This window comes from Thunnus thynnus, chromosome 1 (assembly GCF_963924715.1).
Source record: "Thunnus thynnus chromosome 1, fThuThy2.1, whole genome shotgun sequence".
Lineage (NCBI taxonomy): Eukaryota > Metazoa > Chordata > Actinopteri > Scombriformes > Scombridae > Thunnus > Thunnus thynnus.
Genome location: NC_089517.1, coordinates 1,996,777 through 2,140,955, shown reverse-complemented (window position 1 = coordinate 2,140,955; position 144,179 = coordinate 1,996,777). Strand labels below are relative to the sequence as shown.

Below are 144,179 nucleotides of genomic sequence, written 5' to 3'. Positions count from 1 at the left end.
CTCATGTTAACGTGTTGGAGTGAACACACTGAGCTCCAAGCTCACACACCTGCACAGACTTTTGGTATCAAGTCTGTTTACTCTGCAGATTTCACTGAAGTACACAGAGGAAATAAACTGCTGAGAGTCATGAACACATCGTTACTGCAGGAACAGAGACAATCTAATCTTATTTTAAAGGTCCAGTGTGTAGGATTTAGCTGCATCTAGCGTTGAGGTTGCAGATTGCAACCAATCCAATACCCCTCACCTCAACCTCCTCTTCCAAGTTTGCAGGAGAAAAGAGCCTCTCTAGAGCCAGTGTTTGGTTTGTCCATTCTAGGTTACTGTAGAAACATGGCGGGCTCCATGAAGGAGGACAAGCTCTCTATGTAGATATAAAGAGCTCATTCTAAGGTAACGAAAACACAACAATTCTTATATTCATGTGATTAAACACTAATTAAAACATACTTATGAATATTATATTCCATTTCTGCCAAGTCTGTTCCACTAGATGCTGCTAAATTCTACACACTGGACCTTTACACTCTTAATCATGGAGGTAAAAATCAGTGTCTGTCTGATTATACTGTATGTTATGATAAAATGCTGCTGTAATAAAACCTCAACCACAACCTCTAAAGTCCTTCATTTCTTTTACCAGGTTTCATTGCCATCACCCAAAGGAAGGAAACACATATTTTGGCTATGAACAAGTAGAGTAACATTTTAACAATAATAAGAATGTAATATTACTTATATTTGAAGAACTAGACTACTGATCTACACTGATTTATAACGCTAATCACATCTGGATTTACTGAGCCTTTCTGCAGATCCTCACAGCTGGGATCAGTCTCAGTCGTCCATCCTGTGATGTGTTGTACGTCTTCAGGTTCATCTCATCCAGAACCTCCTGTGACATCTGCAGCATGTAGACCAGAGCTGAGAGGTGGATCTCAGAGAGTCTCCTCTCTGGTCTTTTCTCTGACTTCAGGAACTCTTGGATCTCGATAGCGGTCGTTCATCTACATCAGACAGTGGAAGGAAGTGAACAAACATTAATACATCAGTAATAATAAGAGACTTTAAAGGTGCAATGAGTAAGATTTGGCCAGAATTTTAGTTTAAAACATTCAACAAATTAACTAAAATTATCAACAGAACGTGAAGGAATAACAGTTTTGACGTTATGTCAAAGAAGTCAATGTATTTTGTTGCAGACATATCTACTGAAATGAGCATGCTAACCAGCTAGCTTCGGCCCGTACTGTCTCGTAATACCACTTTGTACTACAGGGATGATAATGAGTCACTGTAGCGTCCTCAGTCCAAGTCCAAGAAGTAGCGCTGCCCAGAGCAGCAATGGTGGAGATGAGCCAGCGACTGTGCTTTCTGGTGATATGCTGCCCCCCATTTGTTTGGATCAGGTGGCCAAATCTTACCCATTGTAGCTTTAAGTACATTTTGGCTAATAATACTTATGTACTTTTAATTTAAGTGATATTTTCCATGCAGGTCTTTTACTTCTACTGGAGTATTTTTATCTTTACCTAAAGATCCCCTCCAGACATGTTTAAGAAATAAAAATATCTCTGTTCTGAATAATAATTTGTGTCTGATATAGTTTTTCCATTAAAAAAAAAGGTAAATTGCCAAGTTAAAATCCTTAAAACAGCATGTCCTCCTTCTCCTTCAAATTCAGAATCTCTAAATATGTAAATATTGTTGATTTGAAGTTTTCCTGCTGGACACCAGATGTCTCCTCCTTCACTCACACCTGTGTAACCTGCATACTGGACCATGATTGGCTCCAAACTGGTTGTGATGTCATAAATCCTGCAGGTACATCCAGGTGTTAAACTGAGATTTAAGGTGAGCTCTGAGAAACTGAAAACAAACTCTGCACATACATCCTTCTGCACAGAGAAGAGATCAACACAAACATGTTTGTTGTTTTGACTTATATATTAATAATTATTAGATTTCTTTTAAGGCAGAACAAGCCTAAAGATTTATTTTTGTCTGACTAACCAAATAATTAACTTTGATTAAAAGCAGCACACACACAGCGGTCTCCTCTTACATCCGAGCCTGTTTCCTACACAGATCGGCTGCACTGATAAACTAAAAGCTGAGCTGAAAGAGCAGCAGACGTCTCCTCAGTGATCACAGGAAACTGAAGCTGCTGCGGCTTCATGCCTTCAGAATAACAGCGAGTGAGTCATCATCGGACTAACAGCTCAGTTCAATAATTCAGCGCTCCTCTGTAAGCATGAATTATTGAGTCTGGAGACTATGTCCTGCTCGCCTGAATGTTTCTGCTCTTATCAGGAATATCTTTTCTCATCTTAGCAGAGCACCAGGAGAGTGTAGCTGTTTTTGTTAAACTGAAGTGCAGTAAGTCTGTGAGTTATAAAAGGCTGTATCAACATAGAAGAATACACAGTTTCAACTTGAATTTTGCATGAAAATAATATGAATAAAAAACAGATGAGTATGTTTTTGCTTCCAAACATCTGCTGTCAGGTGTTGTGATGTTTTAGTGCCAAAGTTATGACTGAGCACTGAGAATCACTTTCACCTTCACCTTTTTTTTTGCAAAAGCCTGATTTATCTCAGTCAGCCGCTGTAGTGAAAAACGTCAGTCCCCCATTTCATTTGAATGGGGGTAGTGCATTTAGGCTGCGGGGGTGGGGGCTGCAGCTGAACCAGGATCAACTTTTGAAGAAACCAACGTCACACAGCGGTGGCCAATCACAGCCGGCGATCAGACCGATTAGAGTTGTACACCTCTGCCATGAGGGAGGACAAAGACGTTACTAGGACGACGGGAGGACATTTTTCCTCCTTTGTTGACGTTAAAAGTGAAGTTTGACGGCTTCTTGACTCGATTTAAAAAAGACGAGAGAAAAAGTGAGAGAGAGAGAGAGAGAGAGAGAGGTGGTTGAGTGATCTAGAGAGTGAATGAAGAGAGCGAGCAGTGGTTGTGAGACAGCAAGTAAACAAGAGGAATAAAATGTTATTTTCTGACTGTTTCACAGCAGTTACAAATAAACACCCTGACTCCGCACCTCCACTGAACCATACAGAGGTGCGCCACAAAGCCAGATTTGGAATACGGTCTTATTCCTCTGTGTCATAGACCTCCGTTGTTGTCCGAAAAACTATTAAAAACACGTAAGTGAGTCACACCGTTGCGCTGGGTGACGTGTTCCTTTGGTCACATCAGTTTGTTTAGAAATGGCTGCAACTCCTGGGTCATGGGGAAGGTTTTTCAGACAGTTTGCACAGTTACAGAGTGCAGATAAATATTGTTGGTGAAATAAAGACCATAACTAGTGTCAAAAATGTGGTTTGATATAACAAAAAAATGTAACTAACATTGTTTTCATGCCGTCTGCTGTTCGTTTTATTGTTGCACTTCAAGAGGGCAGCGAGGTCGTTACACTCTGAGAGATTCAGATAGAAAGCTGCTCTGACGTTCCTGTAATGAAAATGAACCATCTGCATACGGTTTCCCCTCTCATCTTCACATGAATCGCTAATAAAGTGTCACAATCATTTCATCACACCCGGCCCTGATGAAACACAAACTACAAAGGGAAGTTTTTAAATTATAATGCCGCGCATTAGCACTCACTGAATATTTTCTTTCTTTTTAGCTTGGATGCATTTTAATAAGACACACCGCATAAATTTGCATTTTCTGCAAACTCCTCTCTCACTCAGGAGGAGGAGTGTCGGACGTGGACGGCATGAGAGGAAGGAAGTCACAGTGAAGGTTTTAATAAAGGTGTTCATGAGAGAAGAATCTCCACTGACAGTGTCTGATGGTCGTCCTAGTGGTTTCACACTTTATAAACTGTTATGTGGCTCCATGTAAGTGAATTTAACATCGATATTCACTCTTCTTTCAGCTGCTGGTTTGGTGTCTGACTCCTGAAAAAAAAAATCTGGTTCTTGCAGAGCTCCTGAAGTCCTGAAAAACTATATTAAATTATATTTTTTATATTATTTTTTAGGACTTCAGGGGCTTCATGGGCTCTTTAGGTGCTAAATGTTCCACTTTCTTCACCAGCTAGTCTCTGACTTTGTGTACAGAAACACTGAGACGGACCACAAGGAGCTAAAAGAGGCCACAGCTGTTGTCAACCCCGCGTCTGGTTGAACGGGACTCTGGGTGGTTTTCCTCCTCGGTTCAGAAGTGGTCTCGGTTCGTTTTGTAGTGGGAATGTGATCCGACCTCTATCTGTCTGACTACAAGGCTGCGAGTTTGAGCTAAATGACTCCCACAGCCAGGAGCGCTTTGCATGCTGGGATGTTGATGAGTGAAATCAATAGTTGCTAGCAGCTAGCAGCTAGCCGGAGAATGAATCGAGGTCTGACCTGAACTAACAACCAACTACATTGTCTTCTTGACATTTTGGCAGATTGGAGCTTCTTCTGGACCTTCTTCCTGTGTTTATGTTCTCGCTTCCGCCCCAGACACATCTGACCAATGAGAAGAGAGAATGTTCTCACCTGGCTTTTAGTGATTTTTTCTGTGTTCAAAGAAACATTTAATGAAAAGGTGAAACATTGGCTGAAACAAAACCAAACCTGCGGTCACTGATCTGTGATCTGTGTCCATGTGCATGTTCACATAGATAGACGAACAGATACATACAGATAAACATACATGCACTGATACAGATTATGCATGTATGTACACGGACACATACACCGATAAATATTATGCACATAAATACATCATTGCCATGAATTAGGGAACATACGTGTATACATATGCAACACATGTAAATTGATTGTTATGTGATGTAAATACTGTTGTTATTGAGATTGTCACTATTTATTATGAGCTTTATTTAATTAATGTATTTCTGGTAGTGATATGTTATGACTATTTTAAGTAGAAAAGCCTAACCAGGGACAGGGGTTGCAAATTAGCCTTGGCTATAAATCCTATATCTGTTTCATGTTATTTTAACCTGTTACAATGTTTTTTGCATTGTCCCTGACAAATAAACTAATAAATTAAAAAAAAACTGAACCAAATTTACCAACTGATCCACTGATTCAGACAGGAACAAACACAGTAGAGCAGTGGGAGGCAAACGTCAACAAACGAAAGCTGAAATTTTCCCTTTTATAGATTGCATCAAATCTTTTGTACCACACAGTAGATAACATTATAAACACAAAGCTAATGTAAATCCCCACAATTATGAGCTTGTAACCTCTTATATACTTACACAGGTACATAACATGACAATACTTTAGCTTCAACCATAGATGAAGCAGGCCACTGTTTATTGTGTGGATCAGCCTATTAATGGAAATTATAACATCTGCCTTCAGATACAACATTCTAACTGTTTTATACAGACAAAACATATCAAAAACTATGTGTTTTTCTCGTGCTTGTTCATCCGCCCCCAATAAATAGTGCTGAAAAAGCTGGCCCGTGGTTGAACCTGCACTAGAGGGTTGAAAACACCCTAAAAAGCTCTGCAGAGCTGCAGAGTTGGTGATGATTCTGTGTGGGTTCAGAAATATGAGTGACCCCTCTCAGTTGATTCGATCCATTTTAGGATGTTTTCAAACCTACAGTTCCTATCTTAGTATCTTATCCTATCTTCCTATAAAATCTAAGCGAACCAAAATGCATCACTAAGTGTTACAGCAGGTTCTACTCTGATCAAACTGCTGCACCTACAGTTTCCCAGGACGAGGATGAGGAATGAGGGGATGAGGGGAAGTGTAGGTGCAGTGTCTCTTCTCTCTGCACTGGTCCCATGAGGCATTTACTGAGCGCACAGAGCTCTATATCTGTCACAACTATGACAATTAATAATAAATAATAAGAAAAATAATTTATCTTAGCAACACAGCAAATGAAATGTGTTAGTTTTACAATGTTATACTGTTGAATTTCCTTTAAAAGTTATACTGTTCATACTGTTGTTGTAAAACGTTTGACGAAAATGAAAATTAAATTTAATATTATTTTATTAAGATGAAGGACATAATATGTTTGCAATAACATATTAACAAGGACATTGTCAGATTTTTTTTAAATAAAAACAACAATAATACAAGCGGCAACCTCTGGGACTGTAAAATGAAGCCAATGTGGAAGTGCCAAAAACTGCAGTTCCTTGAACGGCCACTAGAGGCTCCACAAGCGAGTCAATCCCCATAGACCCCCATGTTAAAATGCAGCAGAAATAAACATGTTTAGAGCCTGGTACAAACAACGGTTTTGGTCTCTGTAGCTAATTTCTCCTTTCATGACAACTGTACGGGGGGGGATTTTTTTTTATCTCACCCGTTTAAATTTTATTAAGCCGTAAAGTTCTGCATAATGAAGGACATGGCTGCTTTGAGTGACAGGTCCACCAGCCGCTAGGTGGCTTGTTTCAGCCATTCAGCCCGCCTCTTTGCCCATTTTTGATTGGCTGGGAGTTAGGCAGCGTCACGCACTGCCAAGATGGCGACGGCCGGAGCAGCTCGCTTTGAGCCTCAAAACCGCTCTTCAGAAACCAACGGGTGACGTCACGGTAACTACATCCATATTTTTATACAGTCTATGGAATAATATAAACAATTCAAGTTTATACCGTTGTGTTACTGTTGACCCAAGAAAGTCAAAGTCATTGATAGACCACACATGTGAGTTGTTAATCACAATGAAAATTAGTTTCTGTCTGTAACTGTATCTTTTGAAATGACGTTTATCTGAAAAGTGTTACTTTAATACCGGTTCTACCTTTAATCCCTCCTTTAAAGATGTGATTGGCTTGGTGGGTAAACAGCCGGCAGTGAGCAAAACACTGAAGCTGTTTGAGTCACTCAATAGATCAGAGATGTTGGCAGCGACTCAGAGGTCTGGAGCCTTCTATAACACATTGTGTAGATGTTGTGTGAAGGTTTTGTAAAGTCCTGGTAATGAGTCCCAGGCAGGATGACCTCAGCGTGTCAGTCAGAGAGCTGACCCAGTGACTGCAGCGTCCTGAGGTCACACTCAGCCATTGGTGGTGTATTTTACGCCTTGTTACCACGACAACAGGAGCCATGATGACTCTGCTGGCTTGTGTCTGCTTCTAGTTCTGACTCTTGTTGAACTTTAACGGGTATAACTTCCCTTGAACACAAAATGTGAAATGATCTGATCTGACTGCACGAGATCAAATGCTGCTTCACACTAAGATCTCACCAGACATGATATATTTTACATTAACTTGCTGGATATACAGTAAATATGCATTCCTGCCTCTCCTCTTCAGAGTGCAGTTAGTGAGAGGAATAAAGATTAAACACAGATGGAGCAAAAAAGGGGAGACTGTTAGCATTCGTACAAGAGAGGACAGAGATGATAAATAATGTAGAGATACAGTAGAGAGATAAATGTTTCAGTGACGGACTTTCAGCAGAGCTTTGATTATTGAACAAAAAGCATCGAGTACGTCAAGAAGGAAAATCAAAGGAGCTACAAACCAAAAAGTGTTTTTAACGCTGGAAATAATTCATGATTACATGATGCTTTTAACATGAAACTGAGTGGACTGAAGCCTTTATTCATTCTACTTTCCACAAATTCAGAAGATTGCAAAAGGGGGAAAAAAGGAATTTTTACATGCTTTGTTTGATGAGGACATTTTCTGATGTTTAGAAACCAAAAACAGGTGAAATGAGCAGCTCACACATAGTGACAGCATCATGTTTAACAACTGCACATCGCAAATAGTTTTACAAGACCTGCATGCGTGAGTCACAAGTGTGGGGTGATGACATGTGTGAAAATAAGTGAGGGGAAATTATCTCATGTTGCAAATTTGTTGAAACAGGCTCCAGGAAGAGCAGCAGAGTAACGGATCTGTGAGTTTGAAGGTCTATCAGACATCAACATGCTGCACAGCAGTTTAAAATACTATGAGACAGGATTTAATAACTCTTTTACATATATTTATGCATTTATTTAATGTTTATTTGTATAGGGACTAGTATACAGCATGAACTAGCGCCAAATACCACAGATTTTACAGCCTGAGCTAGTTTGTAATGCCTGTCCCTTGATGAGCCTTTAAAATACATAAAATTCAACAATAAAATACACACAGAACAACACAAACAATATATAAACAATAAAAGTTTCACACAACTGATCCCTCTTTAAAAACATTTTCAATTCAAGTTTAAAATGATCATAGTCATGCTCCACAAGTTGATCTCCTGAACAGAAAAGGCCATTTATCCTGATGAACAAACCCCGTCTATGGTTTACAAATCACTAACTGAGAGTGTTCTCACGTTTAACATTTAACAAACTTCTCAGTAAAACAAAAGAACAAACTGACTCAGGTCGTCAATCAGGCCACCAAGATCATTGGAGTCAAACAACTCCAGGACTTATTGTCTTAATCCACAAACCAAAAATATAATCCAGATCTACAACGACCCTGCACATCGTCTCCATTCAGCACTTCAGTTGCTTCCGTCAGGCTGCAGACTGAAAGTTCCAGGAACAAAGATTACAAGAAATCATTTATTCCTTCAGCTGTGACCATCCTCAACAAGCGCTTATTTAAATAGGTCCCTTTGGATCTTTGCCCGTTATTATAAGGCTGCTCATTAGGACATTCTGCAGACGACCCCATCGCCTCTTTTAATGTACATTTATCTATTTATTAAGTACTGCTGTGTAATAAGCATTGCTGTGATGGTCATGATGGACTTATTTACAAGCCAGTAGAAGAAGAATCGCTTTTATTGCCACTTTGTCACTTTAAAGATTTTATCCTTTAATATATGATTATTGTGTATTTTTGTGTATGATGTGGTGAAGGAGTCGAACAAAAAGGGAATCGTGGTTTCTGCTTCTGTGGTGATTTATTGGCCAAGTATGTTTACACAAGGAATTTGACTCCAGTTTAGTGTCTTTCAATGTACTTACACACAACAATGCTTAAACAGATACACAAGGACAACAAGTCAAAGATTATTAAACATAACCATATCACTATAATGTACAAACAAATAGATACAAACATATAGAAACAAGTGGACAACAACATAAATTGTCTATATGAAGGTGAAACCATTTTTGTAAACAGTGAGCAGGATACAAGTAGTGCAAAGGTGTAAAGAGTCCTGGACTAAATATATGGATGAATGAAATGTATTGCACATTTTGTATTTTAAACTAACATAAATATGTATAATTTGTCGGTGCAGTGGGTATTATAGTGTCCAGGGTTATTGCACGGTGAGGGGGAAGAAACTGTTCCTGTGTCTGGTGGTTTTTGTGCACAGTGTTCTGTAGCGAGGCTTGCATGCGCAAAACAACAATAACAAAGACGTCACATGCAGCACGCAGTCGTATGAGGCCACTGAAGTCAGCGTTTCATTTATAAATTGATGTGCAGTGAAGATAGATAGATAGATAGATAGATAGATATTACTTTATTGATCCCTGAAGGGAAATTCAAATTGTCAAGAGCTCATCAAAATATAAAAACAAAAAACTATCCAGTCAGTTCAGGAGGAATTGAACAGTCTCATTGCTGTGGGGACGAAGGATCTCCTGAGTCGCTCCGTTCTGCAGCACAGTGAGAATAATAGTGATAGAAAAATCCATGTATTAGATAAGTAGGTATGATCATATGTATGTATATATTTGGCGGCAGGGCCTTGAGGGTAACAACATGAGTCATAAGGACATCATGGTTATCATGTGGAAGGGAAGGCTCTGTAAAGCTTTGTCTAGGTCTGTTAGAAGGAATCTGTAAACAACCAAAGAGCCTCCCAAGGCCGTCAATATATACCAGTGACTTTCCTTTTTTACTTCAGAATTCTCTACGGAGACTCTGCGGACTCTCTGTGTCTGTAACATATGTTCTGTTTGAATTAAAGAGACACTTGACTTCAACAAACCTCAGCCTATTGATAATTTATCCATCAAATAACAATATAGTCTAGAACATGCACTTCAACAAGCAGCAGCAAAGTCTGGTATGTGCAGTGGAAGCCAGCAAATTCGTGAGCAGACGAGCATGAGGAGAAAGAGAGCCGAATTTTTAATTACGCCTTTTTGTGGAGCAATGGCTGCTACTTCTGTACTTCTGTAGTCGGCGTGGTGGGGTCGTGACATGAATGGCTTCACAGAAACAGATTTCATCCAAAATTTCAGTCAGTCAGTGGTTACTTTTAACTCCATATTTCAATGTGGCGAGACACTCAGCTCAGGCGACTCATCTCACTGAGAAGCATGTAGTAGTTGGGTTGGCTGGAGTGACGTAAAAGTCACATGAATTCCAGTATGACTGTTCAGACTGAGATCAGACCAGTATCTGATTCAGGACCACATATGACGTTCAGACTGCAGGCAAAAGTGGCCAAAATCTGAGTTGAAAAGATTAGATTCCATGTGATTCATGCTGTTCACAACAGATCTGAGTCACATATGAGCAAAAAAATCAGATTTGAGCCACTTTTTCCTGCAGTCTGAACGTTGTCTTTGAGTCAGGACCATAACTGTGCCGACACAGGAGTTTCATTGAAATGAATGAGGGGCTGTAATTTTTTTTACACAGCGCTGATCTGTCTGAAAGCAGCCATACGCAGCGTGATTTTAATCATCATTTCAATTACAGCTGCTCAGTTCAAAACCCTTTCAGACGCAGGACGCAGTCTCTCAATAGCTTCAAATATGAGCATGTTGCATGTTTTTTTTTCACAATAACCAGAACTGTTTGAAAATAAAAGAAATATTTCATGTGAATATTTCCATTCAAGATTTACAATGAATTATAAATATATAGTTCAGGCCTCAGGTTTAAGGAAAATGTAATTACTAAATGTTATCACCTGATGAGTGAAATCTGTGAAGCTTGTGGTCAAAGTGAAAAGTTTCATAATCAATAAATAACAACAAACATTTAAATCTGACTCATGTTTTTACTCAAGTCAATCCTGCCACTGACCTTTCTGACTTCATAGAGATGAAGTGTGAACAACTAGAATGTGAATAGTTTCTAAAAAATCAAAAACCAATAAATAACACAAGAAACTCTTCAGTGAACTCTTTATATTCAGAAGAACAGTAAACTTTGATGCACACACGTCACTTGGATTTCTGTAACTGCTCACAAGAAGCGTTAAAACTCATGCTGAGAGCTCATTTTGATAATAAGAACCCGAGCGATTGATCTGCAGATCGTCAGCAAGATAATCTTATCAGTTTGTGAGCAAGCGTCATTTAAACAGTGGACGGGACGCCAGTGTTCTGCTGGGGCTGATTAAATCAGCACAGACAGGAAAAGTTTAATGCAATGAATTTGCAAACACCAGTATAAATTATTTACACACCAGTAAGCTATGAATGTATCCAATACCTACCTACTGCAGAAACAATTAAAATACAGGTCAGCAGTAATCACTCAATCAAGCAATAAATCAATCAAACTTTAATTGTAAAGCACTTCTCAGACAACTGACAAGCTGATAAGAACAAATGTAAACAGTGATGTTTCTGAGCTCTGAGCAGTTTGTCTGTTTCATAGTGATGTCTGAGCGCCATCTTGTGGCTTTTTTATGCTAATATAATTGCAGGTGGATGGACTCACATCTGTCTACAGTACATATATCTTCATATCAGTCAGTGAAGATGTTTAAACATGTAAACAGGCGTCAGTGAGAGCTACTGGAAGGTTAAACATGAACAAAGACTGATGTCCAATATAAAGCTGACTATAGTAAATAAAGTCATGCAGGTCTGATCTAATATTGACTGTCTTTAGGTTGACAGATTGACAAAACACAGCAGGTGATTTAACAGACATGACATGCATCATACATCATAAATAGTGGTGGATGAGAATCCAGAATGTAAAAATACTTCATTACAAGTCCTGCAAACTCTCACTCTGAGTAAATTATTAAGTAAGCTTAAGTAAAAGCTGTTTTAATGTTGAATAACCTGTTTCATATTGTTACATCAGAGATGACATCAAGCAGTTGTTGTATATTACTGTCTATCTCTATATACTGTATAATTATTTTCTCTGGTTTCTTCATTCTTTCTTTACAGGTTTCTAGTGTTTCATATTGATGTCATGACATTTACTTGACAGTTTTAGTTACTTTTCAAATGAAGATTGTACATGAAATAACATAATGATAAGCTCATACAATATAAAAAGTTAAAGATTAAACTATTAGTTCCCAAACTTGTTGTCTTGTAAACCTCTGCATGTAGTTGTGGCTCCTTGTCATGTTACACATTGAGTTTGAGTTGTTAGCTCCGAATAAATAATTGTTTGCGTCTCAAAGAGGTAAAACTTTACAATATTTCACAAAGTTTAGGGAAAAACCTGAAAAATGAATAAAACTTTGTGGCAGAACTTTTGTTTTTTCTTCTTTTTACCAGCTGATATCAGTCACAGTAGCTGATTTTCTTCATATTGAGTACTTTTACTTTTAATATTTTAAATAATTTTAGCTGATATTACTTATGTACTTTTACTTAAGTAGGTCTTAAATGTAGGACTTTTACTTGTAATGGAGTATTTTTGCATGGTGACTGCTTCTTTCACCACTGGACGTCTCTCAGGCTCAGAAATAAAAGGGATCATGTGAGAGAAAGTTCAGTTGTGCTGTTGTCTGTGACCTCGCTGTTATCGTCGTCCTCTAAGTAAAACATCCTCCTCACATTCAGCAGACAGCTGAGACACAAACCCTTAATGAACAGACCAGAACTCTATTTGTCTCACTTTATAGGTCAAAAGAGAAGTGAGGACATGTCCTGTTTAGGGCTGCAACTAATGATTATTTCAACACATCCTCATAATTTAACAACCATATAGGTTGATTGTACCTGCACTCCAGAACCACCAATAGAATTATTCTGTGATTAGATGTCTTAAAACCTTACTATGTGCTGTTCTTGTTTTTGCATGTCATGATGAATGTTCCTGTTTTGCTCTGCAGAGTTGTAGAAACAGCAAACGCAGCAGCTAAGATCAACAACGGGAGGCCAGTACATACATTAGAGGAAGTCAGGAGGGAATAAAGGTCAGAGACAGGTCAGAAAGGAGTCATCTTGTACAAGAAAAGAAATTCAACCTAAACTTTGATACTTCGGATCTGGTCTCCATTATTTAAAGATCATTACGAAGAAATTCTTTTAACAAGCCTAATATGCCATTTTCCAAAACCATTACAAATGACGCTGTGGTTTAAGTCTGGTTAGGGTTAAAATGATCACTTGAAACGTTGTGGGGGATTAAGTTACTAATTCCTTACAAATCATGTGACACCTAAACCTGAACCATCTCATGGCTCACTGCATATGTGTAGAACGGATAAGGTTTCACCTTATATTGATGTCATCTCAACTGTGTCACTTCAGTTGTGATGACCCTAACCCTAACCCCTAAGCCTAACCCTAACCCTAACCCTAACCCTAACCATAACCCTAATCCTGCAGGTCCGTCCAGGTGTTAAACTAAGATTTAAGATGAGCTCAGAGAAACTTTCAAACCAAACTCTGCACATAGATCATTCTGTATGTCTGTACATCATTTGTGTGCTTTTCTAAATGCTGGTGAGCTGTTTTAAAAAGTTTATACAGTGAGATCTTTTGGAGAAAAGCTCCCAACTAGAAAATCTGCAAACCTCCCTTTTTTTATTAGTTTGTTTAGGGACATAAGATCTCAAACTGTCAAACTGAACGAGTCCGACTGACTGGCATGTCTGTTGTCTCGCTGTTTGAAGACATTACTGTCTCATGTCCTTGATATTGGAGACATAACAGCAGAGAACCGGCTCCAGCTGGTTTGAGTTTATCTACAAAGTCAAGGCCAAAATTCATAGGCTGGAAAACTCAACTCTCACGCTGTGTATACTCTCTGCACTGCTCAGTTTGTAGCAGCTTCACATATCTGTGTTGTTGTGTTGCTTCTGCAGGATCTCAGGACAGCTTGACACGTACAGGTAAATTAAGAAATCACTTTTGTCTCCTTTCACAGGATCAAAAGGCAAATTATTATGAAGTATTGTATTGTTTAGTTACTGGACTGAGAATGAATCCACTTATTTAGAGGAGTTGCTGTAATATTTCTTCATAAGTTGTCAGAGAGAACAGTGTTTGAATTACAGGGGAGCCAGCGAGGGGCTGAATGTGCATTCAGTTCAGCAAACTCTCTCATCACTACACTGTCAATCAGACTTAATTACTGTTATAACTGTTGTTCTCGATCACACACCATTGTGAAGCCGGTTTCTCTTTTACAAAAACAAGATTTTGAAAGATGATGGATATAAAAAATACCCTCCTACTGCGATTTTTTAAAAGAAAATGTCCAAAATTGAAAAAAGAAAATGTTTCTTTGTTAGAGATGGCAACAGCCTAATTAGTCTGTATCCCCTCCTGAAACTGTCTGTGGTTCAGACATTTTTTTTTACTTTAATTAATTGAATGTTGTATTTCAGTTATATACTGTGTATGAAAGAACAGACTCCCCTGAAACCTGCAGTGTAATTTCCAACAGTTTTACTAAACAAAACAGTTTTACAAATTTAAAAGATGAGTGAAACCCGAAAAACAATGTGCTTTCTGTAAGTTTGACTCCTGGGGATGACAAGTTCATATTGTGGTGGAAGTTGAGCAAATAAGGGAGACTAACAAAGAGAAATTTGTCTTTGTAAAAGAACCGAAACCAACAAAATGACAGTCAGCGACTGCAGAGGAATCGATCCTAAGTGCATCCTCACCAAGGTTTTATATGCATAAGAACAAAGAGTCAATAATTACATTCAATGAAGGGATAGATATCGATAATTGATTAAGGCACTTCCCAAATGCAGGCACACTCTTGTCTCAGACAGACTGGAAAAGGTTAATGTGCAGGCTGGGCTATATTTCAACCCTACATCATTTACACATAAATGTGTTACACAGATCAGGCACTGCATTAAGAAAGACAGCTCATTTATACTATCAGGGGTTTGAGTAAAGTTCAGCAGAAATAGAGCCAGTCATGATTTCTACTAAACAGTATAACACAGAGAGTCAAACTTAATACAAAGGTTATTCATTAAATGATCATTTTTTCCCTCTACACATATTAGTGAAAAACAACAGTGAAGTTTAATAAATTACAGGCTTTAGCCGGTATTTTAAAAGTACTGAGGTCATGAGTCTTCACATTTATGAAGCTGAGTTTTTATGAACTGAGTGACATCCGCAGTATCATCAGTTTTCCTGTAAAACACACTTAAGGGATCTTAAAGATAACATAACGTTTTGAACTGCAAAACCCCAAATATAACTCCTCCTCCCTTTACTTTTTTGTTGATAACTGAACTATTCTGACATTTTTACATCGAGGTAATACAGCTTCACGTCAGTAGACGGTGCTGCTGTGGATCCACCAGGGAGACTCAAGCTCAGCTCTGCAGCTCAGAAACAAACAAGCTCTGGACTGAGAAAGACCTGAACTCTGGTCCTCTCTCTGTTGACCTACCACAGGTAATGCAAAACTGCTTTTTCTACCTTTGAATGTTGTAGAAAGTTTTTGTGTATATTGTGTTAGTGTTGAATGAGTGTTTGCAGGACTGAACATGTGGAATTAGAGTAAAGTGAACGTGTGTTTTGAGTTATATTATTTTGGCACATATCAGTATTTTGACTATTTTCCTTTATGCAGAATGTTTTATATTATTTATTTCTTAAATTTGTGTTTTGGTATTAATTGAATTTGCACTTTAATCAGAGAGCTTAGAGATAATGTGATTGGTAATTGTGTGCAACTGTAAACAGGAATAAACAAGCTCTCTCTATCGATCTGCAGTTTATTACCGGACCACCACGTATACACACATTTAAAATCACACCGTCCTGCTGCCAGAAATACTGGCAGAAATACTTAGCTGGTTGTTTCAGGAAATTATTACAGAGCCTTCCTCAAAAATGAAACTGTATTTTTTTTAGGTGTTTTTTTTTTCAGTTGTACTGAAAGAGTGAATCTTCTGAAGTAATAGGAATGTAAGATATAAAGTATTTCAGTTCTTTTATTATTGAACAGTAGTCATACTGAATCAATTAAGGTTGGATGTCTAGACATAATGAAGTGTTGATATCACTGGGTTAAAATATTGGGTCAATGTATCACCAACACATCACTGGTTAATGTTACCCAGAAAGTGACTCAAGACAAGAGGTTGTTTGGGCCCAGTTTTAGTGTTATTTTCTATTTTCTTGTTGGGTTATTTACCCAAACTAAAGCTTGTTGTAATCTACTTGACTCTTTTTAAACTCACATGTCATAGTTTGTTATTGATTGTTAATAAAATACGTATCTTTTAAATATTATCTGCTCATTGTTTTGTACAAAAACAATAAATCTGTGTCAGTTTTTAGCTAAAACTTGTTGTGTGAAACACTGGCTCAAAATAACAGATTGCTACATTCAGTGTTGTGTCAGTGTGATATTGACACAAACTGAACACAAAATTTCAACCCAGTGATTTTTGTGTGTAAATAAAGGTTTAATAAATATATAAATAGATAAATAAATAAAAATCCTTGAAACAAAATGTTTCTTTTTTATCATGTGAATTTTTAAAAAAAAAAACCCAACAAATTCAAATTCTTTTCTTTAATGCCAGGAACAGAAAGAACTCAAATTTAAATATACTGAGTCTAAAATACTCTAATACTCATTATATGTTGCTGGCACCACAGCAAATATTTATCAAACTACTAAAATTTGAATTTTGGTATTAAAGGATAAGTGTGGTGATATTCTTTATTTTTTCTATTTGCTGAGAAATCTCATTGAAAGACTGTAATGGAAATTTGACTCATTATTATACTTATGTTCTAATTTAGTTGTGTGATGGAGATTTATTTAATGGGTTAACAGAAACTTTTGACTTTTAGAAAAATGCTGAAACGAAACTCTGTGGTTTGACAGATGCATGTTTAGACAGTTTCTCCACACCCATGTGGAAAGAAATGTGATAAACAACGTTATAAAACCACACGATGCTGCAGACTGTTCCTGTCAGGCATGACTAGGCATAAATGTAAGTGCTTAACTCTGCTCGGGGATCATTTGTCTACACAGACAAGGATAAAATTTTAACCTAGTGATTTTTGTGTGGCTGTGTGCTAATGACCAGAGAAAAGGGCTGCGATGGGGATGGCTTTTCTCTCCAGGTATACAAAGAAATTGTATATCTGTGTATCTAATTATCTGATCATTATGCTTTGATCTGTCAATGCTCAGAGAGGCAGCGAGTGGCCTGAGTCCTCTCTCCCATCAGAATACAATGCAGCTATTCTGATTACAACATGTTTTGTTTATGTGATTATTTTTGCTTTAATCTGTCAGACAATCCTAGTGGTGTGAGCAATGTCTCTGTCATCAAAATACTGTATAATTGTTGCTGATTACACTGGTTATTTACAACTGACAACTGTCTTTTGTGTTGGAGAATTCATAAGTGTAATGCAATTACTTCCAAACTGTTTGTTAAAAATTCACAATGTAATCAATATGTGCTCTTTAAGCTTACTTATATTCCTCTAATTACCTGTATACTTATGTATTGCTATTAAAGTAGAAATATGTTCATGTACGGAGTGTTTTCTCATGTTCCACAGGATATGATGTTCTTATGAGGTTTTTGGGTGCGTAGAGTTTCTGTGCCACATTTGTCGGGTAGGAAAGTACGGGTATTGCTGTTCTCTCCAGGGGCATCATTCATGATCGACAGTCTGTTGAGTTAGACGCAGGATAAACAAATGTCAGACACTGTTGTTTTTGATTATTAGCCTAGTATGAGCATTATTTAGGGCCAAAGAGATGTACAAATGAAAACTGGTGATGTGTCCTGTCAACTGTATATGTACAACCGAATTGTGTGTTCAGTTCAGTTGCTCTGCGCAGAATAAGACAAGGTCTTGACCACTTTGTCAATTCAATAAAGACCTTATACTTTTCTGACAATTTCGCCTCTGAACAATTTTTGTTTTCCAAAAGTTCATTTATTTGCTGCAACACTTTGAATGACAATCAGATTTCTCAACGACAACGTCTCTGAAACAAATTGTTTTTACTATTCAGTCAACTATTAAAATATGTTTTCTGTAAAAAAAGAAAAACTCAACACTTGAGGGTCTAAATATTTTTCAAAAAATTTTCAAATTCTTCTATTGCAGGGACAGAAAGTACCTAAACACTCTAACTACTAATACTCAGTGGCACCATAGCATATATTTATCAAACAACTAAAATTTAAGTTTTGGCATCAAAAGATACCGCTGGTGATGTTCTTTATTTTTCTGACTGCATTGTCTACAAATTTTATAAAAACCAACAATGAACTGATCTACTAACAAGTATTGTGTGTGTATCAAAGCCTGATGTATCTCATTCCTCTGTGTTGTAGACCTCTTTTGTTTCCAAAAACTTTTAAAAACACATCAGTGAGCCACACCGCTGCACTGGGAAACATGTTCTTTCATCACCATTAGTACACACACTAGAGTTTATTTTGACTCAACCCCACACACACCGTCCTGCTGCCAGAAATACTCACTAGCTGGTTGTTTCAGGAAATTACTACAGAGCCTTCCTCAAAAATGAAACTGTATTTTTTTTAGGTGTTTTTTTTTCAGTTGTACTGAAAGAGTGAATCTTCTGAAGTAATAGGAATGTAAGATATAAAGTATTTCAGTTCTTTTATTATTGAACAGTAGTCATACTGAATCAATTAAGGTTGGATGTCTAGACATAATGAAGTGTTAATATGAGGGTTAATGTTTTATATGTTAAAAGAAGAATTGACTCATTATGAAATGAATGTATACTGCTTAACTGTTTTCTTGAATGGTTTCACAATATATGTTACAAAATTACAGGAAATGTTCAGACCTAGGGACTCTGAAGTGTTGATTTCCATTTAAAACTAAAACTTAATTCCCCCGTATAAGAAAGTTATTCAACATCTCAAGTAGTAAACAACACCTTAAAAGTCCAAAACAAAGGAACTGAATATTCATCAACAATTCAACCTGAAAACCTTTAAACACACCCAAAATAAATAGGAAAGCTTAACTGAACCCGGTCGAGCTGAACTCCAGAACTCCATAAAAATTTTCAAGATATCTTTTTTATTTGTTTTTCAACCAAGTATAAGTGTATTAAGTCTTTTATTGAAACAAGTTTAGTTGGTTTTTGTTCTGTAACATTAAGTCTTGTGCTTCCACGTACAGTATTTTATTTTTGAAGTAAACACCGTTGAAGATTGACTGTAGACAGATTGAACTTTATTCGGCATTCAACTCAGGTTACTACAAACCAACCAAAGCCTGAATCCTCAACTTAAACTCCTGAAGAAGAAAACAAAGCTTAAAGCTGGATCACTACCTGCTTTCTGAGAGCAATACTGCAAACTAGAAGTCAAGCCGGTCTAAAGACTCTTTAAGAGCGGCCAGAAATGGCTTGACTCCTTTTTACCGGTGTTCAACACCTCCAACGAAGACATGCCCACAGTCCACTGTTTGGTCCAGGCTCTTTAACTGCCGAACACCACTGCTGATGCTGCACAAAACAATGCTGGACCTGCTGAGATGATGCGTCAACACCACGATGAAACAAGTCAACAGTGAGGCATAACACGGCTTTGTGATCAAGGGTTGATGTCAAATAAAATTAAAATTAAAAGGATAATTTCTTTAGAGAATTTGAATTAGCTTTGCCTTAGCATTCCCTGTTACAATACGTTAAGCCTCAATCACACACTTCGAGCAACTCTTTCTGAATGATTTTCCTTATGTTTATTTTCTTCTCTCATTTATAGGCCTTATTTTTCTTTTTATCTATTTATTTATTATTTATACTTTGTCATGTATCCTCAAGACATTTAACTGTTAATAAATGTCTTCATTTATCCTGAAGTGGTTGTTTGTCTAATTTGAGCTGCAGTAAACCAGAGGTCACTGTTGGGACAAGAACTTATGGTTATGAGACTGATTCATTGCTTAAACCGAACAAGGATTAGTGCTTCTTCCTGGTGCTAACAAATCCTAACCAAAACGGAGGTGGTACCCAGATGAGGTTATGTTTTATATTGATAAAGTGTTTATGTGTTTATTGTACAAACATGCAAGAGGTATCAATCTTTTCTCAGCAAGAAAGCAAATAAGCGTATTTCCTGAAATGTCAAACGATTCATTTAATGTACCTACATTTCTAGAAGCAGAGGGACACGAAAGTGGACGACTGTTGGTGGACAAATCGTATGAGCCGCGAATCAGCCGCCGCTGCAGAACAGTGAGTGAGTCGACCTTATAATGGGGTCCAACAGTTCAAAAGGTCAGTGGCGGGGAGAGTTTGAAGGTCCCAAAAGACCTAAACATTTACAGAGAAGGGTCAGGGACATCCTGAAGCAACGGAAAAAACAAATGCAAGACAGGCCGATTATTCCACTTGGCAGCCCGGCTGACACTGTCGCAAAGCAAGTAGGAGATTACTTTGTTTTGCCTTTCAGCTATGACATGTGTGGTGGGACCGATGGGATTTGGCCTTTAGGCGGCTCATTTGACCCGAGTAAAATTAAACTGCTGAATGAAATGGTCAGAGAGGAGATGAATCCTGACTGGGATTATGGATACATGCGCATATGTGCTGCCAAATGGGAAGAAATAGCCAGAAAGCATAAACCACCAAAAGCTAAATCTAAACCATCCTCCGCCTCGATCAAACATGTCAAACAAAAGCATGACGAGACGTTGTGTTTGGTCTTAATCGCTGCTCATACTAGTGCTGCAGATGTCCAACAGCTGTCGGCTGCCCTGCAGATTTGGAGCACTGCAGAGGAAAAGATAATGAATAAATTTCCAGATAAAGTCAGGAAACAAGCCACTGCCCTGATTCACTGGTGGATTGACTTACAACCTCAGCCCAGTGTTGAGGGTTTGCTCAGACAGCTCAGATGTGGGGGGGTAAATCTTGATTGGCTCATTCAGGAGAAACACGAGTCGCCTCCTCAGCTTCCACAGTCGCCTCCTCAACTGCCTGAACAACCTGTTGACAGCAAGCCAGCAGATATTCCACATGTTAAAGCAGAGGAAGGAAAGGAAAGTATAAAAGAAAAGGAGGATGGAAATATTCCAGATGATTCCCAGACGAAGATTATTTGTGTGACGGAAAAGCAAATTCAACAGAGAGAAAGCGAGAGGGTTATGGACGCTGATTGGTTCTTCAGAGAGTTCAGGGGCCAATTAACAAACATTCCTAACCCGCTTACAAAACTGACAGCCTTCCACACATGGCTGCGCGTTATTTGCATTATCTGTAACATGCGTCCTGCTGGCGTCAGCATGTTATTGGACTTAGCTTACGGCTCCAAGTGGAAAAAAGTGAGCAAAAATTTTCACATCCCCAGTGCTGATTGGCCAAACATCGATTCCTTGACAGCATGGCTGGACGGCGCCTGTGTCGCCTCTATTGAGAAAAGCGCGTGGGAGAACGCTGACTTCCTCGCTGTAATGTGTTGCTATCAAAAACCAAAAGAGCCGGTGACAGATTTCCTGCAGCGTTTCGAACAGGTGTGGGATTCCAGTGTAGGCGTAGCGATGGATTACAACAGCGGGTTTACGATTTTCACTCTTGTAAATTGCTTACAACCTGATGTTGCCGAGATTTTCAAACTGCAAAAACTTGACTGGCAAATGTCAACCTTTGCTCAGGCCAAAAACACGTTGTCAAGCATGGAACATATGGGCATGTTTGAGTCACAAAGCAGAGCTTTACAAACGTGGTCGGGAGGTTCGAGACAGTCACGCAGAGATAAGAGAAGAGATCAGTGCTTCAGCTGTGGAAGGTTTGGACACTGGGCCCGAGACTGTAGAGCTAAGAGAAGAGATCAATGCTTTTACTGTGGAAAGTTCGGACACTGGGCCAGAGACTGTAGAGCTAGAATTCATCAACATGCTCTCACATACGCATAAACAGGCTGAAGTGGCTCCAGCTGCTGAAGTCAACGAACACTCCTCCACACAAATAATCCTCTTAATTAACTCTCATTAAAGGGACACTTCATTGATTTATTTCCATAAAGTTGGGGGACTTAAAGGAGACATATTCTGCACATTTCCAGCTCTATATTTATATTCTGGTGCTTTACTGGAATATCTTTGCATGATGCCCCCCTCCCGATGAGTCCACTCTGTTGTGATTGGTCAGCTTCAGGAAGCTTCCTTGTAAACAAACTATAGTAGCAGGATTTAAATTCTATTTCTCCTTCTTTACTCCAAAAATGTCAACTTCTCAAATCCATCCGTACATGTTGGAGCTGAATCAGATATGAAATATGAGAGTGGACAATGTGAACAACACATGGAAACACCTTAACAACCACCTTAGCAACCACCTTAGTGACCAAGGCTACAGAACATGTGCGACAAGCTGACTTCAGTTTGTCAGAAAAGTAGAAAAGGACGTTGCAAACAAAGTGTTCAGAGCATGTTGAGGCCCTGACTTTTGACTTGCAGGCAGCATTTCTACATACATTCACCTCAAGTTTCGGAACTTTGACCATACTTAACATCCAACATCAGAACAGGATATAAATAACAAAAAATCACAAAAAGCAGAATATGTCCCTTTAAAGAGAAACAGATTTTTTAAAAAACAATGATCAAATAGTACTTTTAGTCTCTAATATGGCTCAAGCTTCAAAAACATTACGTATAATGCAGCTCAAAATCATCTATCATTAGTAGTAGTAGTAATTGTATTTACTGAACTACTGTCCTTAAGTACAATTTTGAAGTACTTCTACTTTTCTTGAGTATTTCCATTTTCTGCTACTGCTTACTTTTACTTCACCACATTTCAAAGGGAAATATTTTATTTTTCACTCTACTACATTAATTTGATCATTTTAGTTTAGTAGTTGTAGATTCATATTAATAATACATAATCAACAAGAAATTATGATGTGTTATTATAAATTAAGATTACTATTACTTTTCATACTGCTCGCTAGCTTGTGATTAATAAATAATAATCCAATAATAATCAGATCTTTTCTAACAATCATCATCATTCTGAAATGCCATTCTGCATAATAAGCACTTTTACTTTTGGTATATTTTAAGTATTTTTGATGCTATTTTGATACTTTTGTACTTTGATTTAAGTAAAATTTTGACTTTCACTCATTTCTACATTGTGGTACTGCTACTTTTACTTCAGTAAAAGATCTATGTACTTCTTCCACCACTGGTTGGGAACCACTGCATGAGACCTTCCATTCCTGTCTTTCAAACCAAGAACCTTGCAAGGGATCAATATACAGTCACAACAGAGTGTAATTGCAGACTGATGATCGGTTACAAAGTGTATATTTTATTATATTTTGATAGAAAAGGAGTGTGGGAGACAGTATCAGGATGTGTGTGTGGTATAGTGCTGGATGTCATCAAAACTGTCAAACTGTCGAGAGGGTCTGTAACATGTTTGAGGTGAAACTACCCCCTACTTTGATCCAGACAGTGACAAAAACCCATTATGAACATACGATGAGATGGTTACATTTTCAAGGTTATACAATGTGAGTTCATCCAAAGTGCAAAGTCTGAAATGTGGTGCAGAGAATACAAAGTGTGGCTTTTCCATTACAGCCCTTTGGTATTTTCCCAGGTTTACTGTCTGTCTCAGTTTTCACTATATAGCATATTTGCTGATATTTGCCTTTTTTGACACCCAACAGCAAAGACTCACAGGAAACATGGAAATCAATCCAGGAAATTTCATGGTCTGCGTCTTAACCACTCGGCCACCAGGACCCCTCGATGTTCAGTCTGTATCTTTTTCCTCTTGTTAACTCCAATGAATAGGTGTGACAATTAGTCAATCGACAGAAAATTAATTGGCAGCTATTTTGATAATCAAATCACCTTTTAAGTACATTTTTATGCAAAAATACCAGAATTTTGCTGGCTTCAGCTTCTGAGTTGTGATGACTTGATGCTTTTCTATGTTATACATAATAGTAAACTGAATATCTTTGGATTTTGGACTGTTAATCAGACAAAACAAGATATTTGAAGATGTCACCTTGGGCTCTAAGAAATAATACAAACATTTTAAACTATTTTCTGACCAATTAATCAATGATGAAAATATAAAAATCATTAGTTGCATCCCTGCTCTTAAAGAAAACCCTACATTACACCCTATCAGGCAGCCCGCCCCCCCAATCAAGGGATTTTAAAACCAAATGCAGTGTTGCCACAAATTAAACAGTATCTTTTAGAGAAGCCTCTGAGGGAAACAAGATGTTAGTCATTCTCTTTTTGAGCAGGATGTTTTTATTCCAATTTAAAACCTCTGAAAACGCACCTACACTTCCCATTGTCAAAGCCAACAGACTGGGAAAAATGGCACTTCATACAGGATCTCAAAGCAGTCAGTTGAATGTTGCTCACACAGCACGGTCTGTGGCTGACGTCAACTCTGTTTTGGCCTCCATACTATCCATTTCTAAATTTTACATGTTTCTATTCCATTTAATTTTTAGCCTTTTTGCTTTCACTTTTGAAGGTCAGCAGTATACAGTACGTAGGCAATATTTGTGCATGGGTTCTCCCTCCATTTATGCTACAGTGGTTAAGAGAGACCTTGATGACCTTGTGCTTGTAGTGGGAAGAACGTTGAACTCCCGCACCTGAAGAAACGTGAAAAACAGACTCTACTCTCCTCCTCTAACATCTGGATGAACAACATCACAAAGCATCAGTAACTAAGTTGCAGTTCTGTCTACAATTCAGAAAATGAACGCCTCCTCTCTCCTGGCTGAAATGAGTTCATTCCTGGGCACGATGAATTATTGCCCTCTCCGCGTCCACAACTACACTCCAACCTGCCACTGCTGACTCTGCTCCTGACCCTGTTCAGTGGACAAAGGACATGACTTGACTTGACTGAGGTCAAGTCAAGTCAACTTTATTTCTATAGCCCAATATCATTAATTTGCCTAAGGGGGCTTTACACTCTGTATAGAAATACAACATCCTCTGTCCTTAGACCCTCACTTCAAATAAGGAAAAACTAGTAACAGAGGAGGGATCCCCCTCTCAGGACAGACTGATGTGTAATAGATGTTGCCACCATTCACACTAATTCTGGATCCTATTTATTAACAGTTTTCTGCTCTTCACACAGCAGGGTGCAGACAAGTGTGAGCTTCTATACAAAAAAGTCAATCAACCGGCATGCTTTAATTACCACCTTCATCAGGGTGTCTGACTCTGTTTGCATTATATACATTTCATCAATTCATCATGTGACCAACAAATCACAAAATAAAGAGAAAGTGAAGGCAGTGGTGAGTAAAGTCTAAAAAGACATTTGCAAACAGGTTAAAAATGGCTAGGTGCTTTAGCCAGTGTAATCAGAACTAAGTCCACATGAGATTAGGGCTGCAACTAAAGGTACTTCTCATTATCACTTATCTACAGATTATTTTCTCAATTAGTCGATTAATCGGTTAGACTATGAAATGTTTAAAAAATAGTGAAATTATGGCATTCAGAAGAGGCCACGGTTATGTCTTCATATTGCTTGTTTTGTGTGACTAACAGTCAAAAATGTAAGATATTCCATTATCTGTCATATATGAAAATGAAAAACAGCAAATCTTCACATTTGAGAAACTGGGTCCATCAAATAATTGGCATTGATTTTCTGACAATCGACTAATTGTTGTAGTTCTACCTGAGATACTAATGGGAAGATCTTTCTCCACAGGTGCAAACCTGCCACTGAAACCTCATATGGACCAAGCAAGCCAAGAGAAACTATATTCTATCTGTAACTAACCTTCTGAGAAAGTTTCACTTCCAGGTTTCCTGCTGCCTGCCAGAGCCTAAAAAGGAGGCTTCTCATCCCTTAAAACTATGAGATTCTGTGTATGTTAAATCACTAGATAAAGTGTTTCTGTCTCCTTCCAGCTGCTGTTGATCATGTGAACGGCCAGGAAGGTTGAGTGGGAACCAGAATGGATCAATGCCACAAGGTGCAGGAGGAATCTGGGCGAAGGAGGTGATGGTTCGGATGTAGCAAAGATGAGTAGTTTCCAGGACTCCTGTTATTCATTCTCTGCTTCCTCCTCTTCGGTGCTGATGGAGTTACCTTCATCTTCCTGGAGAACTCTGAACAAGATGGTCCATGCAAAAAGAAACTTTGCAATACTGATAATTTGGCCAAGACACCATCACAGTAGTCAAGTCTACTGAAAATAATCTTGCTGAAACATACGTCCTCTTATTCTTGATATTATTAAGGTGACAGTCGGCTGATTTTGTGGATGTTGTCCAAGACGATGCCAAGATTTGGTTTGGTTTGTGGTTTTTAACATTACTGACTTTAAATTGTTCTTCCTTGGCTCTAAAAACAATTGTTTTAGTTTGATCTTTGTTTAATTAAAGAGAATTCTGGCACCTCCAATCATTGATAAGTTACTCAGTGCTTGTACAGGACCACAGTCCCCTGGTGATATCATTATGTAAATCTGTGTGTCATCTGCATAATTATGGTAGGATATTTTAGTGTTTTGGAATAAAATGTGTGGGAAAACTACTAGATTGCCTGCTGTATAACTTGAAGATGCCATTTAATATTTAACTTGGTTAAGAGTGGGTTTCCATGAAGATCAGAAGACACAGACATCTCTCAAGATAACCTCCTACTTTTCTGACCTTATTTCATCGCTTTGTATACCTATACTGCTTCTTCCTCCTTTATTGAGAAGATTATCATATATTGCATGTTTGTACCAAAAATAAATACACTTAATCTAAGACAATGAAGACTTCAGTGTGTTTCACTCATGTGGCAGTTTGAAAAGTATTTACTTTAACCCTTACATACTGTCTAGGTCAAATTTGATCCACTTTTACATTTGAGTGCAGTAATAACACACTAAACACCTTTTGTTTTAGCCTGAAATTTTATGACTTTTCCTAAAGTGACCCAGAATATGCAAAAATGGAAATATTTCACAACTTTTTAAATTTTTGTGCAGCTAATACACATTTTTGTACGTACTGTTGAGAGTGCTCAATTTGACCCACATTTATTCAAAAATGACCTTTCAAAAATGTTCATATTCACTGACATTCATTGAAATTATGATGGCTGTTATGTTCCATAACATAGGACCATAATAATAATATACAGTAGTGTGAATGTTTTTTCTCCATAACAAATAGTGTAAAACCTAAAGAATACACTCTTTCTGCAAGATTCAATAAAGATTAATCACCCATTTATTAATGACTGATTAGGTATTTATGAATGAAAAATAGATTTGTGGTTCAGAACTTTTGTATAGACACTATACTATTTATGAGGGGATTCTGTGAAGGGTCAGAATATGAACAGTATATATAAGGTTAACTTGTGTGTTGACTTTCATGAACATGACAATGATTCCCTCGGATTCCCTCCCCAGTGAATTCTCCCACAGAAAAAAAGATATAAAGTACATCTCTGCTCTGCTTCACCAGGAAAAACACAATCAACTCAAATTACTCCAATGTTTAGATTTGTTTTCTGATTGTATGCATTGGAAGATTTTCTTATACTGTTTTTATATGACGATTGTTATTAAATCTCTTTGTTGTAAATAAAACTTTTGAAAAACAGAACTTCTTGTATTTCTTCAAACTGGAAAAATCCAACTTCTGTTCCACCTTTTATAGGAAACTGTTTGAAAATGATGCTTTAATATTCCTGAATTCATCACAGAAAATTTCAGCTGGATCTGTGTGATCTGCCTACAGAGGTCAATAAGTGGATAGTAATAACAATAATAATAATACATTATGTCCCCTGGATTAGATGGTTTATTGTATGAATGTTATAAATGATTTTCCCAGCAAGTGGCACTTTTCTTTAATAAATGTTTAATGACAGGACCATACCTTTTATTTTCATCACTTTATTTATAGAAAACATTAAGACAATAACAGGAATATTTATGAAAAAAAAAAAACACCATTCAAAAATATTGTTGTGTTCTTCACCTTTACCATAATTCAATTAACTTGTTTTGTTCTCCTGTTTTATGTGACATAGTATCTTTATATAGTGTAATTGTAAATGTTTTTTTCTCCATAACCAAAAAGCATAAAAACTAAAGAATAAACTCTGCTGTTTGCAGGCTTCATTAATGATTAATCACATGTTTATCTGTGACTGCTGAGATATTCATGAATGATTTGTGATTCAGATATTTGGTATAGAGTCAGAATATGAATGGAATCCTGATGTAAACTGACATTCTTAAAGCAGATGTTACCTGAATCCCCAAACTAGCACAGATTCACATTTCACGTTCACGTTTATTGACTACTGGCCCCAGTTTGCCTTTTGAATAATGATTATAAAGTTTAAGCCTTGAAGAATGAAAATAGTGCTGGATAGTGTAACCGATGAAGCACAATCAAGATTCTTGTCCAACAGACATATTTCTAACAATATTAGACTTTTTAAAAAAAAAATTACTTGATTATTCACATTTAATTAATCAGGAAACAGTTTTTTATTCTCCTCAGAATTCTTCAAGGCTTTTAATACTTTCAAGCTTTATTTTCTTTATCATTCGCTGAGGAAGTTCGACTTTGGAGATTTCTTTTATAATGCAATTTAAAAAAATTACAGTAAAGTTTTTATGGTAATGCCACTTGTTCAATTAAAAAATACCTTAGTTCTGTGTTGAATGACAGACAGACCAGTATTCAGTGACTCTTATTAAAAACAGAGAGCAGTTGAACTTATAAATTAATGGGTAAAAATACTTCTACTGAGTCAGTGTTGTAATCGAGTCACTAAGTCTCGAGTACGAGTCAAGTCTCGAGTCCCCAGTGGTCGAGCCCGAGTCACCAAAGAAGAGTCCGAGTCGAGTCTGAGTCATCCAGGTTGAGTCTGAGTCGAGTTCCAAGATGGGCTCTAGTGCTCCACTCTGGCACGGTAAAGGAGCTGACATACAAATAAAAAAGGTCCTCAGACCAGCTGCTCCTGGCTGTCCCTCAATTGAGGTTAAGGAGTAAGGGTGATTGTGCATTAGAAGTAGCTGTCCCAAAGCTTTGGAACAGTTTAGCATTTTTAATTAAGTGCTCTCCCTCTGTAGATACATTTAAGGCTAAACCTAAGACACACATGTTTTCTCAGGCCTTTGAGTGTCCTCAAGGCTTTATGTTTCAATTTTTACTCTTCGGTGTTGTCCAACTGTTCCTTTATTATTTATTTGTGTGTGTTTATGGGAAAGTATCGTTATGTTATCTCTACTGCTTTTTTGCTGTCATTTTAGTGTTTTATAAATAAACTTGATTTGATTTAATTTGAATTGATTCGATATGTGGTTTGACCATGTGACTGCTAACTGAAGACTGATGATTGTTGCTCTCAGTTCTGCTGTTTATACTCATACTTTGTTTGAAATTCTCGTAACTATTCCTTTGTGGAATTATGGACTGTATATGCCCACTCCTACATGTTTATTATTTGAGTGTTCCTCTCTGTCCACTCTCCCCTCTATTCCAATATTTGGCGATTTACTTTGGGTTGTGGAAATATTAATGGGGGAAATGTTGCTACTATTTACTGCTGGACTGTGTTACAATATCTAATTTGTACTGTTTCACTTTGTTGTTAATGTCCCATCCAAAACCTTTACCAAAAAATGTTGTGTACTCCAACAGTTCTGCAGAACAGTTGATGCTAAATTTTCTTGTGATACTATTGGATAAAGAACATAAGTTATGGTGTAAAAGCATTGATTTTTTTTTCTAAGAAAACATTTGATATTAATTAACAGAAAAATACATTAATAATAAAACAAAACACCTTAGTAATTTTAAATGTTTATCTCAGTATATGGAAAAACAAACAAAAATAGGTCACGTAATGACAACTGAACCATCTCCATGACAACTGTGCTCCATGCTGATGAAAACCACGAAGTTATGGCTGACAGCCCAGAAGAAGTGGACCTCGAATTTATATAAGGAAACAATAATTCAACCTGAATGTTTTAGTGGTTATAACTACAGATATAAAAATGGTTATATTATTATTGTTGTTGTTGATTATATCAATGGTTATAATTATGTATCTGTAACTCTACATTTTGTTTTATTAGGCTCATTTGAGATTAAATGTGCCTCACCTGGAAAGTGAACGGGACACACTGTTAGATCTGAGCCTGATTTAATAAAATGTTATCTGATCAATCTACTCAAGCAGCTGATTATGGGCGGCATAGTCTAATATTAGAGATTAAATGCTGTTTTGATTATCACAAGGTATCAGGTCATTTTAATAGGCTGTACTCTATAATACAGAAACTCTTTAAAACAATGTTAGTAATTGAATAGCTGTTGATATTACTATTACTGCTACTGATAGGCCTAAAGCTTCTACTATTACTGCTAATGTTAGTATAACTTTTACTGCTTCTGTTAATGTCACTGCTACTGATAATATTACTATGACTGCTACTGTTAATGCTTATATAACTGCTACTATTAATATTACAGCTAATATTTCTATTACTGCTTCTGTTAATTTCACTGTCACTTCTATAGTTAGTACTAATGCCATTGTTACTACCATCATTACTATATCATACTGCTCATGATACAGCTACTGCTACTGTTAGGATTACTTCACTGCTGCTGTCTATTAATGCTAATGGTAGTTTTACTGTTTTACTTCTGTTAATGTTAATACAGCTAATATTACTATTACTGGTTCTGTTAATGTTACTGTTACTTACCATTACTGTTAATATCAATATTATAATATTCGTATTACTGCTACTGTTAATATTGCTACTTCTGCAACTGCTACTCAGAGATGTCCTGAGCTGATCCAGACATATAAATGATCAGTATCATCTAAAATAAACTGTACTCTGCTGTTAGTCCACTGCAGCCTGCTACTGTTGCGACGTTGCTCTCCTTTACAACAACATACACTGCGAGTAAAACTTAAACTGTATGGATGTCAAATTGACTGATATCCCAGTCGGCAGAATATACAGATCCACTAACCCGACTCTAACTCTCCCTCTCTAATTGTCAATGAGTATCAGTGATAGTAGTTTTAGTATTACTGCTTCTGTTAATTCTTCTGTTACTGTTACTCAAACTGTTAAGATAGCCCGACTGCTACTTGATTTTTGAGGCTGATAATAATGTTGACATGTCTCTCGTTTTCTACATTGTTGATTAATATATTTTTAATCAATTAAATTATTAATGGCGATTAAACGATAATGCTAGTGAAAGTGCTTCTACTATTGCTGCTACTGAAAGTGCTATGACTGTTATTAGTATTGCTATTACTGTAGCATTAGGCTGCACAAGAATGTTATGTAAGTAGGAACCTTTGTATTATGTGAAGAGTGTGGAAGTCAAGCCAAAGAGATATGTGTGGAGAAGTAAACTCCACATCATATCTTCACTCAGAGCGATTACTGTTTTCTATTTTTCAGTTTTGAAGGTTTATCAGACTCCTAAACATTGCAGTACTGTATGGAAGATTAAAAATATCTAAATAAAAACAAATCAAAGAAATAAATACGTTGAAATACAGTACACATTGTTGTATGTATTTCCCTAAAATTATGTGTTTTTACTGTGTCATAATGAAAAGATGGTAAAATGTTATTTAACCTTTTATCTTTAATTTCTTTTAAATCAAAGCACCATTTTCATTTAAAAAAAGCTGCCCTGCACTTCTTCATGAAAACTAACGACAGTGCTGTATTTAGTGTTGGCAGGTCTATGCTGCTCTCTGCTGGACAACACTGAAACACCTTAAACCTCCTCACTTTGTTTTCTGTGTTGTGGTTTGATTTTAATGTGGCACAAAAATTCATGTCCCAATGAAAAATAATTCATTCAATTCACTCAAAAAACTCAATTATTGTCCTTTTAATATTTTTATTGAGTTATGACAGTTATTACAGACAGTGATTAACACTGTAAAAACCTACCTAAAAAGGAAATACATATTATAATGTTTATTGTATTTTATTTTATTTCTTTGTTTGATTTCTTTTAGGCATTTTAAATCTTCCACAGTACTGCAGTACACTAAAGGAGATAGAGGGGAGGAGCAGCTCTGAGTTGAGGAAACACTGAAAGGAAAATTATGCAATCAGTCATCAGACTCCATTTACAGCCAACGGAGCAAAAGAGGGAAAACAGGACATGTAAGGCAGGGTGAGTGTTAATACCACACTACTATTGATGTTCAAAGTCTCCGAGTAGGCGGTCTCCCAGTGGACTGTAAAGGGAAGACTCATGGATTGATAAAAATTATATTTTGTGCTTCATAATTGAGTCAAGCAGATCTGTGTCAAGGTGGCAGAGTTTAAAAAAAGTCAAAAAGAACTTCCTGTTCTCTATTTACTGGGTGTGAAACTTGCACAGACTTTTTTTTGTCTTGAATCTTGTGTTCTGAGTTCAAAGTCAGGGTTACTAGTTTACTTGTGCTGTTAGTATTACTGTTACTATTATGTCACTGTTTTATATCACTGTTACTATTATGTCATTATTAGTGCTACTAGTATTAATGCTACTGTTAGTGGTACTAGTACAGTGTACACTGTAGTACTACAGTACTACATGAAGGTCTAGTTCATGTACTACTATCACAGTTGGTTATGCTTAGTGTTCCGACTAGTTAACACCTTTTGTCATATTTTCTCAGGTATTGGTGAGACAATGGAATACAATTCATGAAAGATTTATTAGACACCAAAATACTACAGCACTGCAGTACACTATATTGTTGTCAAAAAACATACAAAAAGACATCAGTGAGTCACATTGTTGCACTGAGTGACATGTAAACCAGATATTTTCTAATGTGGTATTATTCTTTTTTTACTGATGATTTAAGGAGAGAGTTTCATGACAATCTAAGCTATAGCAGTACTCAAACTATGAGTCAGATAACATTGTCTTTGGAAAAAATTACTGGGATTTTTACTGCAGGAACTAGGCGTGTCCAAAATAGCTCCTCCCACTTTGCAGCTGTATTAGCTGGATAATTCACACTGCTTTTAAAAACAGCAAGCAGATCCTAATTTAGCAGGTGAAGTTATAACTCATAAAAATGTCTGTAAATGATACAGTCACACTACATGCATGCATCAGACTCTTCATACTATCATCAAAATCACAGTCTGATCTAGCTGAGTTTATTGATCTTATCTGATGTCACAAAGAGCTCAATGAGAAATAACTTACTATCAGCATTATTAGTCAGGACTGGAACATTGCCTTACTTAACTGTAAATGGTGGATTTATGGTAAAGCCACAGCATGTTCTGGTAGCCCATTGGTTAAGACGCATGCCCCATGATTGCAACATCGGTGGTTTGAATCTGGCAGCAGGCCTTTTTTTGTATGTCACCCCATGTCTCTCTCTCCATCTGCTTCCTGTCTATATATTAAACATATTTTTTTTTTTAAAAAGTCAACCATGGTAGACTCTGGGACTGTCATCAGACCTGTACTGCATACTTTTATATGAGGAAACATTCACCACCATCTTTTATCAGTTTTATCAGGAAACAGCAGCCTGCACACACACAGGGCTGATTAGCCTCGGGGTGTCCTACTGTAACAGGAACTGATGAGGTAAAAGAATCAGAGTTATTGAATAATGATGGGTGGAGTTCTAACTGAAGCAGGTCTTCCCACTGAAATGAATAATAACATCTTTTTATGACATCGTCGCAACATGAGAGAGCTGCTGCACTGCCAGATGTAAGATAAGACAGGAATACGTAGAGCAAGTTCAGCTCTGTTTTTGAAAATGTTCACATCTGACACGATTGTTTATTTCATGTTTGAGATACTATTTTCAAAATGTTTGCAGATATTTCTTTTTATCATCATTCTGGACAGACTAATTTAAACTTGGCTGTCTGTGTGAGCAGGAAAAGATAGCTAAAGAGTGAAAAACACATGTTTTTGTAAATGTTGCAGTTCAGATTCAGTTGTCTGTAAGGTGCAACGATGACAAAGGAGATGGTTTACATGTTTCATTGAGTTGAGAGGAAACTCTTCTTTCTTTCTTTGTGTGTGTGTGAATGAAAACCATGTGTACTTAAACGGGAGGTGATTTACTCAATAGTTTTGGTTAATGTCCTGTACTTGAGGGCAATTTTGAGTCCCTGTTTTTCTCCTACTTTATGCTTTCAGTACAATACACTTCTTAGGTGAGTATTGTACACTCTACCGCACTAAATGTGTCTGACAGCTGGAGTAACTACTAACTTTGCAGATTAGGACTTTACCTACAAACTTGATGATATGATCATTTTAAAAAATAGAGAGGAAGATTTATATAGATCAAAATAGTGTACAAATTAGTCCAAATTATCTCCTACATGTCGGCTACACGTTTATGTATCAGCCATAATATAATATTTCTGTACTTAAGATTCTGTATGCGTGAATATTACTTGTAATGGAGTATTTTACACTGTTATTTTAACCTCCTCCTAATACCTCCTCCTAACTGGTTTAAAGACTTTTTATTGTTCATCATTAATCACTTATTTATAGTACAGCTCACTGCATGGAGGTTGTTAGTGTTTCCCTCTGTGGTGTATGTTGTTACTTTGGCTCTGAACTCTTAAAACCCTGAAAATATGGTGTATGGTTTTTCTATAACATAAAATGTTTATGATTCAATCAGCAACAATCAATGTAAAAGTTTGGAAAAAAAACTTTGTCAGGGTGTAACACTCAAATTACCAGGACTGTGTGGATATGGTTTGACCAGATTTGATTAACAGGGGTGTACATGAATAAACAACTCAACAATTGTCATCTCATGTTGATTACTAATTTCTATAAACAGATATCTGCATATGAATGCGGAATCTGTAGGCAAGGGGCAAGATTTTGGTATTGGAAGCATTCTGGTTTCCGTTTCTGTTTCTGGTTTTCTGTAAACAGTCCATGTGGGGAGCGAAAGAGGCAGAACACATTGGCCGAAATGTAATCTGGACTTAAAACACATACAAAAAGTATTGATGTTTGTGTATTGTGTGGAGAGGCGTTTGACTCATGTAATAAAAGACCGTTTTCAATTCACTTGCAATTTGCTTTAGCATTTGCTTTTTGGACTGTAAACAATGACCAGCACATGGAAGAGAAAGTCTTGGCCCAGATATCTAGTGTAGCCAGCAGCTACAACTGAAACCCTGAAATATTGGCCTTTGCCCCCGGAGGCTAAATGATTGTCAGACACTAGCTAATGGGTTCAGAGATTGTTCAAATACTGCTCAATCCTGATTGGTGCTCAGAAGCACGTGACCCCATATTCATAGAGTGTACATTGATTTTTTGTTATTTGGCTTTTAAACATTTGTTTGTGAAAATTCCATAAAAGTAAGATATCACCTGAAAAGATGAGGGCCTTAAGCAAGGTTCAACATTAGCAGTCTTGTATAAATGAACTGTGTCAAAATTCACATGTGAATTTACGTGTGGATGTTTCAGGGTTAATATGGTTACTCTGTCCATGAGCGACACAAAACAGTTAAATTTCTGCAGGTCTCAAGTCTTTATTATTGTTTTTATTAGACCAAAATAAGTAACTTTTTATATATACTAAACAAAAATATCAGGTTATTGGACAACATTACAACAGTATGTTTATACTCAGTTTGATGTACTGAGTCTTTGAGACATGCACTGAGTCTTAAAGATAAGACCCTCATTTTCAGGTTGACAGCTTTCAAACCAGCATTTATGAACCAACCAAAACACATAAACGTATCAGAGTTCACTGAATCACAACAAACAGGCTAGTTGTGAAAGCAGAACACCAAATGGACCTTGTTATGAGATTGCTTTGTCAGCTATTGTTTTTCATTCTCAACATTTAAGCCAGACAAACGTAAATTTGAACACATACATTTCCATGACAACTGAGAAAACTCAAGTCGATAGAAAGCTCCAGAATAGCTTCTTAGTAAACTTGTGGTGAGACATTTTTACTGAAGATCCTCTTGGGTTTCTCTGACTCTTGAAGGACTGTGGCCAAACTGGGCTTTTTGCCAAATCAGTCAGATCCAGTAGAAACACAGAATGAATTCCTACTGGCAGACAGACAGAAACACAATGGTTCTCTTATCAATGTTCTCTGATTTTACCAGAGAGCCAAGATGACAGCGACGGACATCCTCAACATTCTGGACGATTTAAGAGACAATGACTTTGAGAGGTTCAAGTGGTTTCTGAAGAATGAAAAGGTGGGCAACATCGCACCCATCAAAGAGAATCCTCTGTCGAAGGCAGAGAGGCAGGACGTGGTGGATCTGATGGTGCAGAAATATGAACTTGCTGGAGCTGTGGAAGTGATCAGGAGTATTTTAAAGAAGATCAGCAGGAATGATCTGGTGAGGAAGTTAAACATTGGCTCAGGAGCAGAAGGTCGGTCACAGGAAGAGACAAACATGACATCACATCCAGACAGCAGATCTTTGAGGAGAAACAGTCTAGACAGTAAGTATTTGGACAGTTACACATACTCATTTTTTGTTCTTCAGGCTCTGTGCTTCAGCACATTCAATTTAAAATAAAATAATTGATATTACATTAAAGTCTCAGCTTTAATTTGAGTGGGTTTACATCAACATAGAAAGAACTGTGTGGGAGATATAGCCCTTTTAACACATAGTGCCTAAATTGCAGGGGTTAAAATGTAATAGGAAAGACACTCATGAAGTCAGACTAAATGATCAAACAATGATGCAGACATAACTACTTGAAGTGATGCACATAGCAAATCAGGCTATATCTCCTCCTCTGAGATATACAACACCTTCTGGAGGATGGTTTCACACCTCGGGTAATTTGGAGCTTGTCATTGGATTATTGAAATTTTGTGGGTCTAACTTTGGAAAACATGAATGAACTCTTGCCAGGTGGGCAGTGATGTAATTCTGACAGGTGGTCCTACAAAGTAACAATTATTGGTTACTGTAATGGGGATTGGGGATTGGAAAAACCTGATTTCCCCATGTCTCGCTTGGAGAACGTCAGTTTCTCTGTCATGTATACACATGACATGTACTTAAATCCTTGTATTTAAAGTCTAACTAAAACTTAAACTGACACTAAATATCCTCTAGAAGTCTAAATAAGTTGGTTTCCATCACTTAACATTTTACTGTTTGTTGAATTCAGACACATTCATGTGAGGAAAACTTCTGACTCAGACACACAGAGCAAAACAGAACAAAAAGTCAGGACTAACACGCATCTTCTATCACCAATACAGATAAAATAAGAAAGGCATGCTTTCAGAATAAGGTCAGTGTAAAGGAGAAATCTGATCACTAATTTGTTGCTTTTACATACAGATTTACAGTAACCTGTAATATGTGTGTTAACATGTGCCCCGATTACCCATGTAAACTGGTTTCTCTGGTTACGTTAGCGCATGTAAACACACTGATAGATATTCATATCTATACTTTTCTCCTCTTTCAGCAGATGGTGATCTGCAGAAGGTTTCAGATATATATAAGATCAGTCTGAGGAGGAGATGTCAACATGTGACTGAAGGAACTGATGAAGCAGGAAGTGAAACCCTCCTCAACAATATCTACACTGAGCTCTACATCACAGAGGGAAAGAATAAAGACGTTAATACCCAACACGAGGTGTGGCAGCTTGAGACAGCTTCCAAGATGACCCCCTATGACACGCCAATCAAGTGTCATGACATCTTTAAAGCCTTACCTAACCAAAAGAAATACATCAGAGTCGTTTTGACAAACGGCGTTGCTGGTGTTGGAAAAACCTTCTCAGTGCAGAAGTTCACTCTGGACTGGGCAGAAGGCTTGGAAAACCAAGATGTCAGTCTGGTGATTCTGCTTTCGTTCAGGGAGCTGAACTTGATCAAAGATGAGAAGTACAGTCTTCTCATGCTGATCCATGATTTCCATCCACTTTTACAGAAGGTCACAGCAGAGAAGCTCAATGACTGTAAAGTTTTGTTCATCTTTGATGGCCTGGATGAAAGCAGACTTTCACTGGATTTCAAGAACAGGAGGGTCGTATCTGATGTCACACAGAAGTCATCAGTCAATGTGCTGTTGACAAACCTCTTCAAGGGGAATCTGCTTCCTTTGGCTCTCATCTGGATAACTTCCCGACCTACAGCAGCCAGTCAGATCCCTCTGACATGTGTTGACAGGGTAACAGAAGTACGAGGCTTCACTGACGCCCAGAAGGAGGAGTACTTCAGGAGGAGATTCAGTAATGAACAGCAGGCCAGCACAATCATCTCACACATCAAGACATCTGGGAGCCTCCACATCATGTGTCACATCCCAGTCTTCTGCTTGATCATTGCTACAGTTCTGGAGAATGTGTTGACTACAGACCAGAGAGGAGGGCTGCCCAAGACCCTGACTGACCTGTACTCACACTTCCTGCTGGTTCAGACAAAAAGGAAGACGTACAAGTATGATGAAGGACATGAGACGAATCCACAGGAGCTGACGAAGGCTGACAGGGAAGTTCTTCTAAAGCTGGGGAGGCTGGCGTTTGAACATCTGGAGAAAAGAAATATCATGTTCTACCAAAAAGACCTGGAGCAGTGTGGTCTCGATGTCAAAGAGGCCTCAGTTTATGGAGTTTGTACAGAGATCTTCAAAAGAGAAAGTGTGATCTTCAAGAAAACAGTCTACTGCTTTGTTCATCTGAGTGTTCAAGAGTTTCTGGCTGCAGTCTACATGCACCACTGTTACACCAACAGGAACACAGAGGTACTGGAGGACTTCCTGGGAGAAGACTACAAACACACGGAATCAAAACCAAAGTCTCTCCTCCAGAAAATTTCTGCTTATTTCAGAAACAATGATAGCCGTGACCCACCTAACAGTAATCATGATTACCCATCTCTGGATGACTTCCTGATGGACGTCATGGAGAAATCTCTCAGAAGAGAAAATGGCCACCTAGACCTGTTTGTTCGCTTCCTTCATGGCCTCTCTCTGGAGTCCAACCAGAGTCTTTTAGGAGGCCTGCTGGGTCAGACAGAGAACAGTCCAAAAATCATCCAGAGAATCATCAGCAACCTGAAGGAGATGAATACCTTCAGAATTTCTAGTGAAAGAACCATCAACATCTTCCACTGCCTGATGGAGATGAATGACCGCTCAGTACATCAGGAGATCCAAGAGTTCCTGAAGTCAGAGAACAGATCGAAGACGGAAATCTCTTTGATCCACTGCTCAGTTTTGGCCTACATGCTGCAGATGTCAGAGGAGGTTTTGGATGAGTTGGACCTAAAGAAGTACAACACATCAGTGGAGGGACAACGGCGACTGATCCCAGCTGTCAGGAACTGCAAAAAGGCTCAGTAAGTCCAGATGTGATTAACATTATAAATCAGTTTATATTAGTAGTTAAGTTCTTCAAATATAAATAATATGAAATTCTTATTATTGTTAAAATAGTTCTCCACTTGTTTATAGCCAAAATAATATGTCAGTTAAATTTAGTCACGGATGCTCTTTAGCTGTTTGAAATGCTGTGGCTGTAAATAATGTTGATTTTTCAGTTGGTTATGTTTATAGCTGTTAAGTTAATGAACAGTTGTTCTATTTATTTCTAGTAATTATTTGACTTTACAGTTTTTCTTCCTTTGGGTGACATAGGCATCATTCAAACCTGGTAAAACAAATGAAGGACTTTAGAGGTTGTGGTTGAGGTTTTATTACAGCAGCATTTTATCACAAATATATCAGTATTTTACAGTTATCAGTGAATGCAGTAAAGTTATTATTACATGACTAGGTTCTAATCAGACACTGTTTTTTATAGGGCTGTAGTCTCCTGGTCGATTAGTTGGTCGATAGGCTCTCATCCAACCAAATTCTCATTGGTCGAATAATTGCTGTTACTTTCATAAGGAGAATAGAAGTGCTACATCAGTAGCTTGCCAGGATTAGTCCACTATTTCCTGTGGCGGGAGGAACAGACTAACAATTTACCTGTGAAAACGGGTGTATTCAAAACACTCCTGTTGTTTTCCCAACTTTGAACTCGCCCAACCTAATGGAGACTGCTAGGTCTAACTGTACTCAACGTTCACTGAACATTTACTGAATCAGTGTTTCTCCTATAATGATAACAATGAGAACCCCCGCCAGGCCAAAAGAATATTTTTAATGCCAAAAATAACACCAAATATTGATTCATTCGTAAATCAATAGCGTTTGGGAGTCTCTGTGCAGCGCTGTTGCAATACATGAGTCAACCTCTGTGTTGTTGCCTGGGAAACTAGCATAACTCTGGTCAGGAATAGGGCAGTGCTTAGAACGTTTGCATTAATACGTTTGCATAGTGATCGAGAAAGGGTGAGCGGCAGGGAAGTGACGGTGGATGCGAGTGGAGCAGAGCAAAAAATTTGTAGTTAGTTGTCAGTCTGGCAGTAAATGTATAGTACAGACTACAGTGTGTCAGTTATTAAGTGCTAAAAAGTCACATCTGTTGTTTCCCCAAGTGCTGGAAAAGTGAAGGGGGTTAGCTCCAAAGTTAGCAACAATGGGTTAGCTTAACCTGATGACGCAAAACAGAGAAATAGAGAATGGAGAAATGTGTGGCTACTGCGTTGACTGTGCACTCTGTCACATTGTCGACTGTCGCTTTCCATTAGAAGGAATAAAATGTCCCAGAATTTTTTTTTTTAAAAAGATTAGCTGAACCATGATGTGAAGAGCAAATGTTAATTAAAATAGGGAATGTCAAACTGTTTTGTCATCAAATGCATTAAGTAAATATAAAGTGTCCTCTTTCATGATAAAATGTGTCATAATATATGTGTCATGACAGACTCTCTAGCTGTTGGCTCTCAGAGACTCACTGTGAGGTTTTGGTCTCAGCTCTGAAGTCCAACCCCTCCCATCTTAGAGAGCTAGATCTGTGCTTCAACAAGCTGCAGGATTCAGGAGTGGACCTGCTGTGTGCTGGACTGGAGAGTCAAAACTGTAGACTGGAGAGTCTGAGGTCAGTTCACTGACTGCCTGATACTATTGTTGACCTTAATGTTTAACAATTAAACATAATTTATGTACATACACAACTTACATCCATGAAGTTAATTTTCAGTGTTGACATGAATAGGTGACTGAATGTTGTGGTGACATTTAGATGATGTCTGTAGAAGGCTGACATGATGATCCACAATGACAAAGTCATTTTAGGCAAAAGCTCATTGATTAGGACATAGTAATGTTGAACTACACATTTAAAACCCAACCACATCTGATTGGATTATAAATGATTTTTTAATGACATCATTTATCCTTTATTCAGACTGAGGGACTGCAGTTTGTCAGAGATCAGCTGTGCTTCTCTGGCCACAGCTCTGAAGTCCAATGCCTCCCTTCTGAGAGAGCTGGAGTTGAGTAAAAACAAGCTGCAAGATTCAGGAGTGAAATTTCTGTCTGCTGGACTGGAGAGTCCACACTGTAGACTGGAGAGTCTGAGGTCAGTTCACTATGGAGAGCCCTTTAATTCAAAACCCTACCCAAACTGTACATCACCTATCCAGTTACCAGACACTCAGCATCCAAACTGTACACCAACTTTCCAGTGACTAGACACCGAGCGTCCAAACTGTACACCACTTTCCAGTTACCACATACCACCTATCCAGTTACCAGACACTAAACCACACGACAATAAAAGAAATAAAATCCAAGTCCAGACTTGATATATTGGCAGAGGTTTATCAAACATTATACAGAATTCACAAGACAGGGTGTTAAATCTGTGTACCTTTGTGCTACATCCATCCATCAATCTATCCAATTTATCTAGGCTATAAGCATAGCCAATGACAGTGTGTTGAGATGCGGTAGGAGCAGAAACAATAAGATATAATAATAAGCAAAAAACAAGTTGTTTTCTAGTTTTGGTTTAATTTCTATTCCACTTGCTGATTTGAAGACGAAAATGGGAAAAGTACGTGAATTTCCATTTCTTTAATTCACACAAAAAATGGGAAAACAAAATAATGCATTGTATATTTGTTTATCCTGTTATCAACCAAGTTGAACACAACTTTGGAGACAGACCAGCTACCTTCGTTTCAATCAATTAAAGGGACTACAGGACTCAAAAAAGAAAGAAATCCCATACCCTTGTCAATGGGAATTCCTTAGTGACGTCATGCGGGAACATAGGGATTCATGCCACATGCCAGCATGTTTTTATAATTTTGGAGTTATTGAAAGTTTGTGGCTAATTGTGGCTTCTTTCTAATGCCTGAGTGCAGCAACTATTAACCACCTGAAGTTTTCTGCATAGAGCACTACATCAATGCACTTTATAGGACAGGAATTACGTCACTTGACTTTGTCTTCCTTGTCTCTCTTCTACCAGACAATGCATGGCTCCCTCCATGAACCAGACAGAATAATGACCCCACGTGTGTCTATATTGAAATGACATAAACTATAGCCTATATTCTATTAAATATGTCCATTAGTCTTGCGACTGGGAAATTTTTCCATCTTACAGGATAATTATTTTTAGCAGCTCTTATCAGCAAGCATAATTTCAACCAAATAATCAATGATGAGTTTTGCATTGCCAGACCTATCCACGCTTCTGTGAGTGTAACAGTGAAAGAAAACTCCCCTGGAATTTCAAGCCAACAACATGCCGCCATCAACTTTTATAATAGGTAGGTAGAGTCCTCTATGTCCTGTTGTAGGCCCCAGTGCCATATAGCTTTGATTATTCATTTGGTCACAGGATTAGGCTGCTGTTGACATATTTGCAGATGTGATGTATTAACAGAGGATGTGCAATCATTTTGCAGCCAATTCATGTTGAAGTTGGAAAAGTTTAGAGTTGGAGAAATTATATGGGTGTAGATATTTTTAAGTTTGATAAAATAGTCAATCATCAGATCAAATCAAGTTTATTTATAAAGCACATTTAAAAACAAGTTGACCAAAGTGCTGTACAATAAAATAAAAAAAAATAAATTAAAGCTGCAAGCAGCATTGAACAGGCCCTCGCGCCTCCGCGCATGTTGGGCCACAGCACAGTGGAAGGGCTTATGTCACGGGCATGTAGATGTCTTCAGACCTGGGCTGTTTTCAGACATTGCAAGAAGGAGATAAACACCACTTCCCTTGTCCACTATTTTGCCTGCTGCTGGGGCTGCTTTGCTGCAATTTCATAGGGGGCGCTATTCAGCCAGTTTGCATCACTGATGGAATATTGTCATGTAGACGTGTTCAGGCTGGGACTCTTATCAAACATGTAAAGTTTGGTGCAGACTGGAGCATGTATAATAAAGTTATAGCAACTTCCTCTGTCATGGTGAAACATCAAATCTCAACGGTAACAGAGATGAAAACACGTCTTACCACGGACATGTGATCAGGCCATCACGATGCCCAGTAATAGAGCCACCAGTACCACCAATCACGTCAATAAAATGGCGTTTTCTGGGACTTTCTGGAAACTGACGAATCACAAAGTTTGTCTCCATGGCTCTCGGAATCTGCCTGATTGCACTTCATGTCTGTCATACGTTTAAATGTATGGTGCCACAAGTACTTGCTGGACAAAGACTTTAGGTGTCTGTTATCTAGTATTGCGTGAAGGAGTTAAATATCATTTCCTGTGTCCACTATATGGTGGTGGAAAACACGCATTAAATAAACATCATGTCGCTGTATATCAACTGTAGAGCACACCTTGAAAATTTCATGTGAATCAGATGATGTTTGTCATATAAGGCTGACTTGCTCACAGCTGTGTCATCAAAATTGTGCACTTTTAACCCACATGACCTGGTCAAAGTTTGATTGAAATGTGTACTGTCACAGGGCTCTACAGAGTGAGTATTTGACTCGCATTTGTACCTAAAAATAGATATGTGCGAAGTGGAAAAATAATTTACTTGCACACTGTGCGACTGCAAATTACAACCATAAGACCATATGAAATGCTAGAGGGATTTAAAGTTGAAACAACAGATACAGAAAGTGGCGATGCTGATAAGGCTAACAGAGCGTTAGCTGCAGCATGACCAGAAGGAAGCATAACCAGTTAGCCTAAGCTCGGCTCTCAGCTAGCCCCGGCTCTCTGTTTGGATCCAGCCGGATCATCGAGTCCCAGTTTGTTATTCAGGTTAAAGTGGGAAGAATCAGCAGGTCTGTTGGTCAGTTAAGTGAAGTAAAGCCTGCAGAAGAAACACTGGGGTCACCAGGGTGAAACAGTCCATGGAGGAGTTGCTGTGTTCAGCTGCACAGATAGGAAATCCCTCAGCTGACAGGATGTACCACTCTGTTTGAAAAAAACCTCTTACTCTCCATATTAGGCACATTACCGCCACCCTCCGCTTCAGACTGTAGACCAAATATTAAATCCTACACATCCATCCTGTCTGTATAATAAACACAAAAAAAAAAAAACTGCTACTACACCCACTTGGCAGGTTCATTAAAGTTTTAATGCTGAGCTCCGGAACTCTAGTCTTCCTGAGTTCTTCCCTCATATATTGTCTTTTTTGATCATACTTAGTACAATCTATGCTTGCATGTGTAATAGTTTCCTCAGCCAAGTGGGAAAAAATATGTGCATATATCAGCAATCACCAAAAATGATAGTCAAAAAGTAATCTTGTTAAATAACCGTGATGTCAATATCGAGCAAAAATAATTGTGATTATGCTGTTTCCCATAATCAAGCACCCCTACAGAGAACATAAATTTTGATTTACATACACACACACACACACACACACACACACACATACACACAGCATTTATATATGTATGTGATAAATTGTTCTCTTTAATAAACAGTTACTTGAACATTTGTCAGTGTGCTCTTAAATTTCTATGTGTGCTCCTAATTTTTTTCATGTAGGAACACATGTACTCCTTGACAAAAAAGTAAGCATTGAACACTGCTGTCAGATCTGAGACAATAGGTAACTGCAGCTGGACGCAGAAAAATACTCATATATTTGAATGGAGAGTGTGAGTGAACTGCTAGGTGCTTGGGCCCTAATAAAGGAAAAACGGCAGTACAGAGCTACAATTTTTAGTTTTGATTTTATTTTTCTGAAGCACTTTATCACTAAACTGTCACTCTCACTCCATTTTTTCCCTTCCCCTCATAGGTCATCCTCACTACTGATTATACATATAAGACCTACAATTATTGTAAAATAAATGATAATAACCCCAAACTTCATACAAAGTTTGTATATAATGTACTGTAAGTATATAGGCCTTTCTGCTATATCTTATAAAACTGAGCTACATCCAACTGTCATACCCATCCCCCGCCTTTCTTCCCTCCTTCTCCCTGTCAGATTGACAGCAGGATTTCAGAGCAGTCTTCTAGTGGAAATATCTTCATAAATCCCATGACTTTGGCCAATTCTTACATTAAAAACCACATTTCAGTAGGAATTTTCGTCGCAAATCCATTGATACAGGTTTGAAAGTGGTCTGACTTAGACGACTTTAGACGTCAAACGCCTAAATTCAGCACAAAGTCTATGCCCAGAGATTGCCTCCCCATTGGTTTACATTGTAAGGTGCAATGTGGCACTCCAACTTTCAGGGCTTATAAAATCTAAACTGTTTGAGTTATTACAAAGTTTTTAATAGCTTTTGTTCAGCACAGTGTGATAAGTCATATATTAAAGTTTGAAGCCGATACCATTAACACCCTAGGAGGAGATAGCGTTTGTTCGGGTTCCAAAATTGGCACAAAGTCATACTTTGATGGATGTATTGTGGACTTCCTGTTGGATTTAGGTCAGGGGTGTCAGGGTATGATTTGTAGGTCTTGTTGAGATGAATAATTGAGTTTTGGTTTGATCGTTCTACGACATTCCTACGGGCCATGGAGTAGAGATGACATCACAAAACTATCCCTTATGCATACACAAATAAATAAGTAATAGTAAAACATAAAGCTTTAAGGACACTCAAAGGCCTGAGAACATGTGGGTCTTAAGTTTAGCCTTAAAAGTGTCTACAGAAGGGGACTGCTTAATTGCGAAAGGTAAACTATTTCTTATGGCATAAGGGGCATTTAATTGAGGTTTCGGAACATTATAGAACATGTTGGAAAACCTAACGCACAGATGATCTGAGATCCCCAAATCCTCCACAGCCAGCAAAGGAGTGGTCAGACCAAGTGTAAAAACTAAATCTAAAGTGTGGCCATGTTTATGGGTTGGGCCAGAGACAAGCTGTACAAAGTTAAAAGAGTCCATAATACCCAGAAATTCAGTGGCTCTAACATTTGATGAGAGGTCAAAATGAAAGTTAAAATCACCAGGGATTAAAATTATGCCATGATTCACAACAACTGAAGATGAAAACTCAGAGAACTCAGTGAGGAAAATGGCATCCAGCCAAGGAGGGTGATACACAACTACACATAGTACAAGGCATGAACCACCGGTTTTGAACATCTGGACTTCGAAGACAGAACAATTATTAATACCAAAGGGAACCACTTATGGCAGTTTCTGAAAATAACTGCTAAAAGGGGGAGTTCACACAGGAAACAGTACTCTGAGGTGGCACCATAGAGGAAGAGGGAGGTACCAGGGTGTTTGTGTGGAGAGTCATGTGAACAGGATTGCACGGCGTGTTGCAAATTAGCAGCAAGCATTTGGATATCCAGCTTGTTAGGATGGATACCGTCTGTCTTAAAAAAAAAAAATTTTTAATTATCTATGAAGCCCACATTGTAAGCCCTGCGAGCAGACTGGAGCCAATTGTGGAGACTGAGGACTCTGCTGAATCACTCTGAACCATTTGAAGGAATTGGATTGCCGATAAGGGCAGTCTTTCCACAGCTGTTTAAGCAGTTTAAAAGTTGGTTAAAATTGATTTTAGTCAGCTCAGACTGTTGAAATACTGTGACTTCATCCATGGTGATGGAGTTGACGGAGCAGGGTGGACAGAGAAGGGGGAAAGAGCCCATCGTGGTGCTGGTGTAAAGAGCAGTATGGAGTGGCGAGCCCTGATGCAAGTGGTGTGGTCAGGTATGGCTGGTGGATGGATCGGATGTGACGGAGAGCATATTGTAGGCAGACCACTGTTGTCTTGCACTCTGTGCTGGCCATTCTGAGCTTATTTATAAACTGAGCACAGCCTACATATAACTGAACTGCCAATGCTGTAGTTGTTGTTAAAAATGTTGAAGGGTTAGGGTTAATATTAACCCAGAGAGAGGGTTCTTTATCAAGAGAATGTAAAACTTGCAAATGAAAAAACAGAATTTCAAACCTTTTATTAGGTATTCTATGATGACTTTTTTCAAATTGAGTGACAAAACATTTTTAAGCACCATATTTAATCTTCTGATTTAGTTTCAGAATAGTAAATCAGTTGAGACAAAGTTACACAGATTTAACACCTTGAATTCTGTATAATGTTTGATAAATCTCTGCCAATGCATAAGGTCTGGACTGTGATTTGATTTCTCTTATTGTAGTTAAAGCTGCAGCTGAATCACTGCATATGACTGAATTGTCTGGTTTATTGTCTTCTATCCACCAAAGTGCCCATAATAATGCTAGCATCTATGCTGTGAATACTGACATCTGATCTGAAATTCTATGTCTGTTTTTAATTCTTAATTCAGGACTGGTTATTCCAAATGCCACTTTCCCACTCTCTGGATCCTTTTATCCCTCTGAATTCTGTAAATATGAACTCTATCCTTGTTGCAGATGAGACTTAACTTCCTTGAATATATCTCCTGATTTCTAGCTTTTGTTATTAATCAGTATGCATACATCAACTTCAGGTTCTGGGATTATCCATGATGGTACAACTGACCAACAGACTGGAGGGCATACATTAATATTAATAATACCAATTTCCTCCGCCTTAGATTTTTGCTTATTTCCAAAGCTTGTTTTGGCTTTCAAACTCTACTTCCTATTTAAGAGAGGTGATTGAATTTCTGCCCAATCGGCGTTATCCAGCTGGATAGCACACAGTGTCGAATTGGACATCATGCGTTGTCGACTGGGTTGCGCATGATGTCAAATTGGGTCACTCTGCGCTGTCAACTGGGTCGCGCATGATGTCCACTGGGTGGCAGTGCAGGATGACTGGATAGGTGTGTCTGGTAACTGGATAGGTGGTGTACAGTTTGGGTGGTCAGTCTAGTAATTGGACAGGTGGTGTACAGTTTGGGTAGGGTTTTGAATTAAAGGGTTCTCCATACATAACTTACATCCATGAAGTTATTTTTTTCATATTTGTGCAAATATCTGTACAAATTTTAGTCTGTAGTTATAAAATATGACAGATTCTTAAAGAAACTATAGGAAATGTCCACTGTTAATTAATGTTTATAAATTTTGGTAAAGAGTTACATTTGTATACGGAAGATCCTCTCAACTAATATCTGTTTTAAATTGATCAACAAGACATTTAAGACCTGAAAACATTTGATTGGATTATAGATGGATTTTTATCCACATCATTTATTCTTTATTCAGATTGAGGGACTGCAGTTTGTCAGAGAACAGCTGTGCTTCTCTGGCCACAGCTCTGAAGTCCAACCCCTCCCATCTGAGAGAGCTGGATCTGTGTGAAAACAAGCTTCAAGATTCAGGAGTGAAGTTTCTGTCTGCTGGACTGGAGAGTCCACACTGTAGACTGGAGAGTCTGAGGTCAGTTCATTGACTATCTGATACTTAATGTTTAACAATTGGACCTAATTTATGTACATACATAAATGATGTATGTACATGATCATTGATATTGATCCTTCAGAACACCCTCACACACACACACACACACACACACACACACACACAGAGAGAGAGAGAGAGAGAGAGAGAGAGAGAGAGAGAGAGAGAGAAAGAGAAAGAGATGTAGGTTCAATTCAATTCAAATTTAATTGTATAGCACCATCTCATGCAAAAGCATGCTTTGGAGCCAGACCAGCAAGTGTTTTGTAAACCAAGAGTTTACAAATTACAAACAAATTTTGAATTGTATTCTGAAAACAAGGTAGTCAGTGAAGGTTATGTGAGGGCCGGAGTTATGTGGTCTGATCTTTTTGTCCTGGTTAGAATTTGTGCAGCTGAGTTCTGGATTATTCGTAATCTATGGATTGTTTTGTTTGGAAGACCCATAAACAGAGAATTGCAATAGTCCTGCCTGCTCATGAGTTTCTCTGAGGCACACTGAGAAAGAAAGCCTCTGATTTTGGAAATGTTTCTGAGTTGGAGAAAGGCAACCTTGGTGATGCTGTTGATATGATCCTTAAACTGACTTCACCATCCATGGTTTCTCCTAGGTTTTTAATCTGTTCACTTGTCTTTAATGATCTGGACTCCAAGTACTTGCAGACCAGTTGTCTCTGGGCTTTAGCACCTACAACCAAGATCTCAGTTTTTGCCCTGTTCAGCTGAAGGAAGTTTGCAGCCATCCGGTGTTTCAGTTTCTTCCAAACAGCTGACTAGGGAGTTTATGGGTTGGAAGTCATCAGTGGACAGTGAGATGAGAAGCTGTGTGTCATCAGCATAATTATGGTAGCTAATGTTATGTTTGCTGATAATGTAGCAGAGGCCAACCATATATAAGTTGAAACCACTGGAGAACCGTCCCAGACAGACCCACCCAGTTTCTTAGCCTTTCCAGCGGGATCCCATGGTCCACTGCATCGAATGCAGAGCTCAGGTCTAGGAGTATTAGGACTGAGGTTTTTTATTGTCATTGTTTATCCCCATGTCATAAACAACTTTTAAAAGAGCAACCTCTGTGCTATAAGATGTGCAGAAGCCAGACTGGAATTTATCATAAATATTGTTATCAGTAAGCTAGCAGTTCAGTTGCTAATATACCTTCTAACGTTAACCTTCCCAATAATTTTACTCAGGAGTGTGAGGTTGGTAAGTGCATTTGGGTCCAGGTTTTCCTTCTTTAGAACTGGTCTAATAGCAGCAGTTTTCATGCAATGGGGAAATACACCATTCTGGAGAGAACAGTTTACTATTGACAAGATGTCATATGACATCAGATTTAACAGACTTAACAAAGGATGCTGGGAGTGGATCAATGGAGTTGGTAGAGGACTTAGAGGGGAGTTATTATGCTTTTCCTTATTTTCAGTCATATATATAATGTTACAATGATGGATGTTCATATTAAACATTGCCAAAATGACAAATAATGAGGTAAATGCATGTAGAAATAACCCCTGTGTGCGACGGGCACCAGCTTCTGACTGTTCTAAACTCTAGGTTTCCAACAGTTTTGTCTACTTTGTTTCAGACAGAGGCTGAACTGAGGGGCTGCATAAAGGGCCAGTATAAGATAAATAAAGAGTTTTTTGAACTGTGAATCATGCAAAGCTACTCTATTGGTGTCAAAAAATAAAAATATAGAGCTGGAAATCACCATAATAGGTCCCCTTTAAGTTGATTTATATGGTCAGTGAGATCGTTGGAGTCTACAGTGGAGAAATGTGACTGACAACATGCAGTGGTATAGAGGTATGTCATAGTTATTAGTGAAGTTAGTAATTGGGATATTGTGCCTGATGTTAAGAATTTTGTCATTGAGAAATGATGCAGATTAATTTCTTTGGCAGATAAGAAAGTATCAGAGGGAACATCAGGGGAGGGGCTAATGAGTCTATCAATGGTTGAGAAAAGGTGTTTTTGGATCATTTTTGTGGGTTTAGATAAGGTGTTGCAAGTATGAATTTAGTATTTTTGTGGCTCACTGTTGACATGAATAGTTGTTTGAATGTTTTGGTGACATTTGGATGATGTCTGTAGAAGGCTGACATGATGATCCACAATGACAAAGTCATTTTTGGCAAAAGCTCATTGATTAGGACATAGTAATGTTGAACTACACATGTAAAACTTCAACACATCTGATTGGATTATAAATGGACTTTTATCTGCATCATTTATTCTTTATTCAGATTGAGTCACTGCCGTTTGTCAGAGATCAGCTGTGCTTCTCTGGCCTCCGCGCTGAAGTCCAACCCCTCCCATCTGAGAGAGCTGGATTTGAGCTACAACAAACTGCAGGATCAGGGTTCAGGAGTGAAGCTGATGTGTGATTTTCTGAGCCCACCATGTAGACTGGGGACTCTGAGGTCAGACACCATTTTTTACCTCTGTGCTGAGATTAACATGATGTGACAGTTGTGTTGTCACTAAATTGCAGAGATAAAGCTGATATTATGTTGATCCACACTGAGTATCTTAATGGTAAAGTCTATTTTTTTCTTCAATGGTTTAGTCTATTGACAATGTCAAAGTAATTTTGAACTGCACAATTAAAACCTTCATATAACAAGAAAAATCTACACTGGATAGTTCACTCTGTGATTTTTGTCTTTTATATTTGACAATTTTCAACCTGCATTCTGTCGGGTTCAGGTTGAGTCACTGCAGTTTGTCAGAGATCAGCTGTGCTTCTCTGGCTTCAGTTCTGAAGTCCAATCCCTCCCATCTAAGAGAGCTGTATGTGAGTGACAACAACCTGCAAGATTCAGGAGTGAGGCTACTGTCTGCTGGACTGGAGAGCCCACAATGCAGGCTGGAAACTCTCAGGTCATTTGTATTACTATGTATTAAAAGTAATATTTTGGCCTCCCCCCTGTTTCTAGTTTACATAAAGAGTTTTTGACACTAAAAAGATTGTGTGTACTGTCTGAGCTGAAATGTTGTAATATCAAGTGTACAGAAAGTAAAACTCCTTTCATGCCAACATGTGACTCGGGATGTATGTTTCTGCCATTTAGTCTTCAGTGAAGACTCGATGTGCATAAAGTCCTGAAAATCTAGTATAATTGAAAGAATAATAAAGTATACAACGCAGAATTACTGTCATGTCCTCTACATGCAGGAACATACAAAGCAGATCTGCTGCGCAGGAAATGTTGCACATGATTTTCTTTAGATTTAACATTTTTAAAAATATTACAAATTAAATATTGTAACACTGAATGAAATGAAATCAAAAATATGATGCAAGACACTAAGTTTGCTAGTTAAATGACTGAAATCAAATGTTGAACATCATTGGAATGACAAATATGAACTAACATAAAACATCAGTAATTTTTTACATTAAATCTTCTTACTATCTTTAGATATACTGTTGAACATTATTTAACTTTAAAGGCATTTCTTCTGCCAAAGTAAAAACAGAATGGAATATTAAGCCCTGAGCTTCAACATTTGCAGCCTCAGCAGGAACATGAAAGTTCTCTCCTACTACTAACCTAAAATGTATCTGTATGACACCAACATACAGCAGGGGGTGCTGAGTGCAACGCACACAACAAACATGAAGGCCTGAAGGACAAAATGCTGTTTCCTGAGTTAAGGATCTTTTTAAGCTCATTAGAGCTACTTTTGTGTGTGTTCAGTCTGTCAGCGTGTCTGATCACAGAGGAAGGCTGTGCTTCCCTGGCCTCAGCTCTGAGCTCCAACCCCTCCTATCTGAGAGAGCTAGACCTGAGCTACAATCATCCAGGAGTCTCAGGAGAGAAGCTGCTGTCTGCAGGCCTGGAGGATCCACACTGGAGACTGGACACTCTCAGGTATGGACAGACAGGTGGATACTATCAGGTATGGACAGACAGGTGGACACTATCAGGTATGGGCAGACAGATGGACAGGACAGACAGGAGTGTGTGTGAAGTTGATTGTGACTTTGTCTCTTCCTCCAGGGTGGACCATGGTGGACTGCAGAGACTGAAACCTGGTCTGAGGAAGTGTAAGTGTGTTTTCAGTTTGAGAAAGATGTGAAAAAAGTTAAAAATGATGGAAAGTCTGTTTTGGCACAAATGGGCATGGCCTAAACTGACATTTATCTTGAACCAATGAATACATGAAACAGAAATATACTTCTGTTATCACAGTTCAAGAAGTAAAAGAGAAATGTTTTATAAATGGCCACATGGTGGTGCTACCTGCTCCAAAATGTCACTCATGTCTCTCCTGCAGATAAAGTTCATTCATACATACTGACTTCGCTGTTTGGAGCATTCGGACAAAAATCTGTTTCTAACAGATGACATTTTGAGATGAAAATAACGGACTTGACGTACAAAGACTCACTTTACACCAATATTTATTGAAAAAACATGAATGTTACAGACATCTTCACTGTCATGTCTGTTAATGTTCTAACTGAACTGTTGAATTTACATTAAGACAAACATTAGACATAGCTGGAATGAAGTTTAAGTTAAAAACTCATTCTCATCAAAAGGTCCACTTACTCTGTATCCCCAAAGCTTTCAGTCACAGCTCATGCCCTTCCTCAGTGGATGGAGTGTTTCAGTTGTCACGGAGATAGTTTAAGTTTGAACGTTTTAATTTCAGTGATTGTCTGTAAAGTTGGTAATAAATAAACAGATGATAAACTGCAGCTGTATTGTGTCTTGTTCTCTCCATCAGATGCCTGTGAACTGAAACTGGATACAAACACAACAAACAGAAAACTCAAACTGTCTGACAACAACAGGAAAGTGACACATGTGGAGGAGGATCAGTCATATCCTGATCATCCAGACAGATTTGATGTCTGGCCTCAGCTGCTGTGTACAAATGTTCTGATTGGTCGCTATTACTGGGAGGTTGAGTGGAGAGGAAGAGTTTATATATCAGTGACTTACAGAGAAATCAGCATGAAAGAACACAGTGATGACGGTTTGTTTGGAAGGAATGATCAGTCCTGGAGTCTGTACTGCTCTGATGATGCTGTTTACTCTGTCTGTCACAATAAGACAGTAACATCCATCTCCTCCTCCTCCTCCTCTCCCTGTTCTTCCTCCTCCTCCTCCGTCTCTAACAGAGTGGCAGTGTATGTGGACTGTCCTGCTGGCCTTCTGGCCTTCTACAGAGTCTCCTCTGACACACTGATCCACCTCCACACCTTCAGCACCACATTCACTCAGCCTCTGTATGCTGGGTTTGGGTTTACACTCTGGTCTGGTTCAGTGTCTCTGTGTCCTCTGTAGGAGGGAGAGTCTCTCCTGTGTACAGAAACTCTGCTGACTGAAGATCAGCTGCTGAAATCAAACATCACATACACTCTGCACTGTGAAGCAGATCTGTCTCAGACTCAAATACTCAATTATTTTTCCTTCTACATGATTCATTGATTTGTCTCAGTTGACTCTGCTGTTGTTACTGTCAGGATCAAATGAGCAGCATGCAGCTCTATTTGTTAATAAAATATAATCTGTCCGGCCCAGAGTGTTTTTATGGTTCTCACATGTATTCTATCACACCATGAGGCATCATGGCACCATATTCATGGCATTATTTTTGAAAGCATCTTCACTTTCCTGCCACAATGGATAATATAACAAGCTTTTAAAATACAACACATTGTTAAAGATGAAACCAGTTGTTTCCAACTTTTTTGGCTTTTGACATCTTACAAAAAGCAGTGTGTAGTCTGGGTCACATTTCAGATGTTTATGAGTTGTTAACAGCTCCACCAAATAGTGATTTTTCCCTCTAAACGTCTCTTTTACTGTAATAGATTTTTCATGCAGGACGTTTACTTGTAATGGAGCATTTTTACTATGCTGTATTGTATTGTATACAGTAAAGGATCTGAATACTTCTTCCCAGTGGTAGAAAGTGTATTTTCTCAAGTACTGTACAGTTATGTAGTACAATTGTGTGGTACTTGTACTTTACTTGAGTATTTCCATTTGATGCTACTTTATATTTCCACTCCATTTCAGAAGGTAATAGTGTACTCTCTAATCCACTACATTTATTTGCCTTATTTGAGATTTTACATAAAATAATAATAAGTGTTCCTTAAATTGTTTGCTTTTTTCTTTTTTTTAAAGGTTATGCACTTTGAGTAAAAAAGGTGTTATATAAATAAAGTGTATTATAATAATAATAATTATGATTATATTTATATGTATTATTATTATTATTATTATTATTAGTTTAAAAGACATATGATACACTTATATATTATGATGCAGTACTATTATTATTAATCTACCCAAAGTATCTAAAATTAGGTCCACATTTATGAACTACAATATTAAAACGTTCTTACCCGTATTTGTTAGTGATAAAAACATATACACTATAATAATAATGAAAAATAATGATAGTAATAATAATAATAATATAACACTCTACAAGAAGCTGCATAACGAGAACTTTTACTTTTGATACTTTAAGTACATTTTGCCTATAATACTTCTGTACTTTTACTTAAGTAACATTTTGAAATCAGGACTTTTACTTGCAAAGGAGTATTTTAAGACTACAGTATTTCTACTTTTACTTCAGTAAAGGATCTGAACACTTCTTTCACGATTGTGTATCAGGTACTCTCCTCCTCCCTTTGAGCAGCTCGTGTCTAGATGTTAATCCTAGATTTGCGAAAGATCTCGTGAGAATGATGATTTTAGCACAAACCATAACCCTAACCTGAACCAAGTGGTTTTTGTACCTAAACCCAACCAGACCTTAACCACAGTGTTGTCAGATCATAAAACATAATTATTTTGTACAAGGACACACAATGCGTACAAATCTTGTGAGAGTTTTCAGATCTAGTATTACCATCACGGATGTATAAAGAGAGCTGGATACAGTGTCGGAGGCAGGGCCCTGTTCATTCCTATGAAAAGTTTTTTTTTTTTTTTTTTTTAATAATTTCAATTTACAAACACAAGAGGGGTACAATAGCTTGCAGTAATCAGTAAATACAAGCCAGAAAATATACATATAGAAACATACAAACTGTATAGTCTCAGTTATAAATATAGTTAGTGTATATATATATATATATATATATATATATATATATATATATATATATACTCACATATGCATTTTATAATATAATCAGTAGAAAGAAAAGAAGAGAAAAACATTTAAACACTTGGGGGTTTGACAATATAACAAAATGTAAACTTAAGGTATTTAAGCAACAAGGACTATAATTCAAAATACAAGAGACTTAGACATGACTTCATATAATTCATGAACAGACTGGTTATTCTTAGATAACATCTTTATGAATGATTAATAGTTTTTACATTCAATTTTAAAACAAGTTAAGGAGGGTTTACTGTTTTTCCATTTGCATTTATGTATATGATATTTACCCATAATGATAATTATGTTTACCATTTCTGACACCTTCCTTGGCAGATCATCCATATAAATTAAAACCTGAAATAGATCAAATGTAGGATTGCCAGTCTTGATATTTAACCAGCTGTAAACATTCTGCCAAAATTGCAATGTGACCAAACAAGAAAAGAAAAATAAATGCTCAATAGTTTTCAGGCTCTGTCAAACAACCACAAGAATCTACTTCAAATTGAAATCCTTTCTGTAAGGTTTCAGCTGCTGGATAAATATTGTTCATAATTTTAAACTGAATGTCTTTTATTTTAGGTTGAATTTGCCATTTAAAATAATTGTGTGTAAATGTTTATTTATTAATATTGTACCATTATATATTGTTCTTTTGATGGTGTTTTAAAATCAGAAAATAACTTACATTTTAAAACTTTATCAATTACTTTGTTGTTACATTTCCTTTCACCAATGTACACTTCACCAAGCTTCAATTCAAGCAACTAAATGGACACGTGAGTATGTATGCTGCAATTGCAAAGTGGTAGCTTAAGAAAGAAGCTCTGTAAAACTGTTTCAAGAAAATTAATCCTTAGAACAAAAGGTGTTTACATGTTGCTGACAAGTGTGAAATGGAGAGAAATTGAGTTTGTCAGGGAACTACTTACTTAGTTGTACTAGGGTCCAATTATTTTATGTTTACATATGACTGGACTGTATATCTGAACACTGGTCTCAAACAACTGAGGCACTACATTGTATACAATATTATATTATATTATTGTATTGTATCATTAGATTTTATTAGTATTGTATTGTATCATTATATTATAGTATTGTATTTATGTGTCAGTGTCTAAAGTGAATTAATGAAAATGAAATTAAAATATTTGAGTATTTGTGACATTGTTTGTGTAATGGCAACTGTCCAGCCCACAGAAGTGGAGTATCATTTGTGTCTCGAGGTGCATGGATGAAATGACTGGTTGTTCTTCTCTTAACTGGAGTCTGGGGAACAAAAATAGTCTTGTTTATTTTATTGATGAATTGATTTAATTATAAATACAATAACAAGCAACCAGGCAGCTTTATAATGATATAATAGATATAGAAATCTACATTTTTGAAGAAAAAGCAAATTCTAAATAATTTACACTTGATGTTGCCTGTTCATGCCTGTTTTTTTCTACAAAGTATTTTTTTTTAAATATAGATATTTACTGTAGACATTGTCTGCATTTTTACAGTCCAACTGTTCTAAAATAAAACCAAAAAAAAAAAATATTGCTAGAATGCCAAATAAATGTATAAATGTGCACAAAAAATGAAAAACATTGCAGAAATACCTTAAAATTACCTAATTTAAATAATGGCTTGTTTTACACAGTATTCTTTTGTAAATTCATAGAATTATCCAATTTATCCTTAAGACTGCCCCATCAAAGCAAAATTTCTGTAAAACACAAAAAAAATTGTAAAATTATATTCAAATTATCCTCCTTTAACACCCATTAATGGTATCTTGAGAGCTTTAGACTATAATTGTATGTGATTATCTCATCTATTTACAGTAAATTCCTGGTAAAAAATATTGGTTTGATACTGTATAAAAAAATAGGATCATGCGAAAATGGCTTACAAAAACATAATTTCAATAATCATTACCTTATTAAACATCATATGAAAGTAATTACAAGCAACTATCCAATATATCCACCTGACACTCTTCTTCAGAGGGATATTTTTTATATATTGTGTGAACACTACCATCGTTCTTCAGAACCTGCCACAGCTGTGAGTACTGTAGCTCCCTCAATTTGTTTTGTGCATTGCATTGTGGAAGAATATTATCCAGCAATAGCACACACAGAAATAAACCAAAAGTCAATTTTGTCACTTTTCCATTATGAACACACTAAACATTTAAACCTGCTGTATACTGAATGAGTGATCCAACTGTGGTGAATGACGAATGAGCAGAATACGCTGAATGAAACTTAATGACTCTTTTGTCCACTCTACTACTGTGTTTGTAGATATATATTGTATAGTCTGAATATACGTTCATATTTCTATCTCCAGTGGATTGGAAATGTGTTTTACTTCTTTAGGGGAGATGTCAATCAAAGACAGTCTATACAGGCCCACACACTGCTAAGTAGAGGGGCCTCTAAACTGGGAGAAGCAGAAGAATTTAAATATATATTGTTATGACCCGGCCTAAGAGAAACCCTGGCACAACATGAAAATGACACTCCCTCTCCCCAGCTGCCAAAAAAAAAAAAAAGCAGCAACCAGGGATTTTGCAGCCTTTAAATGTTTATTTCATAGTTGTGGTTTCAGGGTGAGTTAACAGCAAAACAACAAACAAAAGGGAACTATAGCTAATCAACCTAAAATTACCTATTTAAACATAAAGAAACAAAAATACAAATCACTGACATAACTCCTAACTTAACAGAAACAGGAGGAAAGATATTTTTTAAAAAATGCCATCCACCCCTACAGACACTGGGCTGTTAAATATATTTACAAAGTTATTTACAATGTTGTACACAGTGGGTCAGAGAAGCAGAACAACAACAGCAACAACAATAACGATAGATACATGACTAGCAACAGCAGGAACAGCAGGAGAAGGACATCCCCACATCAGTGTGGTCCATGGGGTTTCCTGCGGATGAGAAAGCACAAAGAACTCTGAGGATGAAGTCAAGTTAGAAATATGCATTAATGGTAAATGAATACATACAGATGGAGAGGAGGCGAGAGGAGCTCAGTGCATCAATGGAAGTCCCCCGGCAGTCTAGGCCTATAGCAGCATAACTAAGGGCTGCCTCTGCCTCCCATTCTACTTTTGGAGACTGTAGGAACCACCAGTAAGCCTGCATTCTGGGAGCGCAGTTTTCTAGTGGGGTAATAGGGTACTATGAGCTCTCAACAATTACAGAGATCAATGGCATAGAACCAACAGCAAGCATGCCAAAAGTAGTTACAAAAAATGACCAGCAGGTGTCGCACTGAGTGAACCTCCTCATCAATAGGTTTGTACACTCAATGTCTCAAAAAATAAATAGAAATGTGGATATGTTGACAGCTAGACAAAAAACAGGCATCTTTTAAATAGGCATTTATGCAGTGACTAATCTACACAGACAGTGGACATCATATGAAGCATCAACTATTGTGAAGTAAATCAGTTTGGGACATCTCATCCAGGTAGCATCAGTTAGAATCAAGCTCTCACTGGACAGTGGCCTCCATCAGCTGTGATCATGTGGAGCCACTTGATAACTGGCAGAACACACTCAATGTAATTCTGCAGACCGGTTAGAGACTCATCCTACCTGATAGGAAAGGACTGCTTTACAGAGTACCGTTTACCAGATGGCTACAGTTGTAATACACTTGAAAAATAATAGAACACCTCAAAATATGAGTGTTTTAATGTAATGTTATTATATCAATGTGTCACAAATTTATTGATAAAATAAGTATTTTAATCATGATAATTATTTGAACTTTGCATCCCCCAGCCTCTTCCTGAGTTGTTTTGCATCTCTGGCATGGTTTTCCCAGGCACAGCCTTCACATACGGCCTGCACATGTAATGTTAAATATATTTGCTGATGTAAATGTTTGTTACAATTTATTTCCAACATGCATCTACCAATAGGCCTAAATATTTCTATATGAATAAATAATGATTATTGTTATTATTGTTACACTGTTAACTGTCAAAAACAGCTATTGCCACCTTTAATATACACTCCTTGGCAACTTTTATTCGGTCCATCTATACAATTCAATGCAATCCAATGCAACAGATCTGCCATAAATTCTACATTTAGGAAGATAATACTGTTCAGTTGTAGGTGAGACTGTCAGAAGTGATAATTCAACTAGACCTCTATGTTTATTACTGAGGTCATAGTGGTGATTTTGAACTTGACAGCATTATATTGAAATGTGTATCTAATATTCTTCTTCCTCTCTGTGGAGTAAAACAACAGAAGCGCCTCCAAATTTAAAGCAGTCCACTACAACCTCAATGATAAATATATAGTTTAATTAACAATCTCTGACAGTGTCAATCACAACTGAACATTATCTTTGTAAAGGTTGAATTTATTGCAGAGCTGTTTGTATTGCATTGAATTTTATAGGTGTATCTAGTAAAGTGGCCTCTGAGTGTATATGAACCTAATTAAAACAAAGCCATATTTCAAACAGCATATAAGAAACTCATCCTATAGCCTGTAGACTGAGTGAATTACCATTTTATTTAACTTCAGTCAAAGAATTCAGTTTGTGTTCAAATGAAAAGAATAAAAAAATGCCACCAAGGCACATTAGAATGTGTAAAATTAGCATCTGTCAAATTTATGTCAAACATATCAAAATGATTCATCCACTTTGGAACTAATATTCCAGCTGTGCTGTGTGTGCTGATGTAAATGTGTTACAATTTATTTCCTAGATGGAGCACTGTACTACTTGAAGGTCCTGGTAAGGTCATCAAAACCAAAGTGGTCAGAGGCACAGAGGAGGCTGACGCCATTTTTAGGGATTTTCATGACAGCTTCACAGGTGCTCACACTGGATAAAAAAAGACCAGAGATGTTATTTCAGAAAGGTTTTTCAGGCCTGGAATGGCTGCTGACGTAGAGAACACTGCAACTGAAGAAAAAATAAGGACTTTGCTGTTTATTGAGTTTCAGCACATAAAGATGTATACCTTACTAGCATGTATATTAAATTACAGTAATTAAACCTGTTCTACATGGTCGACTCCAATGTGAAGTGACAGAAAAATACATATGTGTTTTTTAAACAGGTGTCAGAGTGTGCAGTGTACCAGTCAGCTGGTCATATTATCAAAGGTGGAGTATACCCCATAAAGGTAACTGCTGTTGACACATTCTCACAATCAATGTCCGTTGCTTTATCACAAAACATATTTACCTTACAGATATAAATACATAAAATCTTTACATACTTCTCAGCAGAGCCCGTGGAAAGGAAGACAGCTTAATTTTCTTTAAACATGCTCAGACACATTATATCCAGAATAAAATGTCTATTTTCATGTTGTACTGCTTTTTTCAGGTTACACATCCATTTGAGCTACTCAGCATGGATCTGATGGGTAAACTGAATCACTCCATCTGTGTCATGGTGGATGACCTGACAAAATGGCCACAAGTCTATAAGCCTATTTGAGCTCTCACCAAGCTGGTGGCAAAAAAACCTGAAAACTGGGACGAGTACGAGTACCAAAAAAAATTACAACTCAGTTCTTCCCATTCTTTTTAATGTTTAAGCGAAAGGCTCGTTACCCAACAGAGGTGCCAGAACACTTCATGGTTGGTAAACACATGTCTCAATATAAGTTTATCAATGCAGTGTTGAAAACATGGACTGAATGCTGCCGTCTTCACAGGTAGACGGCAGCGTTGAGGTTGTTGTGGTTGAGGAAGCTGTGTCAGAGGACATAAAGCGCCTTGATCAAATCAAGGATATTGTTCATGGAAATGTCACCAATCAGCAGAAGAGCACAATGAAGCGAATGAAGCAGGGTGCTCCTAAGCCTGCCTTAAAAATAGACAAATTATAAGAAGCCAACATAGAAAAGGTTGCAAACTGGAGGCAAACTTCCTCGGTCCTTTCACTGTGACGGCACTACAGGGGAAAAGTGCTGATCTGCTGGCAGAAGATGGTACTGTTTTTAACAAAGTTAATGTGGATCACTTAAAAACTGCAAAGGTGGAGCTGCCCCAAATCCCTCATAAAATCAAAAAATCAGTGGGCACAGCAGCCTCAGTCTCACTAGCAGTCCCAGACCCACCAGCACTGCCAGCCTCCACGGCAGCCGCAGCATCTACAGGCCCTGTCTCAGCAGCCACCTCACCAGCTCAAATACATGCACACACTTCAGCTGAAAAATGTAGGTAGTATGATTTTTTTTTTTATTTGACTGGATTTTAATGACTTTGCATTTTGCAAATATGCATTTTTCAAGTAACAGGGATTTAGTGTTTTTTGTGACTACTTTCAGACTGATTCAATGGCACACAAAGTTATTGTGGGAATTGTGAATGAGAACCATCATTGAATGTTGGTGGTGAGAACAAGCTCTGTATCTATAGTGATGTAAACACTCTACATAATTAGACATTTACCAGATAAATTTGGCAGTGCATACATGCTCTCAGTTGTTATCATAAAGGTCAACACAATACCCTACAATGTAGAATTGCATTAATATCACTAATACCATGGGTTCATGCCTAATGTATGTTGTGTTTCCATGTGAATCATAGAGTTTATGTACCCACATGAGAAAATAACCTTTGTCTTGGATCCACTTGGGGAAACTAAAGGAAAGATTAAGATGAGCCTGGAGTCTACAAGGTAAATTTGACTCTAAAATGTAGTTGTACTTGTGTCCTATGAACCTATGAGTTGTTAAATAATGATGTGCAACAGTTTTCACACATGTACTATTTACATACTTTAGACCATTCATGAGGAAAAAAATGCCTCAATGTTTCATGTGGACAGGCAGCACTTTCCCTCATAGATGTCAGCAAGATGGCACAGGCTGTCCTTACAAGTGAGTGAAATGCAGTTACATGAACATTACTGTCAAACTCAAATTCAGTAGCAATTGGAGTGAAGATCTTCACCTGCTTTTATACATTCTGATGTCAGTTTTATTAAATATATAATACTTTAAATCTGTTTGATTTGTGTGTAATCAATTGAGGAAAAAAATCCTAGACCATGCAATCCTCCTGCCTTTCTACTAATCAAAGTTCTCCTCAGTTTGCAGAGAAATTTTTACAGAGGAGGCAATAAATCTTGACACTTCAGTGGACAGTTGAGACTGGACACTTCCCTCCTCAGAGAATCTGTTGTTTCCTTTTTGCTCAACACTGTCAATCATTTCATGTTGTTGGTTTCATGCATGTTATCTCATAAATATGCTACTATAAACCAGTGAATTAATACTGAGCAAAGCAAATTGTATTAATCTGACCATATTTGTTGAATAATGTTTGTTTTAACAGATGATCTAAGCAGCCTGTGCTTTTATTGTGGGATGGAGGACCAGGATGAAGCACAATAGGTAATTTCCTCACATTGCAAAATGTAAAAAATTAAAAGGAATATTTTTTTCTGACTGATCAATGTTAGGGTTGTAGTGGTAATTACAACAATCTTCTACATCATCCACATCTACTAATAAAGGCATCATTCATGTTGTGCTTGTTTTGTGTAGTAAGATTACTTACTTTCCATTGTACAACATGTACTGTAGAAAATTCAACTTTTAGTTAGAAAGCAATATTCATATTGGTGAGAACTTCCAAAAATGAAGGAATAGTAAAGATATTAGTTGTCAATTCATTTAGAGATATTCTATATTTAGGGATACCATATAATGCAAAACTTACGTACCACTACACGTCCCTGTTTTCCCAGATTTGCTGTGATGTCTGTCAGAGGTGGTGGTATCATGAATGTGTATAGAGGCCTCCAGTGGATGAGGAGTACTTGTGTCCTGTATGTAAGTAACGGTGTCCCTTGTTATTACTTCTGTCAAGGAGACTATGTTTTCACCTGCATCTGTTGGTTTGTTTGTCAGCTGGATCTAGAAAAACGGCTTCATCATGGATTTTTTTTCACTTTTTCTAACATTGTGAGATACGGCCTTGGTAAAGGTATACATTCTGTCGAGTGCACTTCTAGTTTTGACAGTATTCAATTTATTATTTACTCATTATTTATTTTTTTATATTATTGTTAGAATATTTATTTCATTATTGATATATTTGTTTTATTAATGTTTTTCTAGAAATACACCATTTTAAAAAGGTGCTGTTTCTTGTGATGGTGTTCAGTGTTTTCAAAGTGGGGGTTTAATTACAATAAATTCTGTAAATTCTCCCAATGAGTGAGTTTGTGTACGCATTTCTCAAAAGAAGAGTTGGGGTGAATATGTTTAACCACTAGGCATAAAGGTTTCCATCAAATTACACTAACCTAGTGGCAGATAGTCAGAATTGTGTCTCTGTTGGTCTCAGCATCAAATACTTTTGAATGTATATAGGACTGATGCTGATAAGTTTCATGGATGTGAGACTTTCCTGGTGGTTGATATATATATATATTATATATTTGTGGACATTTCAACATATATCTGTTAAATCCTAATAAGCACTAAATGACTGATGAGTTCATTGATGTAATGTTTAGTATATGTTTATATTCAATGATCAGTAGAAGCAGAATAACATCACACTGTGCCACACTAATAGATAATATATTTACAAATATTATTTAATGACATCAGTGATCATTTGCCATTTTTTGTGATCTATGACTGCAGGATAAGGATGCAGGTAAATTAAAATACAGATGAGTTTGGAGGAATCCATCTGTGTATTTAGACATGAATCATTAGCACAACAGTGAGGAGTTGCCTATATGATGAAGAAGATATTGACAAAGCCTATGAAACATTTCTAAAAATATTTAGATCATTAAAGACAAAAACTGTCCAATATAACATCAGAAAGCAAAATTATACAGATAGGCTGTGGATCACAAAGGGGATCACATGTGGTTATGATTGGTCAATTTTACTGTGATTTGACATTATTCCTCTGTAAAATTATAGCTGGACCACCCTTCACAGAGCTGGAAGCAGCATTTTCCTCCCAGCAACTGTGGAGGCGCAAAATTCTGATGATTTAACCCTTCACATTCCAACACAGTCCAACAAGTCCCGTCACTATAATGCGGTAAAACATGTATTTTATAAATAAATATTTTATAAATAAATACAAACTGAAACCATTTAAAGTTGTATGTCCCTCCCCTAAGCCGAAATAAAAAATACATAAGTCCCTCCCCAGTGCTTAAAATAACCTAATATTTGATGTGTCTCCTCAGTTTTGCACCACACCCCTCCCTCTGATGAATAACGAACAGTCGCTTATGTTCAAGCCAAAAGTGAAAGTGTCTTCGCCAGCAGAGAAAAAGGGCTGTAATGGCGGACCGCCTCGGCATATGAGGTGCAGCGCTTTATCCACAGGACAGATAGACGCCTTATCAACTGATTACTGCATGACTGAAATTATCTCTTGGATAGAAGAATGTATTTTTAGGGGGGAATCTCTTCTACAAAGGTGGGTTATACTTTTATTTTGTCAGTGATTTTTCTGTTATGTGCCTGATGGGAGAAAAACAAGTCGAACAACGCAGAGCTATTTGTACAACAGATTATGAATTATGATTAATGTGATACTCAGGGCTCCACTGTAAACTTATGTGTTCAAACTTGGCTTGTTGTGACAACCTCAAACTCAGCACAGAGGCAACGTTTTACTTTGAGCTGATTTCAGTATTTTTATTGACAAACCTGATTATTTTACTTTGGTTGACTATAATCGACCCAGATTCTTTCTCAGATGATCAGATGTTGGTTTGTTTACCTGCTTTTATTCACATAGGGTCAGGCGGCTGTCGAATAGGCTTTTTGTTTTGCTTAGGAAGATTCCAAACTGAGTGAAATGACCCGGAAGTATCAAAGTGGCAGCCGTAATAAGAGTTGGTCGAATTCTCTAAATGCGAAGGAAAGGTGCTTTCTGCTACCTCAGACTGAAGGTAATGCTAGCTTACTAGGAACACTGAGTGGTGCAGAATTGTGCTAACATTAGCTAACTAACACGGCAGGTATCGTTATCAAGTAATATTAAACTTAGTGAAATATTGCGACAATAGTCTGACTCAGTGCGAGTTCCGGAGCCGGGGAGCAGCTGTCAATCACAGCCGTCAATCAACACCCTCATGGCAGACATCAAAACTGATATTCATCTTTATATCTTATTAACAGAGCATAATGACCACCTGCACACTTATGAGAGGGTCCGAATTTAGATATTGAGACCATAATGACTCGTTGAAAAAAATATATTGACTTATGTTTCAGAGAGAGAAGTTTGAGAGAAGTTGACGCTTTTTGAATGGGAGTCTATTGGAGGAATTTTTAGAGCCAGCATCTAGTGACCATCAATGGTATTGCACTTTAAGGGACTTCTGCACTGACTCAATTACAAGCTGTTTCCAGTTGGTCACACAATAGTAAATACAAAGTTGTCATAACATGCTTCATCCATGGCCTGATGGAGGGTAGTCTGCCCATATGGATGCTGGTCATATACATAACAGCTTCATGTTGAATATAACTCCTCTATTGGTTGTAAAAGGTCAAATAAGGTGGAATGTCTGGATTAGAAGCAAACCAGTCTTGTATAGCCAGAGCAATGAAAAGACGAGAAAATCATTGTACGAGCAACTGATTGTACAACCAAATTACTGTTGCAGTGCATCCTGATAGTCTCCCCACTTGGATTCCAGCCAGCAATCTTTGTTGCATGTCATTCCCCGGCACCTCCCAATAAAGGCAAAACATTTGTCAAAGAGGACATATTCTGCACATTTCAAGGTCTTTATTAATATTCTGGGGCTCTACTGGAATATCTTTTTATGATTGACAATTAAAAACTCCTTATTTATCTTATACTGGTCCTTTATGCAGCCCCTCAGTTCAGCCTTTGTCTGAAACAGACAGTTTTAACTCCTGTCTCTTTAAGGCCCGCCTCCTGATGAGCCCACTATGTTCTGATTGGTCAGCTTCAGGAAGCTTCCTCCGGCTCTGTAGGCTACGTAAACAAACTGTACTAGCAGGATTTCACTTCTTTTTCTCCTTTACTTAAAATGCCAACTTCTCAAATCCATCCGTACATGTTGGAGCTGAATCAGATTTGAGAGTGAACAACGTGAACAACCTGTGGAACCCTTAGCAACCACCTTAGTAACAACAGCTACAGAACAGACAGCTGTTTGTGGGACATTATTTTTTTCCCACCCAGATTCTGCAAAGACTACTCTGACTCTGATTGAAGTTCATTGTTAAAATATTAATTAGTGCAGTTTTAAATATGTAACTCAGAGCTTGTTATTACTTATAACTTTACTGTAGTTAAATGCAGTGTGTTTGTCCATGTTAGAACTCCTTTTAGGGGGGTTGGCATTAGCAACGCCTCTCAGTGTTACCAGTTAAGTTACTGTAAGTTGTTCTTGTGCTTTCTGCACCAGTTGCATGTTAATGTTTTGTACAGTGTGTTCAGTCAATATGAACACAGTAACAGTTTGTGTTCTTTTTAGTGTTCCTCAGTCGATGTGTCAGCAGAGATGTCAAGTTTTATTCTGTTGTTTTGTTGTCTGGCATTCACCCCTCTTAGACACAAAGTATTGTAAAAACTGTTGTTCTATACTGCTGCTGTTGCGACAAACAAAGTTAGCTGTAAAAGTAGTTTGATGGTTCCTGTGCTAACATGACCCAGCTCACCACAATCTGTTTCTCCAAACTGAACCCACTCTGGAGCTGGTTGGCAGTGTAGCCCAGGATACTGGGGTTATCTACACCAGTTAAAAGTGAACCATCTTTGTGACATTCTTAACTCTAGCCAACCCAAAGATAGATAGGTTACAGGATGACACACAGTCCAAACAATTGAAGTTAATAGCAGTGTATTAAATTATGTTTTTACAATATTTTAAGATCTTGCTATCAAAGCCTGATCAGCTCGAGCGTAGCTTCACAATATGCTCCTTCATCTCTGCAGAGCAGCATGAGGTGGCAGTCATTCCACTAACATGGAGAAGTATGAAGAGGTGACGAATATTGGGAAAGGTGGATTTGGAAAAGCCATCCTTGTCAAATCCAAAGAGGATGGACACCAATATGTCATCAAGGAGATACATGGCATATCTGGAGTAAGAACCCTTTGCATAATATTCCACAGTATCAGTGTTGATTTGAGCTCCTCTTTACTACGTTGCTCTTTCACATTATCTGTCCCTCTCACTTTGACAGATGTCACCTGAAGAGAGGCAGAAAGCTCAAAAAGAAGTTGAAGTCCTCGCCAACATGAGTCATCCCAACATTGTCAAGTATAAAGAGTCTTTTGAAGGTATAAATGATCCAAGATCTTAGCTGTAACCTCAAAGAATCTCAGAGGTCATCTACTGCAATGATATCCTGATGCATACACGTGTTTTCATGCATGTTCCTTATGCTGTATAAAAATCTTTTTAGTGAAGGGCCATCTGTGTATTGTGATGGACTACTGTGAGGGAGGAGACCTCTTAGAGAAGATCAAATCTCAGAAAGGAGAACTTTTCTCAGAAGAACAAGTAAGCCACTAACTCTTCAAGACAATCATGAATGTTGAGGATAAACCTGATAATCTTTAGGGTGAAACTGTTCAACATGTGGATAGAATTCATCATATAACACTCACTATTCCACTTCACTGTATATGTCTTTAACATGTATTTAGACTCTTTAATGTTTTTATATTATCTGGTTGGGTTTTTCATTCATTAGAATTACAGATTATGTCTATAGTGCAAGTTGATACTCTTAAGTGTGGCTTTACGTTCCTCTGCCTTTCTTAGATCCTGGACTGGTTTGTGCAGATTTGTCTGGCACTAAAGCACATCCATGATAGAAAAATCCTCCACAGGGACATTAAACCACAGGTATTGCTTCATGCACCACATGATCTTGCCTCAGTGATGATGCATCTTTCATTTGTATTGTATAAACTCATGATAATGACATTACATGTCTTTTCATGATGTCTGCATAGAACATATTTTTGACAAAAGATGGGACTGTACAGCTCGGGGACTTTGGAGTTTCAAGGGTGCTGAACAGGTTTGTAAAATGTGATCTGAATGAATCTGTAGATCTCTATGAAGCCAAGATTAAAATGGAAATAGTAAAGCATAATACAGTCTGCTTTCTATTCTTTTCTCATTTCCAGCACTTTAGAACTAGCAACAACAGTCATAGGAACACTATATTACCTTTCACCAGAGATCTGCGAAAACAAACCATATGACAACAAAAGGTACTAACATGATGCTCTACGTTGTGTTTGTCTCATTTGTGGTGTAAATTATTATATTTAATAGTAATCCAGCAGACAAGTTCTCTCCCCACTGAACTGACTGTGAGTCATGCAGGATTAGGTGAAGGTTTCTGGGAGATGTGAAGGTATCATGTCTCCTCTTTATTGAGCGAACGAACCTGTTTGTTTATATCTACAACAGGAAGTTACTGTAGTATTGATTTCCTCCTAAACTGTTTTATGTATGCATGTAACCTGATCTACTTTAGTGAAATGAGTGAAGTAAATTAAGCAGAATCTCAGGGACAACAATGGAAATAAGTCTAGGACTTAATCGTTCAATAACTGATAAAGTCTGATTTGTTTTGTTTTAAAATATATTGGAGTGTTGTCAATAAACTTAAACCTCAGTCTCAATGTTCAATTCATAGTTTTCTCAGCAATTAAGTCCTTTTTTTCTCCAGATTGCAAGTGACTGTTATTGAATAAATGTAAATCTACCCTCAGAACTGATCCCAGTTTGTCTATTTGTTTGTTCTCTCCTCTGACTTTCTCTCCTCTGCAGTGATATTTGGTCCCTCGGCTGTGTCCTGTATGAAATGTGCACTCTTAAGCGTGCAGTAAGTATTCTGTGTGTGAGCTGTTTAGTAATTCGTGTAGATTTAATATATCGTACACATGTAATGATCTCTCACATACATTTAGATCTCTTCTCTGCTTAATAGTTGACAAACAAGAATGGGTCATCTTCATTTTTTCTACAGTGGTTATAACTGTGTACTAAATGTGTTTCCTCTCAGTTTGAGGCTGGCAGTATGAAGGACATACTTCTGAAGATCATCAATGACTCATACCCTCCTGTGTCTGATCACTACTCCCAAGAACTGCGTTCTCTCTCGGCACAGCTGTTGAAATACAACCCCACAGAGAGGCCCTCAGTCAGCAGCATACTGGAAGAACCTTTCCTCTCCTGTAGGATACAGAGGTTCCTCACACCACAGGTGGAGAGCACAGTTAGTTATCTTTGATACAACCTGAATCTATATAAAGCGGACTGTGTTCAGTTATAAAACATTTATTCTCTACTCAGTGTTTGCATTGTCACTTGTCACAGGTTTGTCAGACTCTTATGATGTCTGACAAAAAAGGAACACTTGTGTCTGAGCATGAAAAAAGAAAAAAGGAGAGGCAAGAATATAAAGGTATGTAAGCCTATAGGCTCCATTTTACAATACCTACAATGCTGCTTAAAGTTTGTTAACCCTTTAGAATTAGTTCTATTTCTGCATAAATATGATTTAAAACGTGTTCAGATTTCCATTCAAGTCCTAAAACTAGATATAGAGACATCAGTTTAAAAAAATGAGACAAAAACCTTAGACTTGTTCATTTATTTATTGTTACATATTTGTGTCTGGCAAACGTATGTGAACCTCCAGGATTATCAATTCATTTTCAAGGAGAAATTAGAGATAGATGTTTCAATCTCTCGGTTTGAAACGTCTAGGAAAGGCCTCTCTTGTAGTGGCTACAGTCAATGTTCATGAGTCCTCTATCAGGAGAACATTGAACATCAGTGGTGTGCATGGCAGAGTTGAAAGAAAAAAAGCCACTTCTCTCCAAACAGAACATTGCTGCCATCTACAGTTCGCTCAAGACCACGTGGATAAGCTAGAAGGTGATTGGAACAATGTTCTGTGGATGGATGAGACCATACTCAAACATTTTGGCTTGAATGAGAAACATTATGTTTGGAGATGAGCAAACACTGCATTCCAGAATAATTACCTTATCCCATGTGTATAACAAGGTGGTGGTAGTATCATGGTTTGGGCTGCTTTACTGTTTCTGAACCAGGACAGCTTGAAACCATTTAAGGAGCTGTGAGTTCTGAGTCGTACCAGCAAATTCTGCAGGAAAATGTCTGTGAACTGAAGCTCAACAGAACGTGGGTCATGCAATAAGACAACGACACAAAACACACAAGTCGTTCTACCAAAGAATGATTAGAGCAGAAGAAAGATAATGTTTTGGAACGGCTGAGTCAAAGTCCTGACCTTAATCCTATAGAAATGCTGTGGAAGGACCTGAAGCATGTAGTTCATGCAAAGAAGCCCACCAACATCCCTTAGTTGAGACTGTTTTGTAAGGAGGAATGAGCTAAAATTCCTCCAAGCTGATATGCAGAGCTGATAAACAGTTACTGGAGACGTTTGGTTTGGTTTTTTGGAGTTTGGTTCGGAGTTCACATACTTTTGCCTCACACAAATATGTAAGATCGGATAATTTTCCTCAATCAATAAATGAAAAAGTTTTTGTTTTTTGTCTCATTTGTTTAATTGGATTCACTTTATCTAGTTTTAGGACTTGTGTAAATATCTGATCACGTTTTAAGTCATTTTTTGCAGAAATAAAGAAAATTCTGAAGCGTTCACAAACTTTCAAGCAGCACTGTATATCTTGAGATAATCTGCACTAAACCACAGGAGAGCATCAGCCTCTTACATTAGCCTTAGCTGTGCTATTTTGTATTTCTGCCTTTGTAACAAAGAGTGTAATAATACTAATACATATTAATTACACACTTATAAGTTGCCGATGAATGAATGAAAGGCTTTTGAATAGCTGAAAAATAATTGGAATGAAATCAGTTGGATAGTTTTGGATTTCTTGGCGCTTCTCTGACTGGTGCACCTGCCACTAAGAGCGATACGAGAATATAAGCTCACTGTACATCTCTTGTGTCACTGTGACCTTACATGCCACAGTGTTGCTCTGACTGGCAGAGCTGACAGGGTCTCCATCGCTGTTTGTAGCCGAGCTCCAGCTTACACGCAAGCAGCTGATGGTCTCTGGAGATTTGCAGAACTCTTATCATTATTATTATTATTATTATCATTATTATCATTATTGTTATTATTATTGTCATTGTTGTTATTATTAAAATAAGATGTGATGAAGATATCTGTATGTTTACTGCACCCTAATATACATGGAAATTATAAAAGTCAATGATTAAAGTTAAACAATTTAATGGTAAAAGGGTCTTCTTCAGTTTAAGCCTTCATCTATCATTATCATTTAAACGGGACCTGTTATGCTTTTCCTTATTTTCAGTCATATATATAATGTTACAATGTTGGATGTTCATATTAAAAGTAAGCCATCATTTCAAATAATGAGGTAAACATCATCATCACTGTGGCTGTTTCTGCTTGTACTATTCCTCCCTGCACTAAAAGGCTAACATTAATAACTTAAATCCATTCGTCCCCTTTCTAAGAGCACTATTAATATACATGATTGGAAAAAGATCACAGGTTCCAGTAAACACAGCTCTCCCTGTTGATGTGTATAAAAACAGTAGCATCCTGCATTTTAAAATTCAAATCAATGTTAAATAAATTTCTTAATTTCACTGCAGGTGCATCAACCACCTCTACTGCTGGTGCAGAATCTGGTTATGTAACCCAAGAAGCTCACAGTGCTGGTAAGTTATGTGTTTTAGTCAAACCTATAGCGAGATACATTTCCCACTTGTTGTAGTGGTCTGTAGTGGGCTTTAATGTCACAGTAAAATCACAGTTATCTTTCATAATGTGATGTATTTCTGAGGGAAACAGAATATATAGGCGGAGTACAGTTAGAGAGGGGATTTGTTGAAAACATTCAAATTTGATTGGATTGCTTTACAGTGTTTGTGGTTTAGTAAATATGAGACCTTTATGAAGCTGTAGAGCGATTTAGAGCTGTAGAGACTGTTGGCCTCCACCCACACATTCATCACCTGTGTGGTCAGATCAGGAGGTGGACGATGAGGGAGAAATGAATAAATTAAGACCTCAAACACATTCTTTGGAAATGTAAACAAATCGTTTGCCAACTGATGTCCAAACATTGATTAAAAAAAACATTTTTTTTAGTTGTGTGACTAGTCAAGCATCCTGCCCCTGGTTCCATACTGTAGCTCACTAGGCTTCATGGTAAAGGTGACTTGAGTGACTCGCTATGCTTTTGAGTAACAAATATAAAAAACGTCTAAAGCTAAAACATTGTTGTCTCCCTTTACATTCCAGTGTATGGATGGTGCTTTTCAACAACCAACCCAGTCTCACATCAAAATGTGTAATAGCAACATTGGTCCACAGTGCAAAATTGTTTCACAATAATGGCTCCGCCGCCACAATCCAAATCCAAACACCACTATCTCTCTAAAGAAAAGGTGTTTTATAGCCTGTGATTGTAAAATGGAAAGTTGCTCATTTATTTTTTTGATTTCTAAATATATGTGGCTGAGGATATTTAATATGAAATCATCTTTCTTATAACATGGTCTTCCTCAATTATCCAACTGGATGTGAGTGAAGCAGATGAGCGTTTTCTAAGTTAACATTCTCAGTGTTGTTGAAATGAGTGAGTGCAGCTCTGACAGCATGTTGTTGTGTTTGTGTGAAGGTGTCGGCTGCGAGGAGGGAAACACTCCCTCTAGAACCGCTCTGTGTGGGAAACATGACACCAAGACAAAAGCTCAAAGGTGAGATGAGGATCTTTAACTGTCCATGACCCAAATCATCCAACCATCATTATTTACACTCAAAGCTGTTTGTGTTGTGTTGACCATCCTCTCCTGTACCCAGCTGTGTGTCCATGAAGAGTGATGATTCTAAGGAATGGAATATAGTATTTAAAGATGGACAATCTGACGGTGAGCTACACTTTTCTTCAGCATCAGTTCAGAGTGAAGCAGGTGGAGATGAAGATGGTGTTGATATAGATGTTGATGCTGAGCTAAATTCAGACAAACACCCACTTGAATTTACAGTCCTTGATGGTCAATTTCAAATTCAGGTTTAATGAACAAAAACGTTTTAATCAGATTGTGTTGTGACACTGCTTTATCGTCAATTTTACTCCAAATTGGGACCACAATTTACAAAATGAACATCATGCTGTATTGAAGAAGACTTGAAACTAGCAATTGAGACCATAAATTCATTAGGAAACAGTTTACTGAGGTAATAAATTAAGAGAGAAGTAGAGTTATTTTTTCATAGACTTACATACAACCGGACTTCTTTTTGCAGCCAGTGGAGTCGCCCCCTGATGGCCATTAAATAGATGTGCACACACCTACACACTACACGAATCCGAATACTTTATTCGAAAAAGCATAAATAGTGTTTTTTTACCAAAATTTATTTTGTACAAATATTTGAAGAAGTATTTGTTGTCAGGAGGAAAAAAAAAACATGTCAAATACTAGCGTGCTAGTCAGTTACATCGCTATCTCAGTGTCTCTCCTCTGCTCCGCTATTACGTCTATCAGCAGGTCTCAACGAGGGGAGTCACATTTCCTTATTTGAACATCACTCCCAGAGTTGGGGGTGTTCCCCAGAGATAAAGCTGAGCTACTGACACACGCAAAGTGCTCCTAAAGGACTCTCCATAACCTGTTGTTCCCCTTCTCCTTTCCACAAAGTTAGGTTGCAAAAAATAAGCAATAAGTGAGAAGTGCAAAGCAAGAATCGCCTCTGAAGTTCTTCCTTACACATTACACGCTGTGCTGTCTCTGTGTTATGGGTGTATAAATACGTAAAGGTCTATCTGCATAGTGGCTACTTTAGCTCAGTAGTCAGCGCAGTCGTCTATTATTTGGGAGTCTCGAGTCAGAGATCCGGTGTGGGGACCTCCTTCATAATATTGATTATTCATGAACACTTACTTTAACACTTAAGTTTTCTAAAATCAAAAGCGTAATAAAAACAAAAACAAACACAGGATTTTTACACTTATTTCCACTTTTATTTGAATGTAAATACAAATACAAATAATTTTGCTGCCTCAACAAATATAGATACAAATACAAATACTGGCTTCTCTGCACATCTCTACTACACACATAAAGAGCCTGACTCTGCAAAATGTTTACTTTACTGAATATGCATTTGCTGACTTGCCTGTAACCGGATCACTTAAATATTCATCTGAGACCAAAATTAATATTTAAAATTAACGTCATAGATTGTCACAATAAATGTAACAAGAAGAAAATGTATAGAAACCTGTAGGTAATGTGCTGCTCTGTAACTCGCTGTTGGAAGGTTTTCAAACATCATCTGAAATTCTGTCCTTCTTTCAGTTTGTGGATTTGGGTGAAACAACTCAAGAGTTTCATGAAAGAGCCACAGTGATACTCAAACTTCTTCAAATCATCTCAAAAACTTATATTTGTATTATTTTTCAATCAACTCCTGAACTTAAGGCTGATCTTTCTCTCTGACATCAGAGCTCACCTGTCTGTGTGTCTCTGTGCTGCTCAGGCTGCTGCAGACAGGGTTTTCATAATGAAATGATGCCTGACAGTCACAAACAGATCAATTGGACAAGCTATGGCGAATTTAGCTTATAAATAATGTTCATGTCTTAGTGACACATATACAATAATAACTCTTGATCCACTCAGACCCTTATTCTGCTCTTTCAGCTCTTTTCTCTTGATCATAATAGCGAACTTCTTTCCTGAAAACACACAAACCTGGCAATTCTGCAGTGATCTTACTATTAACATTACGTGGAATTTGAACAGCTAGATTGTTTGAGATCTGTAAAAATATTGGAAGGGACATGTTCCTACCGACCATACCCAAATCTAGGCCCATGTCTTATATATAACTGATCAAAGATTTAATAATAAAAATATGTGTTGCAGACTTGTCTTGTAGATAATGTAGCCCTGTGGAGACAGACATATGCACTCAGTGTTTGATTACCTCAACATAATGAGCTCATTGTGGTACAACTTTTGCCAAAATGATGGTGGATTGAAAATTGCTAACTGTGGCTTGATTGTGCAATAATATAATGTGTCATGTTTGTGTTGATCACAAACCTCTGTTCTTTCTCCTCTCCAGGGTATTCGGGCTAAAAGAGTCTCCAGGGTACCTGAGCACCAATTTAAAGGTTCCGGGAGATACCATGTAGTAATTAGTGTAGGGATGTTAGTGTACTTTAATCTCCTATTCAGGTTTTCTATGATTCTATTGTAATGTGTAGCATAAATCTAGATGAGGTAAACTATTTGACATGTGTGTAGTATAAAATGTATTTCATGTATTTGTTGTTTTTGTGTAGTTTTGATGTTAGGGGAGGGGCAGATTTCCCTATACTGTGGTAGGGGTCGAGGTCGTACCCAGTGGCAGGCTATAAAACGCTGCCAGTTTCCATCAAGCTCTGCTGCTGTCAAGATCACATGCTGCCTGTCATCCACAGTATTTTATGGGGAGAATTATGACTGTTGTACTGTGTCTGTGGGTGAAATAAACACCTGGTTGGTCTGCAACCTAACCTCTGCCTCAAGCCTTTTGCTTTAGAGTCCAGCCGCTACATGGCCATCCTAACACAGTACCATGAGAAAGCAGAACACACGAGACAACAGCAGTGTTATATTTTTATTCGTGTCTTTGTTATATCTTCCTGTACACACACACACACACACACATGTTTACCCAACTATGAGTACTTATGGATAAAGCATGCTAATATATATACTGCTTACCAATGACAGCTGTCGTCAAGATCAGCAAATCTACCATTCTTTACCTTTGTGAGGCTGAAAAACTGTAAAAAACTGTTTGTCCAAGTCTCAGGTTTTGAATCATGTTCTCAGTCGTGGCCAACAGAATCACATCTTCATACACAGAAATATGGAAGGAGGAGAACTTAAAAGAAAAATTGCCAATGGTTTGGTCAAGGTTTGCTGGTACCTTCCCCGTGGCAAAGAGGATCTTGACATATTTCCAGAACCAGTTGCCTTTGCCAATTTGAGAGGAGACATTTGTGAGTCACTCGCACAATTCAACTTTCTTTTTCTTGTGTCAACTGCGACCATTGTGTTCCTGGACAAAGTTGAAGAAAATGAGCACAAGATTCTGACTTCTCTTCAAGATGTGAAATCCAAACTCTTCTTGGTTGTTAATCACAAGGAGGACAACTCTAGAGAGGACATGATGTCTGTCAAGAGAACTCAGAAAAAATTAGAATTACCAAGAGTTTTTAAAGAAACTTTGTGCAGCCATCAAGACCTCACTGCCAGATGAAAAAGCCACATTGAACATTGTCAATATACACAAAATAGCTGTTGAACTTGTTGAACATCTGTGGATGAAAAGACAAGTGACAAACCAAAAGCAGTTGAGGAGGTCATGGTCAACATTGAGGGGCGAAGTATACCAGACTACAAGAAAGAACAACTTCCTTTGCAGGGAGTTGTTGGGCCTCAAACCATGAGGTCACACAGAGAGGGCCTACATGTAACCTGTGAGGCCTGACCACGAGGTGCTTTATTCCTTTGTTTTCCCCGAGACAAAGGAATAGCGCCAAAAATGCTGCTTAGACAATGGGAGTCCATTGCAAACTCCATTTCAAAGGATGCTTTGCGATTTTCACACCTCAGCAGGGAGCAGTCAACATACAGTCTCATTGGCGTAGACGCTCCTGCACAGCGGAGCGTCCTGATGATGCAGCCATGACATCACCGCCCCTTTAAAAACTGAACGTGCCCTGAAGCACACGCCTTTCCCATGTCACTGAGCTAGGGGTAACTCCTGTTCCTCTGTGAGTCAGCTGACTAAAGGGGGTATCCCACGCACGTGTTTTCCCCTCATCGAAGACTCCCCTCGCCGGACGAGATGAGACTTCGCCCGTGTTCACCCGAACACATTCCCGGATCCGAGAGAGACCGCTGCTGCAACCAGCGTCCTCAATTTCCTCGAGACGGAAGAAACGCTTCTTCACCGAGTCGACTCTGCTGTTCTCCCCGCCACACCGCCGAGAGCCAGCTGCCGTGCTTTTCGCCGACCGTGCGAGAACGGCCACCGTCTGCATCCGAGCCCAAGACAAAGCCGGACATAACGACGGATTACACACAAACCCAGCTCGCTTTCTGAAGCGACCCAAGTAAGAGGCATAAGTCTGGGCAGAGGCAGTGTTAATTGTGTGTTCTTATCAGCATCACTTGCTGTTGTTTAGCATTTAGCTCTTAGCTTTGCTATTGTTTTCTTGTGCTGTTGACGGACCGCCACGTCCATTTTTCTCTGTTACTCTTAGGAGTATTTTAAGTTTGCTGCCTGTTTAGTTGTGTTCACCACGCTAGACTGTTTGTGTTTGTCCCGCTCGGGACTACTGCTGTGTTTGTGCCATCGTGAGCGAGAAAGTAAGTTGCTTTGTCGGTCTGAAACCAGACAACGTGCATTACAGACTGCCGTCTGTACACGCACTGTCTGTGGACAAAGGAACCGCTTCTCTTCCTCTCACGATCGCTTTCTTTCCTTCTTCCCTCTCTCTTCTGACTAACACGTACATGCGCGCTCACACACACATACACGCACCGACATCTTTTGCACATCTGATGGTCAGATAACATCGGACAAAGCTTCACTTTGTCTTACCTTATCCGCCATCAGACACGTGTGTTTTTCACAGAAGTGGGTGAGTGTGAGACGCCGTCCACCAGGCAGCGCCGTCTTGCTTCTGTCTAACCAAGACACCGCCACATTTCTGCCATCTTGTTCTCGTGCGACATGACTTCCTCCCATAGTCACGTCAGCGTCGCAGACCGGCAACGTCATCACGTCAGGCCCCGTCGCCATCTTGTCGCACACACGCACGCTCACACACACACACACGCACACACACATGCATTCCCCTGCATGTGTCCAACCCTTTACATAGCTGTTTTTGTTTTGTTTGGTAGGATTAGATCTTAGGATAGTTGTTTATTGAATGAAGCATTTGTTAACTTTGTTAATTTTGCTAAGTTTAATAAACACTGTTATATCTTTAAAGAGAAGTTTTTCTGTCATTATTGTGTGTAACATTGTGAAAAGTAGCTGATTTGAAGGAGTCAGAGCTCGAATTCACCCTTCTTTGTTCATCCTTGAATGTTGATATCTCTCAGATATTAACATCCTAGGTGAACTCCCATTTATGAGACTACCTGGTTTGGTTATTCGTCCCAGTTTCCAGGTGGTGCCCCGTGTTTGTTAATTCATATTAATAATTCTATTAATTGTCATAATTAGTTAATTATCCTTGATAATTGATGATTATTGCCAATAATCAACTGTGTTCCTCACAGATACAACAGTTGGTGCCCGAATTATTGATTAAGGTTAACAATATCTTATTTTCATAATTCATAATTATCTATGATAATTATGAATTATTGCTAATTATTGCTAATAACCAAACGCACTACTGCCCGTCCCAACATTAATGGTGCCCCGTGTGAGAGAGAGAGAGAGAGAGAGAGAGAAATTACAGAAGTTAGTACTGCCATGACAGTGTTTTACTTGAATAATTCCTCTTTCCAAATATGGCAAGATCTTGGAACACAGTAATACTAAGAAATGCATTTCTTTAATCAGAACATAGAGTATTAAAACAGTTGCAGTTGGTGCTAAACATTTATCAAGTAAATATTAGGTAGTAGTGTAACCACAGAGGCAGTTAATGCTATTTGTTTACACATTGTTACATTCTTGGCCTAGATGAAAAGCCTCCATTAGAACCTTTTTGAACTGGTCATAGGATATGTCTTACAGGTAGCACAATAGTCTTGTTGCATGCTGACACTGTGATGCCCGATGTTTGCACTGCAGTCATGGTTAAACTTGATCATAACAGCAACATCCTTCTTCTCTGAGGGAAGAAGTGGGATGTGACCCTGTGTGATGGACTGTGGGCCATCTTTGTCAACTCCATCCCCCTGATCTTCAGCTATGAAGCAAATAGATAAAAAACAAGTGTTATGTGACAGTTTAAATTTAATTCGACCTCACTGCAATGCAGTTCTTTAAAGAAGTGGATTAGACAGAGGTGCTCTCAGCCACAGAAGCTGATCCAAAAAAAAAATAAAAAAATAAAAAATTTCATGAGGTTTGGAGCTAATTGACTGTCTCAGCCAAGTAAAATGGTTATGAATGGCATTCTTTGTTTGTTATTATTAGCAATAAGTCTTTCTACATATAATGGAGATATAGATTGGCTTTTGTAAAAGTTCATTAAGAACTACAGGTTCAGGAAAAAGTGGATCACTGGTATGTATCATCTATATGCAGTGGTGGAAAGTGACTAAGTACATTTACTCAAGAACTGTACTTAAGTATAATTTAGGGATACATTACTTGAGAATTTCCATTTTATACTACTTTCTATTTCCAGTCCACTACATTTCAAGGGAAAATATTGTACTTTCTACTCCACTACATTTGACAGCTTTAGTTACTAGTTATTTTGCAGATTTAGATTCATACTAATTATAAATCAACTAATATATTATGATATATTTATAGGTTTATAGGTTAAGCTACCCAGCAGTTTATAAAGTAATTAAATTAGCTCCACCTTTACCAGCTGTAACATTAAAGTGATGAACACATTAATACATCAGTAATTATAGTCCAATAACATATGTATGATTCTGAAATGGGCCGTTCTGCATAACGACTACTTTGACTTTTGTAATTGAAAGTATATTTTGATGCTGATCCTTATGTACTTTGACTCAATGAAGATTTTGAATGCAGGACTTTTACTTGTAACAAAGTACTGTCACGTTGTGGTGTTGCTACTTTTACTTGGCTCAAAGATCTGAATACTTCTTCCTCCACTGCCTATATGTATGCTGATTGTGATTATGGCCTAGCTCAGACAAAAAATAAATAAATAAAAAAGACAGAGAGCTGCCTCCTGATTTTAAAACAAAAAGTACCCTGGCAAGTAATACCTATTATTAATACCATCAGCAAGACTTTCAGGGAGAATAAAACTTTAACCTGTTCAATACCAGTATAACCACAGGTGGCAGCTGGCTTTTTGAAGACTACAAGCAGTCATAAACTTCAATCTTTTGTCCGAAAAACTCAAAATTGACAACTTCTGAATTTGTTATTTGCAGGAAATCAAAAACTATATACTTTCAGCTTCATAAAGCAAGTCCTGAATAAAGTTAATCATCTCCAGCTCAACCTGATGCCTAGTAGTCCCTTTGTCACTCAGTCGAAGAAGAATGGATGCCATGATAAACTCTGCATTTACCTGTGATGAGATAAAATCAAGATGTCATAGATTTCATAGCAACTAAGTGTGTCTTGTTCATAATAATAAATGGTTAATATTGTTCTGCTCACTTTTACATCTTCCTCTGGAACAAACAAGTCGGCAGATATCTGGGTGCTGACTGATTAGTGAAAGGTCATACAGCTGCAGGCCTTCCCTTAGTTGTTCCAATATAGGCTACTACTATTACTACTATTGCTACTACTACTATGATGGCACTACAACAGCAGAAAGGAAAAAAAATCCTACAAAACCTTACTTGTGTATTATATTTTCCTATATATGTGCTAGCATACCAAACAATGGACTCCATGTTCTGAACTGAGATAGCACCAGTATGTCCATAACTGAGTATTTCATGAGATAGGACATGAGCATGAACATGACAAATAAAATTCCATAAAATCTAAAACCTGGTCATTTCCTGTTCTACACAAAGTGATCCCTGTTCCTGCTTTCTTTCTTGCTCTTGCTGTCCCTGCCAGAGGTTGGTGCGATTGCTTATTCAAAGTTTGTTAATATTAAACGTGTCATGTGTCCAGATTGCACCAAAAGAGCGTCTATCTCCAAAGTAACTGTTGATTGTTTGATGGTTGTTTATTTATGATTTAGAACTTAACCACCGTCACGGGCTTTTCGCTCTCAGTGAAAACTTTCCACTGCTGTCTCTCTGTTGCCCGTTCACCCTCTCTTTTCTTTTTCTCGTCTTTTTAAAAATGAGTCGGGAGACCTGCAACAAAGCTGAACTTTTGACGTTATCAGATGAAGAGAGATGTCCTCTCCTCCTCTCCCTCATGGCAGGAATGTAGAGCTCTGATCGTGACCTGCAGTGGCAGAGCCCAGGACTGATGGCTTGTTTATTCAGAGTTTAAATTTATTCATATTTATCATGCCACGTGTCCAAGTTGCACCAAATTCGACATGGTACTCCTTTTTTTTTTTTACCAGCCATGCACCCGTGTGGAGTCGATATGATGGACAGTTAAAGAGATGCGCGAAGGACGCACACAGAGAGATTTCCTTGCTTTAATACTGTGGTTCTCAACCTGTTTTAGGCCAGCGACCCCCTGTCTATTATCCAGGTTGGGGGTCTTCCCTCAAAAAAATTATCATTACAATATTTATTAAGAAACGCACTGTGTGCCATAAAATATAATAATCACAAAACAAAACAGAGCTGAAAGCAGCATTTTCCTCCCAGTAACTGTGGAGGTGCAAAAGTCTGATAAAAGAGACTTTTTTCATTCAACCCTTCATGTTCCAACACAAACTGAATAAGCAGGTTTTAGTGGTTTATTTCCTCAGAGTCGATTTGTGAGTCCTGACATGATAAAACGGTAAAACACGTATTTTAAGAGGAAAAAAGTATTAACCATTTAAAGTTGTATGTCCCTCCTCTAAGCCAAAATAAAAACATAAGTCCCTCCACAGTGCTTAAAAAATATTTGACATGTCTCCTCAGTTTTGCACCACACCCCTCCCTCTTAAACAGCAAACAGCCGCTTATGTTCAAGCCAAAAGTGAAAGTGAAAGTGTTTTCACCAGTAGAGAAAAGGGACCTGTAATGGCGGACCGCCTCGGCATATGAAGGGAAATGCTGCGTTTTATCAGGTCAGATAGACGCCTGAACAACTGATTACTGCATGACTGAAACCAACTCCTGGATACAAGAATGTATTTTTAACATGGAGGAGTCTCTTCTACAAAGGTGGGTTATACTTTTGTTTTGTCAGTGATTTTTCTGTTATGTGCCTGATGGGAGAAAAACAAGTTGAACAATGTTGAACTATTTGTATTTTTTCTCAGATGATCAGATGTTGATTAGTTTAACTGCTTTTATTCACATGGTATCAGTGTCTATACTAGGCCGAGGCCTACATCACCAGACCTGGGCAGGGCAACGAATAATTGATGATATACACACTAAAGAAAACATTATTATCGTTAATGCGGTGATTTCAGTGATTTATGTGCATTCATTCGGTCTCTATATACAGATGATAGTACATGTATAGTCTGGTACTGCGGACAAATTTTAATCATAAAGGAAAATTGCGATGCTATTTTTATAGGCTGAGAGGCGCGCTGGGCGGTGTTGTAATTTAATGCAGTTTTCCCCCAAAGAACGCACGACAAATCGGTAGGCCTATAAATTGTATTCTATTTTTGCTCATATTTACTAAAGCGCTTTAAAAATACATATTGCTGGTGTTTTTTATTTGAAGGACACAACTTATCAGTCATACATTTCAAACCCTTGATATTTAAAGGCTGACTAGGATAAATGATTGTTGTGAGTTGGATAATAATGTAAAACCATTCCAGTTTTCTCCTACAGTCCAACATGTCAGTGAATTTGCTACAGCCTGTCGGTGTTAATGTGAGTGTGAATGTGGATGTTTGTGTGTGTGTGTGTGTGTGTGTGTGTGTGTGTGTGTGTGTGTGTGTGTGTGGGTGGGTGGGTGTAACCTGCCTTCTGTTCATGATGCAGCGTGTATCATATTCCCTTCCTGTTACTGCATGGTAGACAGACTCCAGCCTCCCATGACACTGTACAAGATTAACAAGTGTAGAGATCAGTGGTGAACTCAGGCTGTCTGAGGGGCGAAAAAATATAAAGGACACCCTTCAGCAGAGAGCAATGATGCATGTTTAGTAAAAAAGCTACATCTCCAATGAAGATGAACATTTTATAGGGTGATTCAGAATATAAGAAAAACAACACCTCTGTATTAAAAAGATTGTTTTTTAAACATTAATTTTGCAAACATCTCTGTAATAAACACAGGGAATAGATAACGTTTTAAATATTTATTTCTCAGACACATCTGTATAAAAACATGGAACTATTAACATTTTGACAATTAGCTGTTTTCAGCCGCTAGATTGGTGAAATCAAAGGAGAATTCTTTTGGCCATGAGTTTGTTAATGTTAATGACCTCGTTATGGTCAGTTGTGATGTTTCTCTCAATGAACAATAGAAGATCTGAGAACCTTCTTTCTCCACATCTGTTTCTAAACTGGGTCTTGATCACCTTCAGGTTGGAGAATGATCACTGGACTGATGCAGTTGTTGCTGGCAGCTCAGACTGTACTGACCCAAAGGCAATGGAACAATCTAAAGGGGGTGTGACTGAGCAAACTACTGAGTAGTACTCTACTAAAACAGTTTTATAAAATTAGAAAAAAATACACTTACTGCATACTGAAAACCATTGCAATCAGCAGTGTTCTTCACTACAGCTGTAAGAACAAATATAACAACAATTTCTTACTTGTTGCTGTATTATTGAACTTCAGACATTTTAACGTGTTGTTGTTTGCTTCTACATTAATTAAAACAAGTATAAAGATGGTTCACAATGCATGCTAAAAGAAAAATGTATATAACTGAAAAGTATTATGAGATGTAGTGAGAGATGTTTGTTTGTAAGTATTGTTAATAAATATACGAGCAGTGAGACAGATGTAAACATGGAAAACTGTCCTCTGACTCACTGTCACACATTCAGATGAGCAGAGATATTGTTTTAGGAATATTTGGAGAACTTATCATTTATGGTTTCAAGGTGTGTTGAGGTCGACAAACCCTTAAGATTCTCAACATGACATCTGCTGAGTTGGAAAGTTTCTGATTCCAGTTCTTATATTTTGACTGTAATCCTTTTACATCATAACTATCTCTCAATGATTTAACATTATCTTGAGTCAACTTTATGTAAAGAAACAGTAAGTACAAAGATTTAGTGGGAGGAGAAGAGAAATAATTACAATCAGGTCACTGGACTGGTAGAGAAACCTGAAACAATACAGTGTTGACTCTTGTTTTAGGACAGAATGTATCCATGAGCCGAGGTGAAGAAATTAAGACAACATCATGTTTGTTAGTTTGTCTCACATTCTCTCAGATTATTACACATCCTTCTCTATTTATAGAGTTGGTTTACTGGTAAATGTTTCTCAATGAGGATGAACATGCAGAGATGTGTTCCTAGTACTATAAACGTTATTATTATTATTGATTAAATAATTAGTCAGTCGCCAGAATTAATTAATTGTCAACAACAACTTTGATAATTTATCAAACAACAATGTCAAAGTTTCTCTGTAGTTATGATGCTGCTTTTCTCTGTTTTATATCAGTGTCAAATGTTTACTGTTGGGTTCTGGACTGTTTCTGTTTTGCATCTGCTAAAAGCTTTGTGTACAACACACCAACATACATTAATGGATACTTTGATCATTTTAATTTAATCACTGAAAATACAGTAAGGAATGACCTTTAATACTACAATCATAAAATACACAAAAAGTAAATCAAACTTTACACTTTACCAGATGTTTTCAAACTGTGAGGCCTCATATGAAGATTGATGTGTAGTGACAGACGTGAGACAAAGACACTGCATGAGGTGAAAGGAGCAGCAGCTTGCTGGTGTGTTAAAAACAAGTTAGTTATTGTAGTTTGACCCGTTTACCAGCACAGTGATCAGCTGCAGCAGCAGCACTGGCTGTGACACACTGATCATGGAGGCAATTATAGTACCTGAAATAGCAAAATATAGTGATTTTATTTGTTTATTTATTTATCAGGAGTGTTGTAGCCTGAAACTACAGGGGATAAACCAAAACACTGAAATATGATGAGCAGTAACTGAGAGAAGAGAGAATGGTGGGCGAGCGAGCTAGAGAGAGAATGAGAGAGAGGGATGCTGATAGTTTCACAGTAGTTTTGTTTTCAAAGTGGAACAAAATAACCATCAAATACTCATCAGATTATTGACAGTAGAGACAGATACTCCAGAGTTTTAGGTCTCCAACCTCTGCAGGTCTCCTTCTTATTCATTCAGACCAAACATCAGTCACACAACAGCAAATACAAAGTTGTCATAACATGTTTCATCCATGGCCTGATGGAGGGTAGTCTGCCGATATGGATGCTGGTCATATACATAACAGCTTCATGTTGAAAATACATGTTTCATGTCAAAGGTCAGGACACATGTGGACATACAGTACCTTACTCCTCATGTTTTGGACCTTTAACTATATTTAATATAGACATCAGACACTATAACAGAGTAAAAATAACAGAAAATCACAAAAAGTATTAATATGTCCCCTGTATGATAAATGACCCTTTTCACATCGCACAGAGTGATTTGATTCACTGTTAAAATAGAAGTATTGATTAGTGCAGCTTTATATATGTAACTCAGAGTTTGTTATTCATTGTAACTTTACTGTAGTTAATTCAGTGCATTTGTTTAATCAGCTGTGTTTGTCTCTCTGCAGCATGAGGTGGCAGTCATTCCACTAACATGGAGAAGTACAAACTGGTGGAGAGAATTGGGAAAGGTGGATTTGGAACGGCCAACCTTGTCAAATCCAAAGAGGATGGAAACCAATATGTCATCAAGGAGATATTTGGCATATCTGGAGTAAGAACCTTTTGCATAATATTCCACAGTATCAGTGTTGATTTGAGCTCCTCTTTACTACGTTGCTCTTTCACATTATCTGTCCCTCTCACTTTGACAGATGTCACCTGAGGAGAGGCAGGAAGCTCAAAAAGAAGTTGAAGTCCTCGCCAACATGAGTCATCCCAACATTGTCCAGTATAAAGAGTCTTTTGAAGGTATAAATGATCCAAGATCTTAGCTGTAACCTCAAAGAATCACAGAGATCATCTACAGCAATAATATCCTGATGCATACACGTGTTTTCATGCATGTTCCTTATGCTGTATAAAAATCTTTTTAGTGAAGGACTGTCTGTGTATTGTGATGGACTACTGTGAGGGAGGAGACCTCTTAGAGAAGATCAGATCTCAGAAAGGAGAACTTTTCTCAGAAGAACAAGTAAGCTACTAACTCTTCAAGACAACCATGAATGTTGAGGATAAACCTGATAATCTTTAGGGTGAAACTGTTCAACATGTGGATAGAATTCATCATATAACACTCACTATTCCACTTCACTGTATATGTCTTTAACATGTATTTAGACTCTTTTTAATGTTTTTAATATTATTTCCCTCGCTTTATCGGTCATTAGAATTACAAATGATGTCTATAGTGCAAGTTGATACTCTTAAGTGTATCTTTACGTTCCTCTGCCTTTCTTAGATCCTGGACTGGTTTGTGCAGATTTGTCTGGCACTAAAGCACATCCATGATAGAAAAATCCTCCACAGGGACATTAAACCACAGGTACTGCTTCATGCACCACATGATGTTTCCTCAGTGATGATGCATCTTTCATTTGTATTGTATAAACTCATGATAATGACATTACATGTCTTTTCATGATGTCTGCATAGAACATATTTTTGACAAAAGATGGGACTGTACAGCTCGGGGACTTTGGAGTTTCAAGGGTGCTGAACAGGTTTGTAAAATGTGATCTGAATGAATCTGTAGATCTCTATGAAGCCAAGATTAAAATGGAAATAGTAAAGCATAATACAGTCTGCTTTCTATTCTCTTCTTATTTGCAGCACTGAAAAACTGGCATCAACACGCATAGGAACACTATATTACCTTTCACCAGAGATCTGTGAAAACAAACCATACAACAACAAAAGGTAATAACATGATGCTCTACGTTGTGTTTGTCTCATTTATGGTGTAAATTAACATTTAATAGTAATCCAGCAGACAAGTTCTCTCCCCACTGAACTGACTGTGAGTCATGCAGGATTAGGTGAAGGTTTCTGGGAGATGTGAAGGTATCATGTCTCCTCTTTATTGAGCGAACGAACCTGTTTGTTCATATCTACAACAGGAAGATTGATTTCCTTTAAACTAAAATATATTGGAGTGTTGTCAATAAACTTACACCTCAGTCTTTATGTTCAATTCATAGTTTTCTCATCATTAAAGTCTTTTTTCTCCAGCTTTCAAGTGACTGTTATTGAATAAATGTAAATCTACCCTCAGAACTGATCCCAGTTTGTTTATTTGTTTGTTCTCTCCTCTGACTTTCTCTCCTTTGCAGTGATATTTGGTCCCTCGGCTGTGTCCTGTATGAAATGTGCACTCTTAAGCGTGCAGTAAGTATTCTGTGTGTGAGCTGTTTAGTAATTCATGTAGATTTAATATATTGTACACATGTAATGGTCTCTCACATACATTTAGATCTCTTCTCTGCTTAATAGTTGACAAACAACAATGGGTCATCTTTCCTGTCTTCATTTTTTCTACAGTGGTTATAACTGTGTACTAAATGTGTTTCCTCTCAGTTTGAGGCTGGCAGTATGAAGAAATTACTTCTGAAGATCACCCGTGGCTCATACCCTCCAGTGTCTGGTCACTACTCCCAAGAACTGCGTTCTCTCTTAGCACAGCTGTTGAAACCCGACCCTACAGAGAGGCCCTCAGTCAGCAGCATACTGGAAGAACCTTTCCTCTCCTGTAGGATACAGAGGTTCCTCACACCACAGGTGGAGAGCACAGTTAGTTGTCTTTGATACAACCTGAATTTATATAAAGCGGACTGTGTTCAGTGTTTATTCTCTACTCAGTGTTTGCATTGTCACTTGTCACAGGTTCAGTCAGAGACTCTTATGATGTCTGACAAAAAAAGACAAAAGAAGACGCTTGAAGAGGAGAAGAAACATGAAGATAAAGGTATGTAAGCCTATAGGCTCCATTTTTCGATGCCTGTATCTTTAGATAATCTGCACTAAACCACAAGAGAGCATTAGCCTCTTACATTAGCCTTAGCCACACTATCTTGTATTTCTGGGTTTATAACATGGAGTGTAATAATACTAATAATGCATATTAATTGCACACTTATAAGTTGCAAAGCTGAAAAGTAATTTTAATTAAATCAGCTGGATAGTTTTGGATTTCTGGCCACTTTTCTGACCAGTGTGTGCACGGCCTCCAGAGCTTCGTAGCCCTGCCATTCAGAGCGATACGAGAATACAACTCACTGTCCGTCTCTTACGTCACTGTGACCTGACGGGCTGCTGTAACGCGAGAAATGCTCAGTGTGCTTGTATTCCTGTATCGCTGTGACTGACAGAGCTGACAGGGCCTCCATCGCTGTTTGTAGCCGAGCTCCAGCTTACACGCAAGCAGCTGATGGTTGATGGTCGGTCTCTGGAGATTTGCAGAGCTATTGTTATTATTATTATTATTATTATTATTATAATTATTATTATTATTATTATTATTATTATTATTATTATTATTATTATTATTATTATTATTATTATTATTGTTGTTGTTGTTTACTGTCCCCTGATATACATGGAAATTATAAAAGTTGAAGATTAAAGTAAAAAAAATTAATGGTAAAAGGGCTTTATTCAATTTAAGCCTTCATCTATCATTATCATTTAAATGGGACCTATTATGCTTTTCTTTATTTTCAGTCATATGTATAATGTTACAATGTCTGATGTTCATATTAAAAGTGTCCAAAGTGTCAAAAATGAGGTAAATGTATGTAAAAGTGTGAACAAAAAGCAGCGGCTTCAGACTGCTCTGAACACTCAGTTTCCAACAGTTTTTGCTACTTTCAGGCCGAGCCGACGTCGGGTGGCAGATTTCTTTATGTGGTCGTCTGCTCCACACACAGCTCAACTAACATTATGACATTTTCCCATCGTTCTGGGAGTAGTCATGCCAAACCATGACTCCATTACACAGCACTGCAAAGTAATTAAGTAGTTTACCTGTTGGAGGTGTGCTGGTTGCCTGCAGCTCTTCATCATCATCACTGTGGGTGTTTCTGCTTGTACTATTCCTCTCTGCATTATTTATAACTGATCCGCTCAACAAATAGCTCCAAACATGTCCATATCTTGTTATTTCGACCGCTTTGTAGTGCCGCTCATGAAGCTCTGCTAATCTGTTGAGGAACACATTCCACTTCCTGTAAATTCTTTACAATAAAAGTCTCCAGTTATTTAGTCATTAATAGGCCTTCAATTGTAACCCAAGAAGCTCACAGTGCTGGTAAGTAATGTGTTTTAGTTAAACCTTTAGAGAGATACATTTCCCACTTGTTGTAGTGCCCCGACAGTCAGAGGGGCCCCCAAGCAAATTTTGATTAAGGCCCCCAAAGGTCTATGGGGACCAGCTCTAACCAGGAGTCATCAAATCAGAATTTTTAAAATTGTACACATAGTGGGTTTTAATGTCACAGTAAAATCACAGTTATCTTTCATAATGTGATGTATTTCTGAGGGAAACAGAATATATGACTGGAGTACAGTTAGAGAGGGGATTTGTTGAAAACATTTAAATTTAATTGGATTGCTTTAAAGTGTTTGTGGTTTAGTAAATATGAGACCTTTATGAAGCTGTAGAGAGATTTAGAGCTGTAGAGACTGTTGGCCTCCACCCACACATTCATCAGCTGTGTGGTCAGATCAGGAGGTGGACGATGAGGGAGAAATGAATAAATTAAGACCTCAAACACATTCTTTGGAAATGTAAACAAATCATTTGCCAACTGATGTCCAAACATTGATTAAAAAAAACATTTTTTTTAGTGGTGTGACTAGTCAAGCATCCTGCCCCTGGTTCCATACTGTAGCTCACTAGGCTTCATGGTAAAGGCGACTTGAGTGATTCGCTAACAAACATTAAACCAGACAAACCTGCTTTTCATAAAAAATGCTGTTGTTGCTTAAACATTGTTGTCTCCCTTTACATTCCAGTGTATAGATGGTGCTTTTCAACAACCAACCCAGTCTCACATCAAAATGTGTAATAGCAACATTGGTCCACAGTGCAAAATTGTTTCACAATAATGGCTCCGCCGCCACAATCCAAATCCAAACACCACTATCTCGCTAAAGAAAAGGTGTTTTATAGCCTGTGATTGTAAAATGGAAAGTTGCTCATTTATTTTTTTGATTTCTAAATATATGTGGCTGAGGATATTTAATATGAAATCATCTTTCTTATAACATGGTCTTCCTCAATTATCCAACTGGATGTGAATGAAGCAGATGAACGTTTTCTAAGTTAACATTCTCAGTGTTGTTGAAATGAGTGAGTGCAGCTCTGACAGCATGTTGTTGTGTTTGTGTGAAGGTGTCGGCTGCGAGGAGGGAAACACTCCCTCTAAAACCGCTCTGTGTGGGAAACATGACACCAAGACAAAAGCTCAAAGGTGAGATGAGGATCTTTAACTGTCCATGACCCAAATCATCCAACCATCATTATTTACACTCAAAGCTGTTTGTGTTGTGTTGAAGCTCAGAGCAGCAGCAGCAGAGACCATCCTCTCCTGTATCCAGCTGTGTGTCCATGGAGAGTGATGATTCTAAGGAATGGGAGACATCATTTAAAGATGGACAATCTGACGGTGAGCTACACTTTTCTTCAGCATCAGTTCAGAGTGAAGCAGGTGGAGGTGAAGATGGTGTTGATATAGATGTTGATGCTGAGCTAAATTCAGACAAACACCCACTTGAGCCTAAATGTCTTGATGCAAGAAAAGGTTAGTGTAGTGAATTTACAGTCCTTGATGGTCAATTTCAAATTCAGGTTTAATGAACAAAAAACTGTTCATCAGAATGTGTGAATTAATAAAAGCTTAATTGCTTCATTTTTATTTGTAATAATCAGTTTTTGGATATAAAAGTCTATATTTAATTAAATATTTTATGTAGACTTTGGCTTAAGGAGTTTCAAATAAATAAATAAATACATGAATAAATTACATACATGCACAATGCATCCTGATATTCACAATAAAATACATTAATTAATTAAATACAAAATCAGACTCAAACTGAAACACCATCATTACACTAAGTAATATCTGGAAGTCTAAATAAGTTTTTTTCCACTGTATGAAAAATGGAAAAAATGTGTTCTCAGTAGAGGTCATGCCGTCAGTTCAGATATGTTGCGTACACACACACACACCCATACATTCACATGTACATTAATTTACATTAATTTTCTTGCCCTAACCCTAACCTTACTTTAAACTTACATCAAGTCTTCCTTCTAAAATCTAATGATTAATGTAGTGGGACTTGTTTTTTGTCCCCAAAATGTGACAGTAAACAGATTTATGTCCACACAGCATGAGTAATACCTGGTACACACACAAAGAATCAGGAAGCAGTGTCTTGTATAACTTTCACAGTTAAAATAAGTAAGACAAGCTAAAGTGGAAATCACCACCATCCTGATTTGTTTTACAAGTTAAATATTATCATTTAGTAGCAGCAGCAGTAAAGGTCGACTCTATAAACAATAAAAATAAATAGATCCAGACAAACCCTTTCCTCCAGAAACACTGGTGTGTCATCTGATATCAAGGGTGTAGGTTTGGTTTCAACTTTGACAGGGACATTTTTTATTAAACAGCCAAAATAATTGCTTTCTCTTTCATAGGCACATGTACACACACACCTACACACATAAAGAGCCTGACTCTGCAAAATGTTTAATTTACTGAATATGCATTTGCTGACTTGCCTGAAACCAGACCTGTATCATGATATTTTCTCTGGTTTCTACATTTTATTTTATTGATATATTACTTAAATATAAATCTAAAACCAAAGTTAATATTTAAAAATAACATATCATAGACTGTCAATAAATGTAACAATAAAATAAATGTATAGAAACCTTTAGGTAATGTGCTGGAAGGTTTTCAAACATCACCTGAGATTCTGTCCTTCTTTCAGTTTTGTGAATTTGGGCGAAACAACTCAAGAGTTTCATGAGAGTCACAGTGATGCTCAAACTTCTTTAAATCTTCTCAAAATCTTCTATTTGTATAATTTTTCATTCAACTCCTGAACTTATGGCTGATCTTTCTCTCTGACATCAGAGCTCACCTGAGAGGCTGCAGCTCACAGATCAGTTAGACAAGCTACGGCTAATTTAGCTTCTAAATGATTTTCATGTCTTAATGACACATATGCAATAATAACTATAATAATAACTGCTCTTGATCCACTCATGGAAAAGGGGAGAGATGGCATTAAATAGTAATTATTTCTCCCACTAATGTAAAAAAATAATGTTTGGATTGATTACTGAACCTTTTTAATAACTAAGCTAAACTGTTACTGACACTTTGGTTCTTCTTTAAAAAGGACAATTTGTCTAAATTTGCGTTTGGGAGGAATTTTCACCAAAAGTAATAAAGATGTTTAATTAAACAGCCTGTCTGAGCAACAATCATAAATTAGCTAACATCACCTAACAGCTGAAATTAAATATAATATCAATTGATCTTAGTTTTGTCCAGTGAAGTCGTTTTAGATTCTGTGAGGTTTGGAACATTTAAACTATAAACACTAACAGCTTCAGATTTTCCAACTCAACGACTCCACTAATGCTGCTGCTGCTAGTCAACAGTTGAGGGTTGCCAGATCATCAGGTCGAGTATCCTCCATATCCTGCTCTTCATTCTTTATCATAATGATCCACCTTTTTGCAGAAAACACACAAACCTGGCAACTCTGCAGAGATCTTACCGTTAATATTACATGGAGTTAAAGCAGCTAGATTGTTTGAGATCGATAAAAATATTGATAGGGACATGTTCTCACCGACCAAACCTAAATCTATGCCGATGTCTTATATGTTACTGATCAAAGATTAAATGATAAAAATATGTGTTGCAGGAATTGCACTATGTTGTGTATTTTTAAAACATGTGGTAGAGAATATAGAAAGAAAAAGATTTTACAATGTCACATTAAACTGACACAGGCCAATACAACTGATTTTCTGTAGAAATTAGAGACTCTGAGGATTAACATTGAAAAAAACACAGTTACAAATCAGAAAACAAAACTACATTTCATAACATATTAATATTAAAGACTCCAATGAATCAGAAAACAAGACATTTCACAAAAACCACAATCTTGGGCCTATTTTCCACTAACTAATCACAAGGCAAAGCTGAATCAAATCAGGTTCTCCATAGATGCCAAAATGACACTGAAAACACATTTAAAAATGGCATATATATAAAAAATAATATTATATAGCATACTAAGTCATAGAGGGTTATTAATTTTTCTGTTAATTTTTCTTGTTTTTACAAGTGATCTTTTCTTTCTCTCTCATAGCCTTTTCCAACTTTCTCTCCAAACTTGGACTGAAGAAATTTTATCCCAACAAGCTCACTCTTCAGTCTCTTCTGGAAATCAACAAAAACAGCATTTATGATGAAACTGTTGAATCACTGGAGAAAATACCATGGTGCTTTCTCAGGAAACTCTTTCAAATCAACGCAGAATGCAGAAACTGTACACAACTATCAAACAATGATGATGATGATGAGGGAAACAGTGACTTTGACAAAGACACAGATGACTCTGCAGACAACAAGGTTAACCCTCTCGACCTCATAGTCGCACTCTTTCTTTGTGCTGACAGCTTCTTGCAACAGGAAATGGCCCTCAAGATGTCAATGTGCCAGTTTTCTGTCCCACTGCTGTTGCCTCATGGTGATAACAGTCAGTGTTCCCTGATGCTGTCGGCTCTGAGAGACATCGTCAAAGAGTGGTGTCCAGAGGATTTGTCTGAATCAAGAGGATTTGTTGAAGACAACATTGTCCAAGCAAATATACCATTCTTTACCTTTGTGAGGCTGAAAAACTGTAGTTTGTCCAAGTCACAGATGTTGAATCATGTTCTCAGTCGTGGCCAACAGAATCACAACATCTTCATACACAGAGATATGAAAGGAGGAACACTTAAAAGAGAAATTGCCAATGGTTTAGTCGAGGTTTGCTGGTACCTTCCCTGTGGCAAAGAAAATCTTGACATATTTCCAGAACCAGTTGCCTTTGCCAATTTGAGAGGAGACATTTGTGAGTCACTCGCACAATTCAAGTTTCTTTTTCAAGTGTCAACTGCTACCTTTGTGTTCCTGGACAAAGTTGAAGAAAATGAGCACAAGAATCTGACTTCTCTTCAAGATGTGAAATCCAAACTCTTCTTTGTTGTTAATCAAAAGGACAACTCTAGAGAGGACATGATGTCTGTCCAGACAACACTGAAAGAGTTAGAGCTACCAAAAAGCAGCGTGAAAATCAAAGACTCAAAGGTAAATGTTGCAGAGTTTTCAAAGAAACTTTGTGCAACCATCAAGACCTCACTGCCAGAAGAAACTCCCACATTGAACATCGTCAATATGGTTGAAATAGCTGTTGAACTTGGTCTATCTGTGGATGAAAACTCAAGTGAAAAACAAAAGAAAGCAGTTGAGGAGATCATGATCGACATTGAGGGGCGAAGTATACCAGACTACAAGAAACAACAACTTCCTTTGCAGGGAGATAACTGGAAAAGATTATCACAGTTAGAGAAGGAGGAGTGTAGATTGAAATCTGGCGACTCAGAACTTGAACAGAATAAATCCCAGCTACAGACAGAAAAACAAAAGATTAAGGAGGAGCAAAGCAAACAAAAACTGTCCAAAGGAATGAAGAGTTTCATTAAAACTTTATCCACAAGTGACAAAGAAGAAAGAGATTTTTTCCTTAAGTGGATGAAACTCAAGTTTAACACACATTCACGGAGGAAACTGTCTGAGCTGCGCAAGGAATTCAAAGAGCAATGCAAGAAGAAAGATAAAAATCTCACTGCAGAGTTAGATCAGGCTTTGCTGGAGAGCTCTTTAGGAGTAGAGCATTACATGAGAGAGATGGGACTCATCTATGAGTTCTCAATTTCTGGCTCCAGAAACACTGATGAAATATCTCGTCTCCCTGGTTTGGCTGCTGAAATGCTGTTGGATGGATATCCTTTAGAGCTCTTGGATGGAGATGCTTCCAACATCCCAGAGAGATGGGTGACAGATGTGCTGATGGAGCTTCACAAGAAGGTTGGAGGGAAGAGCAGACTGTTAGTACTGACTGTGCTGGGTGTTCAAAGTACAGGGAAGTCAACACTCCTCAACACCATGTTTGGTGTGCAGTTTCCTGTCAGCAGCGGCAGATGCACAAGAGGAGCTTATATGCTTTTCCTCAAAGTTGGAGAGGACATGAAACATGAGTTGAACTGTGATTTTATAGTTCTCATTGACACAGAGGGTCTAAAATCTCCTGATTTGGCAGAACTAGAGGAAAGTTATGTGTATGACAACCAGCTGGCAACCTTTGTGATTGGTTTAAGTGATGTCACCATTATCAATGTCGCCATGGAGAACTCAACAGAAATGAAAGACATCCTGCAAATTGCAGCTCACGCCTTCTTGAGAATGAGACATATTGGTAAAAAGCCAGTTTGTCATTTTGTGCATCAAAATGTTTCTGGAGTTTCAGCTCATGAAAATACCATAACAGATAGAAAGAAGCTCTTGGAGGAGCTCAATGAAATGACACAAATTGCAGCTAAAATGGAAAAGAAGCCTTCTATTAAAGCTTTCACAGATGTGCTGGACTATGACATGGACAAAAACCACTGGAACATCCCAGGACTCTGGCAAGGAACCCCTCGGATGGCAGCAGTGAACACAGGTTACAGTGAAGCTGTAGCAGATTTCAAGAAAAATCTTTTGATGACAGTGAAAACAGACAAAAGCAATGACGTCTCACAGATCCCAGAGTTTCTAGAATGGATGAGAAGTCTCTGGAGATCAGTGAAATATGAGAACTTCATCTTTAGTTTCAGAAACACTCTTGTGGCTCAGGCCTACGACAACCTTTGCAAAGAGTTCAGTCAATGGGAATGGCAGTTCAGAAAAGAAATCCTCTCCTGGCAAACAGAAGCAGAGTTGGAAATCTTAAATTCTGACAATGAATCTGATATTCAAACTTGGAGCATTTTGGTTGATTCAAAAAAATCAGAGGTGTCAGAAAAAATAGCATCTGAAGAAAGGAAAGTGAAGGAGAAACTTACAAACTACTACAAAAAGAAAGACCAGAATGTAAATCTGATAGAAGAATACAAAACTGACTTTTTCAACAGCATCAGTAGTGTTGCAAGGGAAATAGTTTATTCTGTGAACAATAAATTGGATTGTGCATTTGAGCTGAAAAAAGGTTCAAAAAAGGTTCAAGACATTCTGAAGGAATACAGAGGCGGGGTTGAATACGAGGTCATGAAGCTCCTGAGTGCCTTTAAAGACTTCACACTGTCTTATGAACAGCTGACACAGAAGTTTGAAAAGATGTGGACTGCAGCCACTAAACATGTGTCTGGCCTGAAAGAGCGAGATATCGCAGCAAGTGTCCTGGAACAGTTGAGAAGAAATATCTCAAACCGGAATGTTGATGAGGAATTCCAAAACATTAAAGACCTAAAGGAGATTGGGAAGGATCGATTTAAAACCAAACCTGAACATACAGACTCCTGGATGAAGAAGGATGGAGATCTGTGGAAGGGAGATGCAGAACTGCAGAAGTTTGCTGACGGTGTCATTGAGTCTTGCACATGGTCTGTGCTTGTTAAAGCAAAGAGAAACACAGATTACAATGACTCTTTAACAAGGGAGCTTCTTGAAAAAATGGATGAATACCTTAAACAAAGTTACAAGCATCACAAAACAAATACACAGTTTGAGATTGACCTGAAACTTCACATGTGTGGCATTGCCTCAAGGGAATTCCTCAAAATGCACCAAAAATTCTTGTCAGATAATGATCCTCAAATTCAGCTGCAGAAGTACAAGAATCAGTACTTGTCAGATTTTCTAGATTTATACAAACAGAGAGATGATTGTCAGCGCAAAGCAAAGACTTTTGTCCAGTTTTGTATCAAACCTGCTGTGGAAGAGTACATCAACAGATCTCTGGGGATAAACATTGTGGATGAAATTTTGACAGGTTGTCATTCAGCAGAGTTCAGTTCCCGCTCCTTTTTCCAGTACAACATTCAGGAAGAGTTGCTGCAAAAGGATGACTTTGACAGTTTTGTCAAGTACGTTTGTAACTATGAAATATATGGTAAAGATTGGATATTTCAGCAAATCCAGCAACAAATGTCAGAGAACAAAACTTTGTGCAAACTGAAACAAGAGAATCTGAAGGTGATAGTTCGCAAAATCACAGCAGCCTTAGAGCAGGCCACAAAAGGACCAGATGGTGTTCAACTGCCAGACAACAAAGAAAGCATCACAGAGCTCATCAGCAACATGCGGAAGTATTTGATTAAAGACATCTCAATTTCAGAGGATGAAAAAAGAACCTTGTTTCAAATCCAAAGCACATGTCATCCATTTATCAACAGCCTCAAAATGTCAATAGAAGACTTGAAAGAACAGCTTCAGGAGGAATTCTCAAAGTCTGAAAACATCACTGAGACTCTGAACAAACTTCCAATCAAACCACAGGATGAGCTTTTCAAGCGAGTGTTTGGTTGTGGAAAACAATGTCCATTTTGTAAAGTTCCCTGTGAGGCTGGAGGCAAAGATCACAAGCAGCATCATGCAGCTGTTCATTGGCCACAAGGTCTTAGTGGACGCAGTTATGATGGCAGTGATAAGCTGGTTGAAACACTGTGTACAACTGATATACACAAGTACTATCCAGACTGGCACATTCCTCCAGATCCCAGCATGGAGGCATCTGACTACTGGAAGTTTGTACTGGTAAAATACAATGACAGATTTGCTCAAGTATATAAGGCCAAGCCAGCTGATGTTCCAGAGGCCTGGAGGAGAATCACAAAGGAACAAGCACTGAAGGGATTAAAAGATGCCTTCAACATGAAGTAAACAACGTACAAATATCTTTAAAACAACAAAACAAAACAAAATTTGAAACATACATGATTTTTTCTAACAAAAATGAACACTGGAGAAAAGGACTGGAGGACTAAACACATGAGAGCTTTCAGCAGATCAGATCAGTCAAATTCAATTAGTTAAATTCAAAATATATCAATACTGTTTTAATGTATATTGTTTTGTTTTTTCATGTAACTGACTTTGTGGTTCAAACAGACTAAAGCAGCTGCTGACAGTGAATACTGTGGCATCCTTTGGTCTGGTGAACATGATGAATGACAAATGATGAGTTGAACAAGTTGAAAAGCTGGAAATAGTTGTTAGACTGTTCAACTTTTTCTATAATATTTCTTTTACTTTTTATTTTGTGTTTTTATTTTTTGGAGATTACAGATGTTTTGTTTTCTTCTCTCATGATTAATGACTGGTGTTCATGATGATGATAAAGAAAATGATGATGTACAACAAAGATCATGTAAAAAAGAGATGATGATGTTTTATGTTTTTATCTTTAATTTTTGTTCGTGATCATTACAAATGTTTAGTTTTTCCTTTTTTCAAGTTTTAATATATGCATATACGTATAATAGCTGATATACACAATTATGATGCTGATGATGACAATTATAATGATGTTCTACAAAGACCACATGAAAAAAGGTCATGATTTACAATATTAGTTTTGTTGTTGTTGTTGTTTTATGATTACAACTGTTTGTTTATTTTTTCTTTGTTCATATTGATATATGACTATGTTAATAGTAACCAGTGTGCAAACTAATGATGATGATGATGATGATGCTGATGAAGATGTCAGCATGGTTCATTCAGTGTTTGCAGTTGGCTTTCTAATGGTTACTACCAGTCAATCAATAACAAATATTGATTCAAATGACTTTTGGTGCCTTTCTGAAGCTGAACATGAAACAAAGAGGCAGAAAGCACAGAAACAATTACTCAGACTTTTAAATATTTACCTTTTTTTCTTGTTTATTTTATTATCTTAAATACAATGTGATGATGATGATGATGATGATAATGATGATGAAGGCCTACGTAGTTCAAAGGTCATCTGATGAGATGCTGTTTTGTAACACGTTTTACTACTTTTTACATTTTTTATAGTTTTATTCTTTAATTCTTTACTTGCTAAACGTAACATGCTACAATGAAAATAGTTATTAATGTTTTCTTGGAGATTAAAGTAAATAAATTGTCATCAGTTCAAATGTTTGCATGTTGATGCAAATTACTTTTTGATTCATGAACAAATACTGAGACGTCCTTTCATGTGTTGTTAATGTAACTTTTTTCTTTTAGATATTATGTGTTGAACAAGACTAGAAAACAGTTTTGTTATCTTTTAAAAACATTATTTTTTGTATTCTTTTATTTTTGCATTTTACTTTTTAATAAGTACAAAAGTTTTTGTTTTATTCATCTTGTAACACAACTATGTACATAATGACAAATATAAAGTGCTAAATATAATGATGCTGATGCTGATGATGATGAAGAACAAAGCTCATGTGAAACAGATGTTTTCTAACATGTCATCACTATTCTTTAATATTTTTACAGTTACAGATATTTTGATGTGTGTTTGATAAAAGTCAGTGAATAAGAGTCTTTATGTTGTTGTAACTGACCTTTCAGCTCATGTTTAAATATTGTCTAAACAAGCCAACTGTGGGAATAATGTGGCATCTTCTGCTCTGTTGATCATGTTCAACTTCTGACACAATGAATTAAACAAGATACAAACAAGTTTTGCTTTGTCAGTGTTTTCTTTTCTTCTTTTTTACAGGTTGACATACAGTATAGTTATGTGTATAATGATAAGTGATGGTGATAATATACTGTATGCACAAAGATCATGTGGCTAAATATCTTTAGTAATAAACAATTAATGCATAAAGCCATCACGTAGAATTTCAAACATTTGACACCAAACAACTTTAGATCAATATTGCCAATTTCAATTTTGATAAGTTCACAAATATTGGGTATAAAGTTTTCTTCTACAAATGTGTGACTTTAGTTTTATGTTTTTAAAGCTGTAATCAAAGCCGCTGCACTACTGACAACAATGGTGTCACTCTTTACCAGCTGTCAGTAGTTCCTTTATTTCCATTGTGCATTGCATTATGGGACAACAGTGTCTATCAACAGCAGTTATCAATTATTGATCAACACTACAGACTCAGAACATGTTTAGATTCAAACTGTATAAAATTATGACCCAATGTTATAAAATATGATTCACAGAGAGGTTTACAGGTATTTGGAGGATTATTCTCTATTTTTGGTTTTATCTTCACAGTTTTTGAGATATCTGTCTCTGAGTTTTCTGCCACCATCCCAATACAATGGAGATGCATTAAAAAGTGACATTTAAAAGACTTCAACAGTATCACGTCTTTCTAAAAACAATGTCCCCACTTACTCTGGACAATCCACAGGACACATTCTCAACAACTCTGAGTGGAAAGACTTTCTACTAAACTAATCTGACATCTTTTTACAGTATTTTCTGTGGATTCTCCACAGTAACAGTCACACTTTCTAGAAAAACACACTGCTGTTGATTTTAATTTAATGTAACTTTTCAGTGCTGTGAGAACCACAAATGAAACTCCATTGAACTGGTGTGGTGACAGACATCTCAAACACTGGACAAATAAAACCAAAACTATCTCCATGACTACACATATCACAAGAGGTTACTCACAAAATGTTTATCTGGTATTTTGGGTGAACTGGTCCTTTAACAAATAGAACCACTAGACACCAGTAGATGCTGTTAATTTGGAACTGGAGTAAGTTCTTCATGAAATCTGAAGAGGATTAAAGTCTATCTGTTGTATGAATACACAGTGAAACACTGAATCACAGTTCAAAGAGCAAATATTGAGAACAAGAGAGAAGTAGTGAAGTAGTGATAAGTTCAGTTTTCTACCACTTGAGGGCACAAGAGTCAAGTCCACCTTGTGTGGAGTCTACACTCTATTGCAACTTTCTAAATGGAAAATTAAGAGTGTCTGAAATCAGAAACTGCACAATCTTATTCATATATGACTAACTCCTTTCTGTGTTTGATCCAACAAATGTGATTTTAATGATTTTGGATTGACTGTTTTTATTTGATTTTATTGTGTCTCAGTGTGATCAGATGTGTTTTATTATGATTATATTGAGGTTTTATTGGGTATCTATTGTTTTTATTGTGGATTCTTTGGTGCTATTATGTCTGGAGCACTGGACCAAATGAATTTCTCTGTGTGGGATAATAAAGTTGATCTGAATCTGAATCTGAATCACTCACCGACCCTCACAGCCAAGTCTGATCAAAATACATTTTGTAACAATAAATATATAAAAAATACATATAAGGAAATAAATGAATATAAACTTGATTTATTGTTGACTTGATGTGTGTGTTGAATTTGTCGTCTGATTAAAACATAACTGTTGAAATAAGTTGTAGGAAGTCTCTGGAATGTAATTAGTTCCTCTGGTTCTGACACGCAGACCTTCCTGAGCTGCCTTCAGCCAGCTCTCTGTTCTTATATTATCTATAAAGTTCCTGGTGGATTCCTAGAACTTATGTTTCCTCTTTAAGGCTGATGGGAAACAAACTGACGTGAGAATAGTCCTTAATAATGTATTATTGCATGCTTTATTAAAAAAGCTTCCTTATCTATTATTAATGACGGCTTCCGCGGAATAATCACTGAATAAATCAGCATTAAAATATTACCACGATTATCTAATAAATGTATGGAATATGGAATAATAGATGCTTATAACAGATGTTTGTTTTAATTATTTTTATGACTTTTTTCCAGAGAATGGATGGAGACAGTTGTCTGGTCCTGTAGTAGCAATACATCCATGATTGAGACCAGTTTATATCTACGTTTATGCGCCACAGTTTACGACAGTTCCCGTCTCTTTGCGGCAGTCAGTTGCTAAAACACCACTATCTCTCTAAAGAAAAGGTGTTTTATAGCCTGTGATTGTAAAATGGAAAGTTGCTCATTTATTTTTTTGATTTCTAAATATATGTGGCTGAGGATATTTAATATGAAATCATCTTTCTTATAACATGGTCTTCCTCAATTATCCAACTGGATGTGAATGAAGCAGATGAGCGTTTTCTAAGTTAACATTCTCAGTGTTGTTGAAATGAGTGAGTGCAGCTCTGACAGCATGTTGTTGTGTTTGTGTGAAGGTGTCGGCTGCGAGGAGGGAAACACTCCCTCTAAAACCGCTCTGTGTGGGAAACATGACACCAAGACAAAAGCTCAAAGGTGAGATGAGGATCTTTAACTGTCCATGACCCAAATCATCCAACCATCATTATTTACACTCAAAGCTGTTTGTGTTGTGTTGACCATCCTCTCCTGTACCCAGCTGTGTGTCCATGAAGAGTGATGATTCTAAGGATTGGAATATATTATTTAAAGATGGAAAATCTGACGGTGAGCTACACTTTTCTTCAGCATCAGTTCAGAGTGAAGCAGGTGGAGATGAAGATGGTGTTGATATAGATGTTGATGCTGAGCTAAATTCAGACAAACACCCACTTGAATTTACAGTCCTTGATGGTCAATTTCAAATTCAGGTTTAATGAACAAAAACGTTTTAATCAGATTGTGTTGTGACACTGCTTTATCATCAATTTTACTCTAAATTGGGACCACAATTTACAAAATGAACATCATGCTGTATTGAAGAAGACTTGAAACTAGCGATTGAGACCATAAATTCATTAGGAAACAGTTTACTGAGGTAATAAATCAAGAGAGAAGTAGAGTTATTTTTTCATAGACTTACATACAACTGGTCTTCTTTTTGCAGCCAGTGGAGTCGCCCCCTGATGGCCATTAAATAGATGTGCACACACCTACACACTACACGAATCCATATGAATATTCGAAAAAGCATAAATAGTGTTTTTTTTTACCAAAATTTATTTTGTACAAATATTTGAAGAAATATTTGTTTTCAGGAGGAAAAAAAAAACATGTAAAATGCCAGTGTGCTAATCAGTTACATCGGTATCTCAGTGTCTCTCCTCTGCTCCGCTATTATGTCTATCAGCAGGTCTCAACGAGGGGAGTCACATTTCCTTATTTGAACATCACTCCCAGAGTTGGGGGTGTTCCCCAGAGATAAAGCTGAGCTACTGACACACGCAAAGTGCTCCTAAGGGACTCTCCATAACCTGTTGTTCCCCTTCTCCTTTCCACAAAGTTAGGTTGCAAAAAATAAGCAATAAGTGAGAAGTGCAAAGCAAGAAACGCCTCTGAAGTTCTTCCTTACACATTACACGCTGTGCTGTCTCTGTGTTATGGGTGTATAAATACGTAAAGGTCTATCTGCATAGTGGCGACTAGCTAGACTTTAGCTCAGTAGTCAGCGCAGTCGTCTATTATTTGGGAGTCTCGAGTCAGAGATCCGGTGTGGGGACCTCCTTCATAATATTGATTATTCATGAACACTTACTTTAACACTTAAGTTTTCTAAACTCAAAAGCGTAATAAAAACAAAAACAAACACAGGATTTTTACACCTATTTCCACTTTTATTTGAATGTAAATACAAATACAAATAATTTTGCTGCCTCAACGAATATAGATACAAATACAAATACTGGCTTCTCTGCACATCTCTACTACACACATAAAGAGCCTGACTCTGCAAAATGTTTACTACTGCCTGTAACCGGATCACTTAAATATTCATCTGAGACCAAAATTAATATTTAAAATTAACGTCATAGATTGTCAAAATAAATGTAACAAGAAAAAAATGTATAGAAACCTGTAGGTAATGTGCTGCTCTGTAACTCGCTGCTGGAAGGTTTTCAAACATCACCTGAGATTCTGTCCTTCTTTCAGTTTGTGGATTTGGGTGAAACAACTCAAGAGTTTCATGAAAGAGCCACAGTGATACTCAAACTTCTTCAAATCATCTCAAAAACTTATATTTGTTTTATTTTTCAATCAACTCCTGAACTTAAGGCTGATCTTTCTCTCTGACATCAGAGCTCACCTGTCTGTGTGTCTCTGTGCTGCTCAGGCTGCTGCAGACAGGGTTTTCATAATGAAATGATGCCTGACAGTCACAAACAGATCAACTGGACAAGCTATGGCTAATTTAGCTTATAAATAATGTTCATGTCTTAGTGACACATATGCAATAATAACTCTTGATCCACTCAGACCCTTATTCTGCTCTTTCAGCTCTTTTCTCTTGATCATAATAGCGAACTTCTTTCCTGAAAACACACAAACCTGGCAATTCTGCAGTGATTTTACCATTTACATTACGTGGAATTTGAACAGCTAGATTGTTTGAGATCTGTAAAAATATTGGAAGGGACATGTTCCTACCGACCATACCCAAATCTAGGCCCATGTCTTATATATAACTGATCAAAGATTTAATAATAAAAATATGTGTTGCAGACTTGTCTTGTAGATAATGTAGCCCTGTGCAGACAGACATATGCACTCAGTGTTTGATTACCTCAACATAATGAGCTCATTGTGGTACAACTTTTGCCAAAATGATGGTGGATTGAAAATTGCTAACTGTGGCTTGATTGTGCAATAATATAATGTGTCATGTTTGTGTTGATCACAAACCTCTGTTCTTTCTCCTCTCCAGGGTATTCAGGCTAAAAGAGTCTCCAGGGTACCTGAGCACCAATTTAAAGGTTCCGGGAGATACCATGTAGTAATTAGTGTAGGGATGTTAGTGTACTTTAATCTCCTATTCAGGTTTTCTATGATTCTATTGTAATGTGTAGCATAAATCTAGATGAGGTAAACTATTTGACATGTGTGTAGTATAAAATGTATTTCATGTATTTGTTGTTTTTGTGTAGTTTTGATGTTAGGGGAGGGGCAGATTTCCCTATACTGTGGTAGGGGTCGAGGTCGTACCCAGTGGCAGGCTATATAAGGCTGCCAGTTTCCATCAAGCGCTGCTGCTGTCAAGATCACATGCTGCCTGTCATCCACAGTATTTTATGGGGAGAATTATGACTGTTGTACTGTGTCTGTGGGTGAAATAAACACCTGGTTGGTCTGCAACCTAACCTCTGCCTCAAGCCTTTTGCTTTAGAGTCCAGCCGCTACATGGCCATCCTAACACAGTACCATGAGAAAGCAGAACACACGAGACAACAGCAGTGTTATATTTTTATTCATGTCTTTGTTATATCTTCCTGTACACACACACACACGTTTACCCAACTATGAGTACTTATGGACAAAGCATGCTAATATATATACTGCTTACCAATGACAGCTGTCGTCAAGATCAGCAAATCTACCATTCTTTACCTTTGTGAGGCTGAAAAACTGTAAAAAACTGTTTGTCCAAGTCTCAGGTTTTGAATCATGTTCTCAGTCGTGGCCAACAGAATCACAACATCTTCATACACAGAGATATGGAAGGAGGAGAACTTAAAAGAAAAATTGCCAATGGTTTGGTCGAGGTTTGCTGGTACCTTCCCTGTGGCAGAGAGGATCTTGACATATTTCCAGAACCAGTTGCCTTTGCCAATTTGAGAGGAGACATTTGTGAGTCGATCGCACAATTCAACTTTCTTTTTCTTGTGTCAACTGCGACCATTGTGTTCCTGGACAAAGTTGAAGAAAATGAGCACAAGATTCTGACTTCTCTTCAAGATGTGAAATCCAAACTCTTCTTGGTTGTTAATCACAAGGAGGACAACTCTAGAGAGGACATGATGTCTGTCAAGAGAACTCAGAAAAAATTAGAATTACCAAGAGTTTTCAAAGAAACTTTGTGCAGCCATCAAGACCTCACTGCCAGATGAAAAAGCCACATTGAACATTGTCAATATACACAAAATAGCTGTTGAACTTGTTGAACATCTGTGGATGAAAAGACAAGTGACAAACCAAAAGCAGTTGAGGAGATCATGGTCGACATTGAGGGGCGAAGTATACCAGACTACAAGAAAGAACAACTTCCTTTGCAGGGAATTGTTGGGCCTCAAACCATGAGGTCACACAGAGAGGGCCTACATGTAACCTGTGAGGCCTGACCACGAGGTGCTTTATTCCTTTGTTTTCCCCGAGACAAAGGAATAGCGCCAAAAATGCTGCTTAGACAATGGGAGTCCATTGCAAACTCCATTTCAAAGGATGCTTTGCGATTTTCACACCTCAGCAGGGATCAGTCAACATACAGTCTCATTGGCGTAGACGCTCCTGCACAGCGGAGCGTCCTGATGATGCAGCCATGACATCACCGCCCCTTTAAAAACTGAACGTGCCCTGAAGCACACGCCTTTCCCATGTCACTGAGCTAGGGGTAACTCCTGTTCCTCTGTGAGTCAGTTGACTAAAGGGGGTATCCCATGCACATTTCCCCTCATCTTTTGCACATCTGATGGTCAGATAACGTCGGACAAAGCTTCGCTTTGTCTTTCCTTACCCGCCATCAGACATGGTGTGTTTTTCACAGAAGTGGGTGAGTGCGAGACGCCGTCCACCAGGCAGCGCCGTCTTGCTTCTGTCTAACCAAGACACCGCCACATTTCTGCTATCCGGTTCTTGCGCGACGTGACTTCCTCCCATAGTCAGACCGGCGACGTCATCACGTCAGGCCCCGGCGCCATCTTGTCGCGCACACTCACACACACATGAACGCACACACACACATGCATTCCCCTGCATGTGTCCAACCCTTTACATAGCTGTTTTTGTTTTGTTTGGTAGGATTAGATCTTAGGATAGTTGTTTATTGAATGAAACATTTGTTAACTTTGTTAATTTTGCTAAGTTTAATAAACACTGTTATATCTTTAAAGAGAAGTTTTTCTGTCATTATTGTGTGTAACATTGTGAAAAGTAGCTGATTTGAAGGAGTCAGAGCTCGAATTCACCCTTCTTTGTTCATCCTTGAATGTTGATATCTCTCAGATATTAACATCCTAGGTGAACTCCCATTTATGAGACTACCTGGTTTGGTTATTTATCCCGGTTTCCGGGTGGTGCCCCGTATTTGTTAATTCACATTAATAATTCTATTAATTGTCATAATTAGTTAATTATCCTTGATAATTGATGATTATTGCCAATAATCAACTGTGTTCCTCACAGATCCAACAGTTGGTGCCCAAATTATTGATTAAGGTTAACAATATCTTATTTTCATAATTCAAAATTATCTATGATAATTATGAATAAATATCATAGATAATTCATAATTATCTATGATAATTATGAATTATTGCTAATAAACAACTGTTGGGACTGCTGCCCGTCCCAATAGAGTTAAGTGGAAAAGATTATCACAGTTAGAGAAGGAGGAGTGTAGATTGAAATCTGGTGACTCAGGACTTGAAGAGAATAAATACCAACTACAGACAGACAAAGAAAAATTAGGGAGGAGCAAAGCAAACAAAAACTGTCCAAAGAAATGGAGAGTTTTATTAAAACCTTATCCACAAGCAGTGGATAATTTACTTCAATAGATAGGCTACATACCAGGAAAACTACAGTATTTGCTCTTGCTACTGATGTGTTTTTTTTTACATGTTATGGGTCCATGCATGGCTCCACAAAACACTTTTAACAACAAAGTGGCTTCTAGCAGGTCTTGAACACATATACAGAGGAAGAGAGAGAGAGAGAGAGAGAGAGAAATTACAGAAGTTAGTTCTGCCATGACAGTGTTTTACTTGAATAATTCCTCTTTCCAAATATGGCAAGATGTTGGAACGCAGTAATACTAAGAAATGCATTTCTTTAATCAGAACATAGAGTATTAAAACAGTTGCAGTTGGTGCTAAACATTTATCAAGTAAATATTAGGTAGTAGTGTAACCACAGAGGCAGTTAATGCTATTTGTTTACACATTGTTACATTCTTGGCCTAGATGAAAAGTCTCCATTAGAACCTTTTTGAACTGGTCATAGGATATGTCTTACAGGTAGCACAATAGTCTTGGCGCATGCTGACACTGTGATGCCCGACGTTTGCACTGCAGTCATGGTTAAACTTGATCATAACAGCAACATCCTTCTTCTCTGAGGGAAGAAGTGGGATGTGACCCTGTGTGATGGACTGTGGGCCATCTTTGTCAACTCCATCCCCCTGATCTTCAGCTATGAAGCAAATAGATAAAAAAAACAAGTGTTATGTGACAGTTTAAATTTAATTCGACCTCACTGCAATGCAGTTCTTTAAAGAAGTGGATTAGACAGAGGTGCTCTCAGCCACAAAAGCTGATCCAAAAAAAAAAAAAAAAAAATCAAAAATTTCATGAGGTTTGGAGCTAATTGACTGTCTCAGCCAAGTAAAATGGTTATGAATGGCATTCTTTGTTTGTTATTATTAGCAATAAGTCTTTCTACATATAATGGAGATATAGATTGGCTTTTGTAAAAGTTTTCATTAAGAACTACAGGTTCAGGAAAAAGTGAATCGCTGGTATGTATCATCTATATGCAGTGGTGGAAAGTGACTAAATACATTTACTCAAGAACTGGACTTAAGTATAATTTAGGGGTACACTACTTGAGTATTTCCATTTTATACTACTTTCTATTTCCAGTTCACTACATTTTAAAGGAAAATATTGTATTTTCTACTACACTACATTTGACAGCTTTAGTCTCCCCGTGTGTCTACACAGGAGGCGTTCAGGTACGGTGTTGAGTGTAGGTCACCTGCGTCTTGGCCCAAAACACAAATTTGTATGTAGACTAGTTACGCGCGTAAAACGGAGGAAAACAGACTTGACAGTGCTGTGAAAAAACACAGGAAAACTCTGAAGTCTAATGAGGGAATTTTGAAAATGTGTATTCAAATGTAGGACTAAACTGTTATTAAAAACAGACACACAAACAACACCCCCTTTTCAAAAGTATTGCTTCCAGCGCCCCCCGACGTTCTGTGAACGGCCCCGTTGAGAAACGATACTTTAATAGACAGATGAAACACAAACCAAAGCCCACCCATCTAGAGCGGAGATATTGTCATGATTGGTCAATTTTACTGTCAAATGCTGTTGAAATTACTGGCCCTCTGTGAAATTACAGCTGGAACACCAATCACAGAGCTGAAAGCAGCATTTTCCTCCCAGTAACTGTGGAGGCGTAAAATTCTGATAAAAGAGACTTTTTTTCATTCAACCCTTCATATTCCAACACAAACTGAATAAGCAGGTTTTAGTGGTTTATTTCCTCAGAGACGATCTGTGAGTCCTGACACGATAAAACGGTAAAACACGTATTTTAAGAGGAAAAAAGTATTAACCATTTACAGTTGTATGTCCCTCCTCTAAGCCAAAATAAAATAAGTCCCTCCCCAGTGCTTAAAAAAATATTTGACATGTCTCCTCAGTCTTGCACCACACCCCTCCCTCTTAAACAATAAACAGCCGCTTATGTTCAAGCCAATGAAAGTGAAAGTGTTTTCACCAGTAGAGAAAAGGGACCTGTAACGGCGGACCGCCTCGGTATATGAAGGGAAATGCTGCGTTTTATCAGGACAGATAGACGCCTGAACAACTGATATTACATACTGCATGACTGAAACCAACTCCTGGATACAAGAATGTATTTTTAACATGGAGGAGTCTCTTCTGCAAAGGTGGATTATACTTTTATTTTGTCAGTGATTTTTCTGTTATGTGCCTGATGGGAGAAAAACAAGTTGAACAATGTATAGCTATATATACAATATAACAGATTATGAATGATAATTAATGTGATACTCAGGGCTCCACTGTAAACTGTTGTATGTTGTGACAACCTCAGTCTCAGCACAGAGGAAACGTTTTACTTTGAACTGTTTTCAGTATTTTTATTGACAAACCTGATTCTTTTACTTTGGTTGACTATGATCGATCCCTATTCTTTATCAGATGATCAGATGTTGATTTGTTTAGCTGCTTTTATTCACATAGTATCAGTGTCTATACTAGGCCGAGGCCTACATCACCAGACCTGGGCAGGACAACGAATAATTGATGATATACACACTAAAGAAAACATTATTATCGTTAATGCGGTGATTTCAATGATTTATGTGCATTCATTCGGTCTCTATATACAGATGATAGTACATGTATAGTTTGGTACTGCAGACCGCGAAGACGTTGTTGAAAGGCCAACCGGAAGCTCTGACGTTTCACAAGTTCAGCAGAAAGACAGGCCACATTTCAGACGAAATGACCATGTATTTGTTGGATTTAGAACAATTTAAGTATTCATCTGAACCAAAAGGCAAATTTCAATCATAAAGGGAAATTGCGATCCTATTTTTATAGGTTGAGAGCTGCGTCTGGTGGTGTGATGATTTAATGCAACTTTTCCCCCCAAGAACGCACGAAAAATCGGTATTTATATATTTACTAAAGCGCCTTTTAAAAAATATTGCGGGTGTTTTGTATTTGCAAAGACACAGCTAATCAGTAATAATGTAAAACCATTCCACTTTTCTCCTACAAAGCAAGTTTATTAGTATAGCACATTTCAACAACAAGGTAATTCAAAGTGCTTTACATAGAACATAAAATGCATCAAGACAGAATATAAAAGCAACACAAGTAAAAAGACATAAAAAAAACAATTAAAAAGCTAAAATAGAATAAGACAGATAGAACAAGAGAATAGAAGTTACAGTGTAAAATATTAACCCTTAATGTGGTTTAATGAAAGGCAGCAAACAGAAAAGTCTTCAGCTGTGATTTAAAGAACTGAGAGTCGCAGCAGACCTGCAGTTTTATGTGGAGCATAAACACTGAACTCTGCTTCTCCATGTTTAGTTTTGACTCTGGAGACAGAAAGCAGACCTGATCCAGACCTGATCCAGACCTGATCCAGAGAAACTATCTAGTTTGTTAGTTTGTCTCACAGTCTCTCAGATTATTACACATCCTTCTCTATTTATTGAGTTGGTTTACTGGTAAATGTTTCTTGATGTGGATGAACATGCAGAGATGTGATATTAGTTATATAAATGTTAGTATTATTAATGATTAAATCATTAGTTAGTTGCCAGAATTAGTTTATTGTCACTAACCATTTTGATAATTGATTCATCATTAAATTAATTTATCAAGCAACAATATCAAAGTTTCTCTGTAGTTATGATGCTGCTTTTCTCTGTTTTATATCAGTGTCAAATGTTTACTGTTGGGTTCTGGACTGTTTCTGTTTTACATCCGCACATGGGTCTCAATCTCACGGCCGGCGGGCCAACTGCAATTTTGTGGCCCCCACCTTGATATGAAAGTTTAATGTTAGTGCGGCCCGCGAGTTTTATATGAATGGCACTTTACTGTGTTGTGTGTGGAAGGTCCCTTTATTGCACAAGCTGGAGCTGAACGAACCTGCCAATCACAGGAGTATATGGCTGTTTCACAACAACTATGCTATTTATACAGGAAGAATGCGCGCACCTCACGATAGATTGTGTCGTTATTTTTGCTACACAGCTTTCAGTAAAATTCAAAGGTGAATTAAACCTTAGACAGCAAATGAGGCTCTTGCATGTGATTCCACAGTGTGTGACATCAAAACAACAGAACCAGGTGTATCTGCGTCTGGCAGATAATAATGTATGTGCATATTTCTGTCACATAATGCCAAGTTGTGAAGAGAATTAAAAGTTAATATATACGTTTTCATGAACACACTTATGTTTATCCGACAGAGATCATAAATACAGTGAACAGCTGATGCTGCTGTGCCACACGTCATATTTGATTTGACAACGCCGCTTATAGCTTCGCAGCGCCCACTGCATCCATGGAGTTATTATAGAAAATAAAAGCCAATAAATAACGAGGTGCAAACCATGGGATAATGGTGTCCCACTGTCCCGGCTTCATGTTCTCCACGTTGCTCTGCAATGATTTGACATTCAGGAACAAATTATTCGAAAAAAATCTTTTGGGTGAATGAAATGTACTGAATCATTTGCGGAAAGAGATTTATTCCTCAAAACATTTTACTCCATATTAAATGACTTGCACAATAAACATTATAAAGATATTTCTTTATGATGCCATTTGTTTCACTTGTTTCCATGACGACGTTTACAACAACAAAAGCACGGCGGGTAATGAACAACCCGGTAGTGGTCGCCTTTTTTGCGCCTGCTAAGCTTTTTTTGTGTAATACCTGATGCAGCCTAGCCTCACCCAGACTCTGCCTCCAGCGGCCCCCAGGTCATTTGAGTTTGAGACCCCTGCGCTAAAAGCTTTGTGTACAACACACCAGCATACATTATTAGATATTTTGATCACTTTAATTTAATCACTGAAAATACAGTAAGGAATGACCTTTAACACTACAATCATAAAATACACAAAAAAGTAAATAAAACTTTACTCTTTACCAGATGTTTTCAAACTGTGAGGCCTCATATGAAGATCGATGTGTAGTGAGAAACATGAGACAAAGACACTGCGTGAGGTGAAAGGAGCAGCAGCTTGCTGGTGTGTTAAAAACAAGTTAGTTATTGTAGTTTGACCCGTTTACCAGCAGAGTGATCAGCTGCAGCAGCAGCACTGGCTGTGACACACTGATCATGGAGGCAATTATAGTACCTGAAATAGCAAAATATAGTGATTGATTGATATCAGGAGTGTTGTAGCCTGAAACTACAGGGGATAAACCAAAACACTGAAATATGATGAACAGTAACTGAGAGAAGAGAGAATGGTGGGCGAGCGAGCTAGAGAGAGAATGAGAGAGAGGCATGCTGATAGTTTCACAGTAGTTTTGTTTTCAAAGCAGAAACAAATAACCATCAAATACTCATCAGATTATTGACTGTAGAGACAGATACTCCAGAGTTTTAGGTCTCCAACCTCTGCAGGTCTCCTTCTTATTCATTCAGGCCAAACATCAGTCACACAACAGTAAATACAAAGTTGTCATAACATGTTTCATCCATGGCCTGATGGAGGGCAGTCTGCCGATATGGATGCTGGTCATATACATAACAGCTTCATGTTGAAAATACATGTTTCATGTCAAAAGTCAGGACACATGTGGACATACGGTACATTACTCCTCATGTTTTGGACCTTTAACTATATTTAATATAGACATCAGACACTATAACAGTGTAAAAATAACAGAATCACAAAAAGTATTAATATGTCCCCTGTATGATAAATGACCTTTTCACATTGCACAGAGTGATGTGATTCACTGTTAAAATAGAAGTATTGATTAGTGCAGCTTTAAATATGTAACTCAGAGCTTGTTATTCATTGTAACTTTACTGTAGTTAATTCAGTGCATTTGTTTAATCAGCTGTGTTTGTCTCTCTGCAGCATGAGGTGGCAGTCATTCCACTAACATGGAGAAGTACAAACTGGTGAAGAAAATTGGGGCAGGTTCATCTGGAACGGCCAACCTTGTCAAATCCAAAGAGGATGGACACCAATATGTCATCAAGGAGATATTTGGCATATCTAGAGTAAGAACCCTTTGTATAATATTCCACAGTATCAGTGTTGATTTGAGCTCCTCTTTACTACGTTGCTCTTTCACATTATCTGTCCCTCTCACTTTGACAGATGTCACCTGAAGAGAGGCAGAAAGTTCAAAAAGAAGTTGAAGTCCTCGCCAACATGAGTCATCCCAACATTGTCCAGTATAAAGAGTCTTTTGAAGGTATAAATGATCCAAGATCTTAGCTGTAACCTCAAAGAATCTCAGAGGTCATCTACTGCAATGATATCCTGATGCATACACATGTTTTCATGCATGTTCCTTATGCTGTATAAAAATCTTTTTAGAGGAGGGCTGTCTGTGTATTGTGATGGACTACTGTGAGGGAGGAGACCTCTTAGAGAAGATCAAATCTCAGAAAGGAGAACTTTTCTCAGAAGAACAAGTAAGCCACTAACTCTTCAAGACAATCATGAATGTTGAGGATAAACCTGATAATCTTTAGAGTGAAACTGTTCAACATGTGGATAGAATTCATCATATAACACTCACTATTCCACTTCACTGTATATGTCTTTAACATGTATTTAGACTCGTTTTAATGTTTTGATATTATCTCGTTGGCTTTTTCATTCATTAGAATTAGAATTGATATCTATAGTGAAAGTTGATACTCTTAAGTGTGGCTTTACATTTCTCTGCCTTTCTTAGATCCTGGACTGGTTTGTGCAGATTTGTCTGGCACTAAAGCACATCCATGATAGAAAAACCCTCCACAGGGACATTAAACCAAAGGTATTGCTTCATGCACCACATGATCTTGCCTCAGTGATGATGTATTTTTATTTGTATTGTATAAACTCATGATGACATTACATGTCTTTTCATGATGTCTGCATAGAACATATTTTTGACAAAAGGTGGGACTGTACAGCTCGGGGACTTTGGAGTTTCAAGGGTGCTGAACAGGTTTGTAAAATGTCATCTGAATGAATCTGCAGATCTTTATAAAGCCAAGATTAAAATGGAAATAGTAAAGCATAATACAGTCTGCTTTCTATTCTCTTCTCATTTCCAGCACTTTAGAACTAGCAACAACATTCACAGGAACACTACTTTACCTTTCACCAGAGATCTGGGAAAACAAACCATACAACAACAAAAGGTAATAACTTCATGTTTTTGAACACCATGTTGTGTTTGTCTCATTTGTGGTGTAAATTAACATTTAATAATAATCCAGCAGACAAGTTCTCTCCCCACTGAACTGACTGTGAGTCATGCAGGATTAGGTGAAGGTTTCTGGGAGATGTGAAGGTATCATGTCTCCTCTTTACTGAGTGAACGAACCTGTTTGTTTATATCTACAACAGGAAGTTACTGTAGTATTGATTTCCTCCTAAACTATTTACAGTATGCATGTACCCTGATCTACTTTAGTGAAATGAGTGAAGTAAATTAAGCAGAATCTCAGGGACAACAATGGAAATAAGTCAGGACTTTATTGTTCAATAACTGATAAAGTCTGATATGTTGTGTTTTAAAATATATTGGAGTGTTGTCAATAAACTTAAACCTCAGTCTCAGTGTTCAATTCATAGTTTTCTCAGCAATTAAGTCCTTTTTTTGTCCAGCCTGCAAGTGACTGTTATTGAATAAATGTAAATCTATCCTCAGAACTGATCCAAGTTTGTCTATTTGTTTGTTCTCTCCTCTGACTTTCTCTCCTCTGCAGTGATATTTGGGCCCTCGGCTGTGTCCTGTATGAAATGTGCACTCTTAAGCCTGCAGTAAGTATTCTGTGTGTGAGCTGTGAGTAATTCATGTAGATTTAATGTATCTTACACAGCATTGCAATGATCTCTCACATACTGATTTAGATTTCTTCTCTGCTTAATAGTTGACAAACAAGAATGGGTCATCTTTCCTGTCTTCATTTTTTCTGCAGTGGTTATAACTGTGTACTAAATATGTTTCCTCTGTTTTAGGCTGGCAATATGAAGGACATACTTCTGAAGATCACCCGTGGCTCATACCCTCCAGTGTCTAATCGCTACTCCCAAGAACTGCGTTTTCTCTCGGCACAGCTGTTGAAATGCAACCCCACAGAGAGGCCCTCAGTCAGCAGCATACTGGAAGAACCTTTCCTCTCCTGTAGGATACAGAGGTTCCTCACACCAAAGGTGGAGAGCACAGTTAGTTGTCTTTGATACAACCTGAATCTATATAAAGCGGACTGTGTTCAGTTATAAAACATTTATTCTCTACTCATTCCAGATCATTGTTCAGGAATTTGGCCATGATTTTCTTTACAAGCAGCAACCAGGTAAGCAAACTCTGAATTTGAAATATGTATGGGTATATATATATATATATATATATACACACACACACATTCAGAGTCAAACTTGTTGATATGTATGTTGTTTTTTTTAAAGTGATTTTTTTCTCTTTCATAGTCAACTTTCTCTCCAAACTTGGACTGAAGAAATTTTATCCCAACAAGCTCACTCTTCAGTCTCTTCTGGAAATCAACAAAAACAGCATTTATGATGAAACTGTTGAATCACTGGAGAAAATACCATGGTGCTTTCTCAGGAAACTCTTTCAAATCAACACAGAATGCAGAAACTGTACACAACTATCAAACAATGATGATGATGAAAACAATGATCTGTTTGACTTTGACCTGGTCACTGCAGATGACTCTGCAGACAACAAGGTTAACCCTCTCGACCTCATAGTCGCACTCTTTCTTTGTGCTGACAGCTTCTTGCAACAGGAAATGGCCCTCAAGATGTCAATGTGCCAGTTTTCTGTCCCACTGCTGTTGCCTCATGGTGATAACAGTCAGTGTTCCCTGATGCTGTGGGCTCTGAGAGACATCGTCAAAGAGTGGCGTCCACATGATTTGTCTGAATCAAGAGGATTTGTTGAAGACAACATTGTCCAAGCAAATATACCATTCTTTACCTTTGTGAGGCTGAAAAACTGTAGTTTGTCCAAGTCACAGATGTTGAATCATGTTCTCAGTCGTGGCCAACAGAATCACAACATCTTCATACACAGAGATATGAAAGGAGGAACACTTAAAAGAGAAATTGCCAATGGTTTGGTCGAGGTTTGCTGGTACCTTCCCTGTGGCAAAAAAGATCTTGACATATTTCCAGAACCAGTTGCCTTTGCCAATTTGAGAGGAGACATTTGTGAGTCACTCGCACAATTCAATTTTCTTTTTCAAGTGTCAACTGCGACCTTTGTGTTCCTGGACAAAGTTGAAGAAAATGAGCACAAGATTCTGACTTCTCTTCAAGATGTGAAATCCAAACTCTTCTTGATTGTTAATCGCAAGGACAACTATAGAGAGGACATGATGTCTGTCCAGACAACACTGAAAGAGTTAGAGCTACCAAACAGCAGTGTGAAAATCAAAGACTCAAAGGTAAATGTTGCAGAGTTCTTAAAGAAACTTTGTGCAGCCATCAAGACCTCACTGCCAGAAGAAACACCCAAATTGAACATTGTCAATATGGTTGGAAAAGCTGTTGAACTTGGTCTATCTGTGGATGAAAGCTCAAGTGAAAAACAAAAGAAAGCAGTTGAGGAGATCACGGTTGACATTGAGGGGCGAAGTATACCAGACTACAAGAAACAACAGCTTCCTTTTCAGGGAGATAAGTGGAAAAGATTATCACAGTTAGAGAAGGAGGAGTGCAGATTGAAATCTGGTGACTCAGGACTTGAAGAGTATAAATGTCAGCTACAGGAAGAAAAACAAAAGATTAGGGAGGAACAAAGCAACCAAAAACTGTCCAAAGGAATGAAGAGTTTCATTAAAACTTTATCCACAAGTGACAAAGAAGAAAGAGATTTTTTTCTTAAGTGGATGAAACTCAAGTTTAACACACATTCACGGAGGAAACTGTCTGAGCTGCGCAAAAAATTCAAAGAGCAATGCGAGAAGAAAGATAAATATCTCATTGCAGAGTTAGATCAAGCTTTGATGGAGAGCTCTTTAGGAGTAGAGCATTACATAAGAGAGATGGGACTCATCTATGAGTTCTCAATTTCTGGCTCAAGAAACACTGCTGATGAAATATCTCGTCTCCCTGGTTTGGCTGCTGAAATGCTGTTGGATGGATATCCTTTAGAGCTCTTGGATGGAGATGCTTCCAACATCCCAGAGAGATGGGTGACAGATGTGCTGACGGAGCTTCACAAGAAGGTTGGAGGGAAGAGCAGACTGTTAGTACTGAGTGTGCTGGGTGTTCAAGGTACAGGGAAGTCAACACTCCTCAACACCATGTTTGGTGTGCAGTTTCCTGTCAGCAGCGGCAGATGCACAAGAGGAGCTTATATGCTTTTCCTCAAAGTTGGAGAGGACATGAAACATGAGTTGAATTATGAATTTATAGTTCTCATTGACACAGAGGGTCTAAAATCTCCTGATTTGGCAGAACTAGAGGAAAGTTATGTGTATAACAACCAGCTGGCAACCTTTGTGATTGGTTTAAGTGATGTCACCATTATCAACCTCGCCATGGAGAACTCAACAGAAATGAAAGACGTCCTGCAAATTGCAGTTCACGCCTTCTTGAGAATGAAACATATTGGTAAAAAGCTAGTTTGTCATTTTGTGCATCAAAATGTTTCTGGAGTTTCAGCTCATGAAAATACCATAACAGACAGAAAACATCTCTTGGACCAGCTCAATGAAATGACACAAATCGCAGCTGAAATGGAAAAGAAGCCTTCTATTACAGCATTCACAGATGTGCTGGACTATGACATGGACAAAAACCACTGGAACATCCCAGGACTCTGGCATGGAACCCCTCCGATGGCACCAGTGAACACAGGTTACAGTGAAGCTGTAGCAGATTTCAAGAAAAATCTTTTGATGACAGTGAAAACAGACCGAAGCATTAAAGTCTCACAGATCCCAGAGTTTCTAGAATGGATGACAAGTCTCTGGAAAGCAGTGAAATATGAGAACGTCATCTTTAGTTTCAGAAACACTCTTGTGGCTCAGGCCTACGACAATCTTTGCAAAGAGTTCAGTCAATGGGAATGGCAGTTCAGAAAAGAAATCCTCTCCTGGCAAACAGAAGCAGAGTTGGAAATCTTAAATTCTGACAATGAAGCTGATATTCAAACTTGGAGCATTTTGGTTGATTCAAAAAAATCAGAGGTGTCAAAAAAAATAGCATCTGAAGAAAGAAAAATGAAGGAGAAACTAACAGACTACTACAAAAAGAATGTAAATCTGACAGAAAAGTACAAAACTGACTTTTTCAACAGCATCAGTAGTCTCGCAAAGGAAATTAAACATTCAGTGAACAATAAACTGGATTATGCACTTGAGCTAAAAATGTGTTCAAAAAAGGCTCAAGACATTCAGAAGAAATACAGAGGTGGGGTTGAAGACAAGGTCATGAAGCTCCTGAGTGACTGTAAACACTTCACACTGTCTGATAAACAGCTGACACAGAAGTTTGAAAAGATGTGGACTGAAGCCACTAAAAATGTGTCTGGCCTGAAAGAGCGAGATATCGCAGCATGTGTCCTGAATCAGTTAAGAAAAAATTTCTCAAACCGGAATGTTAATGAGAACTTCCAAAACATTAAAGACCTGAAGGAGATTGGGAAGGATCGATTTAAAACCAGACCTGAACATACAGACTCCTTGAAGAAGAAGGCTGTATACCTGTTGAGGGGAGATGCAGAACTGCAGAACTTTGCTGACAGTGTCATTGAGTCTTGTACACGGTTTGTGTCTGATAAAGCACAGAGAAACACAGATTACCAGGACTCCTTTACAAGGGAGCTTCTTGAAAAAATGGATGAATCCCTTGATCAGAGTCACAAACATCACAAAACAAATACACAGTTTGAGATTGACCTGAAACTTCACATGTGTGGCATTGCCTCAAGGGAATTCCTCAAAATGCACCAAAAATTCTTGTCAGATAACGATCCTCAAATTCAGCTGCAGAAGTACAAGAATCAGTACTTGACAGATTTTCTAGATTTATACAAACAGAGATGATTGTCAGCGTAAAGCAAAGCATTTTGTCCAGTTTTGTATCAAACCTGCTGTGGAAGAGTACATCAATAGATCTCTGGGAATAAACATAGTGGATGAAATTTTGACAGGTTGTCATTCAGCAGAGTTCAGTTCCCGCTCCCCTTTCTAGTACAACATTCAGGAAGAGTTGCTGCAAAAGGATGACTTTGCCAGTTTTGTCAAGTACGTTTGTAACTATGAAATATATGGTAAAGATTGGATATTTCAGCAAATCCAGCAACAAATGTCAGAGAACAAAACTTTGTGCAAACTGAAACAAGAGAATCTGAAGGTGATAGTTGACAAGATCACAGCAGCCTTAGAGCAGGCCACAAAAGGACCAGATGGTTTTCAACTGCCAGACAACAATGAAAGCATCACAAAGCTCATCAGCAACATGCGGAAGTATTTGATTAAAGACATCTCAATTTCAGTGGAGGATGAAAAAACCACCTTGTTTCAAATCCAAAGCACATGTCATCCATTTATCAAAAGCCTCAAAATGTCAATAGAAGACTTGAACAAACAGCTTCAGGAGGAATTCTCAAAGTCTGAAAACATCACTGAGACTCTGAACAAAATTCCAATCAAACCACAGGATGAGCTTTTCAAGCGAGTGTTTGGTTGTTGAGAACAATGTCCATTTTGTAAAGTTCCCTGTGAGGCTGGAGGCAAAGATCACAAGCAGCATCATGCAGCTGTTCATCGACCAAAAGGTCTTAGTGGACGCAGTTATGATGGCAGTGATAAGCTGGTTGAAACACTGTGTACAACTGATATACAAAGTGAACGTAGATTTAAAAATGCAGACACTGAAGGAGAGTGGCATCCATACAAAGACTACACCAAGTACAAATGATGAGTTGAACAAGTTGAAAAGCTGGAAATAATTATATTAAACTGTTCAACTTTTTATGTAATATTTCTTTTACTTTTTATTTTGTGTTTTTATTTTTTGAAGATTGCAGATGTTTTGTTTTCTTCTCTCATGATTAATGACTGGTGTTCATGATAATGATAAAGAAAATGATGATGTACAACAAAGATCATGTAAAAAAGAGATGATGATGTTTTATGTTTTTATTTTATATTTTGGTTTGTGATCATTACAAATGTTTAGTTTTTTGTTTTTTCAAGTTTCATTTGCATACATGTAAATACACAATTATGATGCTGATGATGACAATTATAATGATGTTCTACAAAGACCACATGAAAAAAAGGTCATGATTTACAATATTAGTTTTTTTGTTTTTGTTCTTTTTTTTCTTCTTTGTTGATATTGATATGTGACTATGTGAATAGTAACCAGTGTGCAAGATAATGATGATGATGATGATGAAGATGTCATCATGGTTCATTCAGTGTTTGCAGTTGGTTTTCTAATGGATACTACCAGTCAATCAATAACAAATATTGATACAAATGACTTTTGGTGCCTTTCTGAAGCTGAACATGTAACAAAGAGGCAGAAAGCAGAGAAACAATTACTCAGACTTTTAAATATTTACCTTTTTTGTTCTTTTTTATTTTATTCTTTTAAATACAATGTGATGATGATGATGATGATGATGATGATGATGGCCTACGTAGTTCAAAGGTCATATAATGAGATGCTGTTTTGTAACATGTTTTACTACTTTTTACATTTTTTTAATAGTTTTATTCTTCAACATTTCTTGCAAAATGTAACATGTTACAATGAAAATAGTTATTAATGTTTTCTTGGAGATTAAAGTAAATAAATTGTCATCAGTTCAAATGTTTGCATGTTGATACAAATTACTTTTTGATTCATGAACAAATACTGAGACGTCCTTTCATGTGTTGTTGATGTAACTTTTTTCTTTTAGATATTATGTGTTGAACAAGACTAGAAAACAGTTTTGTTATCTTTTAAAAACATTATTTTTTGTATTCTTTTATTTTTGCATTTTACTTTTTAATAAGTACAAAAGTTTTTGTTTTATTCATCTTGTAACACAACTATGTACATAATGACAAATATAAAGTGCTAAATATAATGATGCTGTTGATGATGATGATGATGATGATGATGATGATGATGAAGAACAAAGCTCATGTGAAACAGATGTTTTCTAACATGTCATCACTATTCTTTAATATTTTTACAGTTTATTTCTAATAGGAACATGTAAAACATTTGATCTTTTGATGTGTGTTTGATAAAAGTCAGTGAATAAGAGTCTTTATGTTGTTGTAACTGACCTTATAGCTCATGTTTAAATATTGTCTAAACAAGCCAACTGTGGGAATAATGTGGCATCTTCTGCTCTGTTGATCATGTTCAACTTCTGACACAATGAATTAAACAAGATACAAACAAGTTTTGCTTTATTAGTGTTTTTTTTTCTTCATTTTTACAGGTTGACATACAGTATAGTTATGTGTATAATGATAAGTGATGGTGATAATATACTGTATGCACAAAGATCATGTGGCTAAATATCTTTAGTAATAAACAATTAATGCATAAAGCCATCACATGTGAATTTCAAACATTTGACACCAAACTTTAGATCAATATTGCTGATTTCAAAATTGATAAGTTCACAAATATTGGGTATAAAGTTTTCTTCTACAAATGTTTTACTTTAGTTTGATGTTTTTAAAGCTGTAATCAAAGCTGCTGCACTACTGACAACAATGGTGTCACTCTTTACCAGCTGTCAGTAGTTCCTTTATTTCCATTGTGCATTGCATTATGGGACAACAGTGTCTATCAACAGCAGTTATCAATTATTAATCAACACTACAGACTCAGAACATGTTTAGATTTAAATTTTATAAATTTATGACACAATGTTATTAAATATGATTCACAGAGTGGTTTACAGGTATTTGGAGGATTATTCTCTATTTTTGGTTTTATCTTCACAGTTTTTGAGATATCTGTCTCTGAGTTTTCTGCCACCATCCCAATACAATGGAGATGCATTAAAAAGTGACATTTAAAAGACTTCAACAGTATCACGTCTTTCTAGAAACAATGTCCCCACTTACTCTGGACAATCCACAGGACACATTCTCAACAATCCTGAGTGGAAAGACTTTCTACTAAACTAATCTGACATCTTTTTACAGTTTTCTGTGGATTATCCACAGTAACAGTCACACTTTCTAGAAAACACACTGCTGTTGATTTTAATTTAATGTAACTTTTCAGTGCTGTGAGAACCACAAATGAAACTCCATTGAACTGGTGTGGTGACAGACATCTCAGACACTGGACAAATAAAACCAAAACTATCTCCATGACTACACATATCACAAGAGGTTACTCACAAAATGTTTTTCAGCAGTTTTGGGTGAACTGGTCCTTTAACAAATAGAACCACTAGACACCAGTAGATGCTGTTAATTTGGCACTGGAGTAAGTTCTCCATGAAATCTGAAGAGGATTAAAGTCTATCTGTTGTATGAATACACAGTGAAACACTGAATCACAGTTCAAAGAGCAAATATTGAGAACAAGAGAGAAGTAGTGAAGTAGTGATAAGTTCAGTCTTCTACCACTTGAGGGCACAAGAGTCAAGTCCACCTTGTGTGGAGTCTACACTCTATTGGAGCTTTCTAAATGGAAAATTAAGAGTGTCTGAAATCAGAAACTGCACAGTCTTATTCATATATTAATAACTCCTGTCTGTGTTTGATCCAACAAGATGAAAACATGACAAATAATCTGACTGACAGTTTAACTGACTCCTTCACCTCTCTGCCTGTCAGTCTCTGTCACTTATTGACTAACATGTTCAATCTCAACCAGGTGTGTAGACAGTAATGTGTCTGAGCAGCACTGACCCACCAACATTATCATATTACTTACACTTTTATATCAGATGTGATTTTAATGATTTTGGATTGACTGTTTTTATTTGATTTTATTGTGTCTCAGTGTGATCAAATGTGTTTTATTATGATTATATTGAGGTCTTATTGGGTATCTATTGTTTTTATTGTGGATTCTTTGGTGCTTTTATGTCTGGAGCACTGGACCAAATGAATTTCTCTGTGTGGGATAATAAAGTTGATCTGAATCTGAATCTGAATCTGAATCACTCACCGACCCTCACAGCCAAGTCTGATCAAAATACATTTTGTAGCAATAAATATATAAAAAAAATACATATAAGGAAATAAATGAATATAAACTTGATTTATTGTTGACTTGATGTGTGTGTTGAATTTGTCGTCTGATTAAAACAGAACTGTTGAAATAAGTTGTAGGAAGTCTCTGGAATGTAGTTAGTTCCTCTGGTTCTGACACGCAGACCTTCCTGAGCTGCCTTCAGCCAGCTCTCTGTTCTTATATTATCTATAAAGTTCCTGGTGGATTCCTAGAACATGTGTTTCCTCTTTAAGGCTGATGGGAAACAAACTGACGTGAGAATAGTCCTTAATAATGTATTATTGCATGCTTTATTAAAAAAGCTTCATTATCTATTATTAATGAAGGCTTCCGCGGAATAATCACCGAATAAATCAGCATTAAAATATTACCACGATTATCTAATAAATGTACGGAGTATGGAATAATAGATGCTTATAATAGATGTTTGTTTTAATGATTTTTATGACTTTTTTCCAGAGAATGGATGGAGACAGTTGTCTGGTCCTGTAGTAGCAATACATCCATGATTGAGACCAGTTTATATCTACGTTTATGAGCGCCACAGTTTACGACAGTTCCCGTCTCTGTGCGGCAGTCGGTTGCTAAAACACCAGACAACATGGCGGAGGCGGCGCAGTGCTCCGGTGCGGAGCAGCTTTTAACGGAGAATCAGGAGCGTTCCGCCGCGGCGGGAGACACCGGGACACCGGGAGCTGCTGCCCGGGACAGACCCGTATGTCTGATAGTGTTGGGCATGGCGGGATCCGGGAAAACCACCTTTGTTCAGGTAACGCTAGCGCGTGCGGCTAACACGAGCTAGCTGCGTGAGTTAGCTTGTGCAGGCAGGTAGAAGTCACCTGTTCAGATGTTACAGCCGCTACTAACACCGTCCTGCTCTGTTAACTTCACTTCTGAATACTCTTCTGTGCACAAGATAGAAAATTGCGAGTTTCATTACCGTAATATGTTCCCTTGCTGTCTAATACTTACTATTAGCGCCTCTCAATTACTGTAATTACGCTAATAGAAGCTCCAGCTCCTTGAGACCCTAAAAGGATAATTCTACTGATTTTCTAGTTTTATCTAAATGTCAACAAATCTAAACCAACAATGAACTGATCTACTAAGGAACAGAACACGTAGGTGCCTCTATAAAGCCTTAAATTCCCTTAAAATGAGTTTTCAATATAATATATATTCATCTGGTCCTTTTTTGTTTTACATTATGTAAATTAAATGTCGCCAACAACAAGTATTCGCCTCTCTTCACTTATTATTCTGAAATTAATCTTTCAAAATGAATCTCTTTGCAATGTCTCACACTGATGTGTCACAAGTTACATCTGGGTGGCTACTGGTCATGTGACCACACAGTTTATACAATATCTAGACACAAACTGTATATTCTGAGTGTACACAATGACTAACAGGTTAATTGGTTGAATATGGGCCACCACCCAGGTTGGGGGGTGGGACTTTGGTTATGTTATGGTCGGGTGTAGCAGAGATAACTAGTTGGGTTCACGTTAAGGTAACATAAAACGCATATCGACGGGGATGCAGACTTTTAAACAACTCTGGAAATACTCAGTAGAGCATCAAATGTGGATTAATCCGCTGCTGAAAATAGTCCCGAACAAATCTGTTTGTTTACTAAAAATGACAGCAGCCAGCTGTTTTTGGAAATCACTGAACTTTTTTTAAACACAAAACTTTATATTTGTGAGCTGTTTTTAAAAGAATAATGTCTTCAGTAGGAACCAGTGGGCTGAGAGACCAACTAACACGTTTGGTCTATTTATGGGATTTATTGACAGCGTTGTTCTTAAACCCACATCTGACCTTCATCTCATAATACCGCACGACACATGTGTACCTCACAATTCATCATCATCATCATCATCATCTACTGCGCCACACCAGTCCAGTTATTGGTGGTTATGCACCAATAAGCAGTTTTAGAACTAGATTCTGTATTAATATAATAATAATAATAATAATAATAATAATAATAGCACTTTTAAAAAACAAGTTTACAAAGTGATTCACAGACAGAAAAACAGAAAATACACATTGCAATTACAAATTAGTAAATTTAATGCAATCAAGAAATAGAAGGACAGTAAATAAAAAATCTTCAAAATAGATAAATAAATTATTATTATATTATATATATTATTATTCTTCCAATTTGTTTTGGTCTATGAAACATCAAGAAGCACAAAATGATGTCATCAGAATCCAGAATTTAAATATATTTAATTCACAAACGTACGACAAGAAAAAGCAGCAATTTTCTCAAATTTTAAATCCTGAAACCATCAAATATTTTGTATTTTTGCTATTAAAAAAAACCCAACCGATCATCAAACTGTGTAATCGTGAGAGACGCGTTCCTTCTCTCAACTTTTATTCAGCAGCTCTGTTTTGATCTCAGTGCTTTCGTTTCCTCCAGAGGCTGACGGCTCACCTTCACTCCCGCAAATCTCCTCCGTATGTCATCAACCTGGATCCTGCCGTCCACGAAGTGCCCTTCCCTGCAAACATCGGTGAGGACCGGTCTATTTCCTGGAAACACATACACACCAGTAACTCAATCATAATATCAAACCGAATAAGTTCAGAATGAGTTAGAGTGGCTCCAGACAGGCGGTGTTGAGTGTTTTGTCCCTCCTGCTGCCCTCCAGACATCCGCGACACGGTGAACTACAAGGAGGTGATGAAGCAGTACGGCCTCGGACCGAACGGAGGCATCGTCACGTCACTCAACCTGTTCGCCACTCGCTTCGACCAGGTCAGTCAACAGAGTCCTTTCACTGAGATGGAAACGTAGTGAACAGTTATTATTCATGTTTGAAAGTACAACTCAGTCGGTCTACCTGTGTTTCCACCAGAGGAACCTTGTTTATTTTGCAGAAGTAGAGGAACTTTTGGGGGTTTGCAGGGACGACCGCTGCTGATTGGTCGAACAAACACAGCGTGGCAGCTTCAACTCATGTACCGCGTCATTCATAAAACAAGGAAGTGTTGTATGGATTTAGGACGAGCAGAGGACGTTTCTCTTTGTTCGTTAATGTTAAAAGTAAAGTCAGGAATCGAGGGAGCAGCGGTAGCGAGAACAAATCAGTGAGTGAGAGAAATAAAAGGTTTATTTTCTGATTGTTTCATGTTGTAGGAGCCATTTATGTTGATTGTCGGCATGTCGTTTGTTTGGTTATAACTTGCAGTATTATTTTGGACACTGGGTGGCGGTCATGAGATGCACAGGGTTGTATATCTAGGGGGCATAGGTGACAGGAAACGGGAGGCACAGGCAGGTTCTTACCAGATCGGGAACAGACGCAGACTACAGCTGGCAGGACAGAAACCCGGTATGTTCATGACATGTACAAAGAGTTCAATAAAACAACAAACTAAACGGCAGCCAACGGACTGGAAAATCTGTTCTTGAATCTGCGTAAGATCACTCCTAACTTAACCTACCTGTGTATTAATGGCAAACTGGAAAAACAGGGAAAGAAAGGACATTGAAAAATGAAAATTGCCGTTACACACGTCGTTACATTTTAAAGCAGAAATAAAAGCATCAAACACTCAGCAGGTGATTTACTGAGGAGACACACGCTCACTCACATTCATCACATCAACTCCTGCAGCAGGAAATACAAAGAACAACCGGACCAATCTGTGTCGTCGTTGTTGTTGTTTCCTTGTGTGTGAATACTGCATTTCATTTTTATTTTTTAATTCCTCATGAGTCTGCAGGATCCACCTGGTTCCTCAGACGTGGTGGAAACACAGACTTTTAGTTCCAAGTTTAGTTTCCTGAACTTTTGGTCCAAACAGGGTTTAACAGACAAATGTCGCAGGTTTCTCACTTTCTGTCATTAGTCAGCGTCTTTCTCTTGTGTATCATTCAAATGATGCACTAGAGAGTAACACGTCTCTCTCCATGTTTTAACTGTAAGGATGCAGCAGCTGAACTGTTTAAACCAAAACTGTTTTCAAGCTCTCGACTATTTAAAACTGATGATCTGAACTGTTTAGGTTAAAGATCTCACCTGTGAACCTGTGAAACGAACTAAACTGGACCTTTTTTGAACCGTTTTAAATAAAAAAAGTTGTTTGTTGTTCGATTCAGACAATCCAGAGTTTAAATTGAAAGATCTCAACTGTTTAAAGTTGAGATAAATCAGCTGATATGATCTTATTCCAGATATATCGTCTCTGTGTATGTCCAGAGATCACTGACGAGTAAAATGTTCTGTTTGGTTTTTATCTTCACATGAAGATTATTATAATAATAATAAAGGTCTGAACAGTTGAAAGCAAAGTTTTAAAGTACGACTGTAGAGTTGAAGTTATTTGTTCTCTGTAACCTTTTTATTTCTGTCAAAATTACAATGAAAGAAAAACATGTTCAGTTTACTGCAACGCTGTAACGTCTGTGAGTTTTTGTTTGTGTTCTTCAGGTGATGCAGTTTATAGAGAAGAAGCAGCAGAATCACCGGTCAGTATCTGATATAAAATACCTGTGTGCTGTCAGAGTGGTTCTGTTTGTCCCTCTGTTGACTCCGTAACAGCTGAGACTGACAGACTGAACACTGAGCAGCTGTTGTCCTTCTACATGTACACATAAGAGCTGTTGTGTTGGTTGTGATTGATCGCTGCCGTCCAGGTCACATGATGCCTTCACGTGGAATTTGTGAGGTTTTGTTTTCAAAATGGTACAAAAAAAAACATAACACATTAAAACAAGAATCAGAACTAAATGTAGAAACATCAGTGATGAGGAACATCTTCCTCCATAAACATCCCTGTCTTCACTCTCCGCCCTCCTGTGTATCGTTGTGTCTGACGACCTTTGACCTCTGCAGGTACGTGCTGATTGACACCCCCGGTCAGATCGAAGTCTTCACCTGGTCGGCGTCAGGAACCATCATCACAGAGGCTCTGGTGGGTTTACACGCAGGGATCAGTTGGTTTTAGTCTTTTATTGTGATGATGATGATGATGATGATGATGATAATAATAATAATAATAATAATAATAATAATAATAATAATAATAATAATTTTACAGCTGGTTTATATTCTGTGTGTGTTTCAGGCGTCGTCCTTCCCCTGTGTGGTCGTGTATGTGATGGACACGTCTCGCAGCGTCAGCCCCGTCACATTCATGTCCAACATGCTGTACGCCTGCAGGTACCAGACTGACCTCACGTCACCTCTGACCTCACGTAACCTCTGACCTCACGTAACCTCTGACCTCACGTCACGTCTGATCTCACATAACCTCTGACCTCACGTCACCTCTGACCTCACGTCACCTCTGACCTCACGTAACCTCTGACCTCATGTAACCTCTGACCTCACGTAACCTCTGACCTCACGTCACCTCTGACCTCACGTCACCTCTGACCTCACGTAACCTCTGACCTCATGTAACCTCTGACCTCACGTAACCTCTGACCTCATGTCACCTCTGACCTCAAGTGACCTCTGACTGAGCGTCACCTCTGACCTCACGGCACCTCTGACCTCAGTGTCACCTCTTACCTCACGTGACCTCTGACCTCACGTCCTCTCCACTCCCAGACTTAAAGCTGCGTTCAGATGCAACACAACGTATATTTTTAATTACATGTTGTTTTTAACTTGTTGTCGTCGGGTCCAGTGAAAGGACTCTGTGAGAGGAACAAACAGTTTTTTAGAATTAATGTCTATATTTAATAAAAGTAAGTAGCTATTAGGACAGAACAGTCCGTTTATTGTTGGTACGGAAATTAATACGCACGCGCATTTGTATTGATTGCACAAGATCACATGATCAAATTAAAATTGTTTCATTCATTCACGGAAAATAAGAAATATTAAAATATTACTCTTCTTCATTTAAAGCTGAAACTACAATTGTACATCTCAGATCTTCAAATAGAGAAACCACACAGACAAAAACACCTTAAACATGAACTCATGAAATCCAGATATGAACCTCTTCAGATGTCGGTGGCAGCAGTGACCAGCAGGTGGAGCCAACAGAGCACATAAACGTCTCTCAGAGCTGCTGCAGGTGTGTTTTTCTCTCTAAAGTCTCATCTGATGTTTCTCTCCTTCAGTATTCTCTACAAGACCAAGCTGCCCTTCATCGTGGTCATGAACAAGGTGAGGTCACTTCCTGTCTGCTCTGCTGTTGTTGTTGTTGTTGACATGTTTTCCTGATGTTTATATTTTTATAACTTGTTGACATTTGAAGTTGTTCAGTATGTCTGAAAAAGTCTTAAATAGCATTGAATTCTACAACAATTTTATCAATCTGATAATTGAGTCGTTTCTAAACAAAAATGATCTGGTTTCAGCTTCTCAAATGTGACAAATGAATGTTTTTTTCACTCATTATTGTAACTTTGTTTTGCTTTGGACTGTTGGTCGGACAAAATAAGACTTTTGAAGACATCATCTATGACTTCTGGAAATCATATCTGGCATATTTCACTATTTTCTAACATTTTATAGATAATTCATCAAGACAATTATTGGCAGATTCATCAATAATCCAAGAATCAAGATGCACACAATTCAATTTTTTGGCTGATTAGAGTCTGAGGACTGAAACGTTGATGGACAGTGTACAGACAGTGTGTAGCTGAGACTTCATGGTGTGCAGGAACGTTTTCGATAGTGAGTTGCAGCTCTGGACTGATGCTGCATGAAGCTGTTTAATCCTTTTTTGTGGAGTTTCAGCTGTTAAATTGTGTCGTTCTATGTGGAATTAAAAAGGTTTTAAATTGAAGTTTAAAAACTCTTGTGTTGTCGTGTGCGTGCAGACGGACATCATCGACCACAGCTTCGCCGTGGAGTGGATGCAGGACTTTGAGGTTTTCCAGGACGCTCTGAACCAGGAAACCTCGTACGTGAGCAACCTGACACGCTCCATGAGTCTGGTCCTGGACGAGTTCTACACCAACCTGAGGGTAAGGTGTCTGATTCATGGACCATCAGAACGGGTCCTTATCACATGTTGTCATGGTGACGCGCTCGGCCGTTCACATGAAAAGTGACATAAATAGTTGTCAAGTGTGAAGAAGGAGAGCTAGAGAGAGAGGAGTTGAAACCCGGACCCCTAAATTCCACCGGGTGCGTGTGTGCGTCGCGTTGCGGTTCCGACGCGGCCGCCGGAGCTGATCGCGGTCACTCTGGTCAATGTATCTGTTTCCACCGGGCGCGCAGCGGCTCTCCGCTCCGCTGCGCTAAAGATAGGCGCCTCGTCTATTTTTTACGGAGGCCGTGTCAACATCTGCACCAAACTGTCTCATATTTAAAATGCTGCGTTCACAACAGGGTCTCCGCGTCGTTTTTATTAAGATCTCTGCAGTGAAACATCTGAACTATATGAAAACGGTTAAATCTCTTCTTGTTCTTCATTTTTTTGTCAGTTGTCAAACCTCAGAACGTCTCCTGACAGCTGAGTGAGTGACTCCTCCTCCTCCTCCTCCTCCTCCTCTGTTCAGCCTCCTGCTGCTCGCTGTCAGCACTGCAGCTGATTCATTGTTTAGTTCTCATTTACATATTTATCTGTTTCTTTTGTCAATGAAATTTAACCAAGGCAACTTCATTATAAATGAATCTGCTGCTCTAATAGTCGAAGATGTTCAAATATTCAATTATAAAAACAGCAGATGAGGCTGCAGCTGAATAAAACCCAGTGAGGTCATCAGATGTCTCGTTTTCTCTGAGCAGCCGTTTATATTTAATTTACTAAAGTGTAAGATGAGGAAGAGCTGCTGATTCTTCATCAAATCACATAAATTTTTGCTTGAAAAACAGCTAATTGATTATAAGAGTAGTTGCTGATTCATTTTCTGACACTCGACTAATCAGTTGATCAGCTGATCGTTGCGTCACTAATTGAATCGTAGCTCATTAACACCAGCTGTCAGCCGGAGAGTCGCCGGCATTTTAAGATTCCTCCACTCTCTACTCGCTTTGAGTATCACCATGGTAACCAGTGCTGCACTGGTCAGATACCCCCTCCTCCTCCTCCTCCTCCTCCTCCTCCTCCTCCTCCTCCTCACGGTGTCGTCTCTGTGTCTGCAGGTGGTGGGCGTGTCCGCGGTGACGGGCAGCGGACTGGACGAGCTGTTCGTCCAGGTGGAGGACGCCGCTGACGAGTACGAGAGGTGAGCGGGCTGAGGGGGCGGAGTCAGTGCCGCCGCTGCTGCTGGTCACAATCTAAGCAGCAGAACCAGAGATATCGTCTTTTTTTTTATTCCACACATTCATTCCTTCTTGTCAAAACCTGGTGCCTACATTACCCATAATGCAACTGGAGGTTGTGTTGTGTTATGCTAGTAGCGGCTAATGTAGCGCGGAGCTGTTGAAGATCTGCTTACCTCACCTCTGTCTAACGTCACACCTTCAGATTCTTTTTACTTTTCTAACTCGTAGTCCCCGACCGACGCTGACTCAAGTGACATCATCAGTGACATCATCAAAGGGCTTTACATTACTTTTCACACAGAGAAACACCTGGAAACACGCTGAGGTGGAAAATCAGTAGACTTCACCTTCAAGTTATGTTCCGCTTGGATTTTTTTGTGCAGTTTGTGTTGATTCACACCAAATGACGACCTGTATCAACATCTGCTGCCTCAGTTCACGCCACATCTGCATCTTTTCATTGACTTTTTTCTTATTGGTGTTTAAACACAATATATAAGGCAGGAGTTACAAGTTTGATAGATCACAAAGAAAGTAAATGAATTTGATCACAAATGTCTCTGTTTTAACCTAAATAAGACAAACAAACAGATCAAAAACTAGAAATAAGAGCATCTGTGTTGCAGCTCCACCAGCCTGCTACCCCCCCCCCCCATCCCTCCTTTACCCTCAGCTGTCATTAACTCTTCCTCTTCTTCCTCAGAGACTATCGACCAGAATATGAACGACTCCGTAAACAGCTGGTGAGTGTTTATGTGTGTTTCTGTCTGAACCATCGATGTATTATAGGACACAAAGATGGCGTCTGTTCACTCAGCCAATGTAGGATGACGTGATGACGTCACTAACGTAACGTTTTACTTCATGGATTAAAAGTTCTCAATAGAAATGAGTCATAATTGGCTTATTTGCAGTTTGAGGTGTTTTACAGATGTCTCTATTATAATAAAGGTCTGTGAGGAAAAGGCTTTTTGGGCCAAAGGGGATTTTTTTTTGCTGTAATACCCAAAGTGTCCACTGGGGAAAAATTGTCAGAAAGGCTGAGTGGCGGCGGCGCCGTTTCCAGCTCTCTACACACATCCATGAACTTCCTCGTAATAACTGACTTCCTGTCTGTCAGGCCGACGCTCAGAGCAAGAAGCAGCAGCAGCAGCTGGAGCGACTCAGGAAGGACCTCGGAGCCGTCGACATGACGACGACACCGTCCACAGGTCGGGCTGGAGGATACTTTCAAAATAAAATACAAAATAAATATTATCACTGCATTTTATAAATAAAGATTGATAGATTGATTAATAGTTTATGGGTCTGTAATCGCCTCATAATTTCCTGTAAAATTTCCTTGAAGGAGCTACTGTGTTTAAGCTCAAGTAAATAATCATTGATTATTATTATTATTATTATTATCTTTATTCTTCATAGATGACAGAGACGTCATTAAAGATTAGAGATTAAATTCTGCTAGTTAAGCTCCACTCTGGGAAAACGTCGCTGTACTTTAGTTTAACGGTTGTATTTTGCTCACTTCCTGTCCGCAGAGGAAGCTAACATAGCCGGGCCCAGTGACCTCATCATGACACGCGGTAACCCTGACGACGTGGAGGAGGACGAGGAGAGCGACACGGACGACATCGACCACAGCAGTGAGAAAATAAAACGCTTTTTAACAATTAAAAAAAAAATAATAATAATAATAATGAAAAACACAAATACATTGTAAGGAAAAAAATGTTTGTGATCTTCTGCACGGAAATAAAAGTGAAGAATAGAAATCAGACGTATCGACTGTAAAAATATCAAATCTGACGGAAACGTTTGGTTTTATTTTTTCCAGCGACGGAGGAAAGCAAAGAGAAGGACGCTTTTGGAAACTTCCTGAAGGAGAGGAAGGAAGTGGTTCAGGTTCGGAACAAGAGGTGTATGATGCCTGAGGGACCCTGACCTTTGACCCCTGACCTCTACGTCTCTGACCTGACGGCAGAGAAAAGACTGTGACAGAATGTAGACGAAGGAAGTAAAAAAAAAAACTCCCAGAGCTTTCCTTCTGTGGGGTACAGACTATCACCTGGAGTCAGAGCGGACGGGACAGACTATCACCTGGAGTCAGATTGGACGGGACAGACTATCACCTGGAGTCAGATTGGACGGGACAGACTATCACCTGGAGTCAGATTGGACGGGACAGACTATCACGTGTGGCAGCAGATAGTTTCTGTCTGGACTCTGACGAAGGAGGAAAACGACTTCCTGCTGCTTCCATCAGTGACGTTTTTTTCCTCAGATGTTCAGAAATGATAAGAAGGTAAATATCTATACTTCCTGTCTGATCAGATGACATCACTCGCACCGTTGAAGCTGATTGGATGCTCCTCAGTGTTGCTCCTCCCTCCCCTTAAATAAAAAAGTTATATATTTTTATATCAGAAGAAACTTAAAATCTGCTTTTGTTGTGTTTTGTTGTTTTTCTGCTGAGTTTTGTTTGTAAAAGCTTTGAAAATAAAAGTGAGCTCTTAGTTTTCAAGTTGGTTTTGACTCTGAGGATGATGATGATGATGATGATGATGATGATGATGATGATGATTAGTTGCTCCACCTTGAGCCTTCAGAGCAGCTTCAGAGCTCTGTGTGGTAGTTTTGTCTTAGTGAGCTCACAACAGAAAAGGACAAAAATAGTAAAATCTTTCACCCATAAAGCTCATAAAACATAAAACAAACAGGTAAAATAAACATGAAACCACCAGCACCTGCAGGGAAATCAGCAGCAACATTATAAACCTGCTGAGAGGCTGCAGCGCTGTAGAGCTGGTCAGCTTCAGGATTTGTGCTTTTCTGGAACCTGGATGTTCTGGTTTTAATGCTTCTCAGTGTTTTGTGAGGGAAGGACATTAAAATTCAGGATGAAACCAGAAGTGTAGGTAGAAGAGGAAAAATGTTAAACCATTAAAACCAGAATGAACAAACCAGCTGCTTCAGAAAGAACAAATCTCTCCCACACACACACTTTTTCTATCACATGTCGAGTGTTTCTGATCATCAGGTGTTCCCTTTGTTCTGCGGTGCCGATCGGTTCCCTGACAGATAGACAGAAGCTGTCCTTTGTATCCGAGCGTCTCTCTCTCTCTCTCTCTCTCTCTCTCTCTCTCTCTCTCTCTCTCTCTCTCTCTCTCTCTCTCTCTCTCTCTCTCTCTCTCTCCTCTCTCTCTCTCTCTCTCTCTCTCTCTCTCTCTCTCTCTCTCTCTCTCTCTCTCTCTCTCTTCTGTTTGTCTTCATTCATCTCTCTCTCAGCTCTGCTGTGAATGGATCCAGCTTGTCCGCCTGCCGACCATCTGCGGCGCCGACACACTCTCTCTGTTCCGTCGCCTACACGCCGCCGCCGCCGCCGCCGCTGAAATCCGGCAGCTGAGTCACTTTCAACAAAAGCCTGAGTCTGAAAACACTGAAGAGAAGACAGCAGGACAAAAACTCAACATGTGTCAACAAAAAAAGACACATTTATGAAGTTTAACTTCAGTCACTGTTCAGCTCATATATTTTTATACTTTTTATTCATTTTGTGGCTGAAACGTTGTCAGATTTTAATGTTTGGAGGCAGCAGCTCACAGAACAATCTCACTACGAGGTCTATTTAGTAGCTGTTCTGGAGCTTTCGACTGCACTGCACAGTCTTCACAGTAGAAAGTTTGTCCTGTTGTCGTGTGATTGTAGATCTTAAAGATGTGAAACTTTTAATCTGGGAGGCAAATAGAAGTTTATCATTCACATCTGCAGACTGAGGAACACTGTGTGTGTGTGTGTGTGTGTGTGTGTGTGTGTGTGTGTGTGTGTGTGTGTGTGTAGTAGCAGCATGTATATATACGTTCTGATAAACCTGATGCATCATTGATCAGCTGGCAGGTGACGTCTGAACATCTGGAAAGTTCTAACTTGTCTTAAAAGCTTTTTATAACATTTTATCTCCAGAATTTGAACACCTGGTGAATCAGGTTTGGTATCATTTGAATTGATCCTTTAAGAGTTGATTGATTTTGCAAATTTTGAAAAGTTACAGACTTTATTATGAACTGTTGGTTGCAGTAAAACTACGTTTAATCTCCAGAATCTGATTAATCTATCCTTTAGGAATAAATTAGGAGTTAAATATATAACGTTGGACTTTGGTTGACTGTTGGTTGCAGTGAAGCAAAGTTTCTTCACGTTTTTCATGTGATGTGCTGCAAAACACATTAAACTCTCCACAACATTGTGGTGATTTTCTATTTATTTTAAATTAATTTATAATACATTACGAATAGCTACAATTAAGACATGAAACACCAAAAACCCCACAACACACGAGCAAACACACATACAGAAAGAAAAACAACCTGGTTTGTTTATAAAATGCTGTTTGTATGTATTTATAACTCTTGATCACTGGTGACCAGAGAGCCTCTTCACACATATGAAAGTCTTTCCGATGGCAGTTTTTTATACCACATCAGGACATCAGGAGACTCTTCGTCCAGACGTTTTTGTAATATTAAGAGTCGTTCTGTATATAAAATAAATCTAAGAATGTTCCTGTGTTTGTATTCATAACGAGCATCTAACCTCAATATAAAGTGATGTGGATTTAAAGGGATTTCTATCCCAAATATATATAAAAAAGTTAATTTTTATGATCATAAACTCTGCACACGTTCATCAATCACAACCAGATTTCATGTGGATGTGACCTTTAACCCTGTTCAGTCAGTTTCTGGGAAAAAAAAAAAAAGTTTCTAGATGTTTCCAGATTTTTGCAGCTCTGACCTCTCTGTCTGTCTCTGTTTGTGTTTCCATTCACCTGGTTTCATGTTTTAATTTGTGCATAAAAACAAATCTTGAAATATCACATAAAAGACTTTCATGCTCGTCTGAGTGAATGAATGATGACATCATGAATCATGTGACTGAAGAGCTGAGAACATCAGATCTGTGTGGAGCGACGACGAGGAGAAACGTCATATTTCCATCCGTCACGTTTTCCCATCGTTTAATCTTTGAACTGCTGCTCTGACATAATGACGTCATCTCGTCGTGTCGTCTTCTGCGACGGTTTTAACGGCGCCAGCTGGAGAATTAACGCCACCAACTGTTAATTTCCTAAAAACAACAACAACAACAAAACCTCAATAAACTTCAGCTGATTCAAAATGTTGCAGCCAAACACATCAGACATCACGCCGGCTTTAAAAATCACGTCATCGTCTCGTAGCTTGATTAGTTCCAGAATACGTAGCTGACCTCCTGACCTCAGCTGAGATCCTCCGACAGCTCCTTCCTGTTTCCTCCTCAGCTGCTGGAGGAGATCAGGGAAACTAACACACTGTCTTCTTTTAAAAACTCACTATTTTATCTTGCTTTTTATTGATTTTACTGTTTTTTTAATTATCTTTCATTGTATTTTCTAATATTTTATCATTTTATAAAGATATTATTAATATTCACGCAGCAGCAGTGGATGAGACTCTTCTTCTTCTGCCTCTCAGGTGAGTTTTTTTGGAAGCAGCAGCAGCAGTGACTCACCTCCGCTGACATTCAGCCCACTCTGCTGTCTGTCCTCTCTCTCCCGCCCCTCTCCTCTCTCTCTCCTCTCTCTCCCGCCCCTCTCCTCTCTCTCTCTCTCTCCTCTCTCTCTCTCTCCTCCTCCTCTTCCTCAGTGGGCTGCAGACACGACCAGAAACAGAAACACCGAGAGAGTCACGACGCCTCGCCGACACAAATAAAACACGACTGCTGGCTGAGAGTCAGGCTGCTCATTCATACAGGAGCGGCGGAGCTTGTAATCTGGTTTTAACTGGTTTAAACTGGCGCACCACGGTTACATGAATCTCCCAGCTCTGACTTGTCTCTGTGCAGCGTGTCGCTCAACCTTTTAGGTTTTTATCTCTGTTCACACCTGAAGCTGCTCAGTTTCATCTGTTTAACACTGAATCTTTCTGTTTTACAGCTTCCAGCTGTAATTATTTCATCTTTAACCTTTTCCCGCCTTTAAAAGTGCATCCAATCAGATTACTGCTGATTGAAGTTCCCACCAAACACTACAAACCAGTAGTTTCACCTCCACCTTCCAGTCAGTACCAGCAAGTCTCCACACATATAAACAGTTACACATGAAAGCATATTGTTTAACATATATGCATCATACAACTAATGCAAACAGACATAAAGGAGGAAGACATTCAACGTGGGTCTCTGGCTGGGTTTGAACCCGGGTTCCTGTAGTTCAGAGTCAGGACCTGAACCTCCAGACTAGCAGAGCTTCTCCATTTCATGAGGTTTGATCAAACATTATTAAGTTTGAACATGTTTGTACGGTACATATTATGCCATTTATGGTCACTGCATTTTCAATATATGTGAATAATTTATGTAGCAGTTGAACTAATCCTTCAGGAAGTGATTGGTTTTGCTCATTTTGTGACGGTTGCAGTGAAGCAAAGTGTTGCAAATCAAACTCTCTGCAACCTTCCGGTGATTTTTGACAATGTTTGGATCATAAACTCTGCAGAATTTCATCATTCACAAACAAATGTCAGTTGTTGACTTGTATGAGCCTAAATTCACTGAATCTCTGAAAAAAAAACCTTCCAATCAGTTAGGAGATGTAAACTTTTTGAGCTTTTGGCTCAGTTTCAGAGTTACCCTGTGAACATGGGCCCCAAAACTTAATTATAATAGATAAATGAAAACATGCTTTATAAGAGTTTATGTTCAATAGGTCTTCAGTGCTTAAAACCCTGATTAAATGGAAGAAAGAAAGAAAATCGCTGTTCAGATTGTTTGTGTGTTTCTAACAAACAAGCTTAGTTTATCTGAACAGCATCTGTCAACAACAAGATAATTCAAACTGTTACATAAGACATAAAAAAAAAGCATTAAGACAAAGTATAGTAGAAACAAAAAGCTAATATGAAAGAAGTGCTGGGAAGCCAGTGAGGGATCTCCACTTCAGTAGCGACATAAGATCACGTCCACGCTAAGCTGTCTAAACTGGTAAAAACACGTCTTCTTCTTCTCTGTTTCGGCCTCCGTCCAGACTGAAAAGGCCAAAACGTCCTCCAGAGTGTGTAAATGTGAAAACGTCGGCTTGGTTGTTGTCGTTTGTTCGTGGGAAACGGAGCTTTGTAGAAACGCTGTCGTATCGCTGACAGAACAGATGGTGGCAGTAGCGCGGTGTTTCATTTGAAGAGGAAGAAGAAGAAACACGACGATAACAACGATGGCGGACGGCTTCATGAATGTTGTTCTCTTTCTTGTCTACTCTGACAGCTTGTTTAGAGTTAAATGTAGTTTTCTACCACATTTCTCTGCTCAAACTGTTGGAATCTGCTGCAATAAACTAAATGTCAGGAAGCCGCTGCGGAAACGGAAACAGTACATCGTTTCTTCTTCGCTGGTTTTCTGTGGCTGACTTGCTCGTCTGTCCTCCTCCACACATGCCCAGAAGAAGAATGACCTGTTTTGGTGTTTTAATGTGAATGAAAATGAGCTGAAACTCCTGCTGAGGACGCACGTCGCTTTTTGAATGAAAACAGCGTTTAGCGTTTAGCCGGATTAATGTAGACGTCGTATCGGGAGCGTTAGCAACAACCAGCTGGAGGTTGGACAGAAAACGAGACCACAAGTTGTAACTTTAATAAATTTATTTAACATACTGTAGATAAAAAATGAACCAAATCAAATATGAACAAACCACAGGACCGCTGTCACACTCTCATGGTTTACATTGTTAATGTTATGATGATGTCGATGTGACATCACTCTGCAGACCGATGACATCATTCCATATTTCAACTCTGACTTCCAGAGTCCGCACTGAAATTTTGATTTACATCCATTTGATGTCTGTAACATGTTTTCTGATTTGTTAAAACACCAAACTGGTCCTTTAATCCTCTCTCACCTGCACGTCTGATTGGTCGATTTTGTATTTTTGAATTTTAAAAACAACACGTTGCATCTTCGTGTCCGGTTGGGCTGTTATTGGCTCGTTGCATCGCTGCATCACAACGATAGAAGACAAAGAATTACGGCACTTCACAAATCGAAACTTACTGAAAAAAATGTGTATGATCTGACACACTGACTTGTTGTTAGTAGTGTGTTTCTGTAAAAGGCACCTGGGAGTCGAAACTCAGGGCACAAAAGCATCTTTTTATACTTGAATCCTAATGACAGGTGAGAAATGCAGAAAATAAGCTGCGAATCATGTTGCTGTGGTAACAGATGTTTTAAATATTTTAACAGAGAGGCTGCATCACCTTCTGCAGTGACATCACACACACACACACACACACACACACGCCTCACGTGATGTTTATAATATTTCTGATCAGTCTCACCTCAGCCTCTATTATCAGCCATATGACTCATTGTTTCTTTCTTTCTTTCTCTGGTTTTATCGGGTCATATTATCATGACATCATCCTGTGTTGAGCTGAGTGCAGTGACCTCATTGTGAGTGACATCATCGTTCGGGCTCAGAGGTGATGTCATTGTTTCCAGTTAGTCTGCTGCTGCTGCTGCTGCTGCTGTTTGTCCTCGAAAGCAGCCTGCAGAGCCAGAGAGCCCCGCCCCCCTCTGTTTACATCACATCACATCTCTATTCTATTCTATTCTACTCTATTCTGCTGTAAAAGCTCTGTCCTGCAGAAAGCTGCTGCATGGAGCTCGTAAATAAAACATTTTGCTGCAGATGTGCTCTTCTTTCTGCTGCATCTTTAACCTGATTTGACTTTAAAGCAACACACACACACACACACACACTGACTGTGGTTCTGAGAGCTCTCTGCTGATTGGCTGCAGATGATCTCATCAGTTGGGATGTGGAGGTTTCTTCTGCAGCCTCTCACACACCTTACCACCTACACGCACACACACACACACACACACACACACACACACACACACACACACACACACACACCTGAAGCACTGCAGTTGCATACATAACGTAAAAATCTGCTCCAACAGCAGCTCAGCATCAGAAATGTCGTCACTGTAAATGTGGGAATAGTCCTCACAAAGATAGAAGTACACACACACACACACACATGCACACACACACACACACACACTGCAGCTGCATTACATCATCTGGCTCAGCGTGAGGAGAGCAGCAGAGACATGCTGTGTGTGAGAACACTGTGTTCTGCTCTGGTGCATCATGGGAGTCGTAGTTCTCTGCTCAGGTATGTTGGTACGTCTGACGGAGCCTCTCGGGGGGAGGGGGGGGGGGGGGGGGGAGGGTCAAGTAATGGAATAAAAATATTGATGTAAGATTGTTAAGCTGCATGTTTGACGGCCTGTTAAACCTTCGTTCTCTTTTAATGCAGCCAAACTGATAATATAGTTGTTCTCATTTACATATTTTTTTCTGTTTCTGTTGTCAGATAACAGAACAAATATGAAATTCACTGGTGATTCATAAATACTAAGTTAACCAGCTGCAGATAAAATCATTATTTTATGATCACAACATCTTTAAACAATATGACCGGTTAATAACAGCAGCTGTATTTAAATTGAACGATCACAGATGAAGTTAGAGGCATCTAAAGGTCGTCATATTCAAGTGCAGCCACAACGTTCAGTTAGCTGTAACGTGTTTTCTTCCAGTAACAGATGCTTTGTGTCTGTACTTCCTCGGTGATCACAGCTGCTGTTATTAACTTGGATCTTTTGTTCACTTTGTGAGGAATTTTAGCTTAAAACATTCAAAAATTAACTAAAATTATCAACAGAATGTGAGGAAATAATAAAATGAGGATGTGACGTCTTTGCCTCTCTCCATTTACAGCACCAACAGGGTGCAACACTTGCTAACGTTAGCTTAGAAATGGAGTCCCCTAACGTCAATAAATGAGCGGCAGACACTACAACACAGAATCCAACACAAAGTCCACTTATGAGCCCCCAAAAAACCTGAGCAGCAGCCGTCTGTGCTGCAACATCGCTCGCTGTATGTTAGGAAGAGGTGATAGTCTCATGAGTAACAGGATGCAGCTTTAAGTAGTAACTAATTCCTTTCGCTGTTGAGTAATTAGTAGAGTAATGCAATTTTTGTAATTTTACATGTTCCAACAGAGAGCAGGAGGATTCATCAACCCCATCCTGCGTTTTATTAACCTGTTTGCACAGATTTCCACATCAATATATATTTTTTCTATCACACTATCTATCTGCTTCCAGCTGCAGCAGCTGTGATGCAGCCGAGACGTCCATCTGACCTCTGACCTCAGATACAGTCGTTTGTTCTTTTAGCAGCAGAGTGAAGTGTGAGGATTTACATGTTTTCTCTGTTTTATACAATTCTGATTATTGTTGGTCGGACAAAACAAGACATTTGATGATATAAACAAGGATGCAGATTAAAACTTTATGAACATTTTTTATTATTAAAATGATTCATACGGAGGATTGTTCTGCTTCTGTGGAGCTTCGAGCTCTCTGAGAGTTTTATAGTCTTTGATGTGTTTGAATGAAAAGCGACAGACAGGCGAGTTTGGCTGTCAACCAGAGCGACAGATGGAGGCGTTAACACACAAACACACACACAGATACGTGTGTGTGTGTGTGTGTGTGTGTGTGTTCCAGTCAGGATGAGTAACAGTTCATTGTCAGCTTTTAAATTTAGAGCTGACATTTCCTCAGAAACACACCGACCCAGCGTACCAGTTGAAACCAGATCAGCTGGATACGACCAGATCTGCTTCATCGTTACTGTTAATCTTCATATTTCAGAAGTTTTCACTGAGTTTTATTCTCATAATTTTTTTTTTTTTTTTTACTGTATCAGCTGTCAGACAGAAAACTGAAACATGTTGATTCTCAGTTATCTTTACTGTGCATTTCCTCTGAGGGGTCAAAGGTCAGCCACAGTGCACCTGCAAATGCAAATCTGATAGAAGTTTAGACGTCTTGTGCATCATTTTAGACACATTTTTCCAAATATTCCTCCTCAACAGTTTTGGTATCTGAGGAAACTTTTGTGTGTTGGTGGTTTATGGACAAACACAGATACAGAGACTCTGTTTAAAGTGTTATAACAATGATTTTACGGTTGAAAGATGCCCTGATCAAGCTTTTTTTACACCCTGATTCCTCAGTATTGAATATCTGCGGATGCACGGTGCATCCTCAGGCTGTAGCACCACATTACAATCAGTTAAATTCCAATATGTTTGGCAGCAGAGTAGCTCAGATGGAAGAAAACAGATGTCCTATAATATTTGTAGTATT

The 144,179-nt window shown here is 38.0% G+C and overlaps 4 protein-coding genes, 2 long non-coding RNA genes and 1 pseudogene across 21 annotated transcripts; 5 read left to right on the top strand and 2 right to left on the bottom strand.

Annotated features, from left to right (window-relative positions):
* Positions 1-13,872: 13,872 nt before the first annotated feature.
* On the top strand, positions 13,873-22,130 carry LOC137183484 (uncharacterized). 3 transcript variants are annotated; one of them, XM_067590711.1, is made up of 3 exons: positions 13,873-13,977; positions 15,383-15,514; positions 20,251-22,130. In XM_067590711.1, exon 3 carries the CDS (start codon positions 20,348-20,350, stop codon positions 22,004-22,006), a length of 1,659 nt encoding a protein of 552 aa, XP_067446812.1. In that variant the 5' UTR covers positions 13,873-13,977; positions 15,383-15,514; positions 20,251-20,347; the 3' UTR covers positions 22,007-22,130. The 3 variants fall into 3 exon arrangements, with proteins under 3 accessions (XP_067446812.1, XP_067446891.1, XP_067446738.1); XM_067590790.1 differs by having other exon boundaries at positions 15,374-15,514; positions 20,254-22,130; XM_067590637.1 differs by having other exon boundaries at positions 15,374-15,514.
* Positions 22,131-32,228: 10,098 nt separating this feature from the next.
* LOC137183376 (NACHT, LRR and PYD domains-containing protein 12-like) lies at positions 32,229-54,886 on the top strand. Of its 2 annotated transcripts, XM_067590509.1 has the most exons (11): positions 32,229-32,296; positions 36,256-36,604; positions 37,595-39,473; positions 40,949-41,122; positions 41,432-41,605; positions 48,627-48,800; positions 51,071-51,247; positions 51,534-51,707; positions 52,529-52,702; positions 52,832-52,878; positions 53,565-54,886. In XM_067590509.1, exons 2-11 carry the CDS (start codon positions 36,265-36,267, stop codon positions 54,125-54,127), a joined length of 3,876 nt encoding a protein of 1,291 aa, XP_067446610.1. In that variant the 5' UTR covers positions 32,229-32,296; positions 36,256-36,264; the 3' UTR covers positions 54,128-54,886. The 2 variants fall into 2 exon arrangements, with proteins under 2 accessions (XP_067446610.1, XP_067446529.1); XM_067590428.1 differs by having other exon boundaries at positions 52,529-52,878.
* Positions 54,887-65,212: 10,326 nt separating this feature from the next.
* Positions 65,213-100,796, top strand: LOC137182671 (up-regulator of cell proliferation-like). Of its 13 annotated transcripts, none has more exons than XM_067589162.1 (14): positions 65,213-65,434; positions 67,942-68,087; positions 68,188-68,284; positions 68,410-68,507; positions 68,772-68,855; positions 68,966-69,033; positions 69,143-69,229; positions 69,795-69,849; positions 70,030-70,242; positions 70,353-70,431; positions 72,654-72,719; positions 91,406-91,484; positions 91,570-91,679; positions 94,423-100,796. In XM_067589162.1, exons 2-14 carry the CDS (start codon positions 67,968-67,970, stop codon positions 99,015-99,017), a joined length of 5,751 nt encoding a protein of 1,916 aa, XP_067445263.1. In that variant the 5' UTR covers positions 65,213-65,434; positions 67,942-67,967; the 3' UTR covers positions 99,018-100,796. The 13 variants fall into 13 exon arrangements, with proteins under 13 accessions (XP_067445263.1, XP_067445434.1, XP_067445605.1 ...); XM_067589333.1 differs by having other exon boundaries at positions 67,937-68,087; positions 70,030-70,230; positions 70,344-70,431; XM_067589504.1 differs by having other exon boundaries at positions 67,937-68,087; positions 91,612-91,679.
* On the bottom strand, positions 79,685-82,238 carry LOC137189052 (uncharacterized). Its single transcript, XR_010929579.1, has 3 exons — positions 81,418-82,238; positions 81,205-81,325; positions 79,685-80,005 (listed from the first exon to the last, which is right to left on the bottom strand). It is a non-coding gene; the product is annotated as an uncharacterized lncRNA (long non-coding RNA).
* Positions 99,208-121,578, bottom strand: LOC137183330 (uncharacterized). The gene is made up of 2 exons (XR_010928452.1): positions 121,433-121,578; positions 99,208-99,336 (listed from the first exon to the last, which is right to left on the bottom strand). It is a non-coding gene; the product is annotated as an uncharacterized lncRNA (long non-coding RNA).
* Positions 108,331-122,910, top strand: LOC137183263 (interferon-induced very large GTPase 1-like; annotated as a pseudogene).
* A 2,362-nt stretch (positions 122,911-125,272) lies between these two features.
* On the top strand, positions 125,273-135,435 carry gpn1 (GPN-loop GTPase 1). The gene is made up of 13 exons (XM_067588953.1): positions 125,273-125,482; positions 127,151-127,244; positions 127,383-127,489; positions 129,168-129,205; positions 129,573-129,651; positions 129,805-129,899; positions 130,814-130,859; positions 131,522-131,668; positions 132,792-132,874; positions 133,618-133,657; positions 134,035-134,125; positions 134,453-134,557; positions 134,749-135,435. The coding sequence occupies exons 1-13, from the start codon at positions 125,315-125,317 to the stop codon at positions 134,853-134,855; spliced, it is 1,200 nt and encodes a 399-aa protein (XP_067445054.1). The 5' UTR covers positions 125,273-125,314; the 3' UTR covers positions 134,856-135,435.
* Positions 135,436-144,179: the final 8,744 nt, after the last annotated feature.

Coding starts and splice junctions, on each gene's coding strand:
- LOC137183484 (XM_067590711.1), top strand. CDS start 20,348: ATGGGGTCCAACAGTTCAAAAGGTCAGTGGCGGGGAGAGTTTGAAGGT.
- LOC137183376 (XM_067590428.1), top strand. CDS start 36,265: ATGACAGCGACGGACATCCTCAACATTCTGGACGATTTAAGAGACAAT. Junction 36,605..37,594: donor GAGGAGAAACAGTCTAGACA/GTAAGTATTTGG, acceptor CTCCTCTTTCAG/CAGATGGTGATCTGCAGAAG. Junction 51,708..52,528: donor TGCAGGCTGGAAACTCTCAG/GTCATTTGTATT, acceptor GTGTGTGTTCAG/TCTGTCAGCGTGTCTGATCA.
- LOC137182671 (XM_067589162.1), top strand. CDS start 67,968: ATGGAGAAGTATGAAGAGGTGACGAATATTGGGAAAGGTGGATTTGGA. Junction 69,034..69,142: donor GTTTCAAGGGTGCTGAACAG/GTTTGTAAAATG, acceptor TCTCATTTCCAG/CACTTTAGAACTAGCAACAA. Junction 70,432..72,653: donor GGAGAGGCAAGAATATAAAG/GTATGTAAGCCT, acceptor ATTTCACTGCAG/GTGCATCAACCACCTCTACT.
- gpn1 (XM_067588953.1), top strand. CDS start 125,315: ATGGCGGAGGCGGCGCAGTGCTCCGGTGCGGAGCAGCTTTTAACGGAG. Junction 129,206..129,572: donor AAGAAGCAGCAGAATCACCG/GTCAGTATCTGA, acceptor TGACCTCTGCAG/GTACGTGCTGATTGACACCC. Junction 130,860..131,521: donor TCATCGTGGTCATGAACAAG/GTGAGGTCACTT, acceptor GTGTGCGTGCAG/ACGGACATCATCGACCACAG.